The following is a 136110-nucleotide window of genomic DNA, read 5'->3' as shown; positions in this document are numbered from 1 at the left end:
TACGTGCAGGGGAAGGCAGACGAATGCGTCTCTTTTCTCTTCACAATGTTATCACACAAGCAGGAATAAATAAATGTTTCAGGCTTTCCTAAAGGTTGGAAATACTAAAGTTACAACAAATAAGAGAGAGAATTTTAAGCAGCCATCAATACCACTTTTCTTGGAAAAGAATCCAAGAAATTAAATGTCTCATAGGAGGAAACTCTTTCCGTGCGGGCTCTCCAGAACCCAAGTTTGCTCCCTTGATCTTACATCTGCCTTCCTTTCGAAGAGACAGCCTCCCTCTGCAAACCTCCCCAGGCTGGGGTGTGCATCCCTTCCCATGTTTAATAAATACCACCTCCCACCTATAGGGACTGGTCTGTCACACAAGGATCTCCACCCCAACCCAACTCCCCAGGAGTTCATTTAAGCCAAGGCTTAGTTATTCCATCCAGAGTGGCTCAGCCAAATCGTCCAAGCTGTACACGGGCTCTGCAAGTCCTCCAGAGCCAGGTAAGCTGTGGGGTATGTGGGAACCCCATACCTGGTCCTAGTTAAGGTCTTCCACCAAAACGTGGCCTGAAAATGGACCTCCTTACCCTCCATCAGTGAACGACAGCAGTATGTTAAATCTCCTATTATGAGAGTGAATTTGTCTATTTTTTCCTTGTAGCTCCGTTGCTCTATGTAAGTTGAAGTTAAGTGCATACAAATTTAAAACTTCCTGGTAAATTGGACTTGTTGATATGAAGTGCCCTTGTTTATTTCTCGTAACGCTTTTGCTTTCAAGTCTACTGTATCTGTTATTATATAATTTCCTTTGGGTTTATATTTGCACAGTATATCTTTCCAAATTCTTTTACTTTCAACCTTTTTGTACCATTACGTTTTATTTTTTTAATAAATTTTTTAAAATTTAAAAGAAAAAAAAAAGAAAATGGACCTCTTTATTTTTCAAATACCCGTGGACTAAGAGTTGGTGCACACACACACCCTTTTAATGACAAACATTAATTCACAGGATAGCATAGAGTACCTTTAGACCCATAAGGAGAAAAGAAAACCTTGTTTTCCCCTAATTACTTTGCAAGGCTGCCCCCTTGAAATTTTACTTTACATTCTTTTGGGGACCAGAATATGCTTCTATGCTCAACTCTTCCCCCACCCATTCTTCTTTCAAACTGTACTCCCTTAGTCTGGCCAAGAATAAGAAAAGGGGCCTATTGGTCATATACCTTTTAATAGTAGCTTGTGGAGCTTCTCAAAGATCCCCCCTAGAAACTTGGGAAATATTCCTTGTAATATGAGAGACAGATAACTCTTAGATGATGGAGCCCTGCTGCTCCCAATTCCTCTCTGAGTTGGGGGCGAGTGAGGAAGGCATGTGTATGTAAGGGAGAAATTCTCCCAGTTATGATAGCAATAAAATGGGTGACGCCTGACCCGTGCTTACCAATTTTTATAGCATCTCTCAATCCTGACTGCACATTAGAATCACCTGGAGAGCTTTAAAAATACCAATGCCTCACCCCTGAACTATTAAATCAGAATCTCTGGGAATGAGATCTGGGCATCACTGTTTGTCAAAGCCTGTAGGTGATTCTGACGTGCAGCAGGGCTGAGAACCACTGATGTGTAGGGATGGGAAATTCTCACAGCTGGAAAAGGTCACGTTTTGTTGTGCCTGAAATGAATTCTGCAGCCCCAGGCAGCCTTGTTCCATCAGGCTCCTTTCGGCATCCAAGATTCTCAGTGAAATTTCAAATAGATTGGAGAGTGAGATATAGGGTTCCTATGATGCAGCTGTTATGGAGGGTCTGGAATGACTGTTATCATCCACTCCAGTGGAAGTTTCCCACCACATATGCAGACTCTTATTTTTAATGTAAAGAGCTGACTGCAGTTACCATACAGCGCCTCATAGAGAGTGGACTCTCAACAAATACAGTACTTGCTGAAATGACTCGTTATTTCAACAGAGCATAAATGGGCAGTTACCCTCTTCTACCACGAGATGGCGACCTACGAAAGATCACTGTAGAACAATGTTTCAACTCTGCCAAAACAGAAAGAGATGAATAGCAGAACCTGGAGATAAAAAACGGAGCGTAGGTGTGGGCATATGGGTGTGTGGGAGGGAGGGGGCGGTGGCTTTTGTTTTTGGTTCTTTATCCTTTTAGATAAGCGGATCAACAAAATTCAAGGTGGTTTAAAAAAAGTGAGAACGCAATGCATTCACAGGACTCATCTCTCTCCTAAGAGGCTGAGCTCCTTGGTTGACATCTGTGTGCTCGTGGCATCCCGGGAAGGTAGGCCAGGGCTGAGCACTAAGCTACTTCACGTATAAGGTCAGTAAGTGGCCCCAGTTCGGTTGCTCTGCCAATAAATCCTCTTCCAGGAAACATGTTTCCAAGTCACCCTGGTCCCTAGCTCTCCTCACCCACCCACCTGGGGAGTTTCAGGGAAACAACTAATCTGCGGAAACAGATACAATCAGTTATACATCAATTAATACAACCTCTGGACAAGCGCCTTTTAATCAAGCTGGCCTTGGCACCAGGGAAGGGTGGTGGGATGTCTTGTCTACATGCTGGTCCTCGGAGAGGCAGTGGAGTGGCATCTCGTGAGCAGTGTTTGATTGACAGGCTGAGATCTAGGTCCTAGTGTTTAAAGAGCATGTATACCCCAGGCGACGGGCGGCTCCACCCTGCCTTGGTTGCGTGCTGCCTCCTGGGACACTGGGCTCCAGGAGATCAATCACTGCCAGGGAGGCATGTCTCCCTACCTGGCCATCTGCTCCTGCCGTACCCATGCTGATGCCGTACCCACGCTGTCGCCGTACCCACGCTGTCCATAAAGCCAGTCACTTGACCCTGGAGGGGAGAGGAGGCAGACAGCACACGGGGATGGCCCGCTGGCGACTAAAATCTTGGTACTGCTGGATGGCCTCTACTGCTGGATACTGCTGAAGAGGAAATCGTAAATTCACAGTCTTCAGGGCATCGGGGCCCTGAAAGATAGAAAGTATCCTGTCCCTTCCCCGCGATGGCTATTCCAGATCTTCACCACTACTCTCTAATTCCACCCTTCCTTCAACTCCCCTGTCAGTAGATGGCTTTGCCTCCTGGTTCCCAGAGAAAATTGAGATCGTGCAGCATGAAATTCCTCAACTTCCAGCTTCCCTCCTACAGATGTGTCTATGTCCGCACCCCTACATCCCCCCACCGACGTCGGAGAGCAGAGGTGTCCCGCTCGTATGGAGACCAGAATCTCTTCACCTGTGTCCTGATTCCAGAACCTTCGACCCCTCCCAGGGTTCTCTGGGTCTTTGCTCCACCAACTTTCATGTCTCTCTGTCTTTCTGGCTCTTTCCATGTGCAAGCTCCCCCATCATCAAAAAATGAAACAGAACAAAACAAAACCTGTAGTAGCCCATCCTCCAGCCTGTCTCCGTTCCCTCACACCTAAGTGCTCAGCTTCAGACGTGGGGCAGGTGTAGAGACACAGCGGGGTGAGGGAGGAGGGGAAGCCCCTTCCCCTCTTCTCCCCACCCCACCAGTGGTCTGTTATCACCCAGCAGTGGAGCAGTGAAAGTAGACGCAGGACCCCAGCAACAGCACTGCTGTGCAAAAGTGACAGTGACCTTGAGGTTGAGCTGCTGACATGCGAGGCTTCTGTAGGCCGCCGAGACTGAGCTCAGTGAGCCCCTGTCCTAGGTTGCCCTGGGCCTCATCTCCCGCCAAATCGTGCCCTCTGTCTCCAAGACCAAGGCCAGAGTGGACACAAGCCAGGCAAGAAGCCTGTCCTGTCTGAGGATCAAATGGGGGCAGGAGCTGCAGCAGAAATAGCACTGAGGGGTGGACATGCTCCGGGCCGAGGTCAGAGTGGGCAGCCAATGGGTGCGTGCAGCCCTTGGAGGAAACGTTGCGAGGGGGGGCGGGGGGCTTGGACTAATGTTCATGTCACCCTCCATGTTCAAAGAGCAGAGAACCCCCATGCTCAGAATCCAGTCTGGGAAGTCTTCCAGACGGGCCTCGGTGTCAGAGTCACGCCCCTCCCTCGGGCTGAGTATGTCGCTCTCGCAGACGCTGTTGCTGAGCGCTGACTCAAAGGCCTCCTGGATGCCGACTCCTCAACCGTCCTAATCATTACAACAAAAACAGCACTTTCTGAGCTCATCCTATGTGCCCAGCAATATGCTGAATATTCTGCATACCTTATCTCAGTTCATGTAATCATCCCCAACTCCATGAAGTTTTATTATCTCCATCTCACACAGGAGGAAACTAAGACTTAAAGAGGTCATCACCCAAGTTTATGTACAGAACTAGTGAGCGATGAAGCCAGAATTTGAGCCCCAGTCTGTTTGACTCCACGCCCTCTTGATTCTACGGCCCAAATGGCTGTAGCAAGTATGAGTTTGTTCCAACAACTCAGGGGCAAGAAGAGTCGTATGCTAATTGGCAAGCTCTCATTGGCCAGGGTCAGCAAGAGGGAGGATACCAGCCCTGGTCTTAGCCCATTTGCTCTAAAAAACAAGAGGCAAAGCTTATATTGTAAAGCTTTATGGGGAGGGGAGTTAATCCCATGGCTGAGACTGAGAGAAAGAGGAAGTGGGGCAGACAAAGAGCAGAATAAATGCAAAGTGGTCCATTACTGAGCTGGCTGTGGCACCACAGGAATTAAAAGGATGGTTCAGCCATGCTGGATGTTTCCAGGAGACCACATGAAACCACGGCACTGTGGAACGGTCTGCTGGGGAGAAGAGTTAGGAATCTCTCGGTTGTTTCCTCCCTGTTGTGGGTCTCTCTCTGGTCAAAATTCATCCTGTGGGGCATTAACTCTCTTGTACTTACGGGTTGTGTAGCTGGGCCCTCTGGGCAGCTATGGGGCCAAATTCAGTGGGTCCAGGTCAGGGTGGACATGGGTCTGGGGGCTGTTTCAGCTCCTCCCATCACAGGGGACATAATAAAGGTCATGCCCAAACCCAGGGCTCACTCCGTGGCGGCTGAGGCAGCCTGCTGTGTTAGGAGGTGGGTGACAGCCTCAGTAGAGCCTCTGCATTGAGCAGGGCCAGGAAAAGAGCTTGGTGGGAGGCCAGTGGGCTCGAGCACATTTGCTTTCCATTTCCTTTAATACTAAGTCCAGTTTCCTTAGCATGGCATCCAAGACCCTCCACGGGGAGGCCTTAGCCGATTTTTCCAAGCTAGTCCACTGCACCTCCATTCACACCCCCGTTCAGGGCCACCATCAGCCCATGAAGCACCTACATATGAATGAGAAAAAGGTACCTCTCTGGGTGGTCACAGCCCTTTGGCTCTGGCTTTGGCTGGCAGAACGACGTTTGAGTGTAAATTAGAAAAGTAAAACACTCTTTTCCTGGTCACAGCTCACGCCAAAGTGTACAGCTGGATTTTAATGTGCCCTCTGGCCACCGTGCATGGAGGCTTGGCCAATCACATTAAATCCCAGATGAGGAAACAGGCCTGCCGAGGCAGAGGCCCTTGCCCAGAGTCACAGAGATCCAGACACAGGGCTCAGTTTCCGACCTGAATTCAGCTGCTGCCTCCTACTTCACCCCAAGGCCCAGTGGGCAGCTTTGAGATTACTCCTCCCCCAGCCCACTTAGAAATAATTCTTTTGTGGAATTTCCCAGGTGTGTCTGGCATTGATCCCATGTCTGGCCTGTTCTAGTGCCCACAGCTATGAGAAAAGGGTTGTACCCCAGCTTTCTCTCCCCCCACCCCACCCCATGACCTCCAGAGAATCAGCCCCTGGGGCCTGTGCTAATGACCTCATGGAGAACTACTGCCTGCTGACTTCCTGTTTTTATATTCTTTCCTCCTCTGTTTGTTTTTTCTACTTTGTTGTTCTTTGATCATTTTTAGTTCTCCTCCCCTAGCCCATCTGCAAAAATGAAACTTTATTTTCTGTGATTATTTTAAATCCATGTTTAGCCAAGGAGATGTTATACTTCTCTTTTTTGCATTTGGGGAATTGGAGTCGAGGGTACTTTCTCCCCACTCTGTTTCTCCCTCCTCATTCCCCATGGTTTATTTCCCAAATGATAGTCTTCAGGTTCCACAGCTCAGGAGAAGCAAATTCAAAAGCTGTGTCTGCAAGTACCATGTGAATTCAGGATTCTGTCTCTACCAGAGATCTCCCCTCTATTGGACGCTGTAGTAGGCAGAAGGGATGAGATCTGCCAGCTTCCCCACTGTGATATTCGCAGCTCCAGGAAACAAAAGAGAGAGCCCCTGCTTCAAAACCACACAGACTCTCCATTTCTTCCAAGATCAAGTACAAATTCCTTAGCATGCATCAGAGAGCCTCCAAAGGGTGGGTGGCCCAGCGTAGCTTTCCACCCTAGTTCACTGTTACTCCATCTGCTTCTCCCTCCCTCCACCCTATTTCCTCTCTTCCAGCCACGCTAATCTTCTTATCTTTCCTGGAAACACAGTGCGCCTTCCTACCTCCCTACTTTTGCACTTGCTGTTCCTCTGCCTGGAATTCTGTTCCCTTTCTTCCTTGGGAACTCTTATTCACCCTTCAAAGCCTAACTCAAATGTCACATTCTCAAGGCTGCCTAACCACGTCCTCCAAGCTGAATTTGTTACCCCTTCCTCTGTGTTCCTTTGGCTCTTTTTTCCTAAGAGTAAATATAAATGTATTATAAGAGTAAATATAAATTTCCATAACCTCATTTATATGCTGTCTTTGGTGGTATTTGATTCATTTGAGCATTGCCTTTTTTTATTGTTCTAGTTTCCTCCTCTCCTTCATTGAATTAGCCCTGTGTATTTATTTGCTTATAAGTCTCTGAGATAAACGTTTCTCTTTCTCCTATTCTGTGCATGCACATGAATGTGTGTGTGTCTGTAGTATGTACGAACGTTTTGCTAATTATAGTGTTGAAATATGATTTATGCCAAAGGGCCTGTGGGGCAAGGCCCCTGTGGGAAGGTGTGAACTGAAAAGGTTGGTCACTCACAACGTTGATCTCTCACAGGAGGTTGTGGCCCATTTAACGGGAAGCCAGAACCTGGGGCAGGTGGGAAAGGAAATGCTTGTGTCTTCAGGGCAGTGCTTATCAACATAGAGCTTGTGAATCAACCATATCAGAATCACCTGGGAATAGAGGTCGGGAGATGGGACTTGTTAAATATTCAGACTCTGGGGCCCAAATTCAAGCTTTTTGAATCCAACTCTCTGGGGGTAGTTCCCAGGAATCTGCATTTTAATAAACTACCGGGAGGTTTTTTTGCACCAGCGTTTGAGAACCACTGACCCAGGTGCTTTGGGAGCTGGAGTTCATGCCACTGAAACTGTGCTTGTCAAGGTTGCTAGTTGTCACACCTCCTGAATGTCCAATCTACTGGCTGCTTTCAGGCCTCTTCATATGCTCCCTGCTGGCTTGGGACTCAGGGGAGCATTGCCTCTTTTCTGAAACTCTTCACTCCTTCACGCTCTATGACGCCCCCTGTTCCTGGTTCATATCCTAACTCTTTAATCATTCTTTCCCGTACTCCCCAGCAGGCTCCTCTCTCTCCAAATGCTCCCTCACTCTTGGGGCCTCTCCCAGGTCCTGACCTCAGCCCTGTCCTTGACATTCCACACCACACCTATGGCTTCCACCACTGCGTGTGGATGCTGATGGTGTCTAAGTTCATGTTTCCAGCACAGACGCTCTCCTTGGCCTCTGTCCTGTACACACACCTCCCTACGGGAGCCTCCACTGGGATGGTCCCAGGCCTCCCAAATTGCACATTTCTAAAACTTTTCTGTGTATCTTCCTCCTATATTTCCTATCTTTGTGGACACTGAACTGGTCATCTGAGGGTCATCCTACCCCTGACACTTACTAGCTGTGTCACCTTGGACAAGTTACTTAGTTTTCTGTGCTTCCACCTCCTCACCTGAAATATGGACATCATGACAGTTCCTGTCTTTCTGGATTGTGAGTATTAAGTGAATTCGTGCATATAAAGGGCTTAGAATAGTACCTGGCATGGTTCATGTGCTCAATAAACACCAGCTATTAATAATAATAATGATGACACTAATAATACTTAGTAGTTAACCATCATTTTTCTTACCCTGCTCTCCTCCTTCTCCTCACTACCTGCCCCCTAGGCAGTCACCTCCCACTTTCTGTCTTTAACACTCTCTTCCTCTGATATCTGCCCCATCTTCCCTATCACCTCCGCTCAGTCTTGGTCAGAGTATCTTCATGTCTTCCCTGGACTTGTCTAAGACTGGTCTCCCACCTGGATTCCTGTCTCCTTTCTCACCTTTGTGACTCCTTGATGGGCCCATGCCTTGTTCCTCTTTGTGTCTCCCAGCACCTGAGTGTATATTAGGTATTTACAGAATTAATCGGGGAAACGATGGATGGATGGTTGGATGGATGGATGGATGGATGGATGGTTGGATGGGCAGACAAAATCAATGCATTACATAGAAATCTTTGAAGGGGCAAGATGCCTTATAAATCAAGGTGGCGATGGATAGTTAGGAACTTGGGAAAACAAACTCTAATTAAGGTTGAATCCCCAGAAGGTGCTTCTGAATAGAAAAGGAGCAATGGCTTAGTCAATTATATTAACTTGTCTGGGGAAGCATGTCTCTCAGAAGGAATGGGATCTGCAGAGATGTTGCAAGAGGAATCAATGTCTACAAGTGGCCAGTGTGCCTCCACTTATTCTCAAGGGAGACAGGCACTGGACCTGAGGGTCTGAGGTTTTCCCACTGCTGGGGAGAGGGCACTGTTGTCAGACCAGAGATATTTTATCCGCCTTTCCTGACCCATGTGAAATATTCACTCTGAACCTTCCCACTTCCTTTCCTCTCATTCCATCCTCTTCATGGGACTGAGCCTTTTCGATGACTAATTTAGTCTGGGGAGCAGATAAGCTTTGCTGTACCCTTGGAATGTCCTCACATTTTATTTTGCTGTCAGTATGCCATGAATGTGGTTCTTGTAGATCTCTTCCCAAGAGCCCAGTCCGCTCCAGATGCACTAGCAAGACTGAGTTTCTGGGCCTATGAAGCTGAGGAAGAGATCTGTGGCCATAATAAAGCCACTTGTGACTGCCCCAGGGAAACCTGGGTCACCAGCTGGAATCCCACGTTGTGGGTTTCCTTAGTCACAGAACTGTGTTCGCTGGTGATGTCAATAATATCTGGTTGAGTTCACTCAAGGAGTTCTGCCTTCACCATCACTGTTCCAGGGAGATGTTACCTAATTCATTGGAAAATCCCCTTTCCAATTAGCCCACTTAACATTTAACTTTGGTTATTCTGCTTTCGTTATTCATTGATCTCTGATCGATAATATGGAACAAGGATGGCAAATCTAACCAGACATATTGCCACAATTCCCGCCCATGTTCTCTGCAAACGTTACTGGAATCTTGGTTTTTTTCCGTTAAGTTGTCCTCAAATTCTTCTCAACACAGCCTTCCAGGAAAACACTACGAATCAATAAAGTTAATAGATGAGATGTAACCTATTTATCATTCCTAATCTAAAGGTGTCTATATATTTTTTTACAAAGAAGTAGTATCTCAAATATCTGTTACTGTATAACATGCCAACACTAAAATTCAGTGGCTTAAAACTACAGTTATATTTTCTTATGATTCTGTGGGTCAGCAACTTGGGCTGAGCTCACCTGGGCAAGCCTTCTGCTGACTTTGGCTGCAGCCATCTGGTGGCTTGATAGGGAATGGAGGGTCTAAAACGGCCTCACTCACATGAATGGTAGTTGGAGCTGGCTTTTGACTGACCATGCGTCTCCAGCAGCCTGGCACAGGCTACTTCATATGGTGTGCATGTTCTGATGTGTTTTTCAAGCCCCTGTTTGTATCACGTTTGCTAAGGTCCTGTTGGTGCCAAAGCAAATCATGTGGCCAAGCCCAGAGTCAATGTAGAAGAGGCTACACAAGGACATGGATTCAGAGAGGCATGATTCATTGGGGGCCATTTCTGTAACCATATACCCCAGACTGGTTGGTACTTCATTGATCAGAAACTTACTGAGTGCCAGATACTGTGCTTGGCACAGAGTATAAAATGACAAAGAAATTGGGAAGAACTTTGAAGACTGGAAAGGCTCTGAGTAGGTGCAAAGAGGGAAGAATTCAAACTGCTATTTGAATCGTGGTGGATGAAATATTCTCTGCACCTGCGTGTGTGTACATGTTAGAAGGATGAGGAGTGTTGAATTGTTTAGATAATTTCTTCTATTCTCCATTTCGTGTGGTTTTGTGCAGCCTTGGTTGAATGAGTAACTTTATTGTTGTCCATTGTGATATGTCCCTTAAAGATTTTCTTCAGACTCTAAAACATTCAAAACAATCACAGAAGTGTGTTCTTCATGACCACAAAGAGGTACTTGAGACTTTTTTTCCCCCTAGAAACCTGGCCAAGTCCTAGACTGAGGCCCATGCTTGCTAACTCTGATATTTCCTCCCTCCCCACATTCCTGCCACCCACAGCTGCTCTGGTCTAGAGGGAAAGTTCAGAGGCCAAATACTTATGGTCCAAACAGCTCTCCAGCGGTGATGGCAAAGAGACAACTCCACTTACGAAAACAAACAATCATTCCCTCCGTTTATATAGCTCTTGAGCCTTCTTTCCAATGCATGTTCACATCCTTTCTCTCATTAGATCATCCCCAAGACCCTTTGAGGCGGGCAGGGCAGATAACAGACGGGGAAACTGAGGCCCAGAGAGGGGAATTGACTTTCGCAGTGAGGGACAAGGCTGAAAGTATAGCTCCAGCTTCCCAATTCTAGATCTTGGCGTGTCTGATACTCACACAGCCACGAACTGAGCTGCACGCTCCTTCCAGGTCTCGGAGGTCTGCTTTAAAACCCTGCTGGGGTTTTCTACTCCACATCTTAACAGTTCCACTAATAGCCATTTTAAACTTGTTTTACTTTGCATTCCCACGGAAAGAATGAGGGGAAATATCAAACATTTCCCTGTGTGCCAGCTTCTAAATCTTTTGTTGCCAGAAGATAGTGGATTCTCTTTGAAGTTCCAATTTCCGGGCCATAAATGATCCAGCCAGCATCCTCCTGATGGAAGAACAGAGGCCTGGAGCCAATCGCTCTGTGAGTACCCACCCTACCTCCTCAAAGCAAAATGTGATACAGGAGAAAATTTTAAATTAACATCAAGAGAAGGCTTGGAGAGGATAAGCCACCACCTAAGAGGAGAAAACCATTTGAGGAAGTCAAGTGTACAGGTGATAGGAGACAACTTGCCTCCAAGCTGTTAGAAGGCTTTGGGTGCCACGCAGCCCTGCTTTTACAACACCTCCTTCTTCCTTGAGAGAGCTGGTTTTCTGTGTCTCCATCGTGGAGCACAGGAACCCTTCGGAAAGCTGGAACTGGAGCAAACATGCTGATTTTCACGGAGAAGCTCGGGGAGGGTGAGAAATGGTGATGCCACTGCTTCCCACATTCCTTCCTCAGGGCAGACATGGTGATCTTTCTGGATGAGAATGGGAGTGGCTTAGAGCCCTTTTCAGTATAACCCTTGATTAGGCTGCCATGCTGGATGAAATCTCCCTGCCAACTCTGTAGTCCCCGGTGACCCAAAGGCATTGCAGAAAGGAGGAAGAAGTGGGGAAGTATCCAAGTATGTGTGAGGTGGACATTCCTCGCTCCTAGGGGCCCCCATGTGCTAGGTTTTAAATACAGGGGGCATGGTCAACTAGAAACGAGAGCTTGTTGCTATAGGAGAGGTGACTGAAGGACTTTGACACCGGCATCAGAACATCAAAGTTTGCCTTGGAGTCTTTCCATGGCATTAGTGCAGGATCAGTACTCATCTATAAGATTCAGAAAACACAAAAGATTGTCAGAAGTCACAAAAGGGATGCTCTAAACCATGTTACTTAACACATTTATCAGATGAGGGAGGAAAACAGCGGAGCAGCTAAAGCAGAAAGGAACACGAGAACTCATCTGGTCTGGTGCCCCTGGTTAACTGATGAAGAAACAGGACCAGAGTAGGAAAGCAACTTCTTCAAAGCCACACAGCACTGGCAGAGCTGGAGCCCAGTCTGCTCACTCCCAGGCTGACCCTCTGTTGACTCACTGCATGCCTTCTCCTTTCTTCTACACCCCACCATGTATTCCTCTATTGCCTGACCCAGCACCCCTTCCCTACCCAGCCACCTCCCTCCTCAGTGGGGAAGGTCATTCGTTTACAGATTTAGTCACTAGGTGGCTCAGTTTAAATTGTACTAGGAGGGTGGGGTGGGGGGTGGTGGATGGGAGGAATCTTACCCTGATTTCTAACAAATATGACAATTTGTTTTTCTGTTCTGAGGCCTTTGAATTGTCCTCCAAATACCCTCAGGGCGGAGATGTTAAGTGAGAAGTAGCCACTGTGTAATAGGCAAGGAAATTCCTATAGAATTTCAAAAAACATTTATATACCAATTCATCCTGCCGGTGGCCAACAGGAGAGAAAGAAGGTATAGAGATGCAACATCCAAGGAGGTAAATACTGACCGGTCTGTTACGTGTAGTACACATCCCAAGAGTACCCCAGACCTGGGTCTCTATTTGATGAGTAACTCCCATAGATGACTCTGAATTCAGAGCCTTTGCTTTTACTTGAAGTTGTCGTACATTTGTGTCCCCCATTTGCACAGCTGGCCCCCATCCTCTGACACCAACTGTCAGAGGAATCTGGCGAGTCCCTTCCTCATCTCGTACAGTGCAAACAGCCGGTAGGCCTGGGCTCTGGTCCTGGGTTGTCTGTTCTGCCACCCCACCACCTTTTATTCTTTCTGTAGTACTTTTGGCCAGTCTCTGGGTTTCATTTTCCTAACATATGGAAATCAAGAAGCTGCAAGCAATTTGACTTCTGGGAATGGATTCCAAAAAAGCGTTAAGAATTTATGCAAATATTTAGCTGCATGAATGTTCGTTACAACACTGTTATTAATAGAGAAAAAGTTGGAATAACCTAAGTGTTTAGCAACGGGGGACTGGTTAAATAAACTTAGTACTTCAGGTAATAGAAATGGATGCAGGCATTAAAATGATGTTGAGAAATGTATCTACAGCCACAGAAAATGTTAGGTAAAAGACGGGGGAAAAAAATCACAAAAACGGTATAGACAGGATGAACCCATTTTTGCTTGAAAAAGATACATTTGTGTGTGTGTATATAATTATATCATACATAATATATATAGTACCTTATATATTATATATAGTACAATATATATTTCTTATATATAATAACATATAGACATATATATATTTCCTGAGGAGGGTATTCTAATTATCAAACATGGTGTTAATGTTGTAGAATGTTATACAAATTGTAAACAAAATCTTTATTTATCTAGGGGGATATTTTACTTATCTAACATGGTATTACTGGTGATTGTTAAAAGTAGGTGAGATTGTGGATATTTTACCATTTCTTCTTTTCACTTGTCTATATTTTCTAACTTTTCTCTAATGAGCAGTGGTGTTTTTGAAAAAGAAAGCAATGAAAAAAATTGTATTTTGACAAAAACGGGGGCTTGACTATGATTACTGAAGTTCAATCATGCTCAAGAATTCTGTAAAGAAGACACACTCTCTATAGAACAGTGGTGGGATGGGGAGAGGGCAGGATGCCACACCCTGGGCTCAGGGCTGAGGAAGCCACCGCCTCCTTGACTCTGGCCTGTGTGCGCCACATAAATATCCTCTCCGCCCAGCTCATGCTCCATCCTGGAATTATTCATCCCTAGTCTTCCGGCCTTATTTTGACTCACTCTTCAGATTTCATTTAAAAGGAATCTCTGTTTAACCACAGCAGCCACAGGAAGAATCCTACTAAACCTTCATTTTAACTAAGTTCCAGCAGACAGATGACTTAAATAAGCTACACTGGGCTCAGAGGAAGCCCCCAAATCCCCAACTGCTGGAGCAGTTGTTACTGGTGGGCCTGATCAGCAGGTGGGCAAACTCCATTTTAAACACACACACACACACACACACACACACACACACACACTCGCCCTCTACATCCACAAAATCCAGGCATCAGTTGACGACATGTGCCCTCCTCTGCTTGAATTCCCAGGGCGGACTGGTCACCAGGGCTGGCTCCTGACGTGCCCCTGTCTCTACTCCAGTGGTTGAAAGGAAGCCCCTGTGGTACCAGGGACACTTGTAGCCTTGGATCCAGAGTGACAGAGAGCTGTGGGTACACTATTCCATCTCACAGGGCGCTCTGACATTTTCCCTGCATTTGTCTCGCCTGAATGCTGATTGTCCTTCCTGTTTATCTTTTCCCTCAGGCCCACCCAAGGGGAGCTCTCCTATCCCTCTTCTCGTGCTTTGAGAAATGTGCATGGGTTCGACATTCACTTGGCTGGCCCCTTGGGAATGCCTTGATGTGCTGTCATTTTTCCTTTTATGTTTAAGGTCCCCTGGGGTCCCCTTGGCTGTTGTGGGCTGGTTACACTTGGCTCAAGCCTGGACTCCACTGTGTGTGACCAGAGGCAGTGTAGCAGGGTAGGGCTGGTGGGAAATGGGGGTGGGGGCCTTTCCAGATCTTTAAAGATAACATAATAACATCACGCTTAAGACGAGGACAGAAATATGTTAGAGGAAGCAAGATTGTGAGCCAGATGGAGAAAAGCAGCTCCCGCTACCCTGCCCACCAGTGGTGGAAGCTCTGCTGTCCCCAACCCTGCCATTAGGCGGGGTCCTGCCAGCTTAGCTCTTGACCAGCCCCCCAGCCCCCCCGCCTGTGACAACAAAGCTCTCCCTGGGATTTCTTAAGAGTCCTGGGGCTTATTTCCCAGGATTCCTCTGCTCCCCGCACCTGCAGTCTTACTTGCAGTGTGTCTCTGTTTAACCCCATGACAACTCAGAGGCTCACCTCAGCCTCCACTGGTTTCCTAACAGCATCTCTGCACCATCTCCCATGCCTGGCCCCCCCGGACAGGTGCTCCAGCCCCTCTCCCCGACAGCACACACTTGCTGACATTTAGGGTCTCCACTCCCTACTCCCGGCTTTCTTCACTCTATCCGTGGAACAGGCAAATTTTCCCTTTCTCAGCACCAGGTCCTCTTCCTTTAGTTCTCATTCAACTGTGAACCATTTGTCAGGAAAATTGCTCCTCCTCCACCATCCTTTCAAAGGTGAAGATTTGTCTCACCCTTCCCATCCCCCTCCCCCATCCCCTCAATCCGAGGCCCCCAGGGAGCACTTGGTACAGGCTTCTGCTTTATACCTAGCACTTTGAATCATAACTAGTTCTCTCTCCTCTGGCTGAACAGTGAGCTTGGTAAGGGCAAGTACTGGGTCTTTCATATATGTTTCCAGCTCTGCTTATTACCTATTTCTTTAACATGTGTTTGAACAGGTATTGAATGAAGTTGGGTTGGTGACACTGGAGACAAGACTGAGAAATGCCTAATTGTAGGCCGGGTTGTCCATTCTGTGCCTGCCTACCAAGAGGAAAGCCAGAAAAGTGCCTCCTTGGACAGAAGAGAACTGGTCTGAGGCAAGTGGGGTATGGGTGTGGTAGGGCAAGGGAATGCCATACCATATGTCTCTTCTCAAGGAGGAGAAGCCGACGTGAGCTTTCCCCAGGGGCCTGCTTGATGAGACCCACCCTATCTTACCCTTTATCATCATCTATCAAGCATCAGCTATATGCCAGGTCCCATCTCGAGGTTAAATGGGGAAACTGAGGCACAAATCATGCCACTTGTCCAAGGTCCCCCAGCTAGTTAGTGGAAGAGCTGGAAGACAAATGTGAGTCCCACTGCAGAGCCAGATGTTTGCGATGAAGGGCAGAACTCCTGGGTGTTTCCTGGGTTTTGTCCAGCCTGGAATCTGCTGGGAATCTGACCTCCCAGCAGCTGGAGTCTGCCTGTGTTTGGAGCAGCAGAGGGAAGGGGCAGAGCACACCCCTGCGTCTCTAATGGAGTCACCTGTCCAGCTGGCAACTGGCCTCGGCTGACTCTTGCTGGTGGTACATGGGCTGGGCATTCATGTGGACTGGTGAGTCTACCTCCAGTTCTCGGGATAAACAAGCAGCACTCGTTGGCCAAGATGTTTGGAAGTGCCGTTTCCATTCAACAGCACAACCCAGATTTAAGTTTCTGAGACTTGCTAAGCAGCCACCCCCTTGGATCTTTATACTTCCTCCTGTGTCCTTCCTGCCACCTGTAGTCTAAATTTAGAGACAAGCACAGTAGAGCACCTTCTGGCCTGGGTCACTTTGGCAGGCCATTGAGCTGCTGCTGGGCTGTATTCCACCATCCCATCAGGGCCACCGTGGACGTGGGGAGTTGGTGTGGGAGCCCCATGAGAATCGTCCTAGGAGGGTCTCCTGCACCGTGGGCTGTCTTAAAATTTTTTTTCTTTGAATATATAAATAATATATAACTTGGAAAATGCAGAAAAATATTAAGAAGAAAATAAATAACGATTGTATTCCCTTCATTAGGATGTCTCATTGTTAATATTTTGTCCAGTTTTGTTTCTTTATATTTGAATCATATTTTTATTCTGATAATAATAAAAGCTTATTGATAAAAAAAAAAATAGATGAATATGAGCCAGAAAGAATCCCAGCCTCCAGAAATACCACTGCTAACATTTTGATTTTTTTTTTGGATATTTTTTATTCATTTTTTTGGTTTACAGAGTTAAAATCATAGCATACAATTAATTTTGTCTCTCACTCTCTCCACTTATCACTTTGGAAAATAAGCAGTCTCCAAGTTTTTATTTCAAACTCTTTAAGACCATTTGTCAACACAATATTTCATTGCTTCAATAAACTACGACTTAACCATCCCTCTCTTCTGAAGTTGCTTCTAATATTTTACAATTATAAATTATACAACTTGATGATGAACATCTTTATGCCTGAAGGTTTAATGACATTTATTATAGAATTACTTCCTTAAGATTGCTATCTTAGGATTATAAGATAAAGGGCTATGAATATTTTCAAGCTTGTGATCCTTCATGCGGAAAAGTTTTCCAAAAGAACTAGGTCAATTTATGTGATCTCCTCCCAGAGTGCAGGGGAGTGAACATGCAGCATTTTGATGTGAGTGAAACCAAGTTCAAAGAAAGAAAGAAAGAAATCGGGCTCCCTGGCAAATTTTAACCTAAAGGAAAAAGTCAGAAAGGGAGAGAGTGAAGTGTTACCTCTTGCAAAGAGAACAACTTTCACAAAAGGGTTATTGTAGGAATGAGAGCCTCTCGGGACTTTTTGCAGATGTGTTGGGAACGTCATCTGCTTTTCCTCTGTTCACCATTTTGGGTAACTCCCTTGTCCACTTCTCCTAGGACAGAGGCCTGAGCAGTGGTACCAGCCAGCTCCCCTGCGGACAGATGGCTCTTCCTACCACAGTCACCATCCAAAAGGCAGAAATGTGCCAAAAGGAAGAGACCTGAAAGATTCTTTGGTCCAACCCCTCATTATGTCAGATCAAAGCCTAGAAAAATGATGTGACTTGTGCCCAAGAAGTGATTCACAGCTAGTTTGTTGGAAAATCTTGGACTAATACCCATTTCTCCATCCACTTTTGATGACAAATAAAAGCCATTGTACTTCAGTACAATCCTGTATACATAATTCCTTGTACACGTTTCCCTCATTAACTTTTGAGGATGTGTACAGTTGTCTACAGTGCTTAGAAGATGCACTTAAAAAAAAGTCTGAAACAAGTAAGTTTTAAAGTCTGATTGATTGGTATACATTGCTAAGGTGCATGGTTTCTCGTGTCTTTGCTAATTTTCTGGATGTTCTTTAAGTTAATTAACGTGAGGTCTACGTCCACCTGTGCTCCAATTCATCTCTGTACTTTCTGCTCTTGAAGTATCATGACCTGTCATGGAGAGAACTGTAGCATGTAGGTATGAGTCTTATGGCTTTCTTCTTTTATATACATTGGGACACGTGAAATGGGTTGAACCTCAGATATGCCCTTGCTGTTAAAAGTTTAATCATTATTCAAGGATCAATTCAAATCCCATCTCTTTCAGGAAAAAAAAATCCTTTGACCCATCTAGGCTAATGTGTTCATTTTCTTTTCTAAATTTTGGCTCTCTATGCCAGTGGTTTGAACAACCCTATTTGGGTATGATAATTTCTCTTTTTTAACTTCAAAAAAATGTTCTCATAACCCACATGACAATAATTGTTCTTTTAGAACCTATTATAAAAATTCATGATGACCAAAGGATAGCATAGAATCCTAGGCTTTTAAGTAGCTATGTATTTCGCCAATCATAATATATATTTGGACAGCAAATATATACACCTTCTAAGATGTGTCTGAGTCATCTTACATGGATTTTTGATGCTCAGTTCAACCCATAAATTACAAGAGATTCAAGGTCCAAAGTTTGGGAATCACTGGCCTATTGCATTTATTTACAATGAATCACAGGCCAAGGGATATTGCTTGCACTGTCATGTAACTCTTCAGGTTGGACTGTATCCTTCATTTAGACTGAATCCTTCCTGAGGACAAGAGCTTCCTCTTACATGCCTTTGTACATCCACAGTGCTAATGAACCAATCAGTTAAGGATCATTAATTGAGCACTAACGGTGTACAGGACACTGAACTTGACTCTGTGGGAGATACAAAGCATAAGATCCAGTTCCTACCCTTGAGCTCTCACAGTCTAGTTATAGAGACATGACAAATGTCTCTATAAATGGATTAATGAACTAATGAAATAAGGCTCTGAGAGCAAGGCTTGAGATACAAAGTAACAATTTAATTGGTAAACTCTATGGGTTATAGGATGAATTATGAAATGAGTTGAACAGACACGAAATGCTATGACTACAGAAAAGAAGGAAAGTGTGCCAGTGAGCAGGAAAGCTTTGTAGAGGAGAGCTTTGAGTGTGAACCAGAAAGATGATTAGGACTTGCCAGCTTCCCTCAGTCCTGGAAAGTGCTCAGAGAATAATTTAATGAATGAATGGGCACAAAAAGCATTTTGGGCCATTTGTTCCTAGGTAGATACAAGTGAAACCCTCATTCTTTTAAAGAATAACATTCACTCTGCAACGCACAGTAGTCAACTTCTTGAAGGGAGCAGTGGCTGAAGAGGAGAGGGGCTTTCCTATTTCCTTCCAGGAGCCTCTGAATCCCATAGTCTCGTAGAATGTTGTTGCTGGGGGTCCAGAAATCATTTTGTTCAACCTTTCATAGTGGACAGTATTGAGGCTCCCATGGTGAAGTGACTTGCCCAGGATCATACAACCAGTTAGTAGCAGAGCCGGGACTTGGCATGCGAGCGCTGGACTTCAAGGCTAGTGTACTTTCCACTCTATCCTGTTACCCCTGGAATTCCCTCCCTTTTACTGAACTTGCCAAAACAACTTGTATAAAATAAGTTTCCCTGAGGCTAACCCTTCCTACCGCCTTCTTATTCTAATCACAGTGCTAGACAGGGCTTTCTTTTCTTGCTATCCAAACATGCCCTAATTAGAAACTAGAAGCAACTCCTGGACCCCGGCCAATGCTTCAAAGAGACTGTGTATTGGCACCCCCTATGCCAAAACCATCTTATAAAAGACAAACTATTAATTACAAAATCCAAACCATTGCTTTGTGGATTGTGGGGATCTCATGAGTGTCAGTGGGAGATGGGGGTGGTTCTGGAGGGCCCCTCTCCAGTGCCATTAGGTTTCACCCACAATAGAGAGCTGCCTTCTCTAGGATACCACAAACCAATTAGGTTGGGACCCTTCCAGGAAGCTGTCACCATCGGGTGAATATTCAGACAGCCTGGGTGATCTGAAAAGACAGTGGGTGGGCACTGGGATACACAGACATGATTTTTGGCCAAGCATGCTCCAGGCTCAGGAACCTGGAAGGCAAATGCCCTTAAGAAATTACCTCCAGGGGCAGAGTCAAGATGGCAGACGAGGCGGACACGAAATTCGCGTCTCCGCACAACTAGGGCACCTACCATGCACCGTTGGGGGACCACGGACACCTAAGGGGACGGGAGGAACCCCCAGCAACGGGGTAGGACGTGGCCTGTGGGGGAAAGTGAGGGGGGAGGAGAAGTGGAGGTGGGACAGGACTGGCGCCCCTGAGGGGAGGCTGGGGGAGGGGAAGGGATGCCACGCCCACAGGGGGAAGGGGGGCAGACCATTGGGAAGGCAGAGGATCAAGAGGGAGCATGGCCACCATTTCCCCTGCCCACCTGGGCCCCCGGGGAGCCTGCTGAGATCCCGGGCCTGATCCTCTGCCCACTGAGGCCCCCCTCCAGCCGCCTGGATCCTGAGGGAGTGAGAGGGAGGGAAGGGGGAGCAAAAGTAAATGCCAGACCTACAGGACCGGCACCCCTAAGGGACAGCTGGGGGAGGGGAGGAATTCCTACAGCCAGCAGGACCCACCCACGGTTAGGGGTCCAGTGGCGTCGCGGGAGACCCTGGGGGAGGTGGGCAGAGGAATGGAAGGGAACGCAGCCAGCGCTTTCCCTGTCCACTTAGGTCCCAACAGGCTCCCGGGCCTAATCCTCTGCCCTCGGAGCCTCCCTCCTGCCATGCAGACCCCAAGCCCCGCCCCTCCACCCCCAACCAGGGCCCCACCTCTACACTCGGAGACCCCCCTCTGAGACCCTCTCTAACCGCGCTGGGCCTAAACCCCACCCACACACCCTCACGCAGAGCCCTACTGCCAATCTCTGTAACTCCACACTCTGGAAGGCCCCCTTTGGACGTGCTGCCTCTCCCCTTCGGTGCAGGTCCTAAGCAGAGGCCCCGCCCCACGCTTAAACATCACCCTGCCACACCCCACCCCACCCCCCCAGCCCCACCTAGGTCCCGCCCCACCCTAAACCCCACCCCTGCCTAAGTTCCACCCCTGCCTAAACTCCACCCACCATAGCCCCAGCCCTTTTTTTTTCTTTTAGGTTAGGGTTCTGTTTTACCTTGTTGTTGATTCATTTATATTTTTATTTTTTCTAATAAATCTTTTATTTTTCTAATTTTATTTTATTCTTTATACTTTGTTCTTGTTCTGCTCCTTTTGGCTTGCTCCCCCTCCTTTATTTTCCTCTTTATTCTGTTGTGGTTTTGTTTTACCTTGTTGCAGTTGTTTCAGTTATATTTTTATTTTTCCTAATATATTTTTTATCTTTCTAATTTTATTTTATTTTGTATTCTCTGTTATTGTACTGCGCCTTTGTTTCTTTTCTTTTCTTTTCTTTTCTTTTTTTTTTTTGCCGCACCACATGGCTTCTCGGATCTTGGTTCCCAGGCCAGAGGTCGGGCCCAAGCTCCTGTGGTGGGAGCCCCAAGTCCAAACTGCTGGACTAACAGAGAACCTCAGACCCCAGGGACTATTAATCGGAGTGAGGCCTCCTGGAGGTCCTCATCTCAGCACCAAGACCTGGCTCCACCCAACTGCCTGTAAACTCCAGTGCTGGATGCCTCAGGCCAAACAACCAGTAAGACAGGAATACAGCCCAACCCATCAAAAAAAAAAAATTGAAACAGCAAAAAATATGTTACAGATGAAGGAGCAAGACCAAATAAATGAAGATGAAATAGGCAACCTCCCTGAAAAAGAATTCAGAGTAATGATAGTAAAGATGATCCCAAATCTCAGCAACAGAATGGAGAAAATACAAGAAACGTTTAACAAGGATCTCAAAGAACTAAAGAGCAAACAAACAGTGATGAACAACACAATAATGAAATTAAAAATACTCTAGAAGGAATCAATAGCAGAATAACTGAGGCAGAAGAACAGATAAGTGAACTGGAAGATAAAATGGTGGAAATAACTGCTGGGGAGCAGAATAAAGAAAAAACACTGAAAAGAATTGAGGACAGTCTCCGAGACTTCTGGGACAACATTAAATGCACCAACATTTGAATTATAGCGATCTCAGAAGAAGAAGAGAAAAAGAAAGGATCTGAGAAAATATTTGAAGAGATTATAGTCGAAAACTTCCCTAACATGGGAAAGGAAATAGCCAATCAAGTCCAGGAAGCTCAGAGAGTGCCATATAGGGTAAACCCAAAGAGAAACATGCCAAGACACATATTAAACAAACTATCAAAAATTAAATACAAAGAAAAATATTAAAAGCAGCAAGGGAAAATCCACAAATAACATACAAGGGAATCCCCATAAGGTTAACAGCTGATCTTTCAGCAGAAACTCTGCAAGCCAGAAGGGAGTGGCAGGACATATTTAAAGTGAAGAAAGGGAAAAACCTACAACCGAGATTACTCTACCCAGGAAGGATCTCATTCAGATTCAATGGAGAAATCAAAAGACAGCCTCTTCAATAAGTGGTGCTGGGAAAAATGGACACATACATGTAAAACAATGAAATTAGAACACACCCTAACACCATACACAAAAGTAAACTCAAAATGGATTAAAGACCTACATGTAATGCCAGACACTATAAAACTCTTAGAGGAAAACATAGGCAGAACACTCTGTGACATAAATCACAGCAAGATCCTTTTTGACCCACCTCCTAGAGTAAGGGAAATAAAAACACAAATAAACAAGTGGGACCTAATGAAACTTAAAAGCTTTTGCACAGCAAAGGAAACCATAAACAAGATGAAAAGACAACCCTCAGAATGGGAGAAAATATTTGCAAACGAAGCAACTGACAAAGGATTAATCTCCAAAATTTACAAGCAGCTCATGCAGCTCAATATCAAAAAAAACAAACAACCCAATCCAAAAATGGACAGAAGACCTAAATAGACATTTCTCCAAAGAACACATACAGATGGCCAACAAATACATGAAAAGGTACTCAGCATTTTAAATCACTAATCATTAGAGAAATGCAAATCAAAACCACAATGAGGTATCATCTCACACCAGTCAGAGTGGCCGCCATCAAAAAATCTACAAACAATAAATGCTGGGGAGGGCGTGGAGAAAAGGGAACCCTCCTGCCCTGTTGGTGGGAATGTAAATTGATACAGCCACTATGGAGAACAGTATGGAGGTTCCTTAAAAAACTGAAAATAGAACTACCATATGACCCAGCAATCCCACTACTGGGCATATACCCTGAGAAAACCATAATTCAAAAAGACACATGTACCACAATGTTCATTGCAGCACTATTTACAATAACCAGGACATGGAAGCAACCTAAATGTCCATCGAGAGATGAATGGATAAAGAAGATGTGGCACATATATACAATGGAATATTACTCACATAAAAAGGAATGAAACTGAGTTATTTGTAGTGAGGTGGATGGACCTAGAATCTGTCATACAGAGTGAAGTAAGTCAGAAAGAGAAAAACAAATACCATATGCTAACGCATATATATGGAATTTTAAAAAGTGCTACTGATGAACCTAGTGGCAGGGCAGGACTAAAGACGCAAGCAGAGAACCCACTTGAGGGCACAGGGGGTGGGGAGGGGGAAGGGGAAGCTGGGATGAAGTGAGAGAGTAGCATGGACATATATACACTACCAAATGTAAAATGGATGGCTAGTGGGAAGCAGCCGCATAGCACAAGATCGACTCATGCTTTGTGACGACCTAGAGGGATGGGATACGGAGGGTGGGAGGGAGGCTCAAGAGGGAGGGGATGTGGGGATATATGTACACGTATAGCTGATTCACTTTCTTGTACAGCAGAAACTAGCACAACAGTATAAAGCATTTATACTCCAATAAAGATGTGAAAAAAAAAAAGAAAGAAAGAAACTGCCTCCAACCCCCTGGCCATCTGTGGCCTGAAGTCAAGCTATTGGTTTAGCCTGTTCCATTGTGAAGCAATTAGCAAATTCTTTGCTAAGAAGTCTTGGCCTCTCTTAACTGTGTACTTTTCTTGTTTCAGTGATAACTTTCTTCATTACTATCAAAGACTCCTGGGCCTTTATACTTTCTCTTTCCTGATCTACCCCCAACAAAGCCTTGTTCTCAGAGCCTTAATTCATTAATCCACTCACTCAATGTATCTATTATGCCTGTTTAGTCGAGTGAAGTCACTACTTGAAGGACTATTAGGTGACGTCACTTCCTCTGATTCTAGGGCTCACTAGCTGTGTGACTTGGGCAAGGCATTTACTTTTCTGGTCCCTCTGGTCTAATCTCCTTACCTATAAAGTGAGGGAGTTGTATGAAATGATCCTCTCTCCTTCTACCTTTGTCATTCAGGGTAGGAGACAGAAACCACATGGTACTAGGAACAGGGGAGGTTTAATTTAAAGAATTATTAACTCATAACAGAGAACTGGCAACTCAGGGGTAGAGCAAACTTTGAAGAATACTGGAACAGCAGATAGAGGGAGCAGCCTAGGACCTACTCCAGGGCTGAGGCAGAGTACCCAAGGAAGGGACAAATTTGGAGAGTCCCCACTCCCAAGGCTGAGATAAAGACCTTATAGCTGTAACCCAGTGAATGGCACAGAAATTCATTGAGGTATTACAGGCTGGGGCTGGCAGCACGAGAAAAACTTGTTGAGGAGCTGCCCATGGGAGTGCTGCTGGTCTCACTGGAAAGTCAGCTGAGGCGCTCGTGGAACTCCACAGAAGTGCCTGTAGGGTGCCATGGAAACTGTCTTGAGGTGAGTATGCCTCCACCAACCCCGCCCCTCTTCCCCTGCCACAGGAAAGCCACAAGAGTAAGAAGAAAAGAAAGCACACCAGAACCAGGAAAGGAAGTCCCTTTCTCCTGCTTTTTTGCAGTACCCCTCCAGAACCCTCTACTGACAAAGCTTAACGTCATGCCATCATGTAAAGAGAAATGTTTACAGCGTCTGGTTTGCTGGGCAATGAAGGGTAGGTTTGGAGATGAGAAGCAATAGATCAATAACTGGCACATCATCATTATGTAATGTGTGATTCTTTGATTTGTTGAATTTTTACATTAAAATGTAAGAAATAAATGAATCAGTTGTATTGTACCTAGCCTAGACATGATCTTAGCTTATTTTTCTATGCCTTCCTCAATAATTAACAAATTGCTTCAGACTATAACTCATCCTGAGTAGGATGACTTTTGACCTTAAGACTATAAACATGACACAATCATGTTTATGTATGATTATATATATGTCTATATTATATATATAGTGGGTAATTAGGTATTACCTATGCCAAGGACAGAGGTGGATGTGAGCTTCCAGGGGAATGAATAGAAGATGTCAAGGCCTTCCATATTCTTCCTAATGACAGCAAATAACTCAGAGGTGAAATAAGATCAAGAGTAAAGTTAATCTCAAACCAGATATCATCAAGAACCAGATGAACAAAGAAACTGTGATAAAAGTTCATAGGAAGGAAAAAGATCCATAGGCTGAAACGGTCAAGGAAGGAAGGATTTGTGACGGCAGCCAGATTTGAGAAGAATGTTGAACCATGGACAGAAGTTGTACATTAAGTGCAAAGGGAATAGTCCAAGATGTGGCTACCGGTGAGAAACAGACTAATGATGCCTCGACCCCAAATTTGCTAGCCTCAGCTTTGAACTGAGCCATTCGGTTGCCAACAGACATGTCATGCATGTAGTACAGATGCCATGGAGATCAGCATGCAGGACCTCTAAGAGTCACTGGATCTCATGTGAGCTCTTTGTGGAAACATCATTATACAGACCTTCCCCATCATGTAGCTAAACCCATGGCTCTCATATCAATGGGTTGAGCATTTGCTAGTATAGAGGATTTACTGCTATAATAGTCAACTTCTCTGCACCTCGTTTCATTGAAATACCAAGATATAAAAGCAAATAAATGTCCCAAATAATTGTGATCAACGGTGCAAACACAGCCTTGCTGTGTCCGGCCCCTCAGGTTTATTTGCTTTCTCCTGAGTGAAGATTGGGCAGAGGTGCGGCTCAGAAGTGTTCTGAGTGTTCGACAAGCTGTGCTCTGCGTGAGGATGTCAGAAGGAAACTATTGACTATTGGCTATTGACTTCTGTCTATATCACTCGCACTTAATATTTACTGACATTTGGCCTCTGTGACCCTAGAGTTTGCTGGCCTAGGTTTCTCCATCCATCCTCTAAAAGCTGCCATTCCTTAGGCTCTGTCCTAGGCTTGGCTTACTCTACACCCTTCCTGGGCCTTCTTATCTGTTCCTATGGCTCAGATTACCACTTATATTTGCTGACAGCATCTGAGATTTTATCTTTAGCTCCAGACCAGAATAGTGTCCGTGCTGCTAGATAAGGATGCGGTATAGGCAACTCTAGCTCAACATATCCCAAACTGAGCAAACTGTCTTACCCCACAAACTTGTTGCTGCTCCTGCTATGCCCTTTCAATAAAATGCAACATTATTTCACCCAGGTGTGCAAGTTAAAAACCAGGAAGTCATCATTAACTTTCCACTCTTCCACCCACTACGTCCAAGTCAGTCATCAAAGGCTATTAATTCTTTCTCCAAAATCTCTTAAATACACCTCCTGGCTTTCACCCCACTCTAGTCCCTGTGCCACAACCTGGTTCACCCACAGCCTTCCTCACCTCAGTGATGACAACTTCTAGGTGCTCCAGTTCCTAATTGGCTCTCTCTTATCTTTCCTATCAATTCATCAGAAATTTTTATCAGCTTAATCTTCAAAGTATATCCAGAATCTGATCACTTCTCTACTGCTACTACCCCTGGTCACTACTGCCTCTCACTTGGATTACTGCAAAGCCCCGATGTGGTTTCCCATGTCCCTCAGAGAAAAGTCTGGAGCCCTTATAATATCCTACTGGGAACTACATGATGTAGCTTTCCACTCCACCTTACATCTCTCAGTTCATATCCATCTCTTGCCCTTTTTCATTCTGTTCCAGCCACATGGGCACTTCTCACTTTCTGTTCTTTGTCCTTGAGGAACAATGATTAATCTCAAGGAGTCTGAACAGTGCCTGGCACTTGAAAGGTACTCAATAAGGGACTTCCCTGGCAGTGCAGTGGTTAAGACTTCACCTTCCAAATGCAGGGGGTGCAGTTTCGATCCCTGGTCAGGGAGATAAGATCCCACGTGACTCGCGGCCAAAAAACCAAAACATAAAACGGAAGCGATATTGTAACAAATTCAATAAAGATTTTAAAAATGGTCTACATCAGGGACTTCCCTGGTGGTGCAGTGGTTAAGAACCTGCCTCCAATGCAGGGGACACGGGTTCGAGCCCTGGTCCAGGAAGATCCCACATGCCGCGGAGCAACTAAGCCCGTATGCCACAACTACTGAGCTTGTGCTCTAGAGCCCGCGAGCCACAACTACTGAAGCCCACGTGCCTCGCGCCCGAGCTCCGCAAAGAGAAGCCACCGCAATGAGAAGCCCGCGCTCCGTGACAAAAGTGTAGCCCCCGCTCCCCGCAGCTAGAGAAAGTACGCGCGCAGCAACGAAGACCCAATGCAGCCAAATAAATAAATTTATAAAAAAACAATAGTCCATATCAAAAAAATCTTTTAAAAAAGGTAGTAAGTATTGAATTAATTAATTGATTAATTTTCTCAATCACAAACTCTCATGTTGCTTAATTTTTCCTGTTTTTAATGATGCTGTTTGTTATTTCAATTGTTTTGTGAAATATGTATTTAGCATCTCAATTTTGGACAGCGTTGACTAGATTTTTGTTTAAAGTGGACAAGAGAAGGCAGTGCTCCTACAATATCAGGAACATTGGCAAAATAAATAAATAAATAAAATCTGGGGAACACGTCTGAAAGAAAACTTGATTCCACCCTAGAGTCTTGTTTCAGCCCTGGACTGTAAACCATACTTGTTCTGACATGAACCAGGAATGAAACTGGGAAGACATACTTTTGAAAGTTCACATAATAATCATCCATGACTTTATAAATGCACCACTCTGGTGAATATTCATAGTCTTAAACCTGAAACTAGAAGGTCAATGAATCCTTTGTTTAAGGTGACATTAAGCTGAATCTCTGTGTGTGAACTGTTTTCATACAGAGAACTCAGTCACTTGCATTATCCAGTAAGTCAACACCAATTTCTCAGCACTTACTTGAGGAAGCCGTATAACTACTGCTTTAAAAACATAGGCCTGGAATCACACAGGGATGTTGAAACACAGGAAGTGACCACTCTGAATCTCTATATGTGATTATACCTTATTCACTTCATTATTTCAATATTTTAGAAAAAAGAGAGAAAATATGAACAAAAGACAAACACTGGAACAACATGGTCTCTTGCACCCATTCCTAACCATAATATCAAAAATACATTAGAATCAGTATTCTTCATGGCTAGAGTTTTCTTTTTATTTCATTCATTTGGCCCATAGGAGAGGGCCTATAATGTCAGACCAATTGAAATTCTGAGATCTCAAAGTTATCGTTGCTAGACATACCCAAGGAAGCATGAGGTCTGGTGGTGCCAGAAAGGCTCATACTAGTTTTTTCCAATGATGTGCTGGAGCTAACCTATAACAGCTGATTTGTAAATTTTAAGGAATTTTTACGAGCTGGTTGAACTCCATGCTAGCTTGAACTCCGAGGTGGGAGTATTTATACCATGGAGACTGGCAATCACTGCAAACTAGGATTCCACCCACCAAAACAACAACAACAAAAAAAGCCAGCTGTTAAATTACCAATACTACACCACTGGTTCAGTCTTTCAGTCTCTTTGACAGAATTTGTAGAGTCAACAGGGGTTTCTAAATTCCCATTTTTCAGTGTTGGACTTTCTGAAGTATTTTAACTTTCTGTAGTGAACCCTATCCATCTACAGGTATAGGTCTTTGATTTCAGTTTTGGTTTTATAGATTTTTTTTCTCTATGGGCAAATTATTAACAAGCATGAATAACTGATTAGGATTTGGTTTTACATTTATTTACAAACTTCTTTTCTAATTACATGACATGATTAATAATTGCTGACTCTCTGTCCTTCCCATCTCATGGGCAACTTCATGGTCTCTCATATTGACATAATTTAGCCTTTGTAAACTTCAGATTCATCACTTATAAAACTGAGATAATATTAGTACATGCTGCTCACTTAGTTGTTGGGAGTATTAAAGAAATAACACATGTAAAGAACTTAGCACAGTGCTTGGTACATGATAGTATCTCAATAAATTTTAGTTATCATGTAGTAACAGTAGTAGTAGCACTTTGTGCTGTGAGGTACATACACACAAAAAGGTGAGATGTGGTATTTTGGTGGACAAATATTTTGACCAATCCCTATACAGCTCAGGAACACAAATTAACCAATATTTGCTGCTTGGTGGTTTAGATATTGGGTGTCCCTGTCTGAGTGGATCCCTCTGCAGGTAGAAAGAGATTAGTTGAGTAGTTACCTTCATACTCCCAGAATAGCACTGAGGATCTCTTAGATCAGGAAGAGCAAGTTGATATTTTGGAGTTGTAAGACTGAACGATATTGGCTATTTCATACTTTCTCATTTCTCCTCAAACTTCTGAAAACCCTGTTTCCTCACTGCCCATCTTTCCTTTAACTGATGATCATGATCCATGAGAAAATACAAGCAGCCCAGTTGAGACCTTCTTCTTTTCTTTCTGCTAAATATACCAACCTATACGTATCTGTACCTGTATTTTCTGCCTTCCTTCCTGTTACTACAGATGATGGGTTCAAGCTTCTATGCGAGGAGTCAGACCCCTTTTTCACCTTCTCAAGGACTTAACCTGTACGAATATCCCCCTTCTCTGTTTCGTCAGTCCTTCCCCCTCTACTGGATCATTCTCGCAGCTTACAAAAATGTTTTAGTAGCTCCCACCTTAAAAAGACTTCTACTGACCCCTTGTCACCCTCCAGCTACTATCCCCATTTCTCTGCTCCTCTTCACACCACATTGATTATAGTCTCCACCCCATTACCTTCCATTCTGTCTTGAACCTACTTTAGCCAAAACTGATGGAAACTGTTTGTCAAGGCTATTAGTACCATCCATGATGCCAAACCCAATGGTCTCTCATCTGTCTTCATGCTTCTCCAACTTTCAGCGCTACTTGGCAGAGCTGAACTTTGAAAAACCATCCTCTCTTGGCTGCTGCATCACCACCCTCTGGTTTTCTGCCTGCTCTCTAGCCATTCCTTCTTACTCTCCTCCTCCTTGCCTTCTCCTCTGCTTGTTTTCTAAATGTTGCAGTATCCATGTCTTGGCCTTTGGCCCTCTTCTTCCATAACAGAGCTCATCTGGTCCCATGGCCTTAAAGTCCATTTCTTTGCCCTTGATTCCCAAATCTGTGTCTCCAGCCCCACCTCTCCAATGAGTTTCACTGTTGCTGTTTAGGCTGTCTACTTAACATATCCCCACTTGGATGCCCAGTGGGAAGTTCAAACCAGCATGACCAGAATAAAACTCTTAACTTCCCCTTTGAAACACAGCTCCTGTAGTCATTCCCACTCAGCAAATGGCACCACGATCCACCTAGTTGTCTAAGGTATTATCCTCTCTGTATCCAACCTACTAGCAAGTCAGTTCTATCCCTAGACTATAACTCAATCCTCTTTGTACCCTTCTGCTTTCCCTCTTCGTCATTTATGATCAGTTTTTTCCCCAGAAACAGAAAGATCTTTTGGGTATATAAATAAGATCCCAACATCCCCTGCTTAATTAGCTTCCTATTAGAACCTTAACTAGCTTCCTGTTAGAAAACAATCCAAAATGCTTACTTTGACCCACAAGGCTGTGTTGGCCCCAGCCTGCCTCTCCAAACTCATCTTCCTCCCATACTTCCCCCATTATGCTGCAGTGATGCTGGTCTTCAATGTGCTCCTTCAACTTGCTAAGTTGGACCTCCACTTAGGGCCTTTGCATTTGCTGTTTCCTCTGCCTGTAGTGTTCTGCCTCCACATAGACACTCGGCAGTCTCCTTTCAGTCCTCCAGACTTGAGTTCAAAGTCACTTCTCCAAGAGACCTTCCTTGACCACCCATTCTGCAGTAGCCTCTCCTCTCTTGTTCTCTAACACGTGACTCTTTCTGTTTTCCTCACATACCACTATTTGAATTTGTCTTGGTCACTTATTTGTGTGTTTACATTTTCTCCTCCCTTCCACCATGCTTGTGAGAATTAAGCTCCATGACAGCAAAGCCCCTCATCTGCCTTGTTCCCTTGTTTCCCCTGCACTGCCTCGCACATCACCTGTGACTAACCAACAATTGCTGAGTGAATGCATGACCATTCTGGACACTTAACAAGGTATTTCTAAATACTGCAAGGGTAAATGTAGGTGAGAAACTGGCTACTACACTGCTCAATGTCCTGTATGTAATGCCACAACCGTATGAGAAATGTACTCTAGAATGCAGCCTCAGGAAAACTTACTTCTGTGGAGAACCTGCTGTGCCTCTTCCTTTCCCCATATTACAGCTGTCACTGATGGTTTCCATCTTTGATTTGCCCTGGCTGTTAGGAAGTGGGAAGGCTAATTTCAAACCCAGGACAGCAATAGTAGTTGTTCTAACAGTCCCTTCCTCTGGTTTATTTCCTACTTTTGTTATGGGAAGTATGGTAGTGAGATTTGTTATGTCACCTCCGTTTCTTTTTGGAGAGAAGTATGATTTAAATGAAAACATTGAAAGGGTTGACATCTAGTGTTGACTTGGAGCAATGTGATATTGGATGGGAGCTTTCTGGCCATAAGGGTTCATGTGGTAGTGTGAGCTTTGTTGTTGTTAGGGGTTTGCTGTGATTCATATTTGTGGATTCCCTAACGTTACTTTAATTAGGACTTACTTGGCTAATCAGAGCCCAACCCTCTGGGTTGTCAGGCTTATTTGTATTTGTTGACTTGACAAGTGTCACTTCAGAGTTATGAGCCGAAAAGCTGCTGCATCTTGAGTGTTTGTTATTCTCTTCCTGTCTCAGGCGTGGAAGAAAGATGCCTTTTAGTTTAGGCTTAAAATGCTATGCCTTGATCTTAGGCTAATTCATGAACCACACCCTCCTGAGGTTCAAAGGAACTGTTCTTAATTGTTGTTTAGGTCTGGGGATGGTTCTGAAGTTTATGGAGCATAATAGGTAATGCTTCTCCCTAGTATGACAAAATTAAAATGTAACTCTTTTGAAGTCCAGAATGGGTTGGCATTTTAATTGATTAGTTATTTTGTATCTTTTGCTTGTAGCAGTAGCATTCATAAAATAGCAATAGGGAAAGCATACATCAATCCATTATTATTGAATGTCTTGATGCTTGTACTAAATCGATGTTGATGGTGTAAAGAATATATACATGGTTAATTCATGAGGACATCATAGTGGACAAATCTCTTTGAATAGTTAAAGTATGCTTTTAAAACAGCCCTCATGGTTTATATGCAGTGTGGAATAATGCCACTGTATACAAGAATTGTACCTTAATTTAAAATTTTCTCTCAAATAAGCATTGTAATTAAGTATTACTGAGAAATTTGAAACAAAATTAAATTTTAATTTTTGATAGTAATTTAAACATTGGTACAAATAATTTTGAAGAAGGGGCATAGAGGAAAACTTTTTGCAAGCTATTCTCATCCAGGAAGCAAAAGTTTTGATAACCAAATCCAAACATACATACATACATACATAAATCCTGTATGACATTGATTTTTAAGATTAGTCTGTTGAAATACAAGTTTACCCACACTAATGTGGGTTCAATATTTTTATATGAAAATTAGGACTTACATAAAGATTTATTAATTTGTGAAGATTAATTGGTGAAGATATTTTATGAAAGAATTCCATAGTACTTATAAGTAATAATATAAGTATAAATAGTACTTATAAATAATAATATAATATAATCTTGTATGATATAAAATATAATATCTAATGTACATAATAAGCTGTGTTTACATATAGCTTTATTAGAACATCTAATTATCCAATATTTTGCCTATGACCTTCTTTTCAGCATAACTTAAACCACTCTAGTCAATGGTAATTTTAATTTAAGCTACTGTAAGATCACTGTTAAATATGTATCATAAAGTTTGGGGCATTTACCAAGCATATTTGAAAGTGAGATTTACCTTGACATTATTCTGTCTGGAATGTCCTTTCATTAGGATGAGTAGCAAAGATCGGTGTGGAGTAACTGAAGGTATACCAGTCACATAATTTACTAGTAATTATTCAATCAGGAGCATTAATAATACCTTGCCAGAATTTTAAAAGACCCCTGGAGATTTGGAAGGGAAAAATTATAAGGAGGACACATAAACTATCATTTAAAATCCGTAGAGATAGTCTTTATTTGCCATATTTTCAATTCAAAAGCAAGAAACTTTTCTATTCCACTTCGACAGTGCTGAAGGCTTGAAAGCCTTTTGGCTCATTGTTTGTGCATATCCTGGCGTGCTGGCCAAGATAAGAAAAATCCAAGGTCTGGAATCCAGGAAAGTTCATTATGGAAGTCAGATGGTTACTGATTCCTGAACCAAATGCTCTGCGTTTATCTGGGTTCCAGGATGAGTAGCCTGTTTTAAAAGGAGCAATCAAGAGCTTCTGCCATGAGCACTGAGGGCCGTCAATCTCATAAAGTGAGGCCAACGGTATTTCTGGAACTGTGTGTAATGAAGACTTGATAACAAAGGTTAATTTTCACCAAATGAAATGGGTTGGATTCTCTGACATTAAAACTGAATTCAGAGAAAAAATTGTGGGTATCTCGGCAGCTTTTAGGTGTGAGCTCAATTATGTCAGGGAAATCTGGTTTTGTTCCTGACCACGCCCCTCCTTGCTTTTCTTCTCCCTCTTTCAGTACTGAAACTGATGACACACTTGATGTGTCATAGGTGAATGACAGTCTGTAAATGCCAAGGAGGACAGAGAGTTAGATGGAAATCAGCCCTCTTCAGGAGGTAATTGGTAGGCTCAAGATTGCTATAGCAGAGCACAAAACAACCATCATCGGGGGAGATTAAAGAAGTTTCTGTAAGAGGGAAGCAGTATCTCTTCTTCCCACTTTTCTTCCTCCCACCCTAGTTTTCCAGGATGTAGTCATTGGAGAGCTTACTAGAAATGCAGATGGTTTTAAAATTAGTGCCAAAGATCACCTATTTATTTTTTTAAAGCTCTCTTATGCATCGTGTTTTCGTTTTGACTGTGGCAACAGAAGAAGGTGTGAGAACGGCCTCAGGTCTTTCATCCTTGGGGCTGCCATATGAGTTGTAGGTGGAGGTGTCTTTCCTCATGACCCCCTGGCCACATGTGGTTCTGCCACCTGTCTGCTTTGGTATCTGAGCTGGCAGAGAATGACTGATATTCTGGGATCCTCCATGGAATTATTGACTGACTTTGTTGGCTGGGTTCCCTGGGGCTACCGGAACTGGCAGGAAGCTCTGAAAATGAAGAGGGAAGTCGTTGGATATAAAATTCATAACTGAAGATTGTCTGAAGGAGATCTTCCTGCTTGAAAGGGGATCGTGTTAAGTGTAAAATTTTGATTCTGTGTGTCTGATTCATCTTGTCTTCGTCGTCTTGTTGCCATTATCATCACATCATTATCAGTGAGCAGCTCCCAAAGGTGCTTTCTTATCTGCTATGGCTGGTCCCCTGGGAATCCTTTGTCATCTTGGTGTCCCTTCTCAGTACACTCGCTGAAGCTCCTCCCAACCTTGGGTACCCTCCCTTCATGCAGACTAATTTCCTGATCTTTCCTTCCCTGAATACCACCCACATCTGCAATCTACCATACAGCTCAGTAAATAGTTGTTCTCCAGTTAAGCTGTGTATGTTAGCTTTGTCCCCCAGTCTAGAACACAAGTTCCTTGACAGTCAGGGACAAAGAATAGAGGTGGTGAGGAGACTCACTTTTCCCCTTCTGTATTTGAGAATCTTTACATTGTGCATGTGTAACCTATTAAAATAATTTTTAAAGATGCATTTCCCTTCTGGGTTTCATATCTTATAAAACACAAGAAGCAAAACAAACAAAAAAATTCATATAGATTCAACATGGTACCAAATAAATTCCTTCTAGATTTGATAAGTGCCTTTTGCTCTGAAGGGAAGATAAAAATAAATAATAGTGGTAATAGGTAAAAAACAAAACCTGTCTGGCTGAATGCTAATAATAGTTACTTTACTTCATGTGGGGAGCTTCCAGATCAATATAAAAAAGATGTACTGCACATACACAAACCAGTGCTATTTACTTAGCAGCTCTCAAATGGGAATAAGCAGACATCAGCTATCAAGTTTCTAGCCTGGAAAAATCCACAAAGGCCACTGAACACAAGACACCATGGGGACATTGTGCAGACAGTTCATAAAAATAACTTGCCCAAACATTTTTGGAAACTGATGCAAGCTGTACTGTGGCTCTGTCTGCTTCCTTTGCTTTATCCAGTAACAACTGAAAAGAGGCCAGGACTATGAGAACTTGGATGCTACAGGAGATACCCAGTATTCACCATAGGGAAAGTACCAATCCTGTGTTACATGAATACACACAACAAACTATAATTCACCCTGATAACCAAAAAGAATGCATCAATCTATTCAGAACTATTTATTGAGCACCTAGTACATGCTGAGCACTCTAGGGAATTCAAACATATATCAGTTATTCCCTAGTTTTAAGAAGTTTGAAGTCTAGTAGTGAAATAATGCTTGTTCAGAACATATGTATTAGTATCATCTGAGAGGTTCAAGGTAATCATTCTGAGGATGGAGAGATCACTCTCAGTTGAGTGATCTAGTAGCCCACTACCTACTAGAGAGGTGGGCACTTGGAATGGATGTATGATTTTAAAAAACTTTTTTATTAAAGTATAACACACACAAAAGTGTACATATCATAAAGACTACAGGCTAACTGAATTTTCACAAACTGAACACATTAGTTATGTAACCAGCACACTAGTTATACAATCAGATAGAATAGTGCAATACTCTAGAAGCTCCCTTTGTGCTCTCTTCCATCATTCTTGGGGGGGAGTAGGATTTTGTTAGATGAATGTAGACAGAGAGAAAATTACTGGAGGAGGGATCAACATGCATAAAGATATGGAAATTAAAAGGCAAGACCCGGGGCTTCTCTGGTGGCGCAGTGGTTGAGAATCTGCCTGCCAATGCAGGGGACACGGGTTCGAGCCCTGGTCTGGGAAGATCCCACATGCCGCGGAGCAGCTAGGCCCGTGAGCCACAACTACTGAGCCTGCGCGTCTGGAGCCTGTGCTCCGCAACAAGAGAGGCCGCGACAGTGAGAGGCCCGCGCACCGCAATGAAGAGTGGCCCCCGCTTGCCGCAACTAGAGAAAGCCCTCGTACAGAAACGAAGACCCAACACAGCCAAAATAAATAAATAAATTAATTAATTAAAAAAAAAAAAAAGGCAAGACCCATGTTTGAGGAATGGGCTGAAGAGTTATTTGCTTGGAGTGTCAGCTGGAGAACAGGGTTGGGTTCATGTTGTTGAGCCTTAAATGCCAAGTAAAGGAGTTAAATTTTATTCATTAGCTGCTGAAGGTTTTTGAGCAAGGGAGCAATATTTTGTAAGATTTTTTGATGATGGTTGGTAGTTTATTGGTGACAGGAGAGGTGAGACTAGAGATCGGGTGACCGGTTGGAAAGCTTCTATAATATCCAGGTATGAGATAATTTTGGATATGCAGTGGCAGCTGAGGACAGAGGAACTAGCCATCCACAGATACTATGAAGAGCCAACAAAACTGAATGGCTGTAGATCTTGAGGAAGGAGGAGGAGTCAAAGAAAATTTCCTTCCATAGAACTAATCAAGAGAAAATTTAATAATTTTCTCAAGTAGTTCATTGTTACTTACTATTTTGTTAAGGGTTAACACAGTCTTTAAATACTCTCTCTCCGAAAGAGTTCTGAAAACTTTCTTACACTATTTGAATAAAACCTTGAGTTATTCTAAGGAAACTCCAAAGAAGCGACTGACCTTTCAGACAGAAAGAGTACTTTGCTAGTCGGAAATGTGGATTGTTTGTCTTTTCAAATGGGTGAATGCTAGAATAAACATTTTGCTGGGAAAAACTGACTCCAAGGAAGACTTCTGAAGATGTCACTGTAACAACAAATTATTGGGTGTTGCTCACTTGCCTGTTTACCCATCCTTCCCTTAAATAATTCTCAATAATCCAGATTTCTGGGCAGGATGAATTAATTTCACTGTATGCTTTTACCAGTAATGTGTTTCTACAGGAAACAAAATTTTTTTTTGAAGAAGGGACAATATTTTTTTCTTTTACAGCTTTTTATATCACTTTGGCCATTTTTTAATTAAAGCTCTCCCCCTCCATTTTCCATCTCTTTCCCTCCAAAGCAGTGGTTTATGGACTCAGCAAATAACTATTGAGCACCTGACATGTGCTTTGATTTTTCTATAACATCTTTCAAAGTCTGTTCTTAACTATTTGTATTTCTGTACAACAGGCACGTTATTCTTTAGAAACTGTTTTATTTTTCTGTAGTTTCTGATGTGCGTGGTTGTTTCCAGATACTGGGATCTGTGTAGTAAAACATCAGCAGATGTAAGGGAAGTTGCTCTTGAAAGCCGGTGTGTGTGCAGGTGACCAGGAGTGCTTTCTGGGATCAGACGGAAGGAAGGGAACTCTACTTGGGAAAGAGCACGTGGGTGGGAAGAGGAAGGGAGTCGGGGAAGGTGAGAGCTGGTGTAGGCTGGACCCCATGCTCTCTCTAGACCTGAGGCTCCATCACCCAGGTAGGCGGGCGCCGATGGTCTGGAGCCTGCCTCTTGCGTCTCTCCAGACCGCTGGCCGCCCACCTCTGCCACCCCCCCCAGCAGAAGTTCCAAACTTTTTCTCCAGCAGGGAGAGGAAGGGTGTTATTAAGTTTGAAAGGGAAGTCCCTCCCCCTTCCAGGATTCCTATTGGTCGGGGTCGGCCCCATCCCCGCCAGGGTCGCAGGCGGATTGGCTGTGGTAGGGGAGCCGCGCCGCAGGCCCTGGGCCGACCGCCGCTAGGGGCCCCCAGGTGGCAGGCAGGTGGGGCCGGGACCGCCAGCGCTGCCGCCTCCTCTGCGCGCTTGCAGCCCTCAGACTCTAAGGTTCGCGCGCGGGTCAGACGCGCCGCGCTCGGCGGGAGCGGGACTGCCAGGACTTGGCCATGAAGAGCCTCAAGTCCCGCCTGAGGAGGCAGGACGCGTCCGGCCCCGCGCCGTCCGGCGCCGCCGCCGCCGCCGCCGCCAGCGCGGTGAGTCCCGCGGCCGGTGGGCGCCCCGGACTCCCGGCGCTGCCCTCCCGCGAGCCGCGGAGTCCTCCTCTGTTCGGCTTTGCCTCAGGGCGTCCCGCTGGGTCGGCCCCGGCGACTCCTCCTCCCTCCTCTGGCCAGGGCTTCGCGTCGGCCCGGAGACCCTGGGGACCCTGCCCACCGCCGCCCCCGGGCCTCGACGGATCCCTTTCCCGCCCCTCATCCCCGGGTCTCCCAGCTCCTGGTCTTCGGGATTGGATCGCACCCTCCTCCTCAATTCGGTTTTCGGGGTTGTCCCCCACCCCGGCCCTTCCCCGGCGACCCCAGCCCCTCCCCTCTCCCGGGCTGGCCCCCTCATCCCACGCGCGCTCTGACCCGGTCCGATTCCGCGGGGCCCAGGCGGGCGCCCCTCAGTCCCCGGAGCTGCGGGCCGGGCGGGGGCTTGGCGCCCCGCAGTCCAGGTGGGCAGGGCAGTGGACCTGGCGCCGCCCCGCCCGGACTCCGGACCTTCCGTGGGTGAGCGCTGCCGGGCTGGGTGGACGTCGTGTGCTGGACGCTGTCGCGGGGTCCCTGGGAAAGTTTGATTTCTGAGTGAGGCAGATGGAATCGGGTGTAGTTGTAAAGACAACGCCCCCAGTGGGTGGTGACCCTGGAAGTGAAGGTGGTTGTCCTGTGGGACCGTGTAAGTCTCACCTGTGGGACAGACCCGTGTAGACCTCCATTCGGCGCAGATCTGCAGCCCGGCCTCAGTGTGCACGCTAAGAAGTTCTCCGGGCCTCTCAAGTTGGCAGGAGAACAGAAATCTTGAGAAACAGCCTGACTGCAGATGTTGGGATTTAGATAATTTGGCAAGTTAGAAGAGTTGGCCATATCACCAACATTCTATATTATTAGAATAAACGTTATTTTAAAAGTCTTGGAAGAGTCAGAAACGTAAACGAGATGTAATGCTCAAAATGCCTGGCTGCCCATTTGGAGTAATTAAAACGGACCTTAATAAGTTTACATAGGTTTTACCCAATGATTATATGCTTTTTATGAGAATACGGATTAATGAGCTTTGGCTTTTGAGTGAATTCAGAATTGGGCCTTTCTCCCCACCTGACTACTTCTAGGATGATTTTACTTGGAGTTAAAGGAAATTGTGGCGAAACTTGGCTCTTTAATTCCCAACTGAAAAAAAAAAAACAAAAAAAAGGGATAGCTTCATATGGCATGATATTTGATGATTTGCTATTGTTTAATAAAGCATGAAATTGTTTAATTAGCCCATAGAAGGAATGATTACTTTCACATTATTTTTTAAAATAATTGGCAGAAACGTCATTTAGTGATATCAGAGGTCACTATAGGTAGTTGAGTTAAAGATTCAACTTCTTTGTAGTGCAGGTTGTTTTCAGCTTTAAAGATGTACTTTTCTAGGATTATTCACAGTATTATACCCATTTGGTTTGCACTAAGGATTCACATCCCATTTCTAGGTTTGTACACCTTAATTTTAGCCTGTTTTCTCTTCTAGAAATGCAGAGTGTTTAGTTGTTATTGGTATTATCAGCATGCCAGTTTGCATTTTATACATTCGGCACGTGAAGCGCATCTCTCTGAGCTTAAATCTTCAGCATTTGTTACACTGAGCATTCTGTTATTTTTCTTAAAATAACGGCATAAAAATAAAGAGAAATATATGGTATAAAAAAATAGAATCTACCTGCTTAGAAAAAGTGAACATTTCTCAGTATTAGTTAAATATTCAAATAAATTTGGTAAAATATTCAAATGAAAATAAACGAGTGTGATGACTAATAAAACCAAACCAAGCATTGATAGAGTACAATACGTGTACAAGGGAAATAGATTCCTTCTGCTTTTCAGTCTATAACCCATAATCTCTAATGTCCTATTTGGTCACATGTGTATGTATTGTTATGACTGAGCATCTTTTTTTAAATCTTTTTGCCTTCAAAAATATTTAAATTTTATTTATTTGCTTTTGAATAGATAACATAGCACATGGCTTAATATTTAAAAGGAACAAAATTATTTACAGCAAAAAGCCCCTCTCCCACCTGTGTCCTTCAGTTTTTCTGCCTGCTCCCCACCATTCCTCAGAGGCCAATGGTGTTATCAATTGCTTGCATATCTCTCCAGAGAGAGTTTAGCATATACAAGCAAATATTAATACAAGTATTCACCCTTTATAGAAATGGTAACACATTGTACCCGCTGTTCCGTATATTTTTTTAAACTCCAGTATTTAGGCCCTTTCAGAGCATCCCCATTCAAATCTTTTGCTATAATAAAAAATGCTATGATGAATAAACCTGTATATATTTCAAGTGGGGTGTGTGTGTGTGTATATACTTGTAGGATCAGTTCCTAAAAGTGGGATTGGTGGGTTAAAGGATATGTGCATATGTAATTCTAAAGAATGTTGTTAAATTTCCTCTGTGCATCATGTACCCAATGTGTGAGTAATTATCACTTCCCATGCTTTTCTTTAAAGTTCGCTCAGATTTTTAAGTTTTGCCAGCCTGATAGGTAAATACGGTATCTCAGGATAGTTTGAATTTGTATTTCTTTTATTATGGGTGAAGTTGAGTATCTTTTCATATTTTTCAAAGCTCCTTCCATGTTCTTTTCTGTGAACAGTTTACCCTTTCCATTTTTCTATTTGGTTGTTGATTTCTTTCCTATTCATGTGTATGTACTTTATATTAGGGAAATTAACCTTTTATTTTATTTTTTTAAATTATTTTTGGCTGCACTGGGTCTTTGTTGCTGCACGCGGGCTTTCTCTAGTTGCGGTGAGTGGGGGCTACTCTTTGGTGCAGGGCGTGGGCTTCTCTTGTTGCAGAGTACGGGCTCTAGGCGTGCGGGCTTCAGTAGTTGTGGCACATGGGCTCAGTAGTTGTGGCTCCTGGGCTCTAGAGCGCAGGCTCTGTAGTTGTGCACAGGCTTAGTTGCTCCGCGGCATGTGGGATCTTCCTGGACCAGGGCTCGAACCCGTGTCGCCTGCATTGGCAGGCAGATTCTTAACCACTGTGCCACGAGGGAAGCCCTAGCCTTTTTAATATGAATGTTTTTTCTTAATTGGTTGTTTGTCGTATGACTTTGTTTATGGTGGCTTTTGCTAGGCAGAGTGTAGTTATTTTTGTACAATTAAATTTATCAATCTTTTATTTTGTGACTTTTTAAATTTATGTTATATCTTGGCCTTTCCACTCTGCAATATTCAGCAAAAAAAGAGAAAAATCTCCCTGGTTTCATCTGGTTTTTTGTTCGTTGTTTCATTTTTTTTTTTTTTTTTTTACATTTAACTCTCTAATCCATATAGAATTTATTCTGGTGTAAGGTAAGAAGTATACATCTTGTTTTCTTCTTTCTCTTCCACTTTCCCCTCGTGGCTACCTATTTTGAATCTTAAAGCATTCATTTAATCATCAGGGAAATGATCACGATTTGTACAACTTTGAGAAAAAATTTTAAAATGTGTGTTTCATAAATAGTTTTCTTCATGTATTTATTTAAGCTTATCTGGGGACACATTAGAAATAGACTGAGGTATGTAAATATTTTATGATATTATCGTATGTGAAATATAGCATATTAGCTTAACATGCTAAATTATAATTATATGTTATATAAGGCATTTCAAATATTCTGAGTAGTACCGTGGTTATAAATATGTCAATGAGTTTAGAGTTCACTAAATGGGAGTGTGTTTATACACATATAAATAAATATAGTTCACAATTATAAGTTGTGCATAGAATACATTTGAGAGTCCTTTACTAGCTAAATCTGGAGATAGCTGCAGCTTTTGATCATAAAATAAGACAATTTTTGTTGTTAGATTTATTTTTAATTACTAAATTGGAGCTTCGGGTTTCTGAAAGGGATAATTAAATGACTGTAGGGACTTCCCTGGTTGTGCAGTGGTTGAGAATCCTCCTGCCAATGCAGGGATCACGGGTTCGATCCCTGGTCCGGGAAAATCCCACATGACGCAGAGCAACTAAGCCCGAGTGCCACAACTACTGAGCCTGTGCTCTAGAGCCTGCGAGCTGCAACTACTGAGCTCGCATACTGCACATACTGAAGCCTGCGTGCCTAGAGCCCGTGCTCTGCAACAAGAGAAGCCACTGCAATGAGAAGCCAGCACACCGCAATGAAAAGTAGCCCCCGCTCGCCACAGCTAGAGAAAGCCCACGCGCAGCAACGGAGACCCAAACGCAGCCAAAAAAAAAAAAAAAAGTAAGAGCGGTAATTAAAAAAAAAATGACTGTAAATGCTATTTCAGATCTAGTCAATTATATATACAGTCAGTTATGTGTACAGTTATATGTACAGTGAGAATAAGCTTGTTTCATTTTCACCTAGTTCAGATTAGGAAATTTGAGTAGTAATTACACTGCAAAGCAGTATTGCAAGGCGACATTTTGGAAGGGGGTTCCACTTTAAATTGTACCTATACTGGTAATCTCTGACCTGGGAGGTTCTGCAGTGATTATTTTTGCTGCCCTTTCTTTAGGCTTCAGTTAAAATGGGGCAATGAATTTTATAAATCAGCAACCAAATATGTTCTAAAGCATCTTCGTAAGTCTCAGTACCCTGAAGAAATTTCGGTATTTCTAAAAGAATTTAGAGTTACAAATATAGCAACTGAAAAATCTTTAAAAAACTTCTTTTGGTTCCCACCAAGAGTAGAAGTTTGAGATATTTAGAAAGCATAAAGGATTAAATTTGATTTTGTTTTAGTTGTGATTTCGAGAATGAGGCATTTGTGTTTTCCACTCAGGGATATGGGCGTGTTTGAAAGGATGTTATTGTTATTCTTATATGGATGATTTTGTGGTAATGTGAAAACTAAGATCACAAATAGTTATGTTTAGTTTAAACTCATGATACTTAATTGAGCAGTGTTTACTCATTTTCATTAAAGATGCCAACCTTTAATTAAAAATGTTTACCTTAGTTAAAGCTTTATTCAGACAGTTTCCTAGGGTTACCCCTGCGTTGTATTTCTTGTGGTTCTTGAAGGAAGATCACAATAAAGAAGCCCTCTTTTTATACTTCTGGATTTCAGCCCAGCAGCAGTTTTGCCCAGGTCACCACGCTGACTTTAATTGCTGAACTTTATTATAATACCAAAGCAGAAGGGTTGAGTTGCTTTGGTATGTCTTTTAGTACATAATGAGTCCAAGAACTTAAATGAGGAGTAGTTAAGCATTTTAATTACTTCTTTTAATAAGAGTGGAGTAATGATTGTGCATTTATTTATTGTGCATCATACACATTTTTCAAATTTAAAATCATTAGTTTCATAATAAGACAGTTGCTTTGTTTAGTTTGGGAAACATTTATGGCACACATGAGCTAGGCTCAAGACTGAATTAATCATTAGGTCATCTTTGAAGAAATGGATAATTCCAAGTGGGGAGCAGAAAATGTGCAAGATGAGCATGGCATCCTTTGTCACACTAGAAGGCAAAGAAGTTATCAAAGATCAGGACTCGAGAGGGAGCCAACTTGAAGAGGCGACCAGTGATGGGGACTGCTTGGTCATCAATAAGGGTGATATGGCAGTGGACTGAATTCTGTAATAAATCTTTGAGTTCATAATAAAGAACTGATGTGTTCTTTTAAGATCCAGAAAATAAAGAGAAAGAATGAAACTTGGGCTTTTTCTCAGGGTAACCAAATACTCAATAAGGGGAAGTTTCTTTTTTATAAAAGGTATTTTACCCCAGCTAATAGATGAAGAAGGGACGATAGAATTAGTATATCACAATTTTACAGCTCCCCATGAATCAATGGCTATAGAATCCAGACAGTCATTTATGAGTAGCTACTAATGTCTCAAAAAAAAAGACAGTTGGACATAATTTATCTCCTGATGGAAATATTCATTTCTACTAAGTAATAGTCTTGCCAAAAAAGCCAAACCTGAATACGATAGGCCTCTAGAGCTAACCACCATTTTACAGAAAATACAGAGGACAGAGAAACATGGGGATGCAATGAGCAAAATTCTAATCATGGGAAACTCTAGAACAAATGGCCTCGTTTTTTCAAAAATACATTATAAGAAGAAGAAAAAAATGGAGGAGAAATCTAGATATTAAGAGAGATTTAGGAGACATATTAACTAATCACAGTGGTAGACTTCATTTGACCCTGATTAATTAATTGTAAAAATAAAAGTTTATAAGACAATTGAGGAAATGTAAACGCCAGCTGGATTTGTGTTGATATTATGGAATTATTATTTTAAAAGATTTAAGTGTGACAATGGTAGTAATGGGGTTATGTTTATAAAGAGGTCTGTCTTTCAGGGAAACATTTAAAAGTATACTATTTACAGGTGAGATGATGTGAAGTCTGGAATTTGCTTCAAAATAGTCTGTGGGTGGGTGGGAGAAGTAAGTGGGGGGTATAGTTGAAATAGGATTAGTTGTGAGTTAATAATTATTGTAGCTGGTTGGGTAATGATACTACTGTATTTACTTTTGTGATATTATTTTGTATATGTTCTAAAGTTTCTATAATAAGAAAGATCAAGTCATGGCCTTCATGAATTTTAAGGGAGCTAGACATAAAATAACAATGCTACAGTATGTTAAGAGCCATAATATATCAATAGGTGTGTATAAATTGCTGTGAGAACACAGATGTGTAGGGTAGGGTCAGGGATAAAAGTAGAAAGGAGAAGCTTGAACCTGGGCCAGACAGACAGTTCGAAGGGCACTGCAGGCAAAAGAGAAGTGAGCACAATGGTGTGGAGCTGTGAAATGATATTGCCTATAGTGGGAGCATCGGGTTTGAAAACAAACTTTGGTGTTCTGTTAAGGGATGGTGCAGATGAGTTATTGACAAGAATTTCAGTGAAAGTAAGGAGTTATAGGGTGACAGCTTGGGGGGATAGTCAAAGGAAGATTTTTCTTTCCTTTTTGTTTTTTACCTTGAATTAAAACTTTGAATTCCTTGACAAGTTTAAACTGTCATTTAGAGAGATCTCTGACTGGAGTTAGTAAAGTTTCATCTTCAGAAATTATCCTGTTAATAACTTAACGAGTTCATTTTCCCTCTTATCCCCTCCCCCCCTAGAATTAGCTAATAGCCAGCAAAATTTTGTTCTCATTAACCCTGTTTAACTTATGGTTGTAGACTTGGTGAAGAAACCTAGATCCCAGAATATTAGATTTAAACATAACTCACGTATTCTCTGTTTCATCTCTATCATATGGAAACCTTTACTGTCCTGTTACAGATTATGCAAGCATTTGTCTAACCTCACATAAGGGATATAACAGATTGTTGAAAATTTCCACCTGCATGAGCTTATCTATGCAAGAGAAGTCAAATTGATTTCTGTAGGCAATTTGCCTAAAAATAGATCGTTGAAATGTACTTCCTGAAATTATAAGCAGAATGATAGGCTAATACATGCATGTTGCCTTTTCCTAAATCATAAAACAATTAAAAGCTTTATATAGCTTTTATATAGTTAGAAAGAGTAATAGCTCTTCCAGGTTTAAAAATATAGCACAAAAACACAAGAATAAACTCACTTGTCTGTAGTTATAAAAACAGTTGTCTGTTGGACTTTTTTTATTCTGAGGAATCCTGAATATTATTAATGTGGACTAATTTATTTCCAAATAGTATAGTCTCCAAAATGAAGTGTAAAACACGAACCGATACAGTTGAGTGACTAAAGCTCTGACCAAGGATGGGATTTGATGAACTGTATTTATATAATTGAATCAGACTGGCAAGTGCCCTTGAGAGAGAGTAGATGCCTGACTGAAACAATGAGGATAAATGGCTATCTGTTGTTTTTAAAAATCTTTTTTTCCCCCATAAAAGTCATACATGCTCATTGTAGAAAACAAAATATAGTTGAAGATAAAGAACAAAACAAGTCAATTGTGATTCTATTCACCAGATTATAAACCACAGGTTAGGCTATTTTTAAAGATTTCATAGTGCCTCTTTGTTATTTAGTCAGCATTTAATTACCTTAATGCTCCAGTAATGATATGTATATCTTTTTGAATCATATTTGATTCTAAGAAACTTTATACTTAAAATTACAAGTAATTTGAAATGATTTGAGCAGATACAAATGTCCCATTAGGAGAACTCAGTAAATGCTAGTGAATTTACTTAAAAAGAAATAACTTATAAGAAGTCCAAGTGCCAATAGCCAGTATTTTTTGAGCATGTATGTCCCAGGCATTGTTCTAAGTTCTCTACATGAACTCACATAATCCTCACAGCAACCCTAAGAAGTGGGTACTATTGCCATCATTTTATAGATGGCAGTTAAATAATTGACTTGCCCAAGGTGCTATCGCTAATAAGTGGAGAGCCAGGTGGCTTGACTCTGGAACCCGTGTCCTTAACCATTGTGAGCTGATATAATTTAAAATTTAAAGCTATGGGATTTGTACCTTAAGCCAAAGACCAAAAAAATTGTGGGGTGGGGTATTTGGGCAAAAGGAAGGCCTTTTATGGTAAGTCTCAAAACCAATTTGTGTTCCATCTAGCAGTATATAAAATTGTTGCATTCCACACACCCTTCCAGTAATGGATGCTATTATTTAAAACATATTTATGAACCAAAAAATTTACTGCTTTAACCTGTGTTTTTAATTTCTAGGGAGTGTGATGATATTTTTATGCTTGTTGGCAGTTTCACTTCTTGTTTTAAGAATTGTCTATTCATGTTATTTGACCATTTTTTCTGTTGATGCCTTGTTCATATTGATCTTTAAGAGCTTTATATCTTTATTTTTGCTATTTTTTGGCCTATTGTAGCTTTGAGAGTAGTGTGTCTTTCACTATAGTTGTGTTTCTGTCCTCTCACCTGTATATTTCAGTTTTTGCTTTATGTACTTAATTTTGTGATAATTGATACATTAAGTTTCCTGGCTACTTTATATTCTTTTAAAGTGTAACTGGTGGTTATAAAAATCTGTAATTTGTCCCATTATAACTTTTGTCTTGAATTCTACATTGTTTGATATTAATACTGTCATATTGTATCCCTTTTGCCTTTTGTTGTTGGGTATATTTGTATGTTCACCCAGTATATTATCCCATCATCCTTGGTTTTAGCATTAGATGGAGGATGTATGGGTAAAGTAAGTCCTGAGAATCCAATAGAACTAAAAATTGTTGGCTTACTCTCTGGAGAGGGGTGTGTGTGTGTGTGTGTGTGTGTGTGCGCGCGTGTGTGTGCATGTATACATGTGTGTCTAAAAGGGTATATGCTTTTTGGGGTGGGGGGAAATGATATGTTTTTAATATTGACCTTATTGATATGTTGTCAAGGCTTGACATTACCTCTGTAGTAAAGTTTTCCCTTTCAGATGCACAAATATATTTTTAAAAATTTCATTGACTTTTGGTTAATTTTTTTCTTACCAGATTGTGGCATTATTAAAGGTGGGGGGGAAGGACATAAAACAATCATGCTTTCTCAACCAAAAAAGTGAATGTGTAATTTTTCTTCTAGCTGGTTTTTGTTATTCCATGGTTTTCTTATCCGCAAGATACTTACCCTGTGCAGAGGTTGGGGTACCATGAAAATGAATCTCCGGTGGGGAAGTCTTTGTGTGTGTGGTTCTAGTGAGGCTGGCATACTCTGATCTTTTCTGCTGTGTACATGAGGAATAGCCCATAAACACTTGATGATTGACATGTGAGTGGTCTTTTTAATGGGAGATCTACTTTATGATTCACCTCTATTTTTTTTGACTGTTGGAATCTTTTAAAAAATTAACATTTTGTATTTTAAAAACACTATGAAATATAAACAACATTCATGGCAATGGTTAAGTAGATAAATGTGGAAAATGGAGTGTTTTCTCAGCCTTAGAAAAGGCACACTGTGGGCCAAAGACTGTCCGTTCATAGCTCTTGAAACTATGCCTGGAGCAGTGTGAAGGGGCAGGTTGGTGTGTTAGTGTTAAAGGGTCAAGGTCTGCAGTCTGGATGACTTGGACTTGAATCTTGCTGCTCCCAGTAACCAGCTTTATGACCTTGGGCAAGTTACTTAAATATATTTGTTTCCTTATTTGGAAAATGGGGTTAATAATTGCAGTTAGCTCAATAAATATTAGTTCTTACTATTACTCCCTGAAAAAAATCTCACCAGAGGTCATTCCATTTTTATCCTTTATAACCAGATGAATAGCAGTCTTTCCTGATCTTTTTCTTTCCAATTAATACATGCTCTCATAGACTTTTTTAAAAAATTTATTTTATTTATTTTGTTTTTGGCTGTGTTGGGTCTTCGTTGCTGCGAGTGGGCTTTTCTCTAATTGTGGCGAGCAGGGGCTACTTCGTTGTGGTGCGCGGGCTTCTCATTGCGGTGGCTTCTCTTGCTGTGGAGCACGGGCTCTAGGCACGCGGGCTCAGTAGTTGTGGCTCGCTGGCTCTAGAGCTCAGGCTCAGTAGTTGTGGTGCACAGGCTTAGTTGCTCCATGGCTTGTGGGATCTTCCCGGACCAGGGCTCGAACCCGTGTCCCGTGCATGGGCAGGCGGATTCTTAACCACTGCGCCACCAGGGAGGTCCTCTCACAGGCTTTTATATAACCTAGATCTTCGAAAGATCATCTGCCCTAGCCTTTTACCCCAAGGGAGGTAAATGGTATCTCTATTTTTTTTATTTATTAAAAAAAAATATTTCTTGAGGGCCTAGGCTAAGCACTGGGGCATGAGAAGATGAGGAAGATAAAGAGGCTCAAAATACTGTATAGGAGCTCTATAAATGGATAATATAAAGTAATAACTGCTGTGATAGAGGAGTGTACAAGGTGCTGATCCAATCTGGGGCTGAGGAGTTGGTGAAGGTTTTTTTTGCAGGGCGAGCTGCTGCTGCAGCTTTTTTTTTTTTTTTTTTAATTGAGGTGAGATTCATATAACGTAAAAGTAATCATTTTAAAGTGAACAATTCAGTGGCATATAGTATATTAACAGTATTGTGTAAGCACCATCTCTGTCTGGTTCCAAAACTTTTTTATTACTCCAGAAGAAAACCCTGTAAGCATTAAGCAGTTGCTTCCCAACTCCCCTGCCCCCTGGCAACCACCAGTCTGCAGGATGAGGCTCTTAACCTGAAACTTAAAAGAAATGGGTAGGAGTGGTCCGGGAAAGGAAGAAATTCCTTTCAGAGGGAACAGCAAGAGCAGAGGCATGGAGAGGAGAAATGTCAGAGTTGGGGGAAGGGGCAATTGGATTGTCAGCTTACCTTTTTGCCACCAAAGTAATAGGCAAGGGGATTGAAGGGGAGGTAGGCAGGAGGGGAGGTTGGGGTTAAATCTTGGAATGGCTTAAAATATGCCACACTGTAAGTGTTGGACTTTGTCCTGTGTATGCCGAAGTGGCGAATCATATGATCAAAAGTGTTTTATTAGGTGGATTACTGTGGTAGCTCTGTTCAGGATGGATTTGAGGTGGGCAGATTGTTTATGAGTGTGCTACCGCAGTATAGGCAAGGATTGGTGAGGGCCTGAATCATAACAATGCTGGAAGGGATGGAGAAGAGGCATACATTAGAGAAACATGGGTCACCTGAGACCCAGAGAAGTTGTGACTTGCCAGCCACACAGTCAACAGACAAGTGGTCAGAGCCCTTGCCTGCTAGCCTTGAGCGAGTCCCACTAAGTCCCCTGCACCTGATGCAGTGTGGGGAAGGTGCAGTCCCAGACTGGACTTAATAACTCTCAAGGGGGGCGGGGAGAACACTGTCTCCATCTTCCTATGGTAGCAACTTAGCCTTGTTTTAAAGTACACTGATTCATAGTCAATTTGGATGAATAGCTCAAAGTTCTGATGATGTTGTTTGAAAAATACTTTTGAAAGCTTAACTTGCTATGCTAATAATCATTATAAGCACAGGTGAATAAAGAACCCTCGATTTAGAGTGTTTTGCCAGCTGAGGAAGACGTTATGTGTACGTTTGATAGAGTTGAAGCTATAGTTAGTGTTTTATATTTACAACTGTATGAGCTTCTCATTCCGTGGTATCATTCATAGCTATCAATATACTCTTTCCACTGGTTAATACAAATAGGCAGAATCTCACTTATTTTGCTGGGAACAAGTCTTTGGAATTCTGTTGAGGGACATTCTATCTACTTGTATATTTGCCATTGTATAAATTACAGTTACTCTGAGACTAAAAATTTCACTTCCACTCATATTTCTCAGACTTTTTTTTGGTCTTAACACTTTTATTGTCTGCCCTCATTTTCTTCTTTCGCTCCCAGGAACTGCTATCCAGTCCCCTTGAAGATTGCCCCACCTTGGACCCAGTGTCAGCCTATTGGCAGGCTATTAGTAGTGTTTAGCCCATTAGTGGCTGAGATTTAGAAAGAGTTCTCTTCTCTGTCCAGAGGGGGGCAGTTCCTGAAGGCTAACAAACATTTATGGTCTATTACATTCTACTTTCATTCAACAGATATTGATTTAGCACCTTCTATATGCCAGATTTGGTTCAGTTTGGTTTGGTTCCTTCCTTCCTTCCTTCCTTTCCCTCCCCTTTCCTTTTTTTTTTTTTTGCTTAGCTAGGTTTATGTGGTGGGCATGGGGACTATCTCATACCAAGCTCAGCTGGCCGAATCACTCTGAAATGCCTTGCCAGCCTGATCCCAGGGTTGTATCCTTAGTCTTAGTTTTCCATAATGAACCTTGGGTAGAATAGCCAGTCTATGAGCTAGGTTTTCATTTGGCCCATTTACCTCCTCTACTCTTTTTTTTCTTTTTAATTAATTAATTAATTAATTTTTATTTTTGGCTGCGTTGGGTCTTCGTTGCTGTGCGCGGGCTTTCTCTAGTTGCGGTGAGCGGGGGCTACTCTTCGTGGTGGTGCCCGGGCTTCTCATTGTGGTGGCTTCTCTTGTTGAGGAGCACAGGCTCTAGGCATGCGGGCTTCAGTAGTTGTGGCACGTGGGCTCAGTAGTTATGGTGCACAGGCTTAGTTGCTCCGCGACATGTGGTATCTTCCCAGACCAGGGCTCAAACCCATGTCCCCTGCCTTGGCACGCAGATTCTTAACCACTGCGCCACCAGGGAAGTCCCCTCCTTTACTCTTTATAGCAAGAATCAAACTAGAGTTTTGTACTATAGAAATTGTCACTGGTTTCAGAGTTCTTTGCTTCTGGTTCACCCAGGCATTATGATTTGGTGCTAACCTTTGTTTCCACATTCATGCTTCGCCTTTTGGTGTAACTAGAAAATTGGCTCCAAAAGGTGACAATTTTGCAAAACCATGTCTTTTTTTTTTTTTTTTTTTTAAACTAGGGGGAAGTTCAGCTCCTTTTTCAATTTAACTAATTTTTAAATTCATATAATTTTATTTTCTTTACAAGTTTTAAAATAACCTTACACTTTATTTCTTTAACATGTTTAAATATTAGATTTTTTAGCATTTTAGGATTAGAAAGGATGTTAAAGTTTTCTAGCCCAGTGGCTAGATGACCTTTAAGCTTTTTGACTATATAATCCACAGTTAGAAATACATTTTCTATTGTGACAGAGATGTAGTGGGCAGAATTCTAAAAATGGCCTTCCCTGATTTCCCATCTTAATCTCCAGGACTTTGAATTTGATGAGATACTGTGCCCATGGTTATGTTATATTACATGGTAAATGAGATTTTGCAGATGTAATTGAAGGTTACTAACCACTGGAATTCAAGTTAGACAAAAGGGAAATTATCCAGGTGGACCTATTCTAATCATATGAGAATTCAAAAACAGACTTTTCTCTGGCTTGCAGCAGAATTGGAAGGCAGAGAGATTTGAAGGACAGGAGGGACTTGGTATGTTGTTGCTGGCTTGAGGATGGATGGGGCCATGTGAGAAGGAATGTGGGAGGCCTTGAGGAGCTGAGAGAGAGGCTCTGGGCTGACAGCCACCAAGGAAACAGGGACCTCAGACCTATAGCTGCAGGGAACGGAATTCTGCCAATAACCTGAATGAGCCTGGAAGCGAAGTCTTCCCAGATGAGAACCCAGCCTGGCTGGCACCTTGATTATGGCCTTGAGAGGCCCTAAGCAAAGAACCCGGTCAACCCCACTTGGACTTCTGACCTGTGAACTCATAAATAACTGTTTTTAAGCCTCTAAGTTTGTAGTTAATTTTTACACGGCAGTAGAAAATGCAGGACTGTTTTGCCATAGTCTATACTGCTATATGAAGAAATTCTATGGAAGAAATGAAAATCTTATAAGTGAAAAAAATCAGAATAAAAAATATAGGTACAACCTGATAATAGTCATGTAAAAGTCACATGGGAAAAGACCAGCGGGGGAGATACAAAGATGATCATAGTTATCGATTATGAAATTTTTATTTTCCTTTTCTTTGTTATGACTTTAATTTTTATAATTAAAATATACTTATATTAATATAATTTTAATACACTTATTTATGTAAAACTATGAACTTAATTTTATTTGGGAATTTATTACTGAGAACATGCAAGTTCATAGCCCTGAAAGGCTCTTACCGGCAAGTGTTACACGTGAAAAGCTTCTGAGTGTTTTCCCTTGGCTTAATTATTAAATATATGTAATTAAGATCATTGGTAGAAAGAACCTGTTGGTAATACACTAAAACCCCTATATTCCTTATCATTCACCACATCACTAATTTGCTGAGGAAATAGCTTTTGCTGTCTTGTTTTGAGAGGAACGCACAGGCCTGCACAGTTTTGGAAAAGAGATTCTGTGTAGAGGTCAAGACGTGGCCATTGGAAAGGTAGATTTAAATTGCTTATTTATGGCTTTTAAAATAAAGATGTGAAAGGCCTTGTTCCAAATATTACTTGTCTTCAAGCCACTTGAAGTGATTTAGCCTTAATAAGGAGCTTTATTGCAAGGGGTCGTACAAGTTAAGCTCTACTAATCAGAGCTCTTTCTATGCACAATTGAGGAGATGGGACAGCAGTTTTCCTAATTGCTTAGATCTAATTGCATTCCTGCTGTTGAACTGTTTCGATAGTGTGGGAAAGGGTGAGTCACAAAAGAGGAAGGAACTCCACTTAGCACCCTTGACAAACACTGCTGGGTGTGGTGGTGTGTTTGGGTGTACTCCTAAGACAAATGAAGTGTCTCGTTTTATGCAGTGAGGTGATCATGTAGGGTTTTTGTTGATTCTAACTTATAAGATAAACTTCCTGTGTCTGCTCTTCAGTAGCATTGAAGAGGACCGTAAGTAGGAAAAGAATAGTATTGCATCATGAAGATGAAACCCTATCCTATAGTTATTTTTTGTATGAAACTGCTTTATTAAAACTAACATTGTTAACAACAAGGTATATACTATTGCTTTTCAGCGTTCCTGGGTGATAACATTGATTCAGTTAAATAGCAATAATTGGGAAAATATGTTGAAAATGATAACATTTCCATTGAAAGTGTGAATACGCATGCTTAAAAATTATAAACCACTTTTAAACGCAAGGCTAACTTTATAAATAACAGAGTTTTGGAGCTCCTGGAATGCCTCTTTTTTCCAACCTTCATAATTTCAAAACTTAAGTGTTCCAATTGTATACGTGTGGGTGACTCTTTCTGCTGGGTTCCCCGGTTCCTTGTTTGGTACCATCAGACTAGCAGGTTAGGCAGGCCCTGTGGTTCTTTGAGGGGTCACAGAGATGATGAGTAAGGTGTAAGTGCCAAGGTTTAGTATAGGACAGACCTTGGGGATGCGGAAATCAGGGTGCTGTTTCTGCTGTTAAGTGCAATTCCTGCTGGACTGGAGGTGAGAGTAAAACAGCAGGTGCTTGCCTCATGTTTTGGCTCATTGCCTGCCCCTTAGAGTGAGTCCTTCCTTAAATTTGGTGCCATAAGCACTTCACTCCCCTTACCCTGGTCCCAGCCCTGCTCACTGGTGCATCACTGGGTTAGCAGGTTATCCCATTTTCTTTTCTTTTCTCTGAAGGAGAAACTATTATTTTTTCACCCAGAGAATACAGAAAGTGTCTTTAAATTGGTTCTTGTATATATGACTTCACTTGGCCAGAGCTATCACAGATTTGTATATGAATGTAAGTTAGAGAATATTTAGTTTATGCATCTGAAGCAGTTTGGTTTGTATATAGCATTTTATGAACATAAGTATTGTGAAAACAGTTTAGATCAATAAATAAATATTTCATGACTATGACTGCTAGGTTTGCAATATGCCCAGGGAGTGTTCTGATTTGTTGTTTTCTTCCTTCTTTTATTGAGACTTTCTACTCCTGTAATTTATTACGGAGGTTTTCTAGGTGTGTTTCACATTTGTAATCGGTGCTAGAGTCAGAGGTGGAATTGGGAGGTATATTGCCATTGCCTTGAAACGGGAAGAGAGGAGGATTGGACATGAACTGTAGTTTTGAGACAGAGTTTTATATTTGGAGGTTGGGAGAGAAACACCACCATTTCTTTTATTTCTATTATTTATATTTTTATTTGTTATAAAAATATAAATAATAGACCAATCTGGGGTTTATATATGTACCACACCAAATCCTAGAGCCAGTACTGTTAGTTTAGTTGAACTTCTGACAATTAACGTCTTTCCTGTTGACTTCAAAAATCTGGTAATATTTTTGGTTAAATTAGCAGGAATCTAAGTATTGTCAATGAAGTTTTGAATTTTTAATATGTAAACTGTTAAGAATTTGGTATACATCTTACATGTCCGTAAGTAAAGTTTGCATTTTAGAATCATTTGAACGGCCTTTTAAAGTAAAATTAGGTTATATTGTCAAGAATAAGACCAAGTTGTCTTTACCTTAATTCATTCCTCTGTAGCAGTGGTTCACAACTACAAGTGATTTTTGTTCCCTGAGAGACATTTGGCAATATCGGGAGACCTTTTTGTTATTACAACTTGGGGGCGTACTACTGGCATCTAGTGGGTAGATGCCAGGGGTGCTGCTAAACGTCCTGCAATGCATAGGACACACCCTCCACAACAAAGTCTTACCTGGTGCAAAATTGGAATAGTGCCAAGATTGAGAAACCAGGCTTTATAGGATTTATAACAAAGTATAGTTTTTTATCATCCTTTATATTTTTCGTTCCCCTCACCCCCACGTCTTAGATGTACCAGCATTTTGAAATAGTGCTCTTGTCATGATATGTGGTAGATTGATTACAGAATGGCCCCATTCTCTACCCTTCCCTGTATCCATAGTCTTTGCAATGTGACTCTTCCTATTTCCCTGCTTCTTGAATATAGGTTGTACGTGTGCCCTGCTTTGGACAATAGAATATGTTGGAAATGATGTTGAGCCTAGGTCTCAAAAGGTCTTTCATGCTTCTATTCTCTCTTGTGAACAAGCCCACACTTGCCTGGCTAGACTGCTGGTTACCAGTTGCTCCTATTGTCCCAATAGACATCTAGCCAATCACCAGACGTGGGAAAGAGGCCATTCTAGACCAGTCAGCCTCCAACCAGCTGGGCCATTTGACTGTAGACACATGCATAGCCGAGATTACTCAGTCTCACCCAGCACAGCAGAACTGCCCAGTTGACATGTAGACTCCTGAGCAATAATACGTGGTAGCTATTTTAAATCTCTGTGTTTGGTGACAATAGAAAACAGCAATAGAAAACTGATACATTGTGATATAGTAAGCTTTTTGGAGGGAATGGAGTCTGCTTTTTCCTCTAATTACTAATAATTCTAGGCAGATGTCTTGTTAAAAAGCCTTGCGATGGGATTGTATTTGCTGCCTTCATAATTCAAAGACAGGGAGGCCATGAAGATTGGAGTGAAGTGAGCAAAGGGGAGAAAGTGGAAGGAAATTTTATCAGTGATCTCTTGGGGGTCCGGATCATATATTAGTAAGGATTTTGGATTGTGTTTGGATCCCAATCTAAAGAGTCCAGTAGGCCAGTTTTTTGTTTGTTTGTTTGCCTTTTACAGAACATCCCACGGTTTGGGTTTGCTTGACTTCTTCCTAATTATTACTTTCAGGTTAAATATTTATGGCAAGAATACTAACTACTAGAGGGTTTTAAGCAAAGGAGTGACATGATCTGACTTACGTTTTAAAAAATATTCTGACTGCTGTGTGAAGAGTAGACTGTAGCTTACAAGTAGACAAGGGGGACAAGGGTAGAAGTGGGGAGGCCAATTAGTAGATTAATTTAGTAGTCCAGGATGCAGAAACTAAAACAAAAACAAAAACAACCCCCCCAAAACAGAACCATAATAGTTCTTCTTATTGCCATTAATTAATATAAATTAATTTTATTGTAGACCATTTAAAAACTTTCTTCTGCATTTTCCATATACACTCGCTTGAGAAAAAAATGAAATGTTTAAAAATTGGCCTTTTAAAATAATAAACTCATGGATCTATTTAAAAACTCATCTTTCCCCCAAAACATAAAGGATAACTCCAGGAGAAAGGTGAACAGGGAATAACAAATTACAAAATGTGTGAGGCTGTGTTATATCTATATTACTGGAAAATCTAAGCAAATTATTTATTTGTAGGAGTGAACCTCTGAATGTGGCTTGGTTTCTGTTTAAGTACTGTGGCTGATCTTGTTCTTTTTTAAAAAATTTCTTACATTTTAAGTAAAAGGCTGTGGTTGAAGTACAAAAGATATTCTTTTAAAAATAACTAACCATCTTATATTTAAAAAAAATTATATTGTATACATACACATAAGTAAGTAGATTTAGCAAGTGTTTTTAAATATAGAAAAAATACTGTGCAAATTTAAAACTGAATAAAACTTATTAGAAAGAATGTAACATAAAGTTTAAGATTTTGACCTCAAGAAAATGCAGTTATTTTTCTCTTTAATGTATTTACTTTATATAAGACTTTGGATGAAATGTTCTGCTCTTCTTAATTTGTTCACAATATGGAAGTGGTTCCCAAATAGGGTCCTGCTACACTCAAAAGGGACAGAAAATCTTCCAAGACACTCTCCCACTCTGAGCCCTGATAGCCACCTATTCAAATTCGTCTGTCAGCTCAGAACAGTAATGATTTTAAAGCACCACAGCTGTTCTGGAACTCAGATCTGCTCATCATTAAACATCCTTGAAACTCAGAAAAATAAGGTAATGGATATGAGCCACCCTCATACCTCTCACAATGCCTGAGAGTATCACTAGGCAGCATTTGAGAACCAGTGAACTGAAACTCATATTACACACAGTGCCTAGCCCTGCCTTTAGCAAAGTCATGAGCTCTGTCACCATCAGCCAAGAGGTTATAAGCATAAGCATTTATTAATTCCAATTAGAATAATCACTGCAATACAGATAACTACAGTCCTCTGTTAAGATGATAATAAAGATATTGAATTTTAACTAAGCTCCATAATTTCTCAAATACAAAGTATTATTTGAAAGCTGTTGAATATGCCATTTTATTAAAATCAATACAAAATATCTTAATTCCAATTGTATAGTGAAATACAGTTGTTAGAATAGTTTGCTATAATTTGACTATAAAATAATACTTAAAGCGTACTAATTAATTTGAAAACTACTTATTCATGCCAAATTCAAATTATTCTTCATATACAGCTACTTAACTGATGTAAAATATGTGAAAAATTCAAAATTGCTTTTAAGAGTTATTAAATATTTCCAAAACATGAAAACTATAATTAAACTAATTAACCAATTTAGAAATCTGCCAGTTAACTTCCAAACCCCAAACCGAGGGTATGTCCCATAAAGGTATCTTCCAGTACAATATTAATATTATAATCCCCAACATTAAATTCTAAAATCAATTCAAAGTACTCAAAATAACAAAACTAGCAAAACTGAAACGTTTGTTATTCATTCCTTTTTAAAACTTTTCTCTGATTATAGAAAATTGTAAATCTTTAGAAATTATCATTTAGATTGTGAAAAATCTCCATATTTACATATATGTGACATGTCAAGATATCCAAGATACATTATGTGAAAAAAGCAAGGTGGAGGACAGCCTATTAGTATAATCCTAGTTTGGTTAGTGGAGCTTTTTTATTTTAGTTGGAAAAGTATACACCAAATTCTTCATTAAACTCTTAAAAATAGTTTCCTGTGTTTAAGGGGTACAGGAATGTGGGGTTCTCAAAGATATTCCTGGACCATACTTTAAGGAATGGGTTTAGATTTAGAGTGGTGTCATTCTGCATGTTGAATAAACACATGCACCAGGTCATTTTGGTGCAGATCGCTTGCCTGCTACATTCTGGCTGAGCTGCCCTGTGGAGTATTTTAGGTGATAGAGGACAAAGGAAGAATACAGCCAGTAAAGGGATGCTACCTTCAAAGAGAAACTCCTCTTCTTTGTTTATTTCAGGACTTCTTTGAAGAAAGTGTCTGGAATTAAAAAGACTTGAAAACCACCATCTGAGATAGCTGTCCATATCAAGTAGAAGTTCTAGGACAGTTTGAGGGTATTCAGTAAACTAAATGTCACTACCTTAATGTATATTTGGAGTTTTTAGTTTCTGAGAACATTTTCTCAATTATTTTCATTTTAGCCAGTTTAATCTGAGCAGGACAGATGAAAAGTGTATTAGAAATGAAAATATTTCTACTATGACGAAGTATTTCAAATAATTTATAAATAGGTTGCCAATATAAATTTATCTGCTCTGTGGACAATACAGTTCAGAAAAAATATCTATTTAAAATGGAACCAATCAGTTTTATAGTGCTTCATATTATTTCTATGTGATGCGATGTCAAATAATTTTAAAGTAACCTATTTGTTTTATTATGTGCATTTTCTACTTGTTGTACAATCGTTGTTTATGTAATAAAGTGAGGAAAAAACTTTATGGGTATTGCTCTTTGTTAAATAATATTTTTACGATTTTTAGAAGCATAAATATTAATTTTCCCTTTATAGGTGACTCCCCCCACCCAAAATGCCAGGAAAGAGGAGGGAGACTTTTCCTTTTTATATTCCCTTCTCTATACTGTTGGCTCTTTCTAAAAACCATGGGTATGTATTCAATTCATAATCTAAAAAAGTACAATTCAGTCCTTAAGCAAAAGATACCTGTTTTCCTAACCTTCTTATACCTTAACCACAGCCTTATGCTTAAAATGAAGGAAATTTGGAGTTTAAGGTGGAAGCAAAGGAAGCATGTCTATGGCTGATAGTGAGAGTGGAAGACATGGATGGACTAGAACTGAACAACGTATGTGGCCGAGCATTGGTGGGCAGCTCCTGTCAGTATTCTTCTTGAGGTTCCTGGAACAGAATTGATGCCAGGGCCACCGCTAGCTCCAGACTTTGTAGGGCTCAGCTCAACTGTGGTTTTCTGTGAGATTTTTCTTGCAGCTCTTTGAATATCTTTATGATAAATCCCATTTTTCTTAAGGCAACTGAATGGGTGTTTTATTTCTTGCAAGTAAAGAAGCTTGAATAGAACAATATTCATTGTAGAAAATTCAGAAAATACAGAAAATATAAAGAATTCAAGTCTTCTTTAATCCCACATTCTGTAGCTGTTAACTCTGGTTATTTCCTTCCATTATTTTTCTGAATGTTTATTTCTTAAAATTGTGACCTTACAACCTAGATTAATGTTTGCATGCCTTTTCAATGTACTGAGCTCTGTGATCTTATTTCTAGTTCAGAAGAAAATTAAAGCCAAGGTAAATGAGAATAATTGGGTATATGTACTTTTAAAACCTGCATTTTGGAGAGATTTAGTTTTATTATGAAAAGATCAGCAAAGAGTATGCTTCTAAGCTAATGAGAAAATCAGTGCCGTTTGCAGTTTTTTACACTTTCCTCTGTGTTGCTCATGTATTATATGTCTTGTAAAAGTTTGAATTGAAAGTTTTGTTAAGGAAGACCCAATTTCTTGTTGTCAGGAAATACCTTTTGTCACTTTGATAAATTCATGTTAGGCTTGTTTAAGCAGAAACTCAATCTTGATTGGATTAGAAGAAGCTGAGGAACACTGAAAGTCCATTGAGGTATTAAATGTCATCTTACTACTGTATAATGAGAACTAAGTAGCTGACTAGTGGGCTGGATACCTCCATCCAGTCTATCCCTATAGGGAAGCAAGTTTATCAGAAGCTTGTCTGGTAAAGGTAGCATCAGAAGAGTGGGAATGAGTCATACCATTCAGATGTTTAAAGCTACTGTATTTTGATGACTTGGTATCCCTGTCATCTTCCTTGGATTGTTCCTGCGTGGTCAGTACCTGAATTCCTGAAAACCTTCCCTCTTAATGCACCTCTGCTCTCATTCCAGTATGTTCATAGGTACTTCAGTTGTGCTTCCGCTCTTCGTTTCTATTTTTTGGTTAAATGATAACATAGGAAATTTTTAGATTTTCTATACATCATAATGCAACTTGTGGGGACAAAATAACAGTTGCTATTTTGGAGTCATAGAATTTGCTAAAATCATCAAATAAAAACAAAAATCTATCTAATACATCTATCAAATGAATTTATCAAATATTCTATCAAATAAGATTTGAGTCTAGGAGATGTGTTGCAAACCTTGTTGCTTTTTTTGGTTGGAGCTTTCCTTGTTTTCTGGCTTTGGTATAAATGAATAGAGGAAAAGCCATTTGGGGCCAAAATTTACTATATAGTTGGGAATGCTTACTATGTAAGGAAGGAGTTAAATCTATAAAAAGTTCTCACTCTTTAAGGCAATTGGAGGTATGTGTTGGTTTAAAATAGTACAATATGCATACTTGTGAAAGAAGCCACGAAGCACACCTTTTAGCTGGTTATTGCTAGCTCTACTATTTTGCAACCACAGATTCCCTTGAAAAGTAAAACTCTGTAGTACAGTGTAAAGCACTCAATTTCAGACAAATTTTCAGCTGAATATTTGTTACAAAAGCAAGTCACAGACATTGAGTTTTAAAAAAAAATTAAATCAAATAGTGTTAGAGGACTATCATATGTTTAGGTTTCTGTGCTCTTAAAAATTCTTCTCTTTGAAAGGCACAACATTTTCGTTGAGTGTATGTGTTAAAGATATTTCTGTGTATTATTGTCTATCAGATTTTATGAATAGACTTTATGAGCAGCTTGCCTGAGAAGTAATACAAAGGAAAATATTCATAATGTTGCTTTATATTTATATGGCCACCTTTGTATGTGAAATAGTCAGGTTTAGAAAGAATTCTTTGATTTCAGTATCGGTTAATTTAAGTTTATTCAGTCACTCAACAGATACTTAAGTGCCTGCTCTATGCAGTCAAGTGGCTAGGTTGTGAGGATACGGAGTGCTACTCCCTGATCTTGAGGAACTTGTAGACAGACAAGTGGGGGAGACAGTATTACAGTGCTAACACATTTAAATATAAAGCTACAGCACTGTGTAATAAGCTCTGTGAAGGAGAGGTATACCATAATATACATAATAGTGAAGGTCTGACTTGGTCTGGGAAGTCAGAGAAAGTGTCTCTAAAAAAGCTGAGCTGAGATCTAAAAAAATGAGTTATTGTTAAGTAGCACAGAGGAAGGAAATGCTGTCATCAGGTACCGTGTGAGGGAACCTGGTACTTTTGAAGAACTTCACTATGAAAAGAGATTAGAGGGCTGGGAAAAGAGTATCCAGCTTCAAGATTACACTTCAGAGGTCAGTAGGGACCAGACCGTGAAGAATCTTAGAGGTCATGTTAAGGATTTGGTTTTGAGAGCAACAGGAAGTTATTAAAAGAGTGTAAGTACAGTAAGTTTACATTTTAAAAGTTAATCTCTTTGCATTTGATTGCTGTGTAGTAATTCTTAAGGAGTTATTCTGTGTAACCACAACTCAGCTCCTTGGTGGTGGTGGCGGCGGCAGTAATACTTAACTGCCACTTATTTTGCACTTGTTCTGTTAACTCTAATCCTTATGACTAATGAGGTGGTTGATATTAGCTTCTTTTGACAGATGAGGAAACTGAAGCTCCGAAGGAATAAATGATTTGACCAAGGTCGTTAGCAAATAAGTAATCAAGCTGGGAACTCACTGGGAACTTAGTCCCGGATTTTCTGATGCCAAATCCATGTTGGCTAGTAGGCGCGAGTGCCCTCAACAATAGACCATTGTACCCTTTCTGGCCAAACTGTACGTTCAGACAAGTTCCCAAAGATGTTTTTAATAATGATAAATTAGTGCTTCTCTGAGATTGAGTGTTTAAACGAATTGAATAATAATAATAAAAAGCTTCTCTTAGTGTCCAGCAGGGGGAGCCAGAAAGACTGATATTTGAATACACTTTGGAATTCTCCAAGTTAGGAATATTCATTCGTAAGCAATTCTATTGAACGTGTATTAAGAATAACCATTTAAATGAAAAGTGTGTATTTTGATTTAAAAGTAAATATATATCTAAGTATTGAAAATGAGGAAGGATGTGTAACAAAATATAAAGTTGTTATTATCCCTTAATGATGGTTTTGCTAGGTTGTCTTTGCTGCTTTTGTTTTAAATATGTATTAGTCTTGTATAATTTTTCTACCAGGAGTTTCTGTTATATAATAAAAAAAAACTCTTATTTTTTGTTTATATGGGTGAGGTAAGGGCTATTAAATGGTTTATAAAGTGTTTAAAATATTCCTTTAATCTAAAATGTATCACCGATCATTTTAATGCATTATTGATTTGCTTGAGAAATCCTTTTCATATCAGCAAGGTAAATTTAGGCCATCACTTAATCTGAATCTTCAAAATTCTGAATTACTGTAGTCTGAATTTAAGAAAATGTATTCAGTAGAAATAAAAGATGTATTATTTTGGAATCTTGGTTGTCACATTAATAAGAACATCTTAGAGTATAAAAGAAGAAATTCGTTATGAATAATATATTTATTTAATAGGATTCAGACTTAGAACTGAGTTCATGGTATCAGCTTTCTCTCGCATCCATTTTGTAGAATTGGTAAAAAGTATAAAACCAAGGTAACCCTTCTATGGAATGATTATTAAATAATCTGTACCCTTTTTTTTTTTGCCAGCATGGTATAGAAAAAAGTTGAAGTTTAGAATTAGATAGTCTTGAATTTGAATTTTTACTGTGTCACTTGGTAGCTATTTAACGTTGGCAAGTCAGTAAATTTTTGACTCAGTAAATTTTTGATTTTCTTGACTCAGAGATTTTCTTGACTCAGAGACCCTCCATCTCTCCAACATACAATGTTGGAGCAGGGATAGGCTATCCACAGTAAACCCTCCTGTTAAGAAAGGGGAAGAATGGAGGCACATAGCAATCACACTACAATTGTCCCTGGCAATTGTAAGAATATTCTTGGGTAAATATAGTGAGGCCTCCTTTTCTTGCCACTAGGGGATGTTCCTTGATTAGGCCCTGGTTTTGGTCCTGTGTGAGGCGCTCTAGTCCGCTGTTTTCCGTGGCTATTGGCTATGCCCTCTGTGAGGTATTTCCTTTAATATACCATGTTCATCCATATTGGAACAGAGTATTGGAGGGTATACCCTTCTTAGCTGGGGAATGAGGTAAGTGTTGAGCAGCTCTCCTGGCCTGCTTCTTGTCTACAGAAATTTGGGGACCCAAAGATGGTCTAGAAGAGTAACAGACCCTTAACTCAGTCTGTGGATTGTTTTGGAAGTTGTCTTTTGTCTTCTTATCTATTTGATTTTAGTCAGATCCATGTGCCATGAGCTAGCTATATCCTCAATTCTTTGAGATATGCATTTTTCTCTAGATATCAATACAATTATCTTGAACTTACCAGGCTTCTGTGGGACCACATCCTTAGTCTCTTCCTGTGGGGAGTTCCCCTCCAAGCCATTTTGTTCCACTGAAAGGGTTTACTGGGTGAAAGGAAAACATTTATTTCCTTTACTCACAACTCACTGAATACTTTTGCACTCCCAAGTATGTGTGGGTTTTCCCACACCAAGCAATTCTCCAATTCTCTGTGGGCACCGACTGGGTGTCCTATAAGGTAACTCAATTCTGACACTACCCAGAATTAGCTCAGACCTTACAGGTTAAGGGCTCAGTCCTGCAAGACTGCCCCTCTCCCACTTTAGATGCCAATCACAAGTCCAATCATTTCACCAAGTTGTCTAATATTTTATGCCTAACAGTTTTATTTACCACTACACTATGTGGTTTGCCATTAGAGTTTCCTTGCTGTCTGCCACCTGGCCTCAACGCCTACATCACATACTTTTATTATTTTTGGTGGTGGTGGTGATGAAAGTAGCACCCTACTTCTGGTACCAATTTTTAAAGTGTTCAGCTTTGTTGTAGTAATTACCTCTGCATTTCAGTGGTTTCTCAAAATAACAAACATATTTCCTACTGACTTTATGTTGCAGACTGTGAGTCAGCTCTGTAGAAATAGCCTGTGACTCCCCTCCAGAACCAAGGCTGAAGGAACAACCCTTATATGAAATCTCTCGACAAAGTACTGAAGGAAGAAGGCTGGCCCAAATTCGTGTTGCTGCTTCAAGTTTTTGCTTAGATGTGATGTACATCACATCTGTTCACATTCTATTGGCCAAAACATATGACATGGGCAGTCCCCAAATCAATAACCCAGGGACATCTATTCTTTCCCTATGAGATATGCACAAGTCACACATCTACATGTGGATGTATATATATAATCATCTTGCAAGGAAGTAGGGGATTGAATAATCTCAAATAATAATACTGTCTACCACAACTTTCTCACATACTTTTGGATAATGCACAAAAATCAGAGTATATCCTTTTTAAAATTTAAGGTCATATTACCTTAATATATTGTATCAATCAGGATTCTCCAGAGAAGTAGAACTAATAGGAGATATCTATATATTTGTATCTCATAGATATCTATATCTAAGAGAGAGATTTACTTACTTTAAGGAATTGGCTTACATGAGTATGGGGCTGAAAAATCTGAAATGTGTAAGGCAGGATGGCAGGCTAGGAACTCAGGCAGGATTTCTGTGTTACAGTCATGAGGCAGGATTGCTTATTCTCTGGGAATTTTTAGATTTTGCTCTTTAGGTCTTCAAGTAATTGGATGAGGCCTACCCCAAATTATCAAGGGTTATCTCCTTTACTTCAGGTCTGCTGATTTCAGATGTTAATCACATCTACAAAATACCTTCATAGCAACATCTAGACTCCTGTTTGACCAAACAACTGGTCATCATAGCAGAGGCAAGTTGTCATATAAAATTTACCCTCATATGTACATAATGCTATTTTGCAGAGAGTAGAGTATGAATACAGAGAGTACTTTCTAATAGGTCTCGTGGTAAGGCAGCAAACAAATTAGCTTGATCACAACTAATAAACTAGATGTATTTTGGCTGAAGATATTTGAGCATCTAAAACAGGGGTTGGCAAACTGTGGCCCACTGCCTGTTTTTGTTTTTTTGTTTTTTTTATAAATAAAGCTTTATTGTAACACAGCAAATGCTGGGGTTTTTTTTTTGTTTGTTTGTTTGTTTTGTATATTATCTGTGGCTGTTTTCATTCTGCAGTGGCAGAGTTGAATAGTTACAACAGAGACTGCGTAGCTTGCAAGTCCTAAAATACTTACCGTCTAGCCCGTTACAGAAAATGTTTGCCAACCCTTAAAGAATACATAGAAATGGTGCTTGCGGTCCTTGCTCTGTTATGGTCCACTCCTAGTTCAGTATTTCCATTCAAGTAGGAATGTATACTTATTAAACATTACAGTAGCAATGTTTTATTGTTGAAAGCCACGTATTTTATTAGATTCATAAAATTTAATAATTTCTTAATTGTTTCATTGCACAGCCATTCAGATTTTTTAGATCACATGCTGAGTTCAGTTTTTATGGATAAAATATATATGAATGCTGTTAGTTTTTAGATGAATACTTGTGTATCTTTGGGAATGAAGAGAAAGTATTTTTTCTATAAAATTTGATCAACTTCATATTATGACAATTGCAGAATTCATTGTATGTATCTATTTTCCTTCTTTTAAGATGGTTAAAAAGGTATTTCGGTGCCCAGCTTATCCCCTTTTTTTAGACAATGGGTTAAAAAAAAAAGTAAACTATTATTTTTTAATTTGATTGCTCTTGTATCTGTAAAATTGAGTTAGAGTACAAGATGCATTTGTTCCCCAACCAAATAGTAAATTGCAGCTTTTGTTAGTAGAGAGAGTCTAGGCCCTGGATTCAGACAGTCCTAGGTTTAAATGTAGTGTTTTAAAACAACAGCCATTTTACTTGCTGCCGACTTCATAGGTCAGCAATTTGGGCTGGGCTCTGCTGCATGGTTTTCCACTGGTCTTGTCTGGGGTTACTCCTGTGGCCGCCAAGTCATCTGGTAGCGCCTATAGTGCTGGGTGGTCTAAGTTGGCCACGCCGATGTGTCTGGCACTTTATGCTAGATTGCATGACTGAGTGGCTGGGCTCTTTCTCTCTTAAGCTCTCGCATGCTCTGGGTCACTAACTTGTTTACGCTGTGTCAGCAGCATCCCAAGAGGGGAAGCTGTAAGGTCTCTTGAGACTTAGATTCAAAGTTCTACAGGGTCACTTCTGCCACATTTTATTTGTCAAAATAAGTTACAAGTCCAGCCCAGATTTACGGGATGAGGAAATAAACGCCATCTTTTGATGGGAATCATGGCCAAGTCATGTTGCAAAGGGTGGGCTTACAGGAGTGAAAGGAATTAATAGTAGCTGCACAGTCCAACGCTGTAAATTGCTTAGTTTCTTTATGCCCCATTTGGAAAGTAGAAATAACAATATGACTTAGAGAGTTCTTATAGTGTAACAAGTATTTCTTAAAGAATTTTGAAACTGAATCTTTATTTTAAATGCTGTGTTTTCTTGTTATATACCTAGATATCATGAGAGTATTCATTCTTTCTCATTATTAATTTGGTCATGTATTTTTAATATGGGAGAGATATATTAAGACTCACTGGAAGGAAATCCTGCTTAAAAAGCTGTGCGGGAAGAGTTATGCATATGTGTAGAACTATTATTCATTTCATAATTTAAAAACAGTTAACTTCTAATGTGTTTACAAAAACATATATTTTCTTATAACCCTCTGTTTGTACATATTTTTATATTTCCCGCTTTTAATTTAAAAAATACTAGCTAGTAGTGTAAGATTTATTATTAGTTCAATTCTTGAAGGGTCTTTTGAGTTCTAGCAAACATATTTTTGTTTAGCTAATGTTTCTTTGCAAAGCCAAGAAAAAATAGAAAGCCAAAGAAACAAAAATATCTCTTATTTTTCACTGTGGTCAAACCCCATCAGAGGCTCTTTTTTAAGTGTATCTGTTTTGCTTTTTACTTTATCAAGAATAAACATAGAATGCTTCCTAAATCTGTCCTGTTTTGAGATATATATATATATATATCTATATCAAACATTAGCCAAAATGTTTGTTAAAACTCGTCAGAGGTATTACTCTGTTCATTGGTGTATGTAAGGTGGGGTAGGAGGCATAATAGACCCTTCTCTGTTTTTACCTTTATATTGAAAAAATTTCACTCATGACATTTAGGCATTTAAAGAGTTCTAATTTGAATACATTTTTTTCTAAAATTTTCTAGGGAAAAAGTTCATATTTATTTCTCCCGAATAACCAATTGCTTAACATTTTAAAGGGAATCTTAAACAAAATCTTATTTATCCAGCCTGAGAGCTCTATTCTTATATGATATACATTTATAATTTTTTGTGTTTAAGACCTATATATATATTTACTTTAGAATTTAATGCTTCTTCTGGTGAGGAAGGGTGAAATAAGTAATATTATGAAACAAATGATGCTTATTAAAATTGGAGAGGCAATTTCCTGTCTATTTTAAATAACCTCTTTTGGGTCCCTAGACAGTTCTAATAAAGGAGCAAATACCTGCAATAGTTAGGGGTAGACAGTCTGGTATTTATACAACAGACTAGAATAGAATCAAACCGGGTGGTTAGGAAATCTTATCAAAGCAGTGCTGCGTCTTTTTGACTCCAGTTTAAAGTTTTTTTAGATTTCATAGCACCTTCAGTCCTTAAGATGTTAGATTTATTAAGTAATAATAATAGTTATTATTATTGTTGTCTTTTTTGTGCTTGACATTTTTATGTAGAGAAATCCAGTAAAGCAGGATTAAGCCTGTTAACATCTTAATCAGAAAAATGATTGATGGGGTATAATTTTCCCTTTCCTCTCTTTGTTCCATTGAGTCCTGACTACATAGTACTTTCAGATCACACAGTGGAAGGCTTGAGAGGATAAGATGGGGCCTAATTAAATAAGGATAAGGAAAAATCAGAAAGGGAAGAGAGTCCGGGGTCTGGGAAGAAGACAGTGGATGTGCAGCTTTTGTTTTCCTGGTTTATTTTAACATTCTTTTTTTCCTTGTTCTATTATGTAAGCTCTAATTTGCTGTTATATAAGAAAGAAGAGTAAATAATCTTTGGACTAAATGGAACGGGGGAAATATTTCTAACTGTCATCAATCCAGTGAACTGTAGAACAGCTTTTAATTGTGCAGCCTAATCTTCAAGGAATGTTTATGCTTCATGAGCTTTGCTTTCTGCTGTTTGCTCCATTTTCAGATGTGGCAGAGCTCGTCTTGGGTTTAGTAACAGGAATGGTGATAATCGTAGGATACTGTGGAAGCCTGTTGTACTTTGTTTCAATTAGATATGTAGGGGTTTGCCTAAATGTATGTGTTATTTAGCTTTTATTTAGGATTTTTTTCCCCTCGGAGAAGACTTTATTTAGTTGCCTCTATGTTCTTTTTCTTGAAGAGCCTTATCTTGAGGATGTGATTGTGAAATTCTGTTTTTTGGGGTGCTATTTCTCTTTTATGGTGGTTTTTTTAGTGTAGTTCATTGCAAAGTTTGTTTCGGTTTCCAGGTCTGAGGTGGGTGAGGTACATTATGATATTTATTATGTTAAGATAATTGATTAATCTTATAAACATTTCAAGGCAAGTTAAGACTTAGCTGTGTATTGTTCAATATAAATGCTTGGAAGTGAAAAAAAGTAGCACTTTAGGATGAATTATTTTTTTAGACTTGATTCTAAAGTGACCAAAAGAACCTTATGAAGAAGAGTTGCTTTAGTTCCTGAATAAGTCCCTTTTGAAAAATTTTGATGACAAAACTGGGGAATCTCACATTTTAGATCTGGTAGTGCCTGCCCCCCTCCCCCTCCTCATCCCGTGATCCCTCTTACTCATTATTAGTCAGCTAAACTGGCCTTCTTTCAACCATGCCAAACTCACTTCATTGCTTGTTCTCTTCTGAAATGTAAATTCTCTCAGTCTGGCTCTTCCTTTTCACTCAGATCCCATCTTCAATATCGCCTTCTCAGAAGTTTCTGGGTTACCCAACCCAATAGTCTATCCCCAGCATTCCATCACATCTCCTTCCCAATTCTCATCTGATAGTTTTTTTTTTTCCTTAGTTGTTTAACCCTATTTTGTTCCTTTAGAACATCAAATTCCATTAGAAGAGAGACTTTGATATGTTTATGGTCTTGATGGTGGTGGTGGTTTCACTGGAATCGACTTATTCTCAAACTCATTGAGTTGTATACATTAAATATGTACTGCTTTTTACATGTCAATTATACTTTAATAAAGTAGTTTAAAAAAGGAGAGAGACTTTGGCTGTCTTACTCACTTCTATATCCCTAGTGCCATGCATGACCTGTCGTAGGTGCTTCATGAAAGTTTGCATATGCAAATGTGGAAATTTTTGTCCTTTTTTTTTTTTTTTGCTGTAAAGGACATCTAAGTTTATGATGTTTAAATTTTTTAAAGATACTTGCATTTTGAGATCAAAGATTTATTTTCAGATGATTTAAGAAATGAAAATAGCTTAATTAGTGGAAAGGACTGGACAAACAAGTCATAACAATAGGATTCTCTAATCATTCTGCAACTAACTGCAATTGCCTTATACGAAATCCCATAATCTCCTAGTGACTCAATTTCTGCATGGATAATATGAGAAACACTGTTAGCATTTCATATGATGGGGCTGAGGGAGGTAGTAGGGGTAACACCATTCAGGGATTTGTAGACATCATAAAGGAATTTGTCTGTCTCCTACAAGAACAGAAAACTACTGAAGGATTTTAAGCGAGGTGGGAGAGGGTATTTGGAAGGGAGTGGTGTAGTGGTGGTGGTATGATTAGGTTTTCATTTTGAAAATCACTCTGGCTACAGTGTGGAGAATACAAGGGAAGGGGCTGGAATGAATATAGACAGACTGTTTAGGAGATTAATGCAGTCATCCTGGTAAGGAATGGTGCTAACTTGAAGTAGGATAATGTCGATGGACCTGGAGATGAGCAGGTGGATTTGAGTAATAATGGGCAGGTAAAGTCACCGGGATTTGGTGAGTCAGGTGTCAAGACTCATTTCTAGGTTTCTGTCTTGTACAACTAGATGGATCATAGTATCATTTACTGTGTTAGTGAAACTTGGAATAGGATCAGATTTCAGGAGGAAGAACATGTTTATAGTTTGGGACATGGAGGCACTTTTAAGACACTGAAGAAGAATTGTCAAGAAGATATTTGAATACATGGGCCTGGAGATAGAGAAGCCTGGGTTGCAAATGTGTATGGGAGTCATATGTGAATAGATTTTTAAATTGATATATCATGAATATGAAGTGCTTCATAAACCATAAACGGCTACAGTTGTGTTTAGTTTCCTAATTTGTGGTGCTATTTCAAACCTGGTGATTTCTCTACTCATCTTTTATTTTTATATTATTTTTTATTTATTTTTTATTTTTAGAATAACAAAAAATATTTTACTAAAACATAAGATTTTTTTTAAATGGCCAGACCTTAATTTGTCTATTTTTAATTTAATATAATTTACGTCATTTTATTTATTTATTTATTTATTTATTTATTTATTTATTTATTTATTTATTTATGGCTGTGTTGGGTCTTCGTTTCTGTGCGAGGGCTTTCTCTAGTTGTGGCGAGTGGGGGCCACTCTTCATCGCGGTGCGCGGGCCTCTCACTGTCGCGGCCTCTCCTGTTGCGGAGCACAGGCTCCAGACGCGCAGGCTCAGTAGTTGTGGCTCACGGGCCTAGTTGCTCCGCGGCATGTGGGATCTTCCCAGACCAGGGCTCAAACCCGTGTCCCCTGCATTGGCAGGCAGATTCTCAACCACTGCGCCACCAGGGAAGCCCCAAACATAAGATTTACAGAAGTTTCCAGACAAGCCGTACAAAATGGTCACAAGCTTTTTCTTGAAGGGAGGATTCTACACTTGACAACAAAGTCACAATGTTATTAGTGAGGGTTGTGATGTTTGTTTAATGTTCCCATTTTGGTTCAAACAATCAAACTTGTCCATCTGCAGCATCTAAATAAAGTTAGACTTGGCTAGAGAGCATATTCTAAAGAACTGGCTAGCTGCTTTTAACCACTGCAATTAGATCATCAAAAAAAGGGGGAAAGGAGCCCATAAAATTAAAATAAAACTAACTTCCTCCTCACCAAAAAAAAAATAAAGAAAATAAAGAAAAACACCTACCCCCCTGCAGCTAACCCTGACAACTACCTTCATTCACAGTGCTTTCTCCTTAAACCATGATGGGGGAAATGAGTAAAACCAGAAAGGGACCATTGCTTTTAAATGTTTCGCAACAATCCAGATGATACTTCTAGCCTCTGCTCATGCTTTACAACAGTGAATCAGGACAAGACATATTTGCTAATGGGCATTTAATCATCAAAGGACTGAGGATGTCTAGGCTTTTATTCTGTAATGTTTCTAAAACTGTGTCCATTAAATGCAAACAAAAAAGGAAGAAGTCTTGGCAGAACTGGAGAAGTGATGCACACTTGACGATCGGATTGATTTAAATATTATTCATGGCATATAGCCTAGTCCATGCTCTAGCTGTTACTATGGCTTGGGCTTCATTGGGCTTCCACTGCTTTGCTGCTTCGCTACATCATTTGCTAATGGATCATCTGGATTGGGAGCACTTAACAAAGCCTGGATCTGTGCGGATCTACAGTGCTGGGGACCACTTATCTTTCAAAATATCTAAACATATTCTTCCCAAATTGTCTACATTAGGATGATAAATTTTGGTCATGAAACATACTTTAGAGGCTGCCATTGGGTATTCTTCTGGAAGGAATAGTTCAAGTTTAAAAGTCCCTTCCTCAAAAGGGGAATCCTGAGGCTCAGCAATGACCACATGAAAATAACAGGTGTTGCTCTAATCTGGTTCTGCTTTAATGCCGGGAACTGGTTCTGCCAGCAAATGCTGGGTTTCCTTGATAATCCTGAGGGGTAGCCCAGCCATCTTGTCAGATCCAGAGTTCAGCCTCTGGTCTCGTCTCCCTACTCATCTTTTAGTAGATAGTTTAGTCATTTTTTTCTACAAATTTTTTTCTGATTTCCATCTTTTGAATTACTTCTATACTTTACATGTAATTAATGTGGTATTATAGCAGTGTATTATGATTATGTGCATGTTTACGTATATATCTGTGTCTTTTTCATATTGTGAGATCAGTTAAAGAAAGTGACTGGGGGCTTCCCTGGTGGCGCAGTGGTTGAGAGTCTGCCTGCCAATGGAGGGGACACGGGTTCGAGCCCTGGTCTGGGAAGATCCCACATGCCGCGGAGCACCTGGGCCCGTGAGCCACAATTACTGAGCCTGCGCGTCTGGAGCCTGTGCTCCGCAACAAGAGAGGCCGCGATAGTGAGAGGCCCGCGCACCGCGATGAAGAGTGGCCCCCACTTGCTGCAACTAGAGAAAGCCCTCGCACAGAAACGAAGACCCAACACAGCCATAAACAAATATATAAATAAATAAATAAATAAATAAATAGATAGATAGATAGATAGATAGATAGATAGATAGATAGATAGATAGAAAGAAAGTGACTGGGTTTTATTCCTGTGAATTGCCTGAGGCCAGGTCTCATGTATGTTTTGTTCCCTATGGTATATCCAGCACCTAACGTGTGGTGTAGCACATATCAAATGATCATGTATATTTGAATGTTGAGTCAAGTATTCATATTCCTTTACACATAGATGCTCAGTAAATTTTTACTGAACAAATATCCCATCTTTTGGCAGTTATTCAGTACTTATTTTATAAACATTATATAAAGACAAAACTCTTTTGCTGCTTCTCCTTATCTATATTAGGGGTTTTTGATCTTGAGGCTCATGGACTCCATACTTGTAGAGAGGAGCTCAATGAACCCCCTGAAAAAAAATGTAAATTTTTCTGATTCTGTGCTTATGTATAATTTTTAAAAGAGGGTCCATTGCTTTCATCAGATCTTAATGGGGTCTATGACACCAAAATGATGAAGATCTGTGAATTAGGTACTTCTCTTTAGCATGACTTTTCTTGGTTTTAAATGAAAGTTTTGTGGTAATCCTGTATATTTCTCTTTTGGATAATGTATCCAAAATTGCCTTTAGCCTAAAACTGGTCTTCAAATCATATTAGCTGTGGTCTGTTGAGTCCATCCCTTAAATATGTAAGTACTTTATATGAATTTGCGTATATTTTAAAGTCTACTTGTTTATTTGCATCTATAAAGTTCTTCTCAGGAGACCTTCTATCCTAAATATTGCATAAATGAAACAACTGTTGGACTTATTTATGTTTAAAAAATTTTGTTTAAACCTTTTAACAGAGAAGAAATTTGAGCTTAATATACAAAATTTTTGCTAATTTTTTTCTGCATGGTGGAATTATAGGTCATTTCTATTTTTATATGTAAAATTAAATATATTACAGATTTTCTGCATTGAAGATGAATTACTTTAAAAATTTTTTAAATATCATTTAATTTCTGAAAATGTTACGAATTTGCAGTTGATGCTAATATGAGGGAATCACTGTCAGAACTTTTAAGTGATTTCCTTTATGGTGATCTAGAGTTTAAAGCTATCATCCATTTAGGTTTACCTAGTGAAATAACTGCTTTGTGTTAGAATGTTATATTTATTCTCTAGAAATAGCTGTATTTTGACTTTTACCGTAGATGTGTTGGCTTGCTGCATTCTGAGTTTGATGAATATCTTCTTTTCAAACCAGTGCAGTACTGAAGTATAGAAATATATTTATTATAATATGTGGTAAACATTAATGCTTTTTTAAAAAACTTACTGCTTTTTAGAATGCTTTCATTCGATGGCACAGGGCTCATCTTGTAAGTATATGGCTATGAATGACAATAGTTTCATTTTAATCCAGAGAAGACTGAGTGGAAAGGATATGTACTGCGTTTCCTGCCATATTAATGAATCAGTGAAGGGTCTTGGTAATAAGCATGGAATATAGTTTAAAAGTTTATACATCAGATTTATTGGACCATGTATCAAAAGTACATGAAATATACAGAAGTTGAGAGAATAGTTTAGTGTAATGAACCCCAATGAACCTATAACTCAGCTTTAACAATTATTAACCTATGGCCAATCTTGTTTCATGTATATCCTCACCCTCTTAATTTTGTTTTTGAAAAGTTTATTAATTGATATGAATCATGCTAATGATATTGTGAGAGACTGCATTTTTGTTTTATTATTTTTACTTTTAATTGTGGTAAAAAAACACACAGTTTACCATCTTAACCATTTTTAAGTGAATCTTTCAGTAGTGTTAAGTATATTCACATTGTTGTGTAAATTATCACCAGAAGGTTTTCATCTTGCAAATCTGAAATGCTATATCCATTAAACAACAACTCCCCTTTTTCCTCTTTCCCCAGACCATGGTAACCACCATTCTACATTTTGTTTCTATGAATTTGACTACTTTGGATACCTCATATAGGTGGAATCATACAGTGTTTATCTTTGGGGGGCTGGGATTTATTTCACTTAGCATAATGTCCTAAAGATTCATCTATGGTGTAGCATATGACAGAATTTCCTTCCTTTTTATGCCTGATTCATATTCCATTGCATGTATATACCGCCTTTTGTTTATCCATTCATCTATCAATGGATATTTGGGCTGCTTCCACCTCTTGGCTATTGTGAATTATGCTGCAGTGAACATGATTGTGCAAATACCTCTTTGAGTCCCTACTTTCAATTCATTCAGATATATACCCAGAAAAGGGATTGCTGGATCATATGGTAGTTCTATTTTTAATTTTTTGAGGAGCCTCCATCTTGTTTTCCATAGTGGTTGCACCATTTTTCATTCCCACCAACAGTGCCCAAGGGTTCCAATTTCTCCACATCCTTGTCAACACTGACTATTTCTATTTTTTTGATAGTAGCCATCCTAATGGGTGTGAAGTGATATCTCATTATGATTTTGATTTGCGTTTCTCTAATTTAATGATGTTGAGCACCTTTTTATATGCTTGTTGGTCATTTGTATATCATCTTTGGAGAAATGTCCGTTCAAGTCCTTTGCCCATTTTTAATTGGGTTATTTGTTTCTTTATAATTGAGTTGCAGTTCTTTACATATTCTGCATATTAAACCTTCATCAGATATATGATTTGGAAATGTTTTCTCCCATTCTTTAGGTTGCCTTTTCACTCTGTTGTTTGTGTCCTTTGATGTACAGAAGTTTTTAAGTTTGATGTAGTCCCATTTGTCTATTTTTGCTTTTGTTGCCTGTGCTTTTGGTGTCATATCTAAGAAATCATTGTTAAATCCAAAGTCATGAAGCTTTTCCCCTATATTTTCTTCTAGGAGTTTTATATTTAGATGTTAAATTTAGGTCTTTAAATTTAGCCTTTAATCATTTTGAATTAATTTTTCTATATGGTGTAAGATAAGGGTCCAACTTCATTCTTTTGCATGTGGATATCCAGTTTCCTCAACACCATTTGTTGAAGAGACTGTCCTTTCCCCATTGAGTGGTCTTCGCACCCTCGTCAAAGATCATTTGACCACATATGTGAAGGTTTATTTCTAGGTTCTTTATTCTATTTCATTGATCTAAGTATCTGTCTCTATGCCAGTACCATACTGTTTTGATTACTGTAGCTTTGTAATATGTTTTGAAATCAGGAAGTGTGAGACCTCCAACTTTGTTGTTCTTTTTCAAGATTATTTGGCTATTTGGTTTCCCCTGAAAGTCAGTATGAATTTTAGGCTGGATTTTTCTATTTCTGAAAAAAATGCCTTTGGAATTTTGATAGAGATTGTGTTGAATCTGTGGATTGCTTCGAGTAGTATTGACATTTAACAATAGTAAGTCTTCCAAGCTGAACACGAACTGTCTTTCTATTATTTGTGTCTTCTCTAATTTCTTTCAATAAAGTTTTGTAGTTTTTGGTATACAGGTCTTTCGCTTCCTTGGTTAGGTTTATTCCTAGTTATTGTATTATTATTATTTTTTTCAAGTTAGTGTTTTTGTTTTTGTTTTGTTTTTAACATCTTTTTTGGAGTATAATTGCTTTACAATGTTGTGTTAGTTTCTGCTGTATAACAAAGTGAATCAGCTATAAGTATACATATATCCCCATTATTGTATTATTTTTGATGCTATTGTAAGTGGAATTGTTTTCTTAATTTTATTTCTGGATTGCTCATTGTTAGTGTATACAGAAGCACAATTGATTATTGTGTGCTGATTTTGTATCCTGCAACTGTGCTGAATTCATTTATTAGTTCTAACAGTTTCTTTTTCTTGTGGAATTTTTAGGGCTTTCTATGTATAACATCATGGCATCTGCAAACAGAGATAATTTTACTTCTTCCTTTCCAATTTGGATACCTTTTATTTCCTTTTCTTGTCTAATTGTTCTGGGTAGGACTTCTAATACTATGTTGAATAAAAATGGTGAGAGTGAGAATCCTTTTCTTGTTCCTGATCGTAGAGGATAAGTGTTTCACCATTGAATATGATGTTAGCTATGTGCTTTTCATATATTACCATTATTATGTTAGGGTAATTTCCTTCTATTTCCAGTTTTTTGAGTGTTTTTATCATGAAAGATTTTAAATCTTATTTAATGATATTTCTACATTAGTTGAGATGATCATGGACTTTTGTCCTTAAGTCAGTTAATGTGGTGTATTACATTGATCAATTTTCATGTGATGAACTGTCCTTGCATTCCAAGAATAAATCCCACTTAGTCATGGTGTATAATCCTTTTAATGTGCTGTTGAATTCAATCTGTCCCCCTGATTATTCTGATTACTTTTGAAGTAAATACCAGAAACAGGCATTAAGCTGATAAACAGGTAAACATATGATATAAGGGCAGATACTGATAACTATTATGAAGATAAGTGAAACAGGGCAGAAAGATAAAGAGTGGCAAGGGTAGAATGGGGCTGGTACTGTTTAGATACAGAGGTTTGAGAAGCCCTCTAACGCAGTGATATTTAAGAAGAACCAGAATGAAGGTGAGGGAAGAACCTTACAGGCACAGGGGACAGCAGAGGTGGGAATTTGCTTAGAGCTCTTGGGAAATACCTGGGAAGGCGGGAGCGAGAGTAGGAACAAGAGAGTAAGTCACAGAGGCTGGGGAGGTTCTGGATATCTGCAGAATAGGAGGGCACGTAAATCCCATCTCCTGAGCCTTAGTTATTAGCACAGATAGCTCCATATATGGCTTTTATTACTCATTACAGATTTCCCCCTGTCTTTTTATTTCCTTTGCCTTTGCTGTCCTATATATAGAAAGAATGTGCTTGCTTTGTTAACCAAAGGACAGGGCCTGAGTTCTATCCCACCCAGATTTCCTCTGAAGAGGGTGAAATGGAGTGGGTGGAGTCACTGGGTCCAGCCAAGAATCCACTGTGATGTCTAATGTGATTTGGGGGGAAAAAAAATCATTGTTTCAAAAACAAAGCATTATGGTATATGATCTTACATATTTTATAATTAGAATATGTACTTAATATTTTAAATTTAAATAGTAGGAAATGGATTTCTTGATGAAATTCGTAACAGAACTTTTAACTGGCAGCATGATCTATAGTATAGAGTTACCTCCTTCCTATAAACAGTTGTGTTGGGATGTTTAGCATTCCCATGAAATGATTTCCCAAATCTGCCTTTTTGGAGAAAGTGTAAATTACTCTTGTGTTACTGTGGGAACTAGAAGGTACAGAACACCCTGGAGCTTGTAGACATTTGTCACCATCCTTGATAATGTAAGGAATGTTGTGGTACAAGCATGTTAAACATCATGGAGAATGTGGAGAGGTTGTTTGCTTTGTCCCCACATGGAGTTTTATTTATAGTCTTGTTCAGTGATTTATGCATTTGTCTCCTCTAGTATTTAATCATTTTATTTGTTTGTTAAAATCCCTGAATCTAGATAATTTGATTCCACTGATAAAATATTTACTTGTTATATTAGGCAGGGTGCTAAACTTGGAAATTAAGAGTACTGAGTTAAATTTAAAATTTGTTGAAAAGTATTCATCGTAATGCAGACTATTTAATGTCTTGGCAGTGCCTCTGGCTCTTCTCATTTAACGTGTTAGGAGACAGACTGGCAGCAGTTGTAAGCTGAAACCTGGTTGTATGCGGAACGAGACTGATAGGGGTACAAGGAAAATGGAGAAAATCTGAAAATGTTTCTGTGTGTGTGTGTGTGTTTCCTTAAATTAAAGTGTGACACATTTGCTTGAAATAGAATTTTATATTCTGTTTATCAAGTTTATTATAACTTCATGTTAGAGGATCCTAAGACTGAAACTGGTTTTAAATATTGTTTTGTGGAATAACCAAATTTGTCTCTTAACAATTTTGTCGTGATGTCACGCAAGTTGCTTTGATATAATAAGCATGTTTTACAATGTGTTTGAGTCATTTTTCCCTAGCAGACCTCAAGTTTATTACTCAGAGGAGAAGCATGAATTTACAGTATATTCTTAGCTGCTCTTCTCTATCTATCACTCAGCTGTCAAGGCCTATGGAATCTAAAATAGATCCTGACCAATGGGAGACAGCCTACACACTGCTTACGGGGTGATTTGGATGTGGACAGCTTTATCGTGCACAGACGCTGGTCTGTGTTGCAGTGTTGAGGCGGCAGGATGCAGAGTTGAAGTTTTCCAGTGGAGTCCCTGAAAAGGGACAACTTTGAAAGACAGCTTCTAAAGAATAACAAATAGGAGGAGTTACAGTACCTGATTTGGGGCTGCTCTTACTCAAGTGCTGCACAGCAAGGAAGATAATTTTCAAGCGTTATGAAGGCGGAGAAGGATTCTGGAGATGAAGAAAATATCGTTAGAGATCCAAGCTAAGTGTAGCCCAGCATGAAGACTGCAGAACAGGAAGAGTTGTAACGAGAAGGACCGAGTCACTTGTTAGGCGTTTCTCTGAGGGCTTGCTTTGTGAGCTACAGAGATTTGTAACTTAATGCGAAGTAGTTTGCTGTTAGCAACAAGAAACTAAATCCTGTCTATGATGAACTGTTGGTTTTCTTGTGCTCCTAAGAACAGAGTAGGTATCCCTGTAGTCCAGTGTAACAAGAGTCTTGGCTAGGCTTTTTGAACTGTATTCTTTTAAAATGTACTGTCTTATTAATTTTGGTTTCTTTGTCTTATTATATTCTCTCTGCTTTATTTGATTAGCAGATTGGGGTTAGTGATAGAAAACAAAAGTTCTTGTTTCTTTTTCTGTGTTTAAAAAGCATATAATAGAATCTTAATAATTGAGCAGTATTTCTGTTAACTGACAGTGGACCAAAATGGAAAACAATGCTTAGTGGAGTAGAATTGAGAATCACAGGATAATATGAGACTTTAATTCCATTTAATTATCTTTTAAAGAGCCTTACTTTTGGATTTTACAATTGTTTTAGTGTTTTAAATAGCTCCTTTCTCCACCAGGACTTTACCTGGAAATAAAGTTGGGTTGTTCTAAGTGCAAGGATAAACTAATCAATTTAGAGCAAGTGTTTGTGTGCTAAACATGACTTAATCCCTTAGGCATTTGAAAACACAAAGCCTACATCTACTACCACTCCCCAATTTAGAGTCAGTAAACTGATTGTTTTGTTTTAAAGCTAAAGAAAGGGGATGCCTAAAATGTAGTTTAGACTTCGAGCTAGTGAGTAGGGCTTAGCCACTACTCATAGTTGGTAGTTTGAACTTTTCAAGTTAGAAGGAAGTGGGTTCATCTCCAAACTTGACTAGAGACAACAATTCTGAAGTCTGTGTAGGTACTTGAATCAGATTTCAGGGGTGGGTTAAAATTTTAATGTATTTATCTTTTTTCATATTCAGTCTTTATATTTTTCACTTCAAGTATTTAATGAATACATTGCTTATTTAGCTAGAAAATTGGTTGCTTTCTTTTTTTCTGGTTTAGAGGGGATAGTAGATATAAAATAATCATACTGATCAAACATTTAGAGGATATGCTTCATTTAAGTGATTCATTTCCCCCCTCCAGAAATTTGTTATGGTATTTGTGGATATAGGAATTGCTTTGTAAGTTAAGTGAAAAATATGTACATCTTTTTTTGGTCTAGAAATGATGCTGGACTTAGCAAAGAATTTAGCAATAAGTTTACTGTATAAAATTTTAAAAGGCTAAAACCTTACTTGTTTAAATAATGTATATTTTAGTGCTGGGTTCTACATTTCTACCTACTAAGAAAAGGTTGAAGTTATTGGCTACAGAATGTCTTGAATATATTTTCTCCAATCAGAGCTAAAGATAACCTTGATATAATTAAAATATACATCATGTGATACATTCTCCTATTTAAAAAAAATTGCCTTTGAGCTTCCTTTTAAATACACATGCGCTAAGTTTTTGTTGAAATAAAAAATCTTTTTTTAACAAAAGCAATATATGTTGAATGTAAAGAAGGAAGAAAATGAAAGTCATCTGTGATCCTATAATTTTAGGATTTTTAAGTGGTTAATACTTTAGAGTCTTTTTTTTTTTTTTTTTTTTTTAGAGTCTTTTTTCATTTTATTCTATGTAGAAGTTTCTTTTTATCCTAATATATAAGCATAATGGATTGCTTTTTCTCTTGAGTGTACATGTGTGTAATTTGCCTCCATAATTATATTTTGAACAGTGCCTTTTAAACGAGTAGTGGTGGTGGGGTTCTTAAAAGGTGTGCAGAATTCCACTGTATCTAAGGGTCTTGGGAGATAATCAGAGCCAAATCTGAAAGCATGAGTTACAGAATAGGAAAAAAATGAGCACACTGATTTTGGAAGTCATGAGAAATCTTGATTGGGCTTGGCTGCTTGAGTCATTTAATGTCCCTGGAGCCTTGATTTTTCTCATCTGTTAAGTGGGGATGATAATTCTAGTTTACTAGGGTTGTTCGAGTCATTCATGCCTGGAACAGGGTAGGTGTTCAACAGTTGCTCATCTCCTTTCTCTGCTCTGAAGGCAAAGAAAGCAGGGCAGAAAACATGAGAGACATCCTTTTTCTCAAAAGTATAATTAAAATATTTCTTGTACATCAGGTGTTTTGGAAAGGTTCTTTTTGTGACGTTGGAACAGCAGGGACAAGGAAATTTGGGGTGCAGCTGGTAACTGAGTGATGTATTATACATTACTGCTTTCCCTTCTCTTTTTTTTTCTCCCCTTCTTTGGGAAGTCTTACTAATATGTATAGTATGCCATGTTTACATTCTTTTTTTCTTTTTTGTAGCAAGCAGCAGATTGGAACAAATATGATGACCGATTGATGAAAGCAGCGGAAAGGGGAGATGTAGAAAAAGTGTCCTCACTCCTTGCTAAAAAAGGGGTCAATCCAGGCAAACTAGATGTGGAAGGCAGATCTGCGTGAGTATTACTGACGATAATTCCCTAAAGAGAATTTGGGTAGACCATTGGGATACAAATGAAATTTGTGAATTATGGTTATCAACATTTAATTTAAAAAAAACCTTTATCAAAACCTACACTATAAAATCTTTCAACATCACTTTCAAACAATTTGGACTAATAATTGTTCTCAATATGAAAGACTTTCAAGTGAGAGAAAGAATACTAAAATACTACCCAGAGGTCTAGTTGTTTGGGTGCTGTGGCAAACCATAGCCTGGGTTATTTGGTACATTTTTATTCGGTGCAATTTTGTTTATAAGCTTTTTAATACTCCTTATCATATTTGATCCTCGCAGTGGCCCTTTGAAAAAAGTAGGGAAAAGTTTACAGAGGTTAAATAACTTGGTCTAGTCTCATTAAAAGTCACAGGTCTGGGCTTCCCTCGTGGCGCAGGGGTTAAGAATCCACCTGCCGGGCTTCCCTGGTGGCGCAGTGGTTGAGAATCTGCCTGCCAGTGCAGGGGACACAGGTTCAAGCCCTGGTTTGGGAAGATCCCACATGCCGCGGAGCAACTAGGCCCGTGAGCCACAATTACTGAGCCTGCGCGTCTGGAGCCTGGGCTCCGCCAACAAGAGAGGCCGCAATAGTGAGAGGCCCGCGCACCTCAATGAAGAGTGGCCCCCACTTGCCGCAACTAGAGAAAGCCCTCGCACAGAAACGAAGACCCAACACAGCCAATAAATAAGTAAATTAATTAATTAAAAAAAAAAAAAGAATCCACCTGCCAAGGCAGGGGACACGGGTTCGAGCCCTGGTCCGGGAAGATCCCACATGCCGCGGAGCAACTAAGCCCGTGAGCCGCAACTACTGAGCCTGCGTGCTATAACTACTGAAGCCTGCGCACCTAGAGCCCGTGCTCCACAACAAGAGAAGTCACTGCAATGAGAAGCCCGCTCGCCACAACTAGAGAAAGCCCACACGCAGCAAGGAAGACCCAATGCAGCCAAAAAAAAAAAAAAAAAAGTCACAGGTCTGTGATGTAAACCCAAGTTTTCTGTCTTGGAAGAGTTCTGTAAATTACACTGCCTTTTCCTCTTAACCCCCAATCCATTTTTATATTTGGGTAATAAATTTAAATGAGAATGTTTAGGGCAGTAGGGAGGCAGAATGACTAGTGTGACTTAGGGAGATACAGGTAGTGATCCAACCCTTTTGCTTTTGTGTTACTGAGGACTTTACATGCTTATGAACCAGGTATCTTTTCTCTCACCCCTCCCCAGTCTTTATCATTTCTCTTCCTGTTGAGGGTGGGGAGCAGTTGGATTAAAGGGTAGATCTAGCTTCTGTTACTACCCTCTATAAATATAGCAGTTAAAACCTTATCTGGGAAACCTTCCAAAGTTAGAGGTGAAAAGTCTCGTTTCCTAAAATTCCTCTCCGCCTTACACTTGTGTAAGTTTTTTTTTAGACCATTATAACTGGAAACCAGATACTAAATATAGAAATGAATATTAGGAAGTGGATAGTTAATGTTTGATGTAGGTCACTACCTTAGAATGCTTAGATATTTAAGTATAGTGAAAATAGCAAAGCGTGACTTTAAGTTGTTCATAAGAGCAATAAAGTTTGAGAAGTTCCAATTTTTTTATACTGTTTCAGTTTTATCAAGTAGGCAATTTGATAGCTACAGAAACTGGTTATTTTGAGTCCTGCTTCTATTTTTGCTAATTTTAAACCATTTATAGGGCTCACAGTATAAATAGTGAAAATTTAATATCTAAAACTGACTGTTTTTCATATTTTTTTTCCAAAATGCCAAGATGTTAAAAGATAAAAGGATCTTCTTTGGGCTGAAAATCTTCAGTGAGACCTAATTTCTTCAGTTCTGTCTGTCCATGCTTTGAATGTTTTGAATGAATGATTACTTGAGTTTTTGTTCAGATTTTTTTGATCTAAGGTTCAATTTTGAGGGAAATTATTTGTATTAATGGTCAGAATTACGAAAATCTGGTGTAATTTGATTAACTATGAACTTCAGTTTGTGAAATATTTGAGTAGTATTAGTTTCTGAGGTTTTCACTGTAGGAAGTAGAATTCTTTCTGGGATTCATAGGATAAAATATTTTCCTTTTGTTATTCACACACAAACTGTATTCTTTCTTTTTTTTTTTTTTTAAAGTTCAGAGTTTTTTTTTTTTTTTTAATTTTTCACATGAGAACATGGTTTCTTTTATCTATTTATTTAGTTTTGGCTATGTTGGGTCTTTGTTTCTGTGCGAGGGCTTTCTCCAGTTGCGGCAAGCGGGGGCCACTCTTCACCGCGGTGCGCGGGCCTCTCACCATCGCGGCCTCTCTCGTTGCGGAGCCCGCCCAGGCTCCAGACGCGCAGGCTCAGCAATTGTGGCTCACGGGCCTAGTCGCTCGGCGGCATGTGGGATCTTCCCGGACCAGGGCTCGAACCCGTGTCCCGTGCCTTGGCAGGCGGACTCTCAACCACTGCGCCACCGGGGAAGCCGCCTGTGTTCTTTCTTAATGAAAGCATTTTATATCTAGTCAAGTATAGGACGTATTACAAATATATTTTCTGTAATTATGAAAACAATGTTACTTTGAATGATTTTTTTTGCTTTTTAATTCTTGAAATTTAAGACAAAAGTAACATGTCCGTCTTGACCTCTATCCGATTTCAAAAATGAAATATTTGAGGCCTAGCCATAGTCACTGCAAGGATCTGTTTTCTTCCTGTTCGCCTCTTTCCTAGGCTGTAGCCCTTTGCCCAGGCAAACTGGGGCAGGTTCACCAAGAATCTTCCCTGCCACTTGGAGAGCCATGGATTCCAGTTCCTGTCTCCCCATCCCCTCAGGCTGTCAAAAGTACCGTTCAGCCTCCCAGCTGTTTTCTCTGGAATCAGCAAATGCTCCTAGACAAAAAAGAGCCCCAAATACCAAGCTCACCTCTCTGGGCCTCTGTCCTTCCCTGCGTACTGGCCTAGTAATTTTTCACTATCTTGTTAGCCTACTGATACCTTCAAGCGGATGTATTATTTTTTATGCAGCTCTTCTAGTTGTCCTCAGAGGTGGGGACTGTCCACATTACCTGGATCTCCTATTATGGAAGTAAAAGCACTTGTCCTGTTTAAAAAACGAAAACTTAAAGTTGATTTTTTTTAATTGAAAAAGAGTATTTCTATAAAGCAGTTTTCCAAATTTCCTTTGCAACTCTGCATACAATTTAATGATTGATATGTCTTCTTTCTGAAGCACATCTACTATTTATAGCACAACGGTATTAATAATGCGTTGTAGATTTGCTGTGATTTCTGCCCTTTTAAGTGCATCATCGGTATAATGTTGAGTTATTTTGAAGAAAGAAGTCTTTCAGATTTTGTGAGCTAAGAAATGAAAACAAGCAGACAAAAAATGAGATCCCCAAGATTGTTGGAAGACTAAAAACCTTTGCTTGACGGAAATTACCATTCCTCAAAAGGTTCTCATGATGCATTGCATAGTATAATTCCCCACTTCAGCGTTGCAAAGAGATTGATACCCTCAGCCTTATAGCAATTTAAGGAGAACTTATCTGACTTTTAAGAACACTATATTCCTTTTATCAGAAACATCTCTTTCTCTCTAATTCAAACTTTACACAAACCTGGTTTACTTTACTTAGCAGTGCTCAGTCTCTAGTTTGCATTTATATCCCTTATAATACTAATAGAGGCATAGCTAGTGTTGTAATATCTGGCCAGGATGGGGGAGCTAGGAGTACTAAGGTTGCAGAGGATGGGGAAATGTAAAATTTTCAAATGGTATGGTTAGGGAAGACCCCGACAGGGAGTGTGCTGCCAAGTGTGTCTGTATCCAGGCACCTTGCTGAGCCTTTACCTCCTGGCATCTTCACGATGGGTACGATATCGTTTAGGACCTGAGTTCAGTGTCCTTTGCCAACAAGTCCTACAGTATTTACTTACAATGTCAGTTCTTAATGCACACAAAATATTTCTGTAAATGTTTATTGATGAAGAAAGTATTAGATGATCAAAGAAACAATGGGATATTTTATCATGTATCTTGAGTACTTGATGGCTTAAAGTTATTTTTTTAAGCAGGCTTTACTTGCCTTATTAGAAAACGTGTTCAACTCTGTCTGTTTGTGTGAAATTTGAACCAGTCATACAGGTCTCTGAGTAAAAGGAAGAATAATGTGGTAGTACTTCAGGAAGAAGATGATGCCAGATCTTTTGTGGCTTTCAAGTGTAGCTTAGCTTGTTTTGAAGACTTTTCTATGCCAGGTTTAATATGATAATTCTAAAGAGATGGATAAGTGTTTTGATCTGTCTTTGGCCTTAGCATTCCGTGGTAACTTCATTTGTTTTGGCGGTTTCAGTATATTTGAAACTAAGCAAAATAATCTGATAGAAACTTTTCAGTGCATTTATTAAGGTCTAAACACCAGTGCCTTTGTTATTGAAATGATAAACTATAGAGGTAATAATGTAAATTTGGATTAAAATGAGTTTTTCAGTAATATGAGATAGGTTTCTTTTTTCTTGTATTAAATATATAGGTGTTCTAATGTAGCCTTTAAAATGCATGATCACACGTGTGTGTAGGTATGTGTGAGTATTAAATGTAAGGTGACATTTATGTAACATTTAAGTTGACCTTGAGTAGTTTCCATGGCATAACAAGTATTTTCTTTTTGTTTAGCTTTCATGTTGTAGCCTCAAAGGGGAATCTTGAGTGTTTGAATGCCATCCTCATACATGGAGTTGATATTACAACCACTGACACCGCAGGTACGTTTGCCTCCATAGTCAGTTACCAACAGAGAAGACAAGCATTGTCCACTGCCAGTGCTCTAAATCAGACCTAAATGTGATTTACAAAGAGAAATCCTTAACTTTCTGTTTCTAATTAGCTGAGGTATTGCTCTGGGGGAGAGGGCAAGTACTGGGGATGTAGCAGAAAGGATGACCGAACGGATGAGCGGCTGGAGACCTGAGGTCTAGGGCTGGTCTTGGTAGTGCTACAGGATTCTAAAATCTCAGACTTTGAAGAACCTTTAGGGGCCATTTAGTTTATACTCATATACTCTTCAGTATATGAATTCTCGCTGTCCTGAGGTCATTTGGTTTTTGGTTGGACATTTCTTGTGTTGAGGAACTAACTGTCTCATGATAACAACATCACCAGTAGTGATCATAACAAGAAGAGGTGACACTTATTTAACATAGATTTAGCTACTCTGCTAAGCGCTTTACACGTACTAACTCATTTTATCCTCACATCAAGCCAATGAGGCTGCAAGGCACTGCGCTGTTAAGCCACTTGCCCAGGGTCTTTCAGTGGATGAGGTGCAGTCAGAGTTTGTGTTTTTAACCATTATGCCTCATGAGGAGACCTGGTCTGTGTTTAGCTAGCTATATTTATAAAAATTATTTCTAATAGACAGTTTAAGTCTGTCTCTTACCAGGCCTTCTGCTTAAACTTAGTCATACCTATGTCTGTCTTTTAAAATATTACAGCATAAGTGTGTCTGCACATCACAAGATAGATTTTAAGTATTTGAGTATAGCTATTGCTTTTCTTCAGTGTTTTAGTTTTCTGTTCATCTGGACAATCATTCTCAGTTCTCTGAGACCTGTGGCAGCTTATTTCTCTGCACTTCTGCTTTGTTTTTCAGTTAAATACGGGAGTTGACCTAGAGCAGAGAATGTCCTTAACAACTTTAATGTTTTATTCTATGACTCCATGTAAATACATGTAATAAATAAATACATTACTGTTAAACAGCATTGTGTTTGGAAATGGAAGGCAAGGAGGGAGAGAGAGAGAGATCACAAATGAGTTAGTGAGGAAAATCTTTACCTAGAGTTACCTTAATTGAAGATGAAACTCAATTTATTTGCCACCTCTGAATGAACAAAAAACTGTTATTACTTATATATATGTTTTCCACTGATGCAGAAGAATATTTATTTTAAGAAATTTTAGATTAACCATACCATTTCAGAATGCATAAGACTTTATTTATTTATTGTGCTGATTCCAATTCAAACACGTGTCTTTCTTGTTTTTGTCTGTGTTCTTTCTGCTCTGGACATTTCGGCCTAGTGGCCAATCTAAGTGACTTTTGCCCTCCCTCCTTCAGTGCAGATGAAGCTCAAATGCTTTCCCAAGCTCAGCAGACGACGTCTTTTCATATACTGCGTTCCGGCATACCTTGCTTTACCCATTTTGTCTTTTGTTTTTGCTGTGGTTTAGTCATGTTTTTATTGATGGGTTTAATTATGTTTGTCTTTAGAGTTGTCCTTTCCTGAGAACAAGGACCTTGTCTCATTTGCTGTTATATTGTCTGTTATAATCCAGATGTGGATATTTGATAAAAATTTGATTAAACAATCTTTATGGATTTTATCCTAACTCCTTTATTTGCTAGCAATATAAAAGTAGATTGAAAATAACCAGATTTCAAGTTAGTGTGGTTTTGAGGTATTTGTCACCCAGGTCTTGCCAGGTGCGTGCCTTTGGTGTAATTCAGGGTGATATACTTTAGATGTGATATTTCCATGATTTTTTGCTATACTATCTCAAGTGGCTGGATTTGGTATTTCCTTAGCCCTGACCTGACATTTTAATGTGACCAAGTTTCTGTGGCGTTTTGGTAAACACCAGGGACTGTTGCCGCTGTGTCTATCCTCACTATCCACTCCATGCTCTCTCTTAACTTCTCGTGTGAGTGACAGTCATTCTAGTCGCTTTTCAGGATGTGAAATGTTTCTAGAAAGTTTGTCCATGAACAGTAGCAAATTGAAATTTGAAATTGTTACATCTGACTTATTTGTAGAGGATGTTTAGGAGTGGTTGAATATGTTATATCTGTTCAAAGGTCTGGACTCACTGCCTTTTGCTCTAGAACCTGTTAGCTACACAGAAATGATCAGACCCAGCAAAACTTATTCACGTATCTACATGCATATAAAACTGAATGAGAGTTGAAAGTCAGTTTATTCCTTCATCCGGGATGAACAGAACACACATTACTTTTCTAGCAGAAAGGTCTACTTGTGAAGTACAGTTATGTTTGGAGAAGTTTGTGAAGTTAGAGGGAAATTAAGAGCATTAAAGATTGGAAGCTGGCTGCCTGCCAATGCAGGGGACACGGGTTTGAGCCCTGGTCTGGGAAGATCCCAAATGCCGCGGAGCAACTGGGCCCATGAGCCACAATTACTGAGCCTGCGTGTCTGGAGCCTGTGCTCCGCAACAAGAGAGGCCGCGATAGTGAGAGGCCCGCACACCGCGATGAAGAGTGGCCCCCGCTTGCCACAGCTAGAGAAAGCCCTCGCACAGAAATGAAGACCCGACACAGCCATAAATAAATAAGTTAATTTAAAAAAAAAATAGTGTACATGAGACGTTATTTAAAAAAAAAAAAAAAGATTGGAAGCTGGAATAGTCTGGTGAAACCCTTGTAGTTTTCACCATCCAAGAAAGATATTTGTGTAAAGAAGTACAATTAGGAGAAATAGTGTTTGGAGGTAGAATGTTCTCTGCAAATTACCTTTTTCAGTATTCAGGGTTAACCTTCCAGATTATCTGGTGACCTCTTCCCTGCTCCCCTCATCATTTCCTTTAAATTTGCACATTTTAATCACATATTTGAACAAATTGTCTGATTTTCAGAGACAGAATCTCTTTGTAAACTTTGAATTTTAGTTGAAGCATAAAAATTAGTTAGAGAATACCCTTTCTTTGACTCACATCTCTTAACCTTTCTCCATTTTAGTATCCACACTGCCTATTGAGAAATGTTATGTGAAATCTAGTTATCTTTCTCTCCCTCCTATCCCCATTCCTTTTTTTTTCTCTTTCTCTTTCTCTCCCTTCTCTCCTATGGCAATATTTAATTACTTACTCTGTTTCAGGAACTGCTCCAGGTATTGGAGATACAGTGGTGAATAAGACAAAATTCTTGCTCTGTAATGAGTTTGTATGTTTATTTTTTCTTCCCACCTTCATTGTTTTGGTGTGTACCTTATCTCTAATTAAAATATGAAACTGGGTGAGACATCTTAGAAACTTAAAGCATGCCTACAAATGAAGTAGTCTGTCAACTGATTTTGGAAAACTGAAGCACATTTCTAAGGAGAATTCACATGTGAAGAAAATAACCCTTATCATATGTTTAAAATTATTTCTTTCCTAGGGAGGAATGCTCTTCACCTGGCTGCAAAGTATGGACATGCATTGTGTCTACAAAAACTTCTACAGGTAGTAAAAGTGGTTAATACTTTGACTTTATTATTTTGACTACAAATAATAGATGTGTTTTTGGAACTTGAGATCAAAGAAAATAGTAGGCTAGCTTCGACTGTTAGCTTACATAATATTTTTTCCATCATTTGTGAAAGAATGTGAACAATAAAGAGCAAAAACTCTGAGGGAAGTGAATTGCATAACTCAGTGTATTAAAAATAAACAACAAAGACTTGACCTTCCTGTTGACATTAGCTGGAGACTGGAATTTTCTGTCATCTGGTATATGACTTGAGATGAAGTGATACAGCATAGGATCTATATATTTCTGTATAAACATCAGTAACTCACACTACATAATATCATTAGTTAAGCTTATAATCAGACAACCACAAAATTCTGTGAACTAGTGGGCTCAATTACGTTTTCAGTTGAAAGGTCTAGTCACACATTTCCTTAAACATGTTTGCCACTAAGTTTCACAGCAGAACTCATTTGTTTTTTCTGATTCAATTGTTCAAGTTTTAATTCTTGCTGGAAAAAAACCCCAAACAATAACAGTTTCTATATTTCATGCTATTGTAATGTACCATATGTTTTCCTGTTTACTGGAATACTGTTAAATTTACAGTATAATGTTATTATATTTGTCACATGTCAAAATATTTATGGCTTGTCTAGTACTCTTTAGAGTTTTTGATAAATGCAATATTTTTAAGATTAAATAACAGCTGTTCATTTGAGTCTCGATATTTAACTTGAAAATAAAACTTTCTTAGATTACTAAATTTCTGTGTTTTAACAGTACAGTTGTCCCACTGAACATGTAGACCTGCAGGGAAGAACCGCACTTCACGATGCAGGTAATAAGCAAAGGTTTCACTTGGACATAAACAAATCTTTGTTAAAATGGCTGGGCATTTAAATTAATTTCAACGCTTTAACGTGAATATATTTGTATAATTCATGGAGAAGCAGAATGTTATGAATTTTTTATTTATTCAGATTTGAAATTTATTGGATTGTACGGCTTAAAAAGAATCATTCAGCCAATATTTACAGGCCAGGTTGCTAGATACTGAAAGTCCAAAGATGAATAAACCATAATCCTGCTCTCAAGGAGCTGTAAGTACCATGTGTTTGCTTGGGAACTGGTAGGAGAAATGGAAAGGAGGAAGACTTCTCTTTCTTAAAAACTATATTTACCTCATTAACATGTCTGAACCTCATTTTCCTCATCTGCAAAATGAAGTTACTAATACTACTGCAGTAGTGGTTATAACTGAATCATGAATAGTGCCTGGCATGTGGTAACTTCTTAATTAATGGTGATGGTGCTTGTTCTGATTTAGAGGTGCCAGTGCTGAATTACATATCATTGTAATTTGCTCTATTTTAAAAGAGATTTCTATTAGTAATTTCAAGGATTTTATTAATCATACTGTATATCAAAATTTATCTGCATTATTCTTTAGGTGTCTTAAAGAAAATGATTAGAAAAAAGTTAAATATTTAAGGATTTTTGGAATGTAAGATAGTCTGACCCCTGGGCAGACTCCTCTAAGACTGAAATTCCTAGTTAACTAGGCGTTCAAAGGAAAGAAAAACAAAAAACAAAAAAAAACCCTACTGTTTCCTTTTATGTATATGGAATATCCTTGGTAGATTAGAGGATTAGAGTAGTCTCTGTTAAAAATGTATTATACTTCAAATTTCCTTCAAACATTTATACTTTTGGTTTTCTTCCTTTTTAAAAATATTTAATGTATTTTTATGATAGTTTAATCTCTCACACAATGCATTTTTTAAAATTTTGGTGTAGAGTGCTATTATTTGCAGAACATTTTTACATACATTATCCTTTAAGCCTCACAATGACCCCTGTGAGTTTCTATAGTTTTATTTTATATTTTATATTTTTATGATAATTTTGTATTACACCTTAAATAAATAAAAATAATGAAATAATTAAAAAATAAATAGAAACATAGACCTAGATTCATATGTGATATACTTATCAAGCTTGTGTAGTTGTGGAATCATCAACACAAATTTATAAATTAAACTTAAAATCATAAAAAAATATAATTCATTTCTGTAGCACTAATTTATTGTGTTTGATGGAAATTTTAAAATGATTTTGCTGCTTAAGGAAGTATGAATACGTGTCACATGATATTTCTATTCTCCTACCACCTTCTCATAGTTGTTTTTTAATCCATCCAACCTTATTAATAATCATGTTTTAAAAATTATTAAAAATGTTTTATTATGGAAAATTTCAAACATAAAGTTAGACTATCATATTAAAATACCTTATTCCCTTCATCCAGCTTAGACAGTTGTCATCATATGGCTAATCTTGATTCATTTATACCACCACCCATTATTCTCCTCTACTCGGCATATTTTAAATCAAATCCAAGACATCATATAATTTTATCCATAAACAATTCAGTTTTTATCTCTGAAAGATAATGATTCTATTTTGTAACCTAAGTGTAATACCATTATTACACCTAATGCATTTGAAAATGTTTTCAATATCATTTACTCAATGTTCAACTTTTCCTAGTTGTTTTTTTTTTTTACTGCTTAATTGAGGTATAATTATTATACAAAAATTGTATATAATTATTGTATAATGTAATGTAATAACGTATTGCACATAATTAACAATATGGTATTGTGTACTTTAAAATATATTAAGAGGAAAGAGTGCTTAGTATTCTCACCAAAAAAAACCCCAAAAAACAAACCCCGAAAAACACACAGACACACAAAAGGACACAAGGAAATTTGTGGAGGTGATCCATGTGTTTAGTCCCTTGATTGTGGCGAGGGTATTACAGTGTGTGCATTTGTCCAAACTCATCAAAATATGTACAGTAAATATGTGTAATTTTTTGTATATTATAGATTTTATTATCCCTGTTTTTAAAACTGGTGCAACCTAACAGATTGAAATCTTAATATTTGTTCAGTAGGTATACAGATGAAGTTAGAATGAAGACCAAGTCGATGTAGTAAAAGAACTCCAATATCAGTTGCTTATAAAAAAAAATGGAGTGGTATAGGTTGGCAGGTGGCTTGAGGTCATTCATGAACTGAATCCTTTCCATCTTGTCGCTCCACTTTCCTCTGGTATCTTCCTCAGCAATGTCATTGCAGCAGGGTTGTAGTCATATCTGCGTTCCAGCTGGCAGGAAAGGGAAGGAGAATAGGAGGAGCGCATGCCCACAGTCTAAGGCCCAGATTTGGAAGTGGTAAATAGCCCTCTACTCATAATCCATCAACAAGAGCAAAGTCGGTTGTATTTATGTGTAAAGGAGGCCCAGAAATGTAATCTCAAGATAACTAGTCATGGCCGAGCTGCTACACTGCAGAAGAAGGGGAGAACAAATTTTGGTAACAATTGCCACAGTCCAGCCCTCTGGCCTTCCAGAGATTCCTGCAGCCCCTACTTCCCACACATAGAACATTACCCCCACCCCAAGGGAGAGGATACATAACCAATTCAGTCACTGAAGCCACCTCAAAGTCTGGGGTTTCTGGGTGATGTGCACGTGTGTATTTTTGGCTCTGAAATGGCTCTTCATGGTCCAACAGTTTTGTAAACTCAAAGAAAAGAGATCTGCTCCTCACAATATATAGTGATGCAGCAAGAACAGGATAAGTAAAATAAAGACTCCCTTTTGGAAAAGGGGGAACTGGGAAATACACAGCAATCACTAGTCAACAGCAGGTATCAAATACTGCTGACCAAAACTTGCAAAAACTGAGATCTTGGAGTAAATTTCTTGGTTAGCTCCTTCAGGTGCCCCCTGGTTTTGTTTCCTAGGAGAAATCCCTTATTGTCCTCTGTGGGCCCTAGCTCTGCCTTCTGGGAGGTTCTTGTCCATTATCCTCCAAGATCACAGGTAAATTGGATGTTGGAAAGTATGCCCTCTATATAAGCAGATTAAGCACAGGAAGAGTTATTAGTTTTAGCTGACTGGGCTTTTGGATTTTGGGGTAGTGCATTCCCTCAAAACCTTGGTAGGTTTCTGGGCTATTTGTTGCCAACCACTTCCATATGTCAGGAACCATTTATTTTCTGGACATAAAGTTCTTAACCCTCCTTTATTTCTTGTTTTTATTTCTGGACTCATGATTCTCTACCTCATTTTATTTTATTTTTTTAACCAAAATTTAGAAAATTTATTTATAAAATGTTCAGTACTGTGTAGAACATTAGGTTAATTTACAGAGTTTTTTTTTTTTTTAATTTTATTGGAATGTAGTTGATTTACAATGTTGTATTAGTTTCAGGTGTACAACGAAGTGAATCACTTATACACATACACATACCTACTCCTTTTTTAGATTCTTTTTCCATATAGGCCATTACAGAGTATTGAATAGAGTTCCCTGTGCTATACAGTAGGTCCTTATTAGTTATCTAGTTTATATATAGTAGTGTGTGTATGTCAATCCCAGTCTCCCAATTTATCCCCCCGCCCCCACCGCATCCCCTGGTAACCGTAAGTTTGTTTTCTACATCGTGACTCTACTTCTGTTTTGTAAATAAGTTCATTTGTTCATTTTAATACTGCCACCTCAAAGTCATCTGAAATAATAGTCTTGGATGGGAATATAGTATCCTCAGTCTGATCTTTATTCCAGGACTGGATCTGGTTTTTTTGTTTTTGTTTTTTTTTTCATTTTTCCTTATTGGGCTGTCTTTGAGAAAAGTTGTGACCAACGATAGTTTTATATCTTGCTGTTTGGTGTAGAGAAACAATTGGCTTCTCTATACCTGTGAGGTCCCAAATATCTAGAAACTCTATTCCCTTCCGTCTGTGTTCATAACTAATTCTTGCTGGACCTCATCTCTTTCTTGTTGACCTCATCTCTTTCTTACTAAAAGCAGTAAGCAGCCGCCAATATGCCCTAAAATTTTGGCTCTTTTCTATTGCTTCACTTAGAAAGGCTCCATAGTCACACAGTGTACCTTGTAAATTAGCACAGATGATAGATCTATCAAATGTTTTGCCACAGTATGAGAAAAATCACAAGGTTTCTAGCCTGAAATATGTTTACTGACCACCTAGTACCCAACCACTAAACCAGGGCTGTATAATTTAGGTATCTGTTACAACAGCACCTGACTCCTGATAGCAATTTTTGTCTTGGTTAGGGATAAGACTATACTGCTGTGACAAAGTAAAATAACATTTGCTTTAAAAAAACACACACACACACAGAATTTATTTCTTTCATGTCACAGCCCTAATGATCAGATTGGCTTGTACCTCTGCTCCATATAGCCATTCAGGGACCCAGATTTCTTCTATTTTGCAGTTCTACCATTGCCTGGTGTGTTGTCCTCATCTTTAAGGCTGAAGCTGATAATAGGTACCTGTCTTCCTGCTAGCAGGAAGGAGAAAGATTATGGAAGAGTGTATAACCACTTTTTAAAGCCCTAGACTCAGAAGGTAGCACATGTCCCTCATGTCAGATTCCATTGGCATGATCTAACTCATGTGGTCATGCCTGCATGCAAAGGAGACTGGGAACTGTGGTCTAGGTGAGCCCCCCTGTGCCCAACACAGTTTTGTTACCATGGAACAAGGATGAACAGCTGGCATTCTCCATCATCGCACCTTTAATACTGACTTGATTTGTTCAGTATAGTATAACTCGGGAATTTTTTTATGCTTTACATTTTTTCCTTCTTATTTTTGATTGGGCCTGAATGGTTGTTATTTTATAATTCCTGAATTAATGTATTCAGTTTCAATTTATCTTTTCTTTTTAAGATTGATTATATATTTTATGTAAAAGGCTTGCTGGATTAAAGACATCAGAAATGAAAAATTTACTTGATTTTTTAATGTATGTTTGGTTTTACTTTATTGAATTGCACCCAAAAAACAAGAAAAAAGAACGCTGACTTAGTACTTTTTTGTGCAAATAAACTAGTATCAACTTATAAAACTTTTATAAAAACTCATGGGAAGTATAAACACAGTCGTACTTTATGAATTTGACCACTTTTTTCCTGATACAAATATGGACTCTAGTGTTGATCAGAGAAGAGGCATCATGTGATTTTATCATATAATTTTTAGCAAAATGACCCTGCTTTTGCATCAAGGGCAGACATTGCAGTTTCTGCTTTGAAAAGGAAATATGAATTGTATGAATCATACTTTCTTTACTGTGGGTCTTCTATAAAGAAAAAAGTATATGATTCTTTTAAAAAAACTGCCCTAACACTTCAAGGGTTCAGTAAGTTATAGCCATATTTTAAAATATACTATAAATCGAAAGTTTAAGCGTGATTCTCATTATCAGTGTTTACCCTTAGAACAGCAGTATATTCTTGTCCTCTGCAAGAGTGACAGTGTTCCTTGGTCCTAATAAATTATACAAAATTGACAAAATGATCTTGTCTAATCCGTTTTCAGATAGAAAAATCAATGCTTATAATGCTAAACTGAGAATGAAGGATGTGAGGCTAGTACTTTAGGGACTGAAGAACTTAGGCCTTATACGGGTCTAGCGAAACACCACGTGTTACCAACAGATGTTCACCATTTGTCATTTTCCTTTGTTCCTCAAAGCTATGGCAGACTGTCCTTCTAGCATACAGCTGCTCTGCGACCACGGGGCCTCAGTGAATACCAAAGATGTAGTAAGTCAGTTTATGTTTATTCTCATTTCAACTCATGTATTCTGACTTTCATGTTTTGGGAGACTTGTTGTCTGAATGCTGTCTTATTTTTCTTGTTGCTTAGGATGGGCGGACGCCGCTTGTTCTGGCTACTCAGATGTGTAGGCCAACAATATGTCAACTGCTGATAGATAGAGGGGCGGATATCAATTCCAGAGACAAACAAAACAGGTAATTCTTTTATCGCGGCTCCGCAGACACCAGCTCGATGCACAGTGATCCTGAAGCTCTGCTGCTGTGACTTGGCCTTTCTATCCCCTGTGGTTCTCCCTTCCTTGGAATTGACACTCACTTATTACTCTTCAGAGTTGGCTGAAGAAGGAGGGAGAGGGAAATAGGGGATGATGACAGGGTAAACTCAAAATACAGGCAGTGATTATGGCCTGTGTTCAGGTCAAAGAACTGAAGAAAAGAGTAATTATATCCTAGTTATTTTGAGCTTATAAAATAATCTTTAATGAAATGGGCTCAAATAAGGAAGAAGAATAAAAAATTACATTTACAGTCTCTACTTCTTCATTAGTGAATCTTTTGAGAGTAAAGGAGTTCTTGCGTGTCCTGGAGCTTGACATGTTTCAGTGTAGATTTTCTCAAGGTGTTTTCTCTCCTTTCTGCTAGGCACAATGCCACCTCCTTCTCTGAAACTGAGTTCATTTCTGTACCCCAATACAGATTTCATTAATTTATTGCTGCACCTGTATTTGATGTTATTTTAGTTGGTGTGCACTAACAATTTCTATCTGTAATTCTCTCTGTCCTCTTTTCTGGGTCTAGTGTAGCATGCTGCTTGCTATATTATAATTCTGATGTTTATAGTCATAGAGTTTCTGACAACAAAGTATCTGAAATACATCCCTTCCACCAGTTGAAGCATTACAGTAATTTATGACAAGTTTCTGAGATTGTATAGATGATTACTGGTAAAATTGTTGGTTTCTTTTCAGTTACTTTTATTCTTCTAAACACATATTCTATTGTTTGTAGTTCACTGGAAGTAGATAGGTATAATTAGTCTTTGGATGTCAGATTTTATAGCTCTGATTGTTTTCATTGTTCAGGCATCTCAGAGGAGGAAATTCTTAAGCAATTAAATCATTAATGTGATTTTTAAGAAAGTGGCTTTTTTTATATTACTTTGTTTTTGTGATACTATGATCCGGCTCCAAGCATGTTTAAGAAAATTTGATTGAAAAATAAATTTTAGGATCAGAAAGGGGTGATCTGGCTGATCCACGTGTACAATGCCTTATTTCTTTAAAAGATCTTTTATTTTTCCAAGTATGTTTGTCTGTGTTTTTTCATTGGAACTTCACAAAAAAACCAATGCGATAGGGCAATGTGTATTATATTTAGACTACATAGCAGATGGTTTTAAAGGTAAATTAAAATCTGTTTCTGACACTCTGTATTCAAGTTTCTTTTCTTTCTTCCTGTCTTATCTATAACATTTTTTCCCTTATAACAAAAAATTTGTTAATGCCTGTTTTATGTAAAACTGCATTCCAGCAACTACCGGGGAGTATAAAAGAGGAATAGAACAGACATCGAATAAAGGCAAAAATCAGTTGCCGTATGAAATTCAATATTCACAATTGAAGACAGAATCATATATAGGATAAGTCACTTCATTTCATTAAGTGTTGGTTGCCTCAGCAGTAAAAATAGAGAATTTCTAGAGTACTTCTAAATTTCCATGATGATTTAATTGTTGCATTATTATGGTCTGCCAATTATACTGTTAAATGTTTAAGTGTTGACGATTCTATCATGGCAGAATAAACCAGTGGTCCATGATAATGGGGTTAATCAAAGAAGGTTTATTTGAGAAGGCAAATTTTAAAATTAAGTGTGAAAATGTGAAGGAGATGTGTAGGAGAAGAAAGGCTCTTCTAAAGAGAGAAATCAGGAACAGGAATCTGATTCTTGTTTTGGAATAGAAGGGATTCACTGGGGACGTTTGCATGATGTAGTTCAGTTCACGAAGTGATTTATTTATTTTATTTTTTTCAGTAACTGATAGTGTATTTATAAAATGAAAACCTCTCTAACAAAATACACTTTTCACTGGGAAAATAAATAAAACAGACAAATGGATCTACACAGAGTAAAAATTAACTTTGGTAGATTTCAGTGTAGGACAGTCCATAACAAGCTTATTTGCCCTTACTCCCCCAGAGCTGATCATCTTCCAAGTTAAGATTTTAAAAATATTTTTTAATTGAGATTATTATGTTGACATTTGTTTCTCATTCCACATCATCTTCAGCCAAGCTCTGAGCACTTACATTTCTCTAATTGTTGGGGGCTTAGTCAGAAGCATCTGGAACACTGGTGGTGGAAGAGTTTGCTGCAACACTTGCAGTAACTGCTGTGGCCGTCCACACACAGCAGTTGCATTTGTCAGATGGTCAACACCCTTCTCATATTCACCTTGAGCTAGTAACTCTTGAAAGCTGTATTTCTTCGAGGAAGAATTTCTGAACGGCTTCAGCATCTTTAAGGTCAGGTAACTTGGAAAGTCCAGTTCTCTCCTTGGCAAGCTTCTGTTTCTTTCTTCGTTCTCGCAGCCTGTTCTTGAAGTTAGGGTCACTCCATCTCTTGGGGTCAAAGTAAATGCAGTACCCGATGAAAAGGGCCCCGCACACGCCGGCGGAGATGGCGCTGTTCCGGCCCTCCATCTTCTCTCCGACGAGGAGTGGGGTTGGCGGTAGCAGGGCCCGCGATGAAGCCCTTGGCCGAGAACCCTCGGAAAGGACTGTGTCACTCTGTCCCGCCGCCCGCCGTGGGGGACGGGACGCGGAAAGGCCTGCAAAGTGATTTAAATAGCTTGGGTTTATCGTTGTAGGTTTTGCACAGATAAGGTGACAGTATCAGCTGTGGAAGGTCTTTGTGGCAATTAACTTGTAGTACGTAGGACTGGAATAAAGGAGGTTAATTTGGTAGTAGAAGTAACAAATGTGTGTAGGTAGATGTAAAATGTTAGCTCTGCAAACTAAGACACAAAACAAATGTTTTTATAAATGCAATGGAGTTAAAATATAAGATAAAAATATGAAGTCAAATCTGTGTCTATAACAACGTGGCTTTTTAAAGTAATATCTGTTCTTTAAGAAGGGGACCTCTGAAAGAGATTCCTGAAGTATTTTTTTGGATCCTTCTCAAGGTCTTTTATTCTTCCGTCTTGCCTTCTAGGACTGCTCTCATGCTAGGTTGCGAGTATGGTTGCAAAGATGCAGTAGAAGTCTTAATCAGAAATGGTGCTGATGTAACCTTGCTGGATGCCCTTGGCCATGATAGTTCTTACTATGCAAGAATTGGTGACAATCTGGACATTCTAACCTTACTGAAGACTGCATCAGAAAATACCAACAAAGGTACCAGCAGTTTTCTGTCACTAGAAAAGTGCTAGTTAATAAAGAGCAGCTTTTAAAGATTTAGATGGTAGAGCTACAGTTCGTAAGGGGCAAAACACTCCTTACAATAAGCAGTATTGGTTCATCTCCCTGTCTGCCCCAGCTGTGCAGTTTTACATTATAGTCACTTGTTTTGAGGCGGTGTGTGTTACGTGTATTGTCCAGTTTATCCAGTCAACCCTACTCCACTGTGGAGTAATTTAAGAACTGAAAAGAAAGAGCCAAATAAAGTGTTTTACTAATATATATTTTTTGATGAGGAGGGGTGAAGTGCTTAAGCTCGTACTTAAAAAGTTTTAAAGAAAGAATCATTGTTTAAACATGTATTTAAAATATTCAACTAAGATTTATTGAATACTTGTGCCAAGTATTTTCCTATGCTTATTAAAGAGAAATTGGAAAGCACAGAAAAGCACAGCAAGTAAAATCAACCGCTCATTCTACCACTGAGGAGCCTCTACTAACATTTTGAGGAATATCCTTCCAGTCTTCTCTCTGTGCATAAAATTGAGGTCACCTGTAGAGAGCTGTAGATTACTTTTTGTGTAATATAGTTCGAAGACTTTTCCCAAATAAATAAATATTTTTCTACGGTATGATTTTTATTGATGCATAAAATTCCATCTAAGTTTAATTTAATTAAGCAATTTTCTATAGGTGTCATTTAAGTTGTTTATACAGTTTTTCCTAATATAAATAGTGACTGTCCTTTAGTGACTGTCCTTATGCATAAATATTTTAGCATATTTTTATTATACCCTTAGGATCACTTCCTAGAAATTGAATTAAGAAGTTTCAGGTTATGCACATTTTTTTAAGCTTTTAATATATATCGACAAGTTGCCTTCTAATTTAGGATGTTTTAAATTTTGTATTTTTCACCTGCCTCCCCTCCCTGGCATTGAATATCATCTACAGGGATGTTGTCATAGCAAAAAAAAAAATACTTTACCGATTAGATAGGCAAAAGTGATATTTCATTGTTGTTTTAACTGTAAGGTAGTAAACTTCAAAAGAAACTTAAAAATTTATTTCTTTAATATTGACTTAATTATATAATTGGGGAATGCAAATCTACCCAAGTTAACCTGCTGTTTCACTGTTCCTCTTTCTCCTCCCTTTCCCTCTCTTTAAATCTTCAGGCAGAGAACTTTGGAAGAAAGGACCATCTTTACAACAGGTTAAAAAATTATGTATATTGTGCAGTTTAAGTAAAGTGCTGAGCAAACCTGGGTAATGGTTATATATAACTGTTTTGTGTTTAAATGCATGCTGTTCTCTCTTCCCAGTTAATCATGCCCATGTAGAACCTAGGTCATGAGATCCTGAGGCTTTATCCAGATACTGTCACTCAGCTTGAGACAGTGGGTCTTAATTACAAAGAATGTATCCAATGGGAAATAAGTAGACTCCTGATTGCTAGTCTTGAACATCCAGCCTTTTCAAGTATGGAATATTGCACCTTGTTGAGTTTCTTTGATGATGAATATTAGCTTGGTAGACCATAGACAGTTTTCTCCTCTTCTCCCTTAGTAACAGAGTCGAATAGCCCCTGATGTGGGAAAATTCTTCCAAGCAATAAGAAATGAAGAAAACAGAATTCAAAACTGATTATATATGTGATTTCAATGCCACTGTTAACATTTTGACTTCTCTTTCTTTTTCTTTTCTTGCTGTGTGTATTTAATTTAATGAGGACTTGACTTTAAAAAAAACACAGTACATGAGATAATTCATACCTTGCACTAAGTTTATTATCAAATCACTATTTAACCCTGGTTTTGTGTCTCAGTCTCAGTAGATGTCTAATCATTTCCCCTAATCTCTTCGAGTTAAAGTGAGTGGGGCTGCTTTGCGCACTCTTAAACCATCTCACCCAAAGCTAGTGTAGGCAGCTCTTCTCTTCTGCTGGCTGTTCCCTTCCTGGCTTTCAGCTTTTCTCTAGTGAGAGGGACCTGAGCACTTCCAAACCGTGAAGAGAAGTAATCAGGTACCTTCTGAGCCATCCCGTCATCATTCTATATCATTTCTGTAGCTCGCACCTAAATTTGAAAGCTGTATGAAAGCATGCTTCCCTTTCAGTCCATCACAATTAAGTAATACGTCCCTGCATGGGTCATGTCTGCTGTCACTTTTCTTTCCCATCTGGAGTAGCTGTTTCAGCCTTTTCTCCCATTCCTCAGATAACCTAAGTGGGTGTAGAGGCAAATAAAATGTGCCCTCTTATATCAATACCAGCCATCTCACACATATTAAGAGAAAAACTATTTCTGAAACATACATGTATTTAAAAGAAAGAATTATTGAATATTAATATGGGAATGGTATCTAAATGAATAGGAATTATCTAAATGAATTCATGGAGTTAATATTCTGCTAAGAACAGTAAACCTCATTTGTTTCAGTTGTTAATTAAATACATTTTAAAATATCTGCTGTAAATAGGATTTGTTTGTGTACTAAGGGACATATAATCCTTGTTATCAAGAAGCCTACAGTATAGTTTAAAAAATAAGATGTATTCAGTTACTTACTATTGCCCATTACTGTTCCAAGTGCTGGGGATATCAGTGTTCAAAGTCCCTGCCCTCCTGCAGCTCCCAGCCCAGTGAGAAAGATGAACAGTAAGCAAATGGGTATTTAGTACCATGGCAGATGCTTTGAAGACAAGCAGAACAGGATTAGGGAATGAAGAGGGAGAGGGCGGGAAGCTATTTTAGATGGTGTGGTCAGGAAGTGACTGACATTCGAGCAGAGGTCTGAAGGAAGTGAGGAGGGAGCCAGCGGCTCTGTGGGTGAAGCCTCAAGGGCAGAGGGAAGGGCAAGTACCAAGCCCCTGATGAAGGAGCATGTTTAACATGCCCGTGGGGCAGTAGAGGGGCAGAGTGACAGGAATCAGAGGCCAGAGGGAAGGCCGGGGCTGAAAGTGGTATCATGAGGCTGGTCAGATTCCACGTGAAGAACGGCCCTTTGGTAGAAGGAATGAGGCTAGACATGTAGTTTGGGCCAAATCGTGGATACACAGAGTATCGTCTTAATGGGAACTTGTTCCTCTAATTCTAAATCCAAGCTCATTAGGACGATAGTTTAAACACATGAGTCAACTAATAATGTGGAACATAAAATTATCTTAGAAAATTAAAGCAGTCACGTTTTGTTTGTTTGTTTTTTTAGCTCTCAAAAAGGAAGAAAGAAACAGCTTTCTAAATTATTGTATAGATTTAAAGATCAATTTGGGCACAAAAAAGATTATTTTATCTCTTGTTTAATGATTGTATTGTGTTTTTATTAAAGCAAATCTCTAAGCTGGAATAAAGTTTCAAAGCAGTAAGTGTACAAAAACAGATCATGTACCCAACCAAGTCATTTAGATATCTTTTATATAGCTTTAGTCAGTGGATTGTCTATCTCTTTCTTATCACACCCTTTGATATTTTATTTCATCAGTACTCAAAGAAGTGATTTCCATATTTTCTCTCAACATTAATGTAACTCCCCCAGCCTCCTCTTTTTAAACACCAAATTCTTCTTTTGGGAATGGTAGCTGATGCTTTGTAGTACAACGTGAGTTTTGCCTCTAGTACAAATTCTCCTTTTTAAAATTTGGTGACTTTGGTTAAAATAAATCCTTAGCAGTAGGGGTTTTAAATTCTGTTATTTTTTTAGTATTTAAAAAATAGATTATACTTGATTTATTTAAAACCTATATCCTCAAAGATTCTTTCCATTTGGAGTTTTAAGTGGAAACACTGCCACCTTGTGTTGTGTACAGCAAAATTTAAACTTGGATAAACTGAAAATCACTAATTGGGTATATTGCCTATTGAGGAAAATGTACTTTTCTATATTCTCATACTTGCTAACCTGTGTTTTCTTACGTTTTACCAAAGCGAAATTTGACGCAGATGCTAGATGAAGTAAATATGAAGTCAGATCAGAGGGAGCATCAAAACATTCAGGTAAAAAGAAAAAAAATTGGTATCTTCCTTTGCAAAGAATTCCAGCGTTGTTTGTAGTGGGGTTGGGGAAAAGAAAGGAAGCAAAAATGCGGGGGAAATGAGTAGGGGATGGAAGGGCAGCTTGTTATGTTTTGTGATTCTACTTGCCCAATTCCTTCTAAAAGAATTAACTTTTGATATGAATGTTTGGGTCAGTATTATCTTACAGGAAGTATTGTTTTAATATATATTAGGAAGTAAATAATTTAATAACTTTCTGTAAGTTTTTGTTGATTTCAATATATCTGTTTTGGGCCATAAATCATAAATTTGTATTCCTTTTAGAAAATTAATTATAATGATAAAAATGATGGTTATCAATGTAAATAAACAAAATCTGAAATTTTTCTTAAAGTATTTTTTATTTTGATTAAGAAAAATAATATTGTTAACCACACAACACTTTTTGCCTTTTATGTTCATCAAAGTGTCCAAAAAATAATTATTATTTCAATTGCATTGGAAGAAGAGCCATAATTAAATGGTTTATTTTATGACTGAAATACCATTAAAATATAAATTGAATAGCCTTTTCCATATGATAAAACAAAAGCATTTTATTTGGGTTTTCATAGTTTACTAGGTAGTGTTAAGAAAGTGAACTATAGCCTTCAATTGGAGGCTTAAATGTTTTATCAGAGCACTGAAGTATTGATATTCTTATGCTTTGTTAAACTTATAAATTTGAGAGGTGTTTGGCAAAAGTTAAAATGACATATTCTTCTGCTATTTTCTATTTCCAGATGATGCTTTTATTTCTTATTTATTAGAATCATGATGGTTTGCTGTCTTTGTATATAGTTGTATTTGTTAGTTATCATAGGACTATAATTTTCTGCGTTATTTCTCATGTATAGATTTTAAATTATTTGAATGTCATTGAAATTATTGTATCTTTATACTTAAAGCTGTTTTATATATGTATATATCTGTTTATGATAGTGAACTGCTTTTAGAAATTTCTTCCGTAAGAATTGCTCCTTTAAAGTTGGTCTAGCACATGTTATCTTTGCTATTTAAGGATCTGGAGATTGAAAATGAAGATCTGAAAGAGAGGTTGAGAAGAATTCAGCAGGAACAGAGAATATTATTGGATAAAGTCAATGGTTTACAACTACAGCTGAATGAGGTAAATAATCTGCGTCACACCCGAAAAATCCAGAACTGTTCTACTACGAGTCATTATCGTCGGTAACAAATTGTTAATGACGGCCCATCACAGCAAGTCATGGTGCCAGGTGCTAAAGGAGGTAGAATCAGGTCATTGCCCTGTGGAAAGTCATATCTTATTAGGACCTTTACATGAAACAAGGTCGGATCTAAGAACAGAGAGCACTGTTGGTCTGTGGTGATGACAAAGGACTGAACTGTGATTGGAGTTGTGGGATTAGAGGGGAAGGAGTAGACAGAAGACGTGAGGAGGAAGAGCAGGTAAGAGTTGTAAGTAACTGATGGGGTCTCAGAAGAGTCGAAAGTGCTTCTGAACCTGGTTAGTGAGAAGCATGAATGACAACGCAGAGCACAGAAGTAGTAGCACGTAGGCATTTTCTTCTCACAGCCTCATCCCCAATCTTAATGACATGCGCCAGCCTTTTTAAAAGATATTTGCCAAGCTCATGCTTTTTAAAATAAACTTTCGAGAGTGAAAATACGTTTCTTCTTCTTTTTAAATTTAGGAAGTAATGGTTGCTGATGATCTGGAAAGTGAGGTAGGATGATAAGTTTTACTTTAAAGCTGTAAATTGTTGTGTAAATTGAAGATAACATTGCAGTAGAGGTTTAAGTCCTGAACTGACGTGGAGACAGAATTCTCTTTTTGGTTATTGCTCAAAGGAAAAAACAAAACCTACGTGTGACTGTAAAATTATGCTTTGAGTACAGTGGCGTGGGTTATTGTAGGCATTTTCTTGTTACTGTAATGAGCCTCTGAATGGCTCATTTTCTATGAAACTTTTCATGAAAAGGTATAAAAGGTATAAAATTCTAAGCATTATAGAGAAAATGTCTGAAAATAATAAGATTTAAAACAAACCACAGAAATTTGAATTTTTCATAATATTGTTTGTGTATATTATTAGTATAGTTCTACAAATCTTGAACTCTACTAATAGTTAAAAATTGACCAGGTTAGGGCTTCCCTGGTGGCGCAGTGGTTAAGAATCCGCCTGCCAATGCAGGGGACACGGGTTCAATCCCTGGCGTGGGAAGATCCCACGTGCCACGGAGCAACTAAGCCCATGCGCCACAACTACTGAGCCTGCGCTATAGAGCCCGTGAGCCACAACTACTGAAACCTGTGCACCTAGAGCCCGTGCTCCGCAACAAGAGAAGCCACTACAATGAGAAGCCCACACACCGCAAGGAAGAGTAGCCCACGCTCGCCGCAACTAGAGAAAGCCCGCGCACAGCAACAAAGACCTGACACAGCCAAAAAAAAAAAAAAAAAAAAAAAAGTTCCATTTAAAAAAAAAAAAACAATTGACCAGGTTAGAGAATTCATTAACTATAGTCCTCAAAGTAATTCCAATTCACATTTTCTAAAACACATTTTTAACACAATTTCAAGCACAGGGTGATTTTGCTCTGTATTTATTCCTTTCCATTTCAGAAAGAAAAGCTGAAGTCCTTTTTGGCAGCTAAAGAAAAGCAACATGAAGAAAGCCTAAGAACTATTGAGGCTCTGAAAAATAGATTCAAGTATTTTGAGGTATAGAAAGCTTAAATAAATTATTTCATGTAACTCATAATGGGCAGTGGTAAAGGGCTTGAAGTCAGGCTTGAATTTGAATTATCACTCTCTTCTTTATAGTGTGACCTCCGGCAATTTATTTAAAGTCTCTGAGCTTTGTGCTGCTTTGGCAAAATTGGGGTGATTGTCCTTTTTTCCACAGAGTTGTTTTAAAGGTTAAATGAGATCATTGAAATTGACTAAACTGACACTTAGTTCAGTTCCAGTTTCTCTTCCCCAGCCTTCCTCTTTGTCATCTTTACCTTTTCAAGACATTATACTTTTACCTGTAAAATTGCAGTGATTATGATGGTGTTAATAAAAAGCATCATTTAAATGAAAAGCGGTAATTCCAGGATTATCTCAGAAAGGACCTTGTGCATATGTGGATTTGTTTGGGGAGAGTAGTGTGTTAATAAGGCTCAGATCATATACTTATCTTTTGTTGGCTCAATTAGCTCTTAGTTTTTCCAAGACTATGTTTTTTTAAAACTTTTAATCAGAATACAATATACGTTAAAAAGAACACGTTAAAGTGAATAAGTTGAAGAATTTTCACAAATCTAACATCCCAGATCAGGAAACAGCACATAACTAGCACCCAGAAGCCTCCTCACGCTTGCTCCCTGCACCAAGGGTGACCACTCTCCAGACTTTTAACGGCACAGATTTGTTCTGCAAGGCCAAAATATATATTTTATAAATGTTGTTCATCATTGGGGGTCACTGAAGAGAGTGGCTGATTCAGTGTGAGTCTTTTATCTTTATTGTGGAATATAACTCCAAAGTACATAACAAAAGTAACTTTTTTGTGTGTAAATTTAAAAATATGGGTGCAGCTATGAAAAAGAATGTAAAGACATGGATGAATCTCAAGACATAATGTTGCATGAAGGAAATCAGACACAAAGAGCACATACTGCCTGACTCCTTTTTTGTGAAGTGCAGAACTAGACAAAGCTAATCTATGCTAATACAGGTCAGAATAGAGGCCACCCTTTGGTGGCCGGTTACTGACCAGGACGGGGCATGAAGAAACTTCTGGGCGTGCTAGACAGGTTCTATATCTTGATCTGAGTTGTAATTACACAAAGTATACATATGCAAAAATTCATTGCACTGTATACTTGTGTACTTTATTGCAGGTGAGTTATGTCTTGATACATTAAAAAAAAATAAAACCAAGAACCTGTGTTTATATTTATAGACTGAATTCTGAAATTATTTAGAAACAGTTTTATCAGCTAAAGAACAATCTAGTATAGGGCCTTCTATCTCTTTTCACATTTGAAGACTTTTTAAGGTTAGTAATGAAACTAGTGATAGCTAACACGTTCATGACCCCAGCCATGTGCCAGAAATTGCTTTGTGCACTTTACATGCATTTAATAAACACATCAACTTGGTATGGTATGTTTTCTTTTTATCTCCACTTCATAAGTGAAGAAAGAGACTGAGGCGAAGAGCAGTTTACCCATGAGGGGTTTTAGAAATAATAGTTAAGTGTCAGAGCCAGAACCTGAACTCAGGCAGTTTGTGCTCCTAACTACAATACTAGTTTTACACTCAGCTGGAGAAAGTACAGAAGTGTATGTGGGCCTTTGAAGTATTCATCAAAGTTTGACACCTATAATTGGGTACTATTTTTGTGTTATTTTTCTCCTAAGAGTAGACTCTCATGTCTTAACAATAGATGATTTTCTGTAGCTTCAGACAAGTCTGTAACTTTGAATGAGGTTATTATAAACTGCAGGAAAATACTTACTGTTTCTTATAAAACAACATATATTTATTTCAGAAAAATTTAAAAATATAGTTAAACTAAAAGTAGAAAATAAACACACCTATAAGCCCAGCACTCTTAGCACCTGACATCCTTTCAGACCTTTCTTTGTACATAACTTGTGTTATATACATGAATTCAACAGGTAGTCTTATTATTCATCCTGTTTTGTAAGTCTTTGCACTCAATATGATGGGGACATTTTCCCCAGTCAGATGAATTTTTATACTAGAAATGATTTATAACCTTCAAGAAGAAAATTACAAGGTCCACTTTGTATGTGACCCAGTATTTATGAAAGCAGTCCTTAAAAACTAAGGAATCATAATTTATAAATATTGAATATCCACTCCTATATCATCTCACATACTTAAAAGTCTTCATAAACTGCCAACAGAATTGCTGTGTTATGTGTAATACTTAATATGTAGGCATTTTCCTTATTCTTATAGAGCAGGTTTGGGAAAACATGGATATTTTAGAACAAGGCTAATTTTCTGTTGTAACTCATGCATTTGTTTTCATTTGAGTCATCAAGTCAAGGTAATAAACCCAAACTAAGTTTTTTGAATTCCTTATGTGCCTTGGCCTCCCCTTACCCATTCATGTATAAGCCCATTTACTACCTATTACAGGCTCTAGTGTTAACTATTACTTAGAACAAAGAGCTTACCTAAGTTTACAGATATTTTTCCATACCCTTGGGGCAATAAGTATTAGTGGGACATTAATTTAGTTACGGAACTATGGGCCGTTTTTATCATGGTCACCTATCAGAGTCTGACACACAGCTATTAGTACTAATATAGACAGATACACAAACATGAAGTACATCTGCATATCTTTACTCTCAAAAGTATAGTATTTTAATTTATGTTAGGTTCTTTGTGTCTGGCTTACTTGGGATAAGGAGCAATCCAAATATATTTTAACTCAGAGTATCTAAAATTTCTCTATTATTCTCCTTTTCCTAACTGATGTATTGATGGATTTATTATGAACTATATGTAGCTCTTTGCCTCAGTTTCATTTCCTGCTCTCTGTCTCCTTTTACCTTCAAAGGTAATTGGTGTTCCATAAATTCTGAAAGAGGGGGTTAGGCTAATGTTTCACAGGCGATGAGGTAGGGTTCCTGCTCCCCAATGGTGGTAAAGTAAATTGATTTATTGCGGCGAATGTGGCATTTCCTTCCTTTTGAAGTAAAGAAACAGCAGAGAGTATGCATTCAAGGTTGCTTCATTTCATTTGGAGCTTTTTTTTTTTTTCTTTTGAGCAGTCAAGTTTTTCCTTGAAATACTTGGCTGCTTTTATTAAAATGCTGAGTGAAGTAGTTTATTCCCAACTGATCTCTCTAACTGTGTTCTGCCTTTCTGTGAGTTCCAGTAGAATAATACCCAGGAGAAACAAGGAATGTTGAAAATGTGGTTTTAATGACTGGATCATTTAGAGCTAAAATAGATACAGAATTTAACAAAATGAAGCAGTATTCACCTAAAATGTTTTAATGTATCCTTCTGATTTCAGAGCAGTCATTTAGGATCGGGAAGTCATTTCAGTAACAGTAAGTATAAAAGTATAGATTATCATTACAGTTCACACAGTTCAAGCAAAAAAAAGAATGTTTATGCCTCTTTATTTTGTCTAACTGTATATGATATTCCTGCTGCAAAACTTCATCCAACTACTTGTGTGTTATACCTCAACATGGAACTAGGAAGAGATTAAAATGACTCCTGTAGTCTCTTAACATAAAATCTGGTAATCACTGAGGCTCTGATTTTCCTTAGGACCTAGATTATTAAATTGTATATTGTACGCATTACCAAATTTGCCTTGTCGCATGTTAGACATTTATCTTGTGATATTTGGCGCCTGCTTTTTATGGAAAGAGACGTAAACATAGTTTTCTGATTTGGAGAAATCTTTGGATATAGTCTCAATGCAGGTAAGCATTTTAAAATTAGATGTTCCATAAATATTTATTATTTTAAGACTATACATAATTTTCACTTTTGTTTATTCTCCGATTTTAAACAATTTCTCTAGAAAAATCTAATTTTTTGCTTCCTGTTGAATATTAAATTATCCGTTAGCTAAGTACAATCGTAATATTCATCCTATAAATTGCAAAGAACACCATTTTTATTTTGACTGTAATATACATATTTCATGATAATCATTTAACTTATTTAGTCTAACAATTTTACATAATTCAAAAAACCAACTTAGTGGGATTTCCCTGGTAGTCCAGTGGTTAAGAATCCGCCTTCCAATGCAGGGGACGTGGGTTTGATCCCTGGTTGGGGAACTAAGATCCCACATGCCGTGGGGCAACTAAGCCCACGCACCGCAACTACTGAGCCTGCGCGCCTCAACTAGAGAGCTCGTGTGCTGCAAACTACAGAGCCCACGCACTCTGGAGCCCGTGCGCCGCAACTACTGAGCCCGTGCACTGCAGCGAAGAGCCCGCGTGCCGCAACTAAGACCCGACACAGCCAAAAATAAATAAATAAAATATAAAAACCAACTTAGTATCTATTCAAAAGAATATACATACTTTCCTTATGTATATAGGAGTAATAAGGAAAAATATGGATATTTTAGAACAAGGATAATTTTATGTTGTAACTCATGCTTCTTTTTTATTTGAGTAATAAAGGAGATAATAACACCAAATTAATGCTTAGACTTCTTTGATATGGATATTTAAGATACCATTTATTTGGACTTATTTAGGAAAAGAAGATATGCTTCTTAAACAAGGTCAAATGTACATGACAGACTCACAGGTAATATTTTATTTTAAAATATATTTATAAAAATAATTGTGCCTTTTTAAAAAGAGGAAAAGAGCATTGTATATTTATCATCTATATGTACATTGAATAAGGTTTTCATTATCAAACAAAAGTTGGCCTTGTGGTCTTGAGTTTAATAAAAGCAGATATTGCTGTGTCTAGTGCCCTCTAGAGTATTTGTGGTGACAGTGACTTAAATAAGAGATTTGAATTAAAATTTCATTGTCTTTGACAGTAGCCCTCTATTCTTTAACAGCAGTTGGTCACCTCTTCATATTTGCCCATTAAAGGGGGAGACAGGTATGAATAATTCAAAAGGCATGTCTTGACTTTTAAATGTATTATTCCTTGCATTCAAATATATATTCTATATTTTGGAAATTCACCACAAAATAAAGCTTCCAAGAAGGAGTGTTATCTGATTTTCTTACTTGTTTAACTGCTCCTCACTTTTAGTTTCCAGTAAATACAAGGTTTGCATTTTTAGTACCTTCTATGAACTGCAGAACTGATAAATATTTGGGCTTTTAAAGGTTTTTTTACATACTTTCTTCTGTAGAAGAGTGAATTAGCCTATATGATGTCTAAGATCACTCTAAGCTGGAAACTTCTAAGATTCTAAGTTGAGAGACTGGTTGTCAATCAACTGAATAATATTTTTTTAAGAACATCAGATAAATATTTGATTGTAATAAAATAAGTATGGAAATTGTGAAGCTGTGTAAGTAGTTTGTTGGTAGGTGATAGTAGTCTTAGTCTAAAGATAATTGGTAAGTTGAAAGATAATTAGAAGTAGACTGAGGCTGAGAAATTATTCCTTGTTAACTTTCTTCTTCATCCATGGGAAGGCAGTGTGGATCGAAATGAACAACAGTAAAACCTGCCATATAAAATAGTGGGTTGTACTCACAGCACATGGCTTTTTTACTCATAGCACATGACTTTAAAAGAGCCCTTATTGTAATAGGGTGGATGGGGAAAAATAGAAATAGTTAATCTTTCATGGTTATTATGTTCTGATACTTCTGAAATATTTCAATGAGAACTTAAATTGTACTTCTTTTTGTTAGCATTTAATAGAGGAAACAAGATGTCAATCCAATTTTGTAGTAAGATCGTATGCTAAGTTCTAATTTATCTTTCTTTTTGAGAGAAGAAAACGTGTTTCTATTTTGTGAGTTGCTTGACATCATTTTCTTGACAATTCTTATACTAGCTAGGTTTATTTTGGTAGTATTTTTATAATTTAAACAACATTACACTGGAGTTAACATTGAGGGAACTTAGAAGTCAATATATGTTATTAGAAAATAATATTCTGTGGAATTATTTGCAGATTTAAAATTGTGAAAGCCTTGTTTTTACTCAAGGGTTCTGATGACTTTCTTCAGAATTTGAAGTTCTAAGTACATTATGTGCCATAAAACATAGAAATAGTAAATGTATGTTGATAAAGTTGATATTCATGTTTGGGTAGGTATTACCAATGGTAAGTTTGGTAAATAAGTTTGGTAAATAAGTAAGTGTCTTCTTTAGGCTTTTGGAATTGATAATTTATTTTTTATTATTTTTGCAGTGTACTTCCACAGGTATGCCAGCCCATATGCAGAGCAGATCTATGTTAAGACCACTGGAGCTGGCCTTACCTAATCAAACCTCATATTCAGAAAATGAAACTTTAAAGAAAGAATTAGAAGCAATGAGAACTTTCTGTGATTCTGCAAAACAAGACAGACTCAAGCTCCAAAATGAACTGGCTCACAAGGTGGCAGAGTGCAAAGCCTTAGCATTGGAATGTGAAAGGGTCAAAGAGGATTCAGATGAGCAGATAAAGCAACTAGAAGACGCCTTGAAAGATGTTCAGAAGAGAATGTATGAGTCAGAAGGTAAAGTGAAACAAATGCAGACACATTTTCTTGCCCTGAAAGAGCACCTAACAAGCGACGCAGCTACTGGGAACCACAGACTGACAGAGGAACTGAAGGATCAGTTGAAAGACATGAAAGTGAAATATGAAGGTGCGTCTGCAGAAGTGGGGAAATTAAGAAACCAAATCAAACAAAATGAGATGTTAGTCGAAGAGTTTAAGAGGGATGAAGGCAAGCTAATGGAAGAGAATAAGCGACTGCAGAAGGAATTGAGCATGTGTGAACTGGAGCGAGAGAAGAGAGGGAGAAAGGTCACCGAGATGGAAGGCCAGTTAAAGGACTTGTCATCCAAGCTGACCCTTTCCATTCCGGCAGAGAAATTTGAAAACATGAAGAGCTTGTTGTCAAATGAAGTAAACGAGAAGGCAAAAAAATTAATAGAGATGGAAAGAGAATACGAAAGATCACTTAGCGAAATTAGACCGTTAAAGAGAGAACTTGAGAATTTGAAGGCCAAACTGGCTCAGCACGTCAAACCAGAAGAACATGCGCAGCTCAAGAGCAGATTAGAGCAAAAGTCAGGAGAACTTGGGAAGAGAATCAGTGAGTTAACATCGAAAAATCAGACCTTACAAAAGGAAATCGAAAAGGTCTATCTGGATAATAATCTCCTCAACCAACAAGTACATAACTTAACAACTGAAATGAAAAATCATTACGTCCCTTTAAAAGTAAGTGAAGAAATGAAAAAGTCACGTGATGTAATTGTTGATGATCTGAATAAAAAGCTTTCAGATGTGACACACAAATATACAGAAAAGAAGTTGGAAATGGAGAAATTGCTGATGGAAAATGCCAGTTTAAGTAAGAACGTTAGCCGCCTGGAAACTGTGTTCATACCTCCAGAGAAACACGAAAAAGAGATAATGGCTCTGAAATCCAATATCATTGAACTTAAGAAGCAGCTGTCTGAACTTAATAAAAAATGTGGTGACGACCAAGACAAAATATATTCGCTCACGTCTGAAAACACTGACTTGAAAAAGATAATGAGTAATCAGTATGTGCCAGTGAAAACCCACGAAGAGATTAAAACTGCTTTGAGTAGCACATTGGATAAAACCAGCAGAGAATTAGTAGACATGAAGAAGAAGTGTGAAGATATAAATCGAGAATTTGTGAAAATAAAAGATGAGAATGAAATATTAAAAAGAAACCTGGAGAACACTCAGAACCAAATAAAAGCTGAGTACATAAGCCTAAGAGAGCATGAGGAAAAGATGAGTGCTGTAAGGAAGAGCATGAAGAAGGTCCAGGACAACAGTGCCGAAATATTGGCTAACTACAAAAAAGGCCAGGAGGAGATTGTAACACTGCATGCCGAGATCGAGGCCCAGAAAAGGGAACTTGACACAATACAAGAATGCATCAAGCTAAAATATGCTCCAATTATCAGCTTTGAAGAGTGTGAGAGAAAATTTAAAGCTACCGAGAAAGAACTAAAAGAACAGTTATCCGAGCAGACACAAAAGCATCACATCAGCGAAGAAGAGGCCAAGAAGTGCAAGCAAGAAAATGACAAGTTAAAGAAGGAGATCCTCACTCTTCAGAAGGATCTAAAGGATAAAAATCTTCTTGTTGAGAATTTTCATGAAATGGAAAGAGCATTAAGCAGAAAAACAGAAGAGCTGAACAGACAGTTAAAAGACCTGCTGCAGAAATACACAGAGGTAAAGAACGAGAAAGAGAAGCTGGTGGAGGAGAATGCCAAACAGATTTCTGAGATCCTTGCAGCACAAACTCTTCTGCAGAAACAGCATGTTCCACTGGAACAGGTTGAGGCCCTGAAAAAATCTCTTAATGGCACAATTGAGACGCTTAAGGAAGAACTGAAGACTAAGCAAAGGTGTTATGAGAAAGAGCAGCAGACAGTGACCCAACTGCGGCAGATGCTGGAGAATCAAAAGAACGCCTCTGTGCCCCTCGCAGAGCATTTGCAGATTAAGGAAGCATTTGAGAAAGAAGTTGGAATCATAAAAGCTAGCTTGAGAGAAAAGGAAGAAGAAAGCCAAAACAAAACCAAAGAGGTCTCCAAGCTCCAGTCTGAGATTCAGAATACTAAACAAGCATTAAAAAAATTAGCGACTAGGGAGGTGGTTGATCTGTCTAAATATAAAGCAACGAAAAGTGATTTGGAGACACAGATTTCCAACCTAAATGAAAAATTGGCCAATCTGAATATGAAGTATGAGGAAGTATGTGAGGAGGTTTTGCATGCCAAAAAGAAGGAACTGTCTGCAAAAGATGACAAGGCATTGCTCCATTTCAGCATTGAGCAAGAAATCAAGGATCAGCAGGAACGATGCGATAAGTCCTTAACAACAATCACAGAGTTACAGAGAAGAATACAGGAATCCGCCAAACAAATCGAAGCTAAAGATAATAAGGTAATAATAATACTTTAGGTAAGCATGGCTTGGTATTGGAAACCCCAGAGCAGAACTGCCAGAGTAGAATAGGACTCTTTACTGTAGCACTCCACAAGACAGGTTTACAAAAGCATTAACAAAGTGACCATTAAGTGCCACCTTTTTAGTTTGACTACGAGTATGCAAAAAAAAAAGATTGGAGTTGAGAAAAAGGTAAAGTCACACAAACAAAAATCAAAAGCAGTTTTCCTTTTGTTTCCTCAGCTGGTACAGCCAAGAATTGAGGTAAGATGGGGAAACTCACTTGCCTCAAAAATGAATGGTCAAAACCCAGTGGGTTTTAAGGTACCTAAAGAATGGTGAGGGAGAGGAGGAAAAAATGCTATGTTTCTGGGCTATGAGAAGCTAAGGATGCTGCAGAGCCCCCCAGACTTGATCTTGGCACTCACCCATACCAGTAAATTGAGCCCTCCAACTCATTGTACATTCTTTCCCCGTATCTTCCTGCAGACAGAATATCTTGCCCCTCCTTTCTACCTTCCTAAATCCTCTACATTCCTTAATGCCCACTTCATCACTTAACCCTCCTTCCTAAAGCCTTCATTGGCCAACCTAGCCGACAGTAAACTGTTCCTCTTCCAAAATGCATGTTGTATTTTGGTTTTGCCATCCATTTACATCAAATATATTACCGTGTCAGAATGATGTGGTTGGGACTTCCCTGGTGGTCCAGTGGTTAAGACTCCTTGCTCCCAATGCAGGGGGCCCGGGTTCGATCCCTGGTCAGGGAACTAGATCCCACATGCCACAACTAAAGATCCCACCCGTGTGCCACAACTAAGACCCGGCACTGCCAAATAAATAAATATTAAAAAAAAAAAAAAAAAGAATGATGTGGTTAGTCTTTCCAACTAGTTTTTGAGAGCAGGTTCATAACTTACGTTTCCATCTTTATCGTTCATTCTCATGGTACAATTTACAGAATAGGTGCTCAATAATATTTTCAAAACTGGTAATTGAATAAAGTATGTACTATGAAGATGAGAAGTCAGGGAGATTGAGTTCAGTTTTACCCATTCAACAAATAATTATTAAATGCCTTCTACCTGCAGGGTACTATGCTTAATGCTGGGGATATAGTGACAAGTGAAAGCAGACACAGCCCCAGCCCTCCTCAGTGGACAGGTACAAGTACTGACTTTCTGACATGTCTGCTCATATGACCCAGAACTTTAGTGCTCTCAGCTTGTTTGGAAGTCAGTTATGAATATAATGTATAATTATAATAGCAAGTTATTAATACCTACTTACAATTGTCACTATTTATTAAGCATATACTACATACCAAACAAGTATTTATGATTTCATTTAATTGTCTTAACTATGAAAGGTTTTCCCCTTACTGAGAGGAAATTATATATTGCACATACTGTTGATAACAATCTTGACAGCGTTCATTCCTCAACTTTCTGGTATATAAAGATAAATTTTGTGTCTCAAGGAATGAGTTCTGTGTAAAGATGTTCATTGTAAGTGAATAAGTGACTAATACATGTTTCTCCCACAACTCGTTTTTTTATAAGATAACTGAACTGCTCAGTGATGTGGAAAGACTAAAACAAGCACTCAGTGGCCTTTCCCAGCTCACCTTCACAAGCGGGAGTCCCAGTAAGAGGCAGAGTCAGCTGATTGGCAGTCTGCAGCACCAGGTCAAGTCCCTGCAGCAGCAGCTGGTGGTGAGTAACCGGGGCCTGCAGGACTTCGTGCTGATCTGCTCAGGGTCTCGTTTGTTTGTTTGTAAAATCTCATTTAGAAACCAGATTGATCTTTGGCTATGTTCAGATCCAAGCATGTAATCATTTTTGCTAAAAGTTACTTATACTAATGATATAATACCATTTTTTGTGTGCTTACTGTATACCAGGCACTACACTAAACATTTTACATACTTGATCTTTAAACTTGATCTTCTTCACAATCCTACAAGGTTTTATCCCCCCTATTTAATTCTTAAGGAAACAAAGATGAAAATATGCCTGGGGTCATACAGCTAGGATTTAATCCTGGGACTTGCTGACTCCAAATCTGATAGCTTTCCAACTGTAGCATACTCTCTAAAATATTGGTCCACTAAACTGAAGGAAGTTCTTTTAATAGTCTTTTATCCTTATGAATGAAGGTAGGCATCCCTATGGTTTTATACATTATATCCTTACATATTAAAAGAAAACATCCGTGTATATGTATTCATATAGATACCTATATGGATATGTATCTCCTTTATATATTAAAAGAAAGCATCTGGATTAAGAAGCTGAAGTTGGGATCTCAGTTCTAAGCCCTGCCACTTAAAAGAGAGTGACATGGAACATTCCCCTTAACCCTTGGCTTCCTTATCCATAAAAATAGGATAATATGAACTGATTGTTTGTTTGTTTGCTTTTTTAATTGGATGAGCTATGGGGCAAATTAAAACATAGCCCAATCAAACGTAAATTGTTGGGTAATATTTTCCTATTCTATAGGAATTTGTCCTGAGTTGTTTTTGAATAGAAGAAAGTTATTTTTTAAAGTGTTCATTTTATGACACCGTTGGCCTACAGATTAATGATGACATATTACTGATTTGGATCTTATCGAAAGGATATGGTAGTCTCTTCAGTATTCAGAAATATGTTTATTATGTTCATGGCACTCTGCTAAGTACTGTCAGGGATAGGGTACAGTTCCTGTCCCCAAGGAGTTCTGGGTAGTTAGGCAAGATAGAGATCCATGAAAAGTAAAATAACGAGACAAAAAATATCAAATATAGAACTAAGAATATGGTCCCAGATTCTAAGTGATATGAATTCCCAGGAAGGAAAGACGACTGATGTGGTGGGAGCTGGTTCCAAAGAGGAAGGGAGTACCTGGCCGGAACTTGTAGTTAGATGGTGTTCAGGTAGGTGGAAGGAAAATAGAGACTCTCCCTGGCAAGGGAAACAGTGTGAAGGAAGGCATGGAGGTGGAATCAAGTGGCATGCATGCCCCAGGGGTAGTAAAAGGCTGCTCAGCCTGGCTAGGCATGGGAGCTGTATTTGAGGTCAAGTTGTGGAGACTGTTGAGAATCAAGCTGATGAGTTTGATTTCTCTCTTATATCTAATGAGGTGTCACCCAAGGTTTTTGAGTCAAAAGTGATGCGAGAAAAGAGCTACCTCAGTCTTGGAAGCATGAAAAGGAATAAAGTCTAGAGACAGGGGCTGAGGTGGGAAGTTTTTGCAATAATCCAAAGCATAAGTTGATAAGTGTCTGGGTGATTTCATGGCATTCGATATGAACTCAGGCAATAATTTCATGTTACCTAGGGTAAGTGCATTGCTTTCACTGTGAATGTTCCCACACATTCTTTAACAAAGTGTATACTATTGTTATGCACTGGAATTTTGCATCTGGTGGGTCCAAGGTGGTTTGTTATAAGAAGTAGCAGGAGCACTTTAATAACACTACCGTGTCGAAGCATCCAGCCTGAGGACCGCATCGTCACAAGCCTCCATGTGTTTGAAAACGTGAATGCTGATATTCTGATCTGTCCATCTTTCCGCACTTGTAGGATGCTGACAGACAGCACCAAGAAGTAATTGCAATTTATCGGACACACCTTCTTAGTGCTGCACAGGTAAAGAAGAACTACTCCTTTGGCTAGGATATTGTTTCAGAGAAAATAATTTTTTATTTTCCAGTAAATTTATGTGAAAGTCATTGATGTTTAAAGTAGTTGAACCCCCGTATACTTATTTTAGAATTGTTTCTTTTAATCATGGCTTGCATTATCTCCCAGAGAAATTTACAAAGCTGTATGGCAACACAACATCTTAAATTTAGTGTTGTCTCCATCTGCTTGTCATTCATTTTATAGACAGTTTGGCAACATGTGATGGCAGCACACGTTAATGGTATTGCTAGCTGGAGATAATGCCTTGACATCCACACGTCTGTTAGCTAAAAGAGGAGAGTGGGAAGGACTTCATTGTTTCTTGGTAGCTCAGGAGTGTTTCTTTGAAAGGTAGAGAATACCAAAAAAGTGCAAAAATGACAAGTAAAATGTGCACAGAATTTTAATAACTTAAGAAAAAAGTGGTTCTGTTAGAACATCAATAATATTTGTTGCGCCTTAATCTCAGTGAAGCAGAAGACTACGAATTGCCTTCGTTGGGGGGTGTAATGAGAAAGCTATTAAAAAAAAAATCACACTAAGAAACATGTTTAACATATGAAGGATTTTATACTTAGTGCTCTGTAGAAACCCTGTGATCAGCATCTCCACAATTCTCAGATTCTGGGGGGAAGACAATCGAGACAATGTTAGAATGGCAGGTGAGATGTAATAGAAATTGTTTAGGATTTGAAGTGTCCACACTGAAAAAAAAAAGGTGTTGAGAGAAAGCTTCAGAGAAGATCATTAAAAAAAAAAAGAAAAAACTAGGTTAAATAATAAAAAGGAAAAGATTGTGCAATATCAAATTCTTGAAATAAAAAAGCCTGCCTTTTCTATAGGAGATGAGGGGGAAACCAATGTAAAAGAATGAATGATATGATAAAGCATCTTTGGCTACTTTCTTTTTAGTAGATAGACGATAAGCTGGGGTTTGAAAGTATATTATTATTGCAATTACTCGAGACTATTGATGGGCAGCAGAATGGGGAGTTCTTTGGAGGGAAAACAGTAGAAAAGTGTAGAAGATCTGTGTTAGTGAGGGTGAGGAACTCGCTTGGCTCTGATAACTGGCCAAGGGGGGAACAGCATACTCTTGATGAAAGACCGCAAACTGACAAGCCTTTCAACTTTTTTTCACGTATGCTTCTGAAATTCAAAATTATTTTCCGCTGACTCCTAATGAAACATAACAAAAGCAATTGGCATCTGAAATAGTCTTGCCTTCTGGCGTCATAAAGTTAACTAAGAAATTCAGTTTAGTCAACTATGGCTAATGTTTGGAATTTAAGCATCCTGCTGTTATAGAAACAGATTTTGGAAGCAAAACTTTTTATATTAATAGGAAGTGTTATGCTGAAACTCATTCAAGTGCTCAAGCAAAGAAAAAGGGAAGGGGGGGTGTTTTAAGCCCACCATACTGACTTGCATTTAATCAACCTCTTGCCGTCTTTTTAACTTTAAAGCGTCTCTTTCTAAATTTAAGCGGATAACATTCACGTCAAAAGGTCTCAACCTAACCAGTAAAGGGGGAAATGCAAATAAACAAGGAGGTACCATTTTTCAATTCTGGGATGGGCAGATTTTAAACAAGATGATAGTCTGTAGCATTGGCCAGGGCATTGTGGGAAATGGGCATTTATACCCTGCTGGTGGGAGTGTAAATTGTTATTATCTCTATAGAGGGATATTTGTAGTACTTAGCAAAATTTAAAAATTGAGCCTGCTTTTTTGACCTAGCAACTTCTTCCCTAGGAATCTGCCCATAAAGATTGGAAACCCCATAAGTGCCCATCATTGGGAGAATGAATAAAGAAATTATGATACATCCATACAGTGGAATATTACACAATAATTTAAAATAATTAAGGCAGGGAATTCCCTGGCGGTCCAGTGGTTAAGACTCGGGCTTTCACTGCCGTGGACCTGGGTTCGATCCCTGGTTGGGGAACTAGGATCCCACAAGCTGCGCGGTGTGGCCAATCAATCAATAAAATAATTAAGGCAATAACTAGGTGAAAAGGCAAGTTGCAAAACAATATATATGATCTTATTTACGTAAAAAATATAAATATGGGGATTTTTCATTAGTTACTTTTCTAATTTAAAAAAAAAACTCAGCAGAAGCAAAAAAAATTTCCTTGTAGTTTACTTTGCTCATCTGTAACTTACACTACCCCTATCATCTGAGCCATTATGTAAAAAAAAGAAAGAGGTTTGTCCATCTCTTCTCTGATAATAGATGTTAAGAGCAACTGGTGTGCACTACTTTTAAATTGATTTTCTTTATTTCCATGATAGAGCTCTACTCTGTTTTCCAATAAAACCTTTAGAATATCACCACGATGGTGAGGATTTAGCATTTGGTGAATCACAACCAACGAGGTCCTATTATAAAGCCCTTGTCTTTAGAATTTGTGTGTAAATGAAGATGACATAAAATATTTCTCCCCTTTCTTCTTTCTCCCAAGGGTCACATGGATGAAGATGTGCAGGCGGCCTTACTCCAGATCATACAGATGCGGCAAGGGCTTGTGTGCTAGCATCAGCACCCACCAGCCGATGGTGGCTTTCCCTGCTGGTGCTGAGCATTCTGTGTGCAACTCCGTGGCCTTTCTGGGCCTCACTGTGCTAGTATAATTAAAATAAAGTATATTTTGATCCATCAGTAGGTTTTTAAATTAGACAAATATGTTACTGAGTTTTTCAATATCAGTTCAAATCTTATATTCTTTATATGTTAATTTTACAATTAGACAAACAACATAACACTTTGCCTTGGATTGGCTACTTATTTTTAATTGATTGAGTACTCAATAAAACATGAGTCATCTGAGTGGGTCCATTTGAAGAGGGATTAGGCTGAAATAATTATTAAAGTTTTCTTCCAGAGAAATTAATTGGGTTGGTAGCCACTTTTAAGTGGATCAAGAGATCTTTCAGATGTTCAGTCAAGCCATGAGCCCTAATGCAGTTTCAAGGAATGCATGGTAACTTGGCTGGCCAAGTTCCATTTTTATTGAAGTAACTTAATGAGTGCTTTTGACTTCTTTTGGAGGTACAGAGTTTTTTTCTTTTTACACTAGTAAGTTTTATGCCTTTTAAAATAAATTTCTTTTCACAAATGGTTTGCAGTGCTAAATTACATTTAGGCTAAGAACAGGCAAGGGTGGAATATATCAGGAATTTATAATAAAATTTCCTCATAATCTCCGCAACGGTATCTTAATTTTCACTTGTAGTGACTTTTCTTTTTACAGTATGAAGAGAACTATGATAAATGGTATACTAGGTTTTTCAAAGTGTCAAAAATGTTAGACTTTTTTTACTAATTACTCTGACATTTGCTACTGTAGTAACAAAGCACTCATTATATATGCATCCTCCAAATGTTTTGTACTTATTTACAGGAAAATTGCACTAATGAGATTAATAATGTGAAATGCAGTTTTTTTGCAAAATCAGCCTTAGAAAATTGATTTTAGAAGACAGATCTTTAAGGTTTTAGACAAAAGTGCAATAACATTGTAAACTGTAAGAATATAGATAGCAAGAAAATAATGAAATTGGACATGTTTATAGTAAATATTATAACCAACCATTTTTATTAACTACATCTCATTAAGGAAAGTTTATATGTTTTGTTATTTTATTAATATTTTATTTACAATTCAGATTGAAAATGACTAATTTGACTGTTAGCAAATAAACTAAACAAATGAATCATTGCAGCCAAGCTCTTTAAATTGCAAAATGTGCCTTAGCAATAATCTTTGAGCATCCTGAACCAGATTTTTGATCCCATTTTTGTGTAATAACAAGGACAAAGGACCATCAAAATATCAATAACTTATTCCACCAAAGAATAAGCCATTGTGTTTCTTCAGTATAGAAACAAAAGTGAAAAGTCAGAAACGGATTTATTTTGAATTCTTTAGGTGGCTATATACAATAAGCAATATTTGGATTCTTTAATTTTTATATTTAATGTTGTCCTTCAGCATGAGTTCTATGTCATGAGTTTTAGGTCACCTATCGAAGCTCTAGAGTAGAGAAGTTCTTAACTGAATACTTACATTTCAGTGTTATATTTTCCTTATTAGGGGTGGGAAGGGAACCCCTATATGGGTTTATATATGTTTTATTTTGTCTTCAACCATCAATAAAATGTTTTCTGTGAAATATTGTTTTGAACATCTTGTAAGAGATTTACACGGTGAACCAGTCCATTTGCTGTTTTTGGAGAATTTGGGGGAGAGAATGATGGAATGCAAAGTATAGATGATGACACCCATTTTCAGTTAGCTATGTAGAATACAATATCAGGTAACCTCGAATTAATCCCATTTTCTCATTCACTCACCTTTGGGTCAAAGGCAGAGCTTGCATGTACAACACTGAAGGCGAAAGCTTCTTAGATAGTTGACAAATGGAACATGCACAGTGGATGATGCTGGTCTCTTTGCTATTCTGTATTCAGGAAGACTATGAAGTCTGAACTTAGGCCAAGAGGAAAATCAGTTGTCTAAGATGTGAGTGCTGTCTGAAAGAATCACTGAATTCCTTTTGGAGCGCAGTCCTTTGTTGAAAGCTTTATTACTATTCGTTGCTTGTTTTTTTTTCTTATCACTCCCGCTTCATCAGAAAATCTCATTCCTTTTGATAGAGGGTCAGTGTTATAAAGAACTATTAAAATAAAATCAAATATTAATGCAATGAACATCTTAAAATTTAATAATACAGTGACTCTAGTCACTAGCTACACCTGTGCTATTCTAAAATTCCGGGTGAATTTAGCTTAATCTTTCTTATAGCTTGTTTTTTATTTAAACCTTTCCTCTTGACCCTAACCAACATTATACAGTTTAAATTTTTCTGTTATTCTAAATGCATTGGATAATTGCTGCTTTAAAAATCTTGTAGCTTTAGAACATGAGCACTTTTTTCCCCCCAGCGTTACCAGTTTTCTTCTAACAAGGACCTAAATATTGTTCTCATACACGAGCTTCTTATCTACTGAGAACGTGGTTCATGTTTTCAGTCCACTTGTTTCAAAGAAGAAAAGGGAAGAGTTTCAAATTAATTTTTGGTGTCCATGATGACTAGATACATCAGTGCCTGCTTACACTAATGCCAAGTGGGAAATAGTAGTGGTTACAAGCTTCTTTTGACATGTGCTTCACCATGGTGGAAGAAAACTACTTCTTGATGCCTCTTTATTTTCCTCATCACTGGATTCTGCAACCTTGTGGTGATCCTTTTTCATCTTACAAGTTCTGTGCATCAAAGTAATGGCAGTACCTCTGGCGCCAAAATAAGGATTGAAAGAGAATTGCCTGTGATAATCATGCAAAATGTGGTTGCACATGTCTGGCAGGGGAAGAAGAACCTGGACCTTATTCCTGGCTGCTAAATGTTGTGAATAAATTTCAGAGAGGAAAAAAACAATTATTATGAGTAATTTTCAGAAAGAGAAAAAAAGCAAATGGCACCGTAAAATATATCGTGCCCAAAATGTAAAATGGAAAATACGTATTTCAGGTCCCATTTCATTCAGTGATGTCTCCAACTAAACTGGATTTAAGACTTTGTTGTTGGAAGTTAAATTCTTCCCTGTGTTTTGGTCCTGGCTGTTTGAAACAAGACTGTCTACACTAGCCTCTCCAGGTAAATACTAACCTGCTTCTTAACGTGGCTTCTGTTTCTTACAGTATATGTGGACCTTTGGCTCACGAGAGTCATGAATGTAGAGATTTAAAGAAAAAGATAAAGAAGAAACTGCAGCAAAGATGGCATTCCAATAAGACTCCCTGGGCAGTGTGAGTGCTTGTATTTAGCATAATAGAGCATGCGGCATCACTTATGCATTAGAGGGCATTTTCATTATCTATGCCTGCATGGGCAAACACTGATGATGAATGAATTCAACCAAAAAGAGAAGGTTACAAAAATGTCATATGTAAATTTAAAAAAAGCCAAGATTTGTGAGGGTTGCTTCTCCAGTTACAAGTGTGTGTGTATATACACATACATACATACACATGCATGTATATATAGTGAAATAATAGAAGAGACATCGATAAAAGCAATGCCCCTTATAATTGATATTTGGCATCAAATTGTACTTAATGAGCCCAAGTTTTATTTTATATTTTAAACAGGTTTGCGATTTTTTTTTTCAAGACAACAGAATATTCTGAATTCAGGAAAGAGTTTAGAGAGGTTATTGCCTTCTTAATAATTTAGAGCTTCCATTGCTGTGCCAAGTCAGAAGATTAACATTTAATAGAAAAAAATTATATATCTGTAATTCAGTCGTGGCTATTAGATCAGATGGATTTTACATTAAGTGAAAAAGATGTCGAGCATTTAAGGACCATTAAACTACGGGACTCTTTTATTGGGTTTTAAGGCCTCCGAGCCCAGGTCCTGCTGTGAAGAGTATTTATTTTTACATGTACAGAACACACTAAGGATGGGAAAAGGGCATACATTTTAAAAGAAAATAGGCCATGAAAAAGTGTGATTTTCCACATTGTGAACAGCTACCATTCAGATTCAATCTTATTTTATAATAATTAGTTTTATGCATCATTAAGTAGCTTTCTTACAGGCTGGAAGAACACGGTGAAGGCCACTGTAAAAGTGGTACCTGCAGGAAATCCAAGTAGCTGGATACCCTCTGTTGACATTTCACTTTGAGGAACCACATTTCTAATAGTTTCCAGGTAGCTCAACATTGTAAAGAATTTAAGTTCGAAAATGCCTTCTCCACTGGTCCTTAAGGACTATGAAAACAAAAGACCTAGAGAGAAGTGACTTTTCATAAGCGTCTACCTTTTTCTAGTGATACCCACATTGTCAAGGAAGGACTGGAAATTGACTTTTGAGAAGAACCACTCACCTACGGGGAGAAATTCTGCACCATCCAAAAGTCTGCACCATCCCTTTTATTAAGTGCGTGTAACACTTGACATTGTTGCGGTTAAATCATGACAAGCGATATCTTAAATAATATAAACTTTTCTTACTATTTGCATCGTACCTCCTGTCCCATTCCCACCTCCAAAAACTGGGGAAGAATTTTATGTAGGAGTTTAAGAACAAATAGACTCAGGGAGGATGGAGGAAAGGAGTTAATGTAATTTGTAACTTCTTTCCCTACAATGTCCAAACAAATTTTGTGATTTTCTTTCTTGCTATTCTAGGATTTTTTTAATTGCCTTCAACTAAAGTGGCACCTTATGGGCTGTTTCAGAAATTCTCTTTAGGATTTAAAAATGAAGCCGATTCATATTCAGAGTCTTCCTGCTAAAATCTGTTAAGCCAAAATAAAAATGACTGCTACTTAAAATTTTTCCCCTCTTTGTTGTTGCTACAGAGATTGTCTCACAGGAGTTGCAAGTTCCCACTTATGCACAATTAAAAACTCTTCTTTGTACACATGGAGAGAGATGAACAATCACAGGGTTGCCAGCACAAGTCCTAAAGATGGAAGTGTATACGCCTCAATCAAATAAAGAGGGGCTGCTCTCTTGAGCTTGGAGGCTTGTTTTGTGAAAGTGAATTTTTCCAGTTGGCCTTAATCCCTAAGCAGGATAGCTCCTTTAAAGCCATCTTTATTCATTCACACCAATTGACACTTTAAGAAATTCCCCCAGCTACTGTTCATCTGAGTCTAAATATATCTGTTAGAGTCGAATGCATTTAAGAGGATTTGCAATCTGTGATTATCCAAAATACTATTCATTGTCAATATTTTTGGTGTGCCATAGCCAATCTTGTTATTGTAATGTACATAGCCACTTAACTGCAGCAAAGCCTGAACACATCACAGCAACTGGAGTAACCTGAGGAGGGCTTGTCTCCAGCTCTGTGCTACCATTCTGGCAAAGCTTGTTGTGTGGTTATGAACATCAGAAAGAATTCCTTAATATGCTGTTGCTCTCCTTCCAGACCCTTTTGGGCAATCTCACCCTCTGTGTTCTCTAAGTGGAGAGCAGTTACCAGGACAACGGAGAATTTGAGAAAGATTTAATTGTGATCTGGTGTCTAACCAGAATAAGGGGCTGGTGCCTTGAATTTACATTTTAGGTTCCCAAGGAAATGTCAATATGCATATTTATTATTTTTGCCCTACCTCATTACAAAAAAAGATTTTAAGGTGGCTCGCAATTTTTTTCTTAATATGGGTGAGGGAAAGGGGAATGGTAAATACTAAAAGGATAGGAAAAGCAAGCAACAGCTTGGGATCCAGAAAACATGCCATGAATACCGTAATATTCTGCTTACTTTTCTGGAACTGGCCTCAATTTGACTCAACTTTCTACCAGCCAATGCAAAGAAGTGAGCATCACATATGTGAGGCACAGCATCCATTAGGAAGAGCACAGTTATTCCTGGTTCTGAAGCCGGCCAGCCTTTCGCCCATGGGTCCAGCACATCATTTCAAACCGGAGTAAAAACTCCCTTCGGGACACATGCCATGAGATAAACAGGGTGCATCTTCCTGAGTGCTTCCATCGGACTTGATGGTAAGAAACATAAGCTATTTCGTAAATAACTTTTAAATTTTGGAATAATGCAGTGACTAATATGCAGTGACTAAGAGTAAGAATAGTCCACATTTTGGGTCTATTTGGGTCCACGAGGAAGAATTCACTTTTTTCTTTCACCTTATTTTTTTTTATTGTAGTGCGGTTGATTTACAATATTGTGTTAGTTTCAGGTGAATAACATAGATATTCAGTATTTTTGCAGATTATATTCCTTTATAGATTATTACATGATATTGGGTATCTGATACTGTGCTACACAGTAAATCCTTGTTGCTTATCTATTTAATACATAGTAGTTTATATCTGTTAACCCCACACCCCTAATTTGTTCCCCCGCTTTGGTAACCACAAGTTAGTTTTCTGGGTCTGTAAGTCTGTTTCTGTTTTGTATATAGATTCAATTGTATTATTTTCTAGATTCCATGTACAAGTGCTATCGAATAGTATTTGTCTTTCTCTGACCTATTTCACTAAGCATAATATTCTCACTAAGCATACTGTATATGTGTGTGTGTGTGTATATATATATATATATATATATATATATATATATATACACACACACACACACACACACACACACGTATATATATACCACACCTTAAAGTAATCCAATCATCTGTTGGGCACTTGGGTTCCTTCCATGTCTTGACTATTGTAAATAGTGCTATTATGAACATTGGGGTGCATGTTTCTTTTTGAATTAGAGTTTTCATCTTTTCTGGATATATGCCCAGGAGTGGGATTGCTGGACCATATGGTAGTTCTATGTTTAGTTTTTTAAGGGACCTCCATACTGTTTTCCATAGGGGCTGCACCAATTTACATTCCCACCAACAATGTAGGAGGGTTCCCTTTTCTCCACACCCTCTCTAGCATTTGTTATTTGTAAACCCTTTGACGATGGCCATTCTGACAGGTGGCTCTCACCTTATTTTTGGTTAACAGATACTTCAAAAAAATTTCTAAAGTAGATGTCTGTCTCTGGTATTTTTTGCCTTCCTTTCTGCTCTCTTTGTGCATTCATTACCTGTGTCCCTTCAGGCCTCGTATGCACTCACCCTAAATCCTCCATTTTTGCACCCCCTTATACAGGCCTACCATAGACTCCTATTTTCCTTAATCTCCCTCACCTCTATTCCAAGATAGGAAATGGCGGAGCTTTCTGAGGCAGGGATTTAAAAAGCAGTATGACCAAATGAATTCATTTGTAAATTACTGATAACATGTTAACTACTGTAAGTGAATTTTTACTGTAAAAAGATATGTTTAACCCCCAATAATGTATTAATTAGCAGATAATCTTAGAGATAATAATAAAATTAAGGGGAAAAGTCCTATTTTAAGGAAGAGGAAGATAATTTGCCACATGTGGAGACATCATGGCTGCCTGAGTTATGCTCACCCCATCACAGTTCCCTTTAAACTACTTCTGCTTTTCAGATTCCTACCTCCCTCTATATTTTTGATGAAAATCTCTAAAAGGTATTATGTAGTAGCCAATTACTCTTCTCTTGACCACCAGCATATGAACCACTTTTCTATGTCTAGGGGATTCTCTGCCTTATGAGTCTTCAGGAGATGAAGAGACACCCGCCCACTACAGAGGCTGAAAATGCCAAGTGTTTGCTTTTCCCTGGTGTCCTGGGATGCAGGCACATGACCCAGGTCAGGTCATTTTGCCAACTGTGCCCTTGACTTTGACTAGGGGACTAAGTGACAGAGGCAGAGGTGGCACTGGTCTCTCTTTCTGGTTGCAGGGACAGTTGGGTTTGCTCCAAGATCAAGTTCCTGGTGCAGAGGTAGAAGTGGCCCAAAGATTAGCATCTAATGCTTGATGGGACAACTGCTGTTTTCTCCTCAGACAGACTTTGGAGTGTGATTTGGAAGATTTTTCTGTCCGCTCAGGCCTGAGCCTGGTTTTCCACCTTCTCTATAATTCATTGAGCTACCCAGTGCATTGTTTTATTATTATTTAAAAAAATTTTTAATCCAGTGCATTCTTAATAAATCCCCTATTTACTTAAAACAGCCAGAATTGGGTTTTATTGCTTGCGATTAAGAACCAGGGCTGATTTTTTAAAAAATTTCCCCTTATTTCCAAAGCAAAGTATATTCAATTTGAAAACTTTTAGAAAATACAGACAGAAAAAAGAAAAAAATAATTCACCCCTCCAACCCCCTCCAAACCTAGATATAACCATAGTTAATGCTTTGTTGTGTCTTTTTCAGTACCCTTGTATGTGTCCATTCCAAGGAAGACTATCCTGTAAAGTGATAACAGTACAGGATTTGGGGGCTACTTCCTTCTCTGTCCAGGGAATCCAATAAATAGGCTTCCTACCCTTGTTTTAAGAGCCTGAGGTTAAGAGTGGTTAATTGAATTGGACTTTGTGGGCAAGAATTTCTTTTAATCCTTTAATTTAAGATTACATTTAAATTACAATTAAATTTAAAAATCACCTACAAAAGGATGTTAACTCTTTGCCAAATAGGTTGCAGTTTTTTTCCTTCTCACTTTATTTTTCCCTTTAACTTTGCTTTTTTCTCTCATTCACCAGTTTAAATTTTGTATTCAAATTTGTCAGTCTTTTGTGGTTTCTGGCATTGATATCATACCTTAAACATTCTTTCTGAACATATGGATCTATATTTTATCTAGTTCTTTAATTATATTGTTTATATTACATAATCCATTTGGAACTTTTTTAATGCTATCACATGAGGTACAGATTCACTTTAAGTATTATCCATAGTTCTATCCAGTTTGTCTAATTAATTCAATTATCTTTTTTTCTTCAATGCAATAATATTTTTTTTTCCACTCAAAAATGTATTAAATTCCTATTTGGGTCTATTTTTCTAATCTTCATTATGTTCCATTGGCCTACCTATCTCTTACCTCCACTTCAAAAATCTGTATATTCTCTCAAGTTCCAAATCTTCCCGCAATCACTCTTGAAAAAATAAAAGATAATATTGGATAGATAGGCAGGGATTTAGGGGAACCTATTAATTAGGAATTGCCATTATGGAAAACTCTGTTCTTTAATGTGGGCAGGGAATGGAATGCTCTGGTTAATATAGAATTTTGGTAAAGAAGCAAGTGTATTGAAGTAATATGGCTGGCCTTTGAGAATTCATAGGGCCTCGTAAGACCTGATAGTATCTCAGGATCATCAGCAACACCACAAATACTAATTATCATTATGCTCCAGATGCGCTGATGTGCTCATTAACAGAGCCTGAGCAGAATGGTGGATACAGCAGAGCTGACTGTATTGGCTTTTGGAATGCTGGGAGTGAAGTGAGTGTTAGGGTCCTTGGAGACAGATGGCAAGCCCATCAGTTTGCTATGTGAGTTACCACATCTATACTAAGCTGATGAATGGACCTTGTGAGCTAGAACTATTACAAAATGGTAACTAAGACAATGGCAAACAGTTGGTCAGTAATCCATGGAGCCATTTCCCAGGGGAGGGAAAATGTTCTTTCTATCCTACTAGGCTCCAAATAGCTTTCTGGCAGGGGATCCAAGAGAGCCCACTTGGATTTTGACAGCACACCACAGAATACCACTTTTTATGCTCACGTCTTAGAAGGATAATCTGTAAAAGTTCCCCACATTGGTAAGATTGGCTGTATTGGAGGAAAGCCAATGAAAACCCACACATAGACTGATAAATGAGGGAACCAGGGCATTTGTACTGCAGTGCTTCCCCACCTTTCCCCATACGGGCCTTCTTCTATCCCAGCCATACTGGGCCAATGTCATTGCCCTCATGGTCCTAGGCTTGCCTGCCTCCTTGCTCTGCCCATCTTATCCCCACCTCTTAAAATGATCTCTCACTCCATTTCTTCCCATTATAATTCACCCAGTTCTTCAAGGAATAACTCAAATCCTACTTCCATGAAGCCTTCCAGGAATTACCTTTTGGAAGAGTTTTTCCTTTTATTCTGAACTCAGAGAAGTTCATCAAACATTTCTTGAGTACTTGCCAGAAAGGCACTGCCCTAGTGTTGGGGAGTACATTCGTTTCCTAGGGCTGCTGTAACAAGTTACCATAAGCAGTGGCTTAAAACAACAGGAATTTATCCTCTCACAGTTCTGGAAGCCAGAAGTTCAAAATCAGTTTTATTGGTTTTTATCTCCTAAACCATTTATAAGCTACTGGACGGTAGAGGTGCTCAAAAAACTCTCTCCAGCAGTGGCTGCCCCAGCCCAGAGTCTTCCACTTGAATAAGTGAATGTATGAATAAAATAGAAAATTAAAATAACCTGGAGAAAAAGAGATGAGTGAACAAATAACTGTACTTCAAAAATATATTCGCCTTTGCTTACTACATAACCCATTTATATAACATTTCCAAAATGACAAAATTATAGCGATGGGAAAAAAATCAGTGGTTGCCAGGCGTTGGGCATAGTGGATTATATAACATTTTCAAAATGACAAAATTATAGTGATGGAGAAAACATTAGTGGTCGCCAGGGGTTAGGGCTAGTGGAGGGAGGGGAGTGAGTGTGGCTATAAAGGGATAGACAAAGGAGATCTTTGGTGATGGAATGCTTCTGTATCTTGACTGCAGTGATGGTTACAGAGTTACACGAATGTGATGAACATGTGAACATGACCTAGAATTTTACACACATATTGCACTGATATCAAATTCCTGGTTTTGATGCTTTACTATATTTATGCGAAGTGTAACCATTGGAGGAAACTAGGAAATGAAAAGCAAGAGCTCTCTAATATCTTTAAAATTTTCAGTGACTCTGTAAGTATTTAAAATTTTAAAATGGTAAAAATAAATTCACCTTGTTCCTCAGAAATATAAGAAATATATATGGCAAAGTAAAAGCAATTACATTAGGAAATTGAGGGTTAAGAAAAAGGTGGGGGTAATGTCCTCATATCATAACTAAACTTGGGCTGCAAAGTCGGCTCATGAGCTTCCTAAAGTCCAAAGAAAAACGTCGATCTGTTAGGGTTTTCTGTGTTTTCCCTTGAGCTACACCTTCTCTAATCTAGAGGACAGCACCTTTAGAACCTGAGTGAATCAAAGAGTTTTTCTGTTGTTTTTGTGGTACAGTGAAAACATTGAGCAGCGGCCCATACCCTTTCTCTTCTGCATTTGGATGGAGGTGTATTCTAGAGCTTGGTCTGCCCAATTTACGCCTTGGCTGTGATGGTCAGCAGGAAAAGCCAGGGTGCATGATGGAAAAACGAGCACAGTAGAATTTCCAAAGTGCAAAGTCTGCTGAGATCCTTCTAAAATGGCACTGTGTAGGAGAAGAGGTTAATGTCTTGAGGGGAGAAATTAGCTTTAAATCAAGTGAGGGGTGTCTTTTAGAAATTAGTGGGCTCAGCTGGAAGTTGGGACTTGCCTTTCTATAGAAAGTCTTTTCGTCTTACTGGATACTCTGTATGTATATAATCACATTAGATATTATATGTGGGCCCTCCCGGGATGTATTTAGTGATGAGAATTTATGAAGTTTTGTGAAATGTACAGATGTAAGCAAAATTTCGTTCTGGCTCCTGGGTATGCCCTTGATTATTGGCTGTGACTGCAGATAAGTAACTTAACCTTAGTATCTAGACCTGAATTGAAAGAGAGATGCTTTGATTATTACAAAAGTACTTCTTGGCACAAAAGTTTTATGAAATTCTACTTCTAGGATGATTGTTGGTTTGTCTTGGCACTTGGACCAATTATGTTCTTACTGCTTTCTCTGAATTATGAACTTCAGAGTTGTTTTTTCTGACACTAAGTTTGGTTGTGATGTATGTGTGCTTGCATGCATGTCTACAAACCCCTCACCACTGGTGTTAAGGAGTCAGTCCTTGCTTATGTATATTGACAGAGAGGAAAAAATACAGGGGAGAATCAAGCCACTTTGGTTATAAGAGCTCCCCTCCAGCCTCTGCAATGGTGGCTAGAAGACAAGCCCTATGAAAGGAGAGATTAAAGGCAGAGAATTCAGAGAGCTCACCAAAGAAGTAGCAAGTTGATGCTGGAAGCAGACTCATTCAAAAAGGATTCCAGAACTGCTCAAAGTGGCTCATCATTTCATTTCAACCCATCATGTGCACAGAACTCTGTTAGCGAGTGGCCCTACTTCCTGTGTCATTAGTCCAAAAGTTAGAATGAGACTCTGCTACTTCCCCTTAGAAACTATTTATATTATGTCAAGCAAGGGTTTTAGTTACAAGAAACGTTGTGTGGTTTAAGAAGAAAGGTAAGTTGTTGAAAAGAGTATTAGGAAGCTCATGGAATCACTGGAAAGATGGAAAGACAAAATTTGAAGGCTATGCAGCCAAACCATGTTGCGAGAATTGGTTCAGCGGAGAAGCCGCTGTTACTGTTCCTCAGAGCCAGATCCCAGGCAGGTTTGCATCCTAGCTGCCCCCTAATTGTGCTAATTGTGAGGGAGGCTGGGAAAGTGAGTTTGGGGCATCAACAGCACCACGTCATACTAAGACGCATGCAGGGGGAGTTTCCCAATTACAGAAATGGTTTCAAGTTCCGGGAAGCCAAAAATCAAACCAACAAAATACAAATATCCACTAACTTCCCTCTGGTGTCCAATACCGTAAAACACTGTTGCAAAGTTATGAGTGAATCCCCCCCAAATTCAACTCTTGCAAAATGTGGAATGAATTCATGTGAAATAAATTAAATAACCGGGTGAGACAGCAGAACTAGCTGGATGGCAGTTCTGAGAGTCCGGCTGCTTGATTCAGTTAAGGCCAAGTCCCAGCTGCCATATGGTGCCGTCTGGGGCAGCTGTCAGCTCCAGCTTAAGTATCAAGAGAATGATTCTGGATTCCGCAGCAGGCAGGGATTCTAGAACAGTTACAGTGATTCTGAAACTCTCCTACTTAGTTGGTTCTCATCTAATTGTCCTGACCTGGGGGGGGGGAAACCAGTGATGTAGGAGTATACTGTCCATCTCTCTACTTTACTGTACAGGGTTGCCTGCTGTGTTCCTGCTCAGCTTCACCCTCCTTCCCTATTCCTCACTCCTGCTGCCGAAGCAGAAGATAACAAATTAAGCCTGCCTCTTTTTGAGAACAGAGTTGGGCAGAGGACCGAGGCAATCACCAATTGTGCTATATCCAGGTTTGCCTTAAGAGGTGGTGTGTTACGGGGTTTTACCATATCAATAATATTCCTTCTTTCCACATTTTTGCTTCAAAAACAAAATACAACAAAATAAAACTTCCTCCATCCTAACCCTCATATAATATAAAAAAAATGCATTCATCCATTTCTCAAGGGGAGTCAACCCAGTGTCTCATAAGAGCTGTAACCAGTTCCAAGCCCAAGTCCAGGGTCTCTGAGGATGTCTTCCTCTTCTAGTTTTGTCACAATTTTGTGATCTGACCAAGAAACTAAACTGTACACTTAACTACTCCCAAGAGTCAGGGGTAATGATAGGAAAGACAAGAAAAATGATTGAGAACTCAAAAATGTATAAATGGAATGGAAGAAAATATGGATAGATGCTCAAGTCTTAGTTTTTGCAAGTAGGCCCAAGGCCAGAATTGGCGTTTGTGACTTTCCCTCCCCTGCAACATTTAAGATTCCCTTTGCCTTCAGCCAGAACCTCAACTGGATTATTTAACCAGGAAAGGTGACCCAAACCTTCATTTCTGAGGGATCTGAGCCCTTGATGACACTTTTTCTAGGGAGTCGCTTCTGAGTGGTGTGCTAGATCTATCTTGTACTGGCTCCTGAGAGTAGGTTAATAAACTTTCAGCAATGTTTTGGGCCACTTGTTAAACATAAGCCATTATTAAAAATTAAATTATATAAACTCATGATTAAATAAATTATATTAAAAACAATGTGATAAGTACCCCAAACTCATCACTTTCTAATTATTTTGCTATTATCCGTCCTTCTGCGATTATTTCTGTCTTCTGTGTGTATGGTAGAAAAACCATATAATGGTGTGCTACTGTTCATTTTATCCTAACTGCATGTTCATAATGTAGTAATGTCATATTGATAGCTTGAAATTGGCCCCAGTAGGAGTTTTTAAGGAAATTGGCAAACACTACAATTCAGTGTC

General features: G+C 38.8%; 1 protein-coding gene and 2 pseudogenes across 3 annotated transcripts; 1 reads left to right on the top strand and 2 right to left on the bottom strand.

The window, feature by feature from the left end:
* The first annotated feature begins 37884 nt into the window (after positions 1 to 37884).
* On the top strand, positions 37885 to 123651 carry UACA (uveal autoantigen with coiled-coil domains and ankyrin repeats). 3 transcript variants are annotated; one of them, XM_068554771.1, is made up of 19 exons: positions 37885 to 38122; positions 81666 to 81799; positions 86494 to 86582; positions 89993 to 90057; positions 90848 to 90905; positions 96651 to 96721; positions 96825 to 96931; positions 99953 to 100134; positions 101316 to 101353; positions 104064 to 104132; positions 105193 to 105300; positions 105848 to 105880; positions 106780 to 106878; positions 110207 to 110243; positions 111419 to 111471; positions 113057 to 115795; positions 117361 to 117513; positions 119368 to 119433; positions 121941 to 123651. In XM_068554771.1, exons 1-19 carry the CDS (start codon positions 38036 to 38038, stop codon positions 122010 to 122012), a joined length of 4260 nt encoding a protein of 1419 aa, XP_068410872.1. In that variant the 5' UTR covers positions 37885 to 38035; the 3' UTR covers positions 122013 to 123651. The 3 variants fall into 3 exon arrangements, with proteins under 3 accessions (XP_068410872.1, XP_068410882.1, XP_068410890.1); XM_068554781.1 differs by lacking the exon at positions 37885 to 38122 and adding an exon at positions 79034 to 79486; XM_068554789.1 differs by lacking the exons at positions 37885 to 38122; positions 81666 to 81799 and having other exon boundaries at positions 86556 to 86582; positions 90853 to 90905.
* Positions 71893 to 72385, bottom strand: LOC137760030 (ubiquitin-conjugating enzyme E2 N-like; annotated as a pseudogene).
* LOC137760022 (mitochondrial import receptor subunit TOM20 homolog) lies at positions 99007 to 99438 on the bottom strand (annotated as a pseudogene).
* Positions 123652 to 136110: the final 12459 nt, after the last annotated feature.

The sequence above is a fragment of the Eschrichtius robustus genome, chromosome 1 (genome assembly GCF_028021215.1).
Source record: "Eschrichtius robustus isolate mEscRob2 chromosome 1, mEscRob2.pri, whole genome shotgun sequence".
NCBI classification, from domain to species: Eukaryota; Metazoa; Chordata; class Mammalia; order Artiodactyla; family Eschrichtiidae; genus Eschrichtius; species Eschrichtius robustus.
This window is presented reverse-complemented; position numbering and strand designations above follow the sequence as displayed.

Excerpts from the sequence above, each read along its gene's own strand:
- UACA (XM_068554771.1), top strand. The coding sequence starts at position 38,036 with ATGAAGAGCCTCAAGTCCCGCCTGAGGAGGCAGGACGCGTCCGGCCCC. Across the intron at positions 81,800-86,493 it reads GATGTGGAAGGCAGATCTGC|CTTTCATGTTGTAGCCTCAA; the intron begins GTGAGTATTACT and ends CTTTTTGTTTAG. Across the intron at positions 101,354-104,063 it reads AAGGACCATCTTTACAACAG|CGAAATTTGACGCAGATGCT; the intron begins GTTAAAAAATTA and ends GTTTTACCAAAG.